This window comes from Podarcis cretensis, assembly GCF_951804945.1.
Source record: "Podarcis cretensis genome assembly, chromosome: 13".
Lineage (NCBI taxonomy): Eukaryota > Metazoa > Chordata > Lepidosauria > Squamata > Lacertidae > Podarcis > Podarcis cretensis.
The window spans coordinates 34,901,617-35,045,795 of record NC_137182.1 but is presented as its reverse complement, the minus strand read 5'-3'; the positions used below and the strand labels follow the sequence as shown (position 1 = coordinate 35,045,795).

Genomic DNA, 144,179 nt, shown 5'->3' with positions numbered 1-144,179 from the left:
ACCCCCAGATTCCTTTACCAGAATACCCTATTTCTGGAGGGGCAGGTATGGCCACACCTCCCCTCCCACACATTTCTATAAACAATGCCTAACCGCCAAACCTTACAAAGTTGTGACAATTGCAAAATTTAGGCCACAACTTTATTTAGTGGTATTGTTCTAGGCATTGGTCAGGGACTATAACTGACTCCTTCCTCTCTGGCTGTCAGTCTGTAAGGGTAAACACCAAACGAGGGAGCAACATTGGTGAAGATCTAAGATCCTAAGCCCTTCACGGCCTAGGACCCTTGTACCTACGGGACTGCCTCACCCGGTATGCCCCACAGAGAGCCTCAAGGTCCATAAATAGCAACACCCTAGTGGTCCATGGGACGCAGGTGGCGCTGTGGGTTAAAGCCTCAGCGCCTAGGACTTGCTGATCGAAAGGTCGGCGGTTCGAATCCCTGCGGCGGGGTGCGCTCCCGCTGCTCGGTCCCAGCGCCTGCCAACCTAGCAGTTCGAAAGCACCTCCGGGTGCAAGTAGATAAATAGGGACCGCTTACCAGCGGGAAGGTAAACGGCGTTTCCGTGTGCGGCTCTGGCTCGCCAGAGCAGCGATGTCACGCTGGCCACGTGACCCGGAAGTGTCTCCGGACAGCGCTGGCCCCCGGCCTCTTAAGTGAGATGGGCGCACAACCCCAGAGTCTGTCAAGACTGGCCCGTACGGGCAGGGGTACCTTTACCTTTACCTTTTAGTGGTCCCAGGCCCTAAGGAAGTTAGATTGGGCCTTTTCAACTCTGGCTCCGGCTTGGTGGAATGCTCTGCCTCATGAGACCAGGGCCCTGCAAGATCTGATTTCTTTCCGCAGGGCCTGTAAGACAGAGTTGTTCCACCTGGCCTTTGGCTTAGAGCCAATTTGATTCCCTCCCTCTCTTTCTTTTCTCTTTTCCTTTCTCCTCCTGCGATGAGGCTACATTTTAATGTTTCAATATTTTAATGTTGTATTTTAACTTTGTTTTTAAGTTGTAATCATTCAACTTGTTTTTATTATTGCTTGTTAGCCGCCCTGGGCCCGGCCTTGGCTGGGGAGGGCAGGGTATAAATAAAAATTATTATTATTATTATTATTATTATTATTATTATTATTATTGGGGTAGGCAAAAACCAAGTGGCTAAAGCCAATCTGCCAAATGGAAAATTTCTTACCCAGCCCCTTCTCCAAAGCAGGCAACACAATCCAAAGCAAGGCCAAAACAGTAGCACCTAAAATAGGGAGGGAAGGTGGGTGTTCGGCAGCGCGAAGCAAGTGCCCCACCCCCATTGTGCTGCCACATTTATAGGTCCCTGGGATCACGCCACTCGCCCCAGTTGGCCCAAACAGCCAAGCGTGATCCTGAGGCCCAACAGACAAGGCTTGGGCCACGCCTAGCAACACACTTGTGATCCACAACACACTTGTGATCCCGTGGGGGTGGCTTAAGGGTCCCAAGCAAAACCAGGATCCTTGATTTAGGAGGATCACATTTGTAATGGCTATTTTTTTCACGTGTAATGATATTTGTATTCTAATGTACAGTGTCATACATTTGATTACAAAAGATTTCTGTCTTGTCTGGTGAAAGCCCTATTAAGTGGTGTTTGGAGTTTTAACTGACATCTGCGAGGAACATTGTATGTTAGAATAATGTGTAAGCAAAATAAGGCTAGGAGTTATGCCTATTTTGTGTGGTATTGAAAGTGTTCTTTAAACCTTGCTGTCCCAGATTGCTGTCTCACATTTTTACCACTAGACTAGATAGATATTATTTTCACTTTATTAAAATGCTAAAAATTATTCACATAGAAAAATGCAAAGCATAGTAATTTTGAAAGTACTCCTCTACTGGAACAAAAAGTTGCAATCCCTTTTAAAGTTAATGGATTAAAAAATAGAGCAAAAACCCTAAGCTTTTCTTTTTATGAATTTTCAATTATTTTTGTCTGTACTGCTCTGTTTAGGTTGGTCATGTATTCTGCTCATTCTTCATTTCTGCCTTCCATCTTTGTAAATTTCCATTGTATCATGGAAATGTATCTGTGTCATTGTGTGTTGTGTCAGATGAATATATTGTGGGATCCAACTATCATAAATAATTGGTCTCCTGCTTTTGAAACAATTGAAGGATCTAAACACTCTTCAAAGACTGGACCAAGTTAAGTTCATTCCTAAAACTTTTTCTTTCAGGCTTATTGCCACTGATTATAAGTCAGAAAACCATTTTTGATCTCTCGATCTCTCTCCCTGTGTGTGTTTGAAGCTTGATCATACATTTGGAAGTTATCTTCTCTGATAAACTGTTACTAGTACTGCCCATTATCTAGCTACTGTACAAAAGCCACTGTACTTAATACCCAACATATTTCCCTGACAGGGACTCTGAGGCAGATAATCACAGACACAAACTAGTTTCTTCTTCAGCAACTACCTACAGGATTAACAAACATTTCAATCACATGCTAAACCTGGTATATAGTCGTTAATTTGTAGGGACATTCCTATGAATTCCAGCTAAAGCCATTCACTTTTAAACTGTACAGTTTGTGCAGAATACTCACCTTCCTGAGCCGAAATCTTCCCTTCTGGACATGGGATGCAATCATAACAGCAAAATGGCTCCCCATCTTTCACTCTTTTCCTAGTTCCGGGATGGCACCGCTCAGTACATAAGGAAAGAGGCTGAGACTAATCCATACATGAGAGCCCAGAATAGTAATTTTGAGAATTTTGAGATTAGAATATTGAAGCCAACTTTTAGGTATTCTTAAGTGACACTTTCTTTCAGTAAAGTATCACCAATTGTGCTAGCAAGTGCAATATTTTTTAATCAACATGAGAATTATAGTACAACAGACTGTTAAAAAACCATCTTCTGGAAAGGATGGAGCTTGATTAAGGGCATAGATTGTGATTCCTTGTATATATAAACCAGTCAAGAGATTTCGTTTTTATACTTTTTCCAAACAACATCTCAGTTAATATAGACAGGAATATCTTATCCATCCATCCATTTTCTAAAAAGTTCCAAACCAGACTCTCAGTATTTTATTGGATTTCCTTATTTATAATTAATCTAATTTTAGACATCAGGGCAGAGTGCAAGTGCTTACTCAGAACCAGGTGTCTTACTCAAATGGGTGACCATTGAGACTTACCTGGTTAAAATGGCTGGGCCAAGTTATGGAATCCCCATTGATGGTCAACTGTTGGTTGGGATCAACATACCCAACCTTCACTCTTTGAAATGATTGGTTTGAGGAAACAATCCAGTTGATCACATCAAATCCAGCCACTAACTCTCCATTCTCATCAAAGGAAATCTTGTCCCCACTGCTGTTGTTAAACAAGACACATCTGAGAAAAATATGTAGCTGGTTTGAGGAGGAGAAGGGAAGAGTTGAGAAAAGGCTGCAGTTGGATCGTTGATAGTAAAGTCATACCCTGTTTATGGTTTTTGGGTGAGAAGGTATTTGCGTGGACAGGCGGAGTCCCCAGATCCCGAGCGGTCCCCCCCCCCCCCCCGTCATGTGGAATAACGACTCAAGACAACGTGCTATGGGATTAAATTGGCCACAACTTTATTAAATTTCAAATGTGGGTAGACCTTGGCTCAGGCATTGGGCGTTCTCCCTCCCCAGTCCCCAGCCGGGGACCTAGGGAGCTTCAGGGTTATCCAGTGTGTGTGGGGGGGGATGGGCCGGCTCTGGAGAATATATGTTCAAGCAGAGATAGCCGCCCCGTTACACCGCTGCAGGGGAGAGCAATGACGACCTTTCAGCGTACGGTCAAAGCCTCCCTTCAGAAGCCCCTTTAACGGGGAACCCTGGTATCGCTGCCACAAAGAGGAAGATGAACTAAAGGATTCTGCCCAAGGCCTGATACCGCCAAAGTTGTGACGTTTTGCTACGGGAAAGGCGAAACCTGCCATGGAAATTCCTTTCCGGCCCTTTAACAGCGACCTTAACATAGCAGCGCCCACATACCTGTGAAGATAAGTTAACCTGCAAAACCTATGAAGAAAAGTTAACCTGCAAAAGAAGACATTAACTGAGGGTGGGTAGGGTGGGAGAAGCTCTGGAGCCAAGCGAGGATTCCCAGGTAAGATCCTCCATCTATTGTGTGGGCAGGTAATCCCTCCCCTCCCTGGCCTGGTCTCCTTGGCAACGCTTCCCCCAGGTGGGATTGGACAACTGACTGAGGTAGGCGGAGACCTCCAGGTATCCCACCTGAGGGAAGGCAAAGCCAAGCCTATGCTGATGGGGCCGCTCCAGATCTAGGGCTGCGCGCATCCACGCAAAGGGCGCCCCCCGTTTTAAGCGGGGAGCAGTCATTATGATAAAGAAGCTCACTCTTTGTAATTCAGAAAAGGAGCAGCAGATTCTAATAAATTGACTTTAAAACATGTTAGGTTCTGAAGCTTCTGTTTCTATATTTTTCAGTGTTGAAACACAGTTAATGTTTCAATAGTCAATTAGGCCAACACCATTTTAGTTTGTGTTGACTCAGTAAGAAAATGACCAACTTCTGACACCAGAAAGTATTTTATTTTATTTTTTTTTAAAAAGTGATTCAAGTGCCTAACTCATTAATGCAGATGCACCCACTCAGAAGGTAGCATTGCAAAATACAACAAAAATATATAAGATGAACATATAGAAACCTAACTCTTGGTAATTCAGAAAAGGAGCAGCAGTTTCTAATAAATTGACTTTAAAGCATGTTAGTTTCTGAAACTTCTGTTTCTATTTATTATTATTTTTAAATAAAATATGTGACTTCAAGGGGCAGACATATTCATGTAGATCTGCTCCTAGAAGGCCTGGTTCAGGCTCAATAATTTAACAGAATGAATTAGATGCACCAAATTCATAACAGAATTTCTACCTATCACAAAATATGGAGCTGGGCTTTCACTAAAACTGCCATTAGCCCCATTCTGTGTACAAAGTGGTCTGGGGTGATGGGAAATGTAGTCAAACAAAATCTGGGGGGTGCAACCGGTTGGGTTAACCTGGCTGATTGAGAAAATAAAATAGTAATTTAGAAATCATCCAGGACTTCCGGGTTGGTGCCTCCGGTAATGGCGGAATTCCTCTGATTGGGAGGAATTTGCCTCGTGGGAATCTGGGTCTGGCCGCCACGGCGAAGGCGGAGACCCGCTAAAAATCACAGGCGGGAGAAGCCTCTGAGCGTGGGATTCGGCAGGCACCCTTTGCGCCTCCCCTACTCGCAGGGAAACCCGGTTTCAGGGGTCCGGAGTGACGTGGGGTGAGCGGCGCGGTGCTTCGAACAGTCTGCTTCTTCTACGAAGCAAAGCCGCATAGCTGTTGCCGGAGAGCGCTGACTTTTTCCTGTGGACAATTTGATTTCAAAGTAATTACCCGTGAGTAGAGCTGAAGTGGGACAATTGGATTTTTAAACGTCTAATTTGGTATCGTAGCAGGGAGGTTCAACACAGGAAGTCCACCTTCCCCTTTTGTAGATAGACTGAAGCAATGAGGCTGCAAGCTGAGGTCTTGGAAAGCCCTTTGTAAAAGATTAAATTTCCATTGGTAAAGAACACTAAACCCCCCCCCCCCTTGGAGGCAGGAGAAGAGGGGGGGAGTTGTGGACTGAGTATGCCTGCAGGAGAGAGCGAAGAGAGCTAAAATACTGCCGCTCTGACCCTGGAAACAGGCTGCTAGCAGGACAACGTTTAGAACGTTCATTGACAGCTGGCTAAATAAGAGAAATACATTGTTTCTACTGTTTCCGGCTGCTTTTAAAAAGGAGTAAAAAGTAACTGAAAACTGAAACTAACTTTGGATTGTGTGAACTGTGTTTAAAAGAGGACATTACTGACTAATAGAAATAGAAACTGTACCCCTCTAGTGGAAGTTTTTGAAACTGGCTGCTTTACAAGAACTGGGCTAGGAGAATTTCCAGCTGCAAGATAAAAACCTTTGAGACTCTGGGACTGAGCTTGAATCTTTTGAGTGTTATGGCAAATGGAAAGGGAAAAACAGACCAGTCAACTGCTGAAAAAACATTAAGGTCTGGGAAGACTTGGCAGCAACCCAGGAGATTTTCAACATCAGGCCTCCCTGCTACTTCTGCTGCTGCTTTTGCAACAGTACACTCAAAACCAAGAGGAATGTTGACAGAAGAGGCCTTAGCGGCTGCATTAAACAAGATAAATGATTCACTGGAACAGCTTAACAAGAAAACAGACGTGATAAATGTGAAAGTGGAAGCTGCAACTACTAAAATTGACTTAATTACAGAAAGTATAAATAATCTGGGACAAAAGGTGAATACCAATACAGAAACCATCCAGAAATTGACACAGGAATCTGATACGGCAGACTGAGGAAGAAGCCAGGGAGAAAGCCGTTGCTGCTGAATGCAAAGTAACACAACTCGAGAGAGAGAGAGTCCCAGCCCTACAGAGGCAACTTGATGAACATAAATTGACGCTTGCTATGATTGAACTTAAAGAAAAACAGATGAATTTGAGGATCAGAGCCCTACCTGAATTGGAGAAGAAAAGCTTGATAGATTTTCTCACACAGGAATTTGCTGACTTTTGGGACTTGGACTTGGGCCAAGAAGAGTTTAGAATTGTGAGGGCCTTCAGACTTGGAAGAGGAGGGAAAAAAGAGAAGAATAGAATAAGAGACTGCTTGATCACTCTTTGAACTAAAGATGAGAGAGAGAGAATCTTGGGTTGGCATTACCAGAAGAACCTAGAAGTACAACAGTCAAGAGTGGAAATTTTTAAAGACGTCCCGAAATATCTTTTGGATTTTAGGCCTAACCATGGAGATATTGTTGCCCTGCTGAGAAGGAATAAAATCATCTTTAGGTGGGAGTTTCCCCAAGGTTTATCCTTCAGTTTCAAAGGAAGGAAAATAAAAATAAGATCAGTAGAAGATAAAGTAAAGTTTTTGAATAAATACCAAGAAGATCTGCAGAAGGGACTTGGAAAAGAGCCAAGAGCATCGGATAGAAGATCACCAGGATGAAGTTGATGGACTATATGGAACTGGCGGAAATGACTATGGAGAAATGAACTGGCGGAAATGACTATGGGAGAAGAGTTGGTGGAAGAAGACTGGAAAAAGTTTAAAGATTTTTTACGGAAATACTGTAAAATTAATGAATGTTAGAAAAATGTTGGAATGAAGTTATATGGCTTTAGTAGAAATGTTATAAGGAATTAAGTATAAATAGATTAATAGAGTATTAAAGGAAAAAATAAGGTTAGAATGTGTTAAGATAATTATAGGATAGAAAACAGAGGAAGATGGAAAGGAATTGCTGAAACAATTAATAGAGGTGGAATACAAAAAGGGAGGTGTGAGGAGGTTGCTGAAATAAGTGAATGAAAGATAAGATACTGAAATTGGTTGATGTGTTTTAAATTGTTTTTGTTTTGTTTTGTTAGTTTAATGTGTTAGTGTTATGTAGTGTTTTTGTATTGTATTGTTCTTTTTTGTAGTGTTTAAATTGTTGGAAAATTAATAAATATTATTTCCCCCCAAAAATAAAATAGAAAGCATCCAGTAATTTAGGAAACGGAAAGGAAGAAGTGTTATTAAAGCGATATAATAATAATAATAATAATAATAATAATAATAATTTATTATTTGTACCCCGCCCATCTGGCTGGGTTTCCCCAGCCACTCTGGGCGGCTTCCAACAGAGATGAAAAATACACTAAAATGTCACATATTAAAAACTTCCCTGAACAGGGCTGCCTTCAGATGTTTTCTGAATGTCAGGTAGTTGTCCATCGACTTGACATCCGATGGGAGGGCATTCCACAGGGCGGGCGCCACCACCGAGAAGGCCCTCTGCCTGGTTCCCTGCAACTTGGCCTCTCGCAGTGAGGGAACCGCCAGAAGGCCCTCGGAGCTGGACCTCAGTGTCCGGGCAGACTGATGGGGGAGGAGACGCTCCTTCAGATATACTGGACCGAGGCCATTTAGGGCTTTAAAGGTCAGCACCAACACTTTGAATTGTGCTCGGAAACGTACTGGGAGCCAATGTAGGTCTTTCAAGACCGGTGTTATATGGTCTCGGCGGCCGCTCCCAGTCACCAGTCTAGCTGCCGCATTCTGGATTAGTTGTAGTTTCCGGGTCACCTTCAAAGGTAGCCCCATGTAGAGCGCATTGCAGTAGTCCAAGCGGGAGATAACCAGAGCATGTACCACTCTGGCGAGACAGTCTGCAGGCAGATAGGGTCTCAGCCTACGTACCAGATGGAGCTGGTAAACAGCTGCCCTGGATACAGATTTGACCTGTGCCTCCATGGACAGCTGTGAGTCCAAAATGACTCCCAGGCTGCGCACCTGGTCCTTCAGGGGCACAGTTACCCCATTCAGGACCAGGGAATCCTCCACACCTGCCCGCCTCCTGTCCCCCAAAAACAGTACTTCTGTCTTGTCAGGATTCAACCTCAATCTGTTAGCCGCCATCCATCCTCCAACCGCTTCCAGACACTCACACAGGACCTTTACCGCCTTCACTGGTTCTGATTTAAAAGAGAGGTAGAGCTGGGTATCATCTGCATACTGATGAACACCCAGCCCAAACCTCCTGATGATCCCTCCCAGCGGCTGCATGTAGATGTTGAAAAGCATGGGGGAGAGGACAGAACCCTGAGGCACCCCACAAGTGAGAGCCCAGGGGTCTGAACACTCATCCCCCACCACCACTTTCTGAACACGGCCCAGGAGGAAGGAGCGGAACCACTGTATGACAGTGCCCCCAGCTCCCAGCCTCTCAAGACGGTCCAGAAGGATGTCATGGTCGATGGTATCAAACGCCGCTGAGAGATCCAGCAGAACTAGGAAACAGCTCTCACCTTTGTCCCTAGCCCGCCGGAGATCATCAACCAGTGCGACCAAGGCAGTTTCAGTCCCATGATGAGGCCTGAATCCCGACTGGAAGGGATCCAAATGGTCCGCTTCTTCCAGGCGTGCCTGGAGTTGTTCAGCAACCACTCGCTCAATCACCTTGCCCAAGAATGGAAGGTTTGAGACTGGGCGATAATTGGCCATCGTGGCCGCATCTAGAGATGGTTTTTTAAGAAGCGGTTTAATAACCGCCTCTTTCAGCGGGTCTGGGAAGGCTCCCTCACGGAGGGAAGCATTCACCACCCCACGAAGCCCATCGCCCAGTCCTTCCCGGCTAGCTTTTATAAGCCAGGATGGGCAAGGATCCAGGAGACAGGTGGTTGGCTTCACTCGTCCAAGCAGCCTGTCCACATCCTCGGAGGTAACAGATTGGAATTGATCCCACACAACTTGACCAGACAGGACTCTAGCACTCTCCCGCCCCGGCCCTGCTCCCACGGTGGAGTCTACTTCTTCCCGAATCTGAGCGATTTTATCTGCAAAAAAATTTGCAAAATCATTGCAGGAGAACATGTGGCCCGTACTGGGCCCCGATGTTACAGGTGGTTCCGCTAAATTGTGAACCACCTGAAAGAGTCTCCTGCTGCTGTTTTCTGCAGATGCAATAGAGGCGGTGAAGAAAGTCTTCTTCGCCGTCGCTATTGCCACTTGGTAGGCTCGACGTTGAGCTCTAACCTGTGTCCGGTCAGATTCAGAATGAGTTATCCGCCACCGGCGCTCTAGCCGTCTCAACGATTGTTTCATTGCCCTCAGATCCGTGGAAAACCACGGGGCTCTCCGGGCTCCATGCAATCGGAGAGGGCGCTTCGGAGCCAAACAGTCAATAGCCCTGGTTAACTCCACATTCCAGCGGGCCACCAGGGAATCGGCTGAAAGGCCATCAACATGGGATAAAGCATCCCCTACCACTCTCTGGAAACCATTTGGATCCATTAAGTGGCGGGGGCGGACCATCCGAATCGGTCCCACCTCCCTGCAGAGGGGATGGGTCGCAGAGAAGTCCAGTTGCACCAGGAAGTGGTCTGACCATGGCACTTCTTTCGTTTCACTTTTACTTAGTGTCAGATCACCAACATCCGTAGAGGTAAACACCAGGTCCAAGGCATGTCCGCGGCTATGGGTTGGGCCAGACTTATTCAGGGACAGCCCCATGGAGGCCATGCTTTCCACGAAGTCCCGAGCGGCCCCTTGTAAGGTCGTGTCGGCATGGATGTTAAAATCCCCTAGGACGACCAAGCTAGGTGTCTCCAGGAGAACATCCGCCACGACCTGAAGCAGCTCGGGCAGGGAATCCTTGGTGCAGCGGGGAGGTCGGTACACCAAAAGGAATCCTGTACTGCCCCTATTGCCCAACTTCCAGAACATGCACTCAGAAAACTGGGTCTTCCCAATAGGACGCCTGGTGCAAACTAATGACTTCCTAAAAATCACTGCAACCCCCCCTCCCCGCCCACATGACCTGGGTTGCTGTGCGTAAGAGAAACCTGGTGGACAAGCAGCGGCAAGGACAGGCCCATCTGCTTCATCCAACCAAGTCTCTGTTACACATGCCAGGTCAAGTCCTCCATCCATGATCAAGTCATGGATGGCAGTGGTCTTATGAATCATTGACCTGGCATTGCACAGCAACACTTTCAGGTCATGTGGGTATCCCTTGCTGATTCTAGTATTCATCCGGTCAGGGCCAGACCCGGAGGCAGGGATAGTCCTCAGACAACGACTAAACCTGCCTCCTCTGTAATGACATGGTCTGGTCTTAGCGTAACTCCTCCTCCTACCCGTGATCACTGAGATCGGTTGTCCCAGTGCATTCCCCCCCGTGAAACATATCCCAGCCATTTTGTGGGCTGGGGCCCATTCCCCGGCAGCCCTGACCCCTCCCCTTAAGAACAAAGTAAATGTTATATACCTTAGGTTGGGAAGGAATTGGGGACACAGTATTTATGCAAATTAAAGACTATTATAGTACATTTATGGTGCTCTGCCTCTTGACAATGTTGAGCATTTTACCTGCCACAACTGTTGATTGTGATACTTCCATCCACCTCTTCTTTCCATTGCTTCATATTTGAATCTAGTTGAAGACATGTAATGCAAAGCATGGGCTACAGCGCAGACAGCATTGTAGATGCTGTAGCTGTGGCCATTCATGGTCTTCTCAAAGAATGGAGCAGGAAGGCTCTCTAGTTTCTCCTCCCCAGTACAAATATTCCCCATCACATCTTCCACATTTGGATCTGCAAATACACAGTCAAAGGCCTGTTGCCAGAAGTCTCTGATGAAACCATCTCCTTTTGTGCTTAAAGGATTTTGGCTCTCAACAAATGCTTTGAATGCTGGTATGTCATTGGAATGGACTGTGAGGGACAGGACACCATGGAATATTTCTGTGTCCCAATTCTTTTGATATAGCTGTGAAGTGAGCTCCATTGCAGCTGTTGTTATCCACACTATACCTTTTGGTAGACTTGGTGGATGTTCTGCAAAATATGGAATCCATCTCAAAATCACCATGGAATAAGATTCACCATAAAACACAACCACACTGGCTGTACGATTCAGAAGTTCATTATGTATTTTTAATCCATCTTCAAGAATTTCATCAAATTCAGAGGCGGACATAACCATAGGGATTCTTTTTATAAAGTCAAAACAGACACCTCTCTGGGAAAATTTCGGCAAAACAGTTTGCAAAAACATTTCACCATTTTCATTATCCATTACTAGTACCCCAATCCATATCCATTTGAAATAAAGAAGCAAAGAGAGAATTCCTTTGTATTGAAGTGCTTGATGAGGAACCATCTGGTAGAAAGAAATTCCTGGGTTTCCATCTGTTTTCAATGGAGCAGAGCCATATATGAGCTAAAGGGGTTTTAGGGGAGAGAAAGAAAAGATGTAATAATAGAATGCATCTTGCATATTGAAGTTTTCAAAACCATTGATGGAAACTGGTAGTCAGTGCTTTCACCTCTGCTGATGGAAGCCAACTATAGACTCTCATAGAATTGTAGAGCTGAAAGGGACCCCAAGAGTCATCTAGTCCAAGCCCTTGCAAAGCAAGAAACTCTGCTAAGGACAGATAGCCATCCACCACAGCATGAATTCTCACAATTCCATCTCCAGGAAGAATGAAATATATCTGTTGCAGAGGATTGGGAACCACGCCCTAGCAGATATTTTCAAGTTTGAGGGCAAAAGGAAGCAATAAAATTGCAAAAAAACCCCAAAAACATTCCCTCTAATTTCCAGTGATAAATGGATTTTGTCAGTGGATTCCACCCAAATATTATATTAGCAGCCCTTAGAAATACAACATCAGGAAACTAAATTTGACTATTCCAATGCTCGAGCATTCATGGCTGAAAGAATATACAATGATCAATAGCCATCAAGTGGATTTATGCACTGAGAGGAAATGCACTGAGGATTTCCTTGCTCAAAGTTTGCACCTATAATTGCTTGATTACAGCAACATTCTCAGAGCAAAATTCTTATTGACACATTATTTGACCAATGAGAGCAGCGAAATAATCAGACTGTACAACGGTTATAGGATAAAATCAGTCCAAATTTTTATTAACATCAGCAGGAAGGGTAATATTTGGCATGCCATTAGCGACAGGATCAGTTCATATTCCACAAGCCCCATGATGATGGAACGGATCCGCTGAATTTGGACCAGCCCAAGCCCATCCCATGGGTGTTGGCCAGGGTTCAACCTTGCTGTGGTGCAAGCCAAGCAATCAAGGGCTCACTAGGTAACCAGGGTGGAGTTTCCACCCAGGCAGATACACAACCCAAGTTTGGGCGTGCTGTGGTCAATCCTGCTCTCAGGCCCCTTATGGGGGTTCCCCTATACTATGTTGATCCTGCCTGAAGCCATTTCCTCCTTCATACAAACAATGTTCTTCTGCCTAACAAAAAAAGGACACAATTTCACTAAGGAAACATGAAACAAACCCCAACCAAATGCGAATTAAGTTGAGAGAATAAAATTCATTTCCAGCCCTGTCAACCAGCACCCCCAAATTGCATTTTAAACTCCTCCTAAAATAAATACAGTAACAGAAAAGAAACAGCAGCACTTACTGTACAGCATCTTAAAAACCATATCAGGAACAGGAGCCTAAAACTCGGTTTGCATGAGGGATTCATAAAAAAGGAAGTCACGTTATTTTCAAAGCACATATTAATGTCTTGAAATAATAGAATAGGAAATGTGGGGCATCACACAGAGGGAGGGAAGGAAAGAGAAAGCAGAGTTGACCTACCTGTGGAACCTTATAGTTATTCAAGACTGTAGCCACATTGATGGAAATTTGGGCATCCACTCCTCCAATGACTGCTATTAGATTTTTCTGTTGCTCACACATGTAGTTAGGGATAAATCTCTCCTCTGTGGATAAAAGTAGCATTGTAGCATGATATGTCCTCCTTGCATTGAAATAGCTGTCATAGATGTGGAAGCCCAAAGTGAGATTGGGTAAGAGGTGAGGGTTTTCATTGATCTCTTTGACTGTGAATGCCAAAGCCAGGATGTGCTGGTAATGCTTAGGGACTATGCTGAAAGAAGTGTGAGATTCTTTTTCAGAAGGATATTCCATACTTAGTTTAGTTATTACCAATGTGTTCTGTGCCTCTTTTATTAACAATCAATTATTACAGTATTTATATATAAGGTGAGAATATTTATAAGGTGGCCTACATAAATATAAAAGATTAACTACCGGTATGTCACAAGTCACATTTACTAGAATCATAGAATCATAGAATCATAGAGTTGGAAGAGACCACAAGGGCCATCGAGTCCAACCCCCTGCCAAGCAGGAAACAACAGCAACAACAGCAACAATAACAATTATTTATTATTTATATCCCACCCATCTGTATGGGTTTCCCCAGCCACTCTGGGCGGCTTCTAACAGAATATTAAAAGCACAATAAAGCATCAAACATTATAAACTTCCCTAAATAGGGCTGCCTTCAGATGTCATCTAAAAGTCAGATAGTTGTTTATTTCTTTGACATCTGGAGGGAAGGCGTTCCACAGGGCAGACGCCACTACCGACAAGGCCCTCTGCCTGGTTCCCCGTAATCTTATTTCTCGTAGGAGGGAACCTCCAGAAGGCCCTCAGAGCTGGACCTCATTGTCCTGGCTGAATGATGGGGGTGGAGAATCTCCTTCAGGTATACTGACTCGAGGCGCTCCAGAAACTCTCCATTCTGATTTAAGTAAGTTTTTAGATTTTTATAATTTATTTCATTATAAAGCTTATTTAAAAATAAAGTTAAAATATAACAAAACAGATGGGATGGTGTTTATTTTTTTAAACTGTCATGGTGAAGATGGAGCAGATTGGGGAGGCAATCCTATGGCAAGATCCCCCAGGATGAGCATTTTAGGATGCACAGGATCTCTGGCTCAATTACGCTCAATTGGCATTAAGTCCCCAATCCCAGTTCAGCTGAGCATATATCAGCATAACTTGGTCATCTCTACCAAGCTGACTGTGATGAAACTGGTTGAGCCAAGCTGGTCTAAGACTGGAAAAGGGAGCATTCCAGGAGCAAGGCAGGGGTGGAATCAGAGAGGGGAGACTTTGCAAGATCCTAAGCATGTCCAGCTTGGTTGTGTGACCTGGCAACCTGGCATAGTACATATTTTAAAGGCTTGTTTTCCCTCAGTCAGGCGTAGAAGCAGGGGCCTTTCTACTGAACAAGTTTAGATGTAGTGCAACTTTATGCTGCATTAATTTATAGCATCTTACTTTACACTAGCTTTTGGTGAATAGGATTTTTCCCCAAGTTTTGTATTCAGTGGCTGCAGCTCTTGCACAAATTATCCCAGTGGAATTTTTTTATTATATAAAACAAATCAATATTTGGAAAGAAAAGCAAATAATCATTCAGGCTTTACACAAATGGTTCTGTCAATGTTGGCAGGGGTTCTTCCCTGAAGGCTGGTTCACTGACGACGACACCAGCATGATAAGCAATTCCACCAATTATGAAGTCTCCTTGTTGATGATATTTGTGAAGTGGAGGCTGTGGGTAATAGATATTGCACTGAACAGCGTGAGTCTGGCATCCCATTGGAGGAAGCAGAGCTAGCAGCAAAATGACTACAACCACCATCATCGGTACAGAAGTCTGAAGGCTGGAGTATCCAAGAGCAGATCTGTGAACCCCTGTCCGTTTCCAGTGCCACTCCATATCTCTGATTTGCACTGGATATATTTATGACAACCTTCACACTCTTTGCTCTCTGTTCTGCCAACAGCCAAAGAAGTTCCACAGGGATTTGGTTGAACATAATAACAAATGACAGTCCTTCTGACTAGCTAATTGTGTAGTTAATTATTACATTAACAACAATTCCTAAATGAAGGATGTGGAGTCCTTTAGGAATTAAGAAAAGTTGTTTGTCACATATTCTGGAGAGAAGATTTCCCTCATGCTTTAGTTAGATAGGAAGGCATGGTGAAGTTTGGAATGACCTGCAGCATGAAGAGAACACTGGATTCAAATCTTTGTGGTAGGGGTTAGCAACAAGGTATTCATGAATGCCTTATGCCTGTGTCTCCTTCCAATTGCATCGTGAGCAGTCTCAATAAATGCTCCCTCATAAATCCACATTAAACAAGAGGATGTTGGTCAGAATATAAGGGGGAAGCATTAACTCCCTCAAAGCACCCCTTTTACCAGAGAGTTATGAGTTTGAATGCCAACTATGAGACACTTTGTACGATGGATCAAGCTATAGACACTGACATATGTATTCTCGTTTGGCTGCCTGCTGTCACCTGCTGTCACCTGTTGTCACTTGCTGAAGGAAGGACAACGGGGAAATTCTCTATGGAGGGAGTTACTAAGTCTGTGTGTAGCTACTGAGAAGGTCCTCTCCTGCTTCCCTACCAAGTGAACCTGTGATGGTGGTAAGAACATGAAAAGGACTTCCCCCTAAGATCTCAGAACCCGGGCTACTGAGGCCATTAACAGTGCACATATGGAGGCAAATCATATGAATAAAAAATGACTCTTTGAAATAAAACTTCTTCTGTGCAAAAATATGGTTCAAAAGATTTATTGCAGAATTTCATTCCAAAACAACTTGAAACAAAGTTACATTCAGATACTTGCATAATATCCTTTTTTTTTTAATTTTTTAGAAAAATTTTCTTTTACAAATTTAAATGACACATTCATATCCACTATAATGCCAAATTCTTTTGGACTTCCCCCCGCTCCCTCCACAATCCTCATAATTTTATATTTATTTCACATTTCCTTTATAATTGTATTGCCAGTTAGTAAATCTTTACAACTCTTATCCCTCTCACAATACCCTTTCTCATCACAAAGCCTCTTTAAATCCAACTAGCGTTGTCTGTTCATCACAAATATTTTCCAGATAAATCGTAAACTTTCTCCAGTCCTGTGTGAACTTGTGATCTTTCTGGTATCTAATTTTTCCTGTCAGTTTATCTAGTTCAGCAAAGTCCATCAATTTCCGTCTCCATTCTTCCAATGTTGGTAATTCTTCTTGTTTCCATTTTTGAGCCATTAAAATTCTTGCCGCAGTCACCGCATATTGAAAAAGTTTATAATCACTTCTATTAATTTCTCTTCCTGTAATTCCTAACAAAAAGGCTTCTGGTTTCTTCACAAACGTGTATTTAAACATCCTTTTCAACTCATTATATATCATTTCCCAGAAGCCTTTTACTTTCTTACACTCCCACCACATATGATAAAATGTCCCTTCCCTCTCCATACACTTCCAACATTTGTTACATGTCTTATACATTTTTGCTAATTTTACGGGAGTGATATACCATCTGTATACCATTTTCATAATATTTTCCTTTATCGTCATACATGCAGTGAATTTCATATTTTCCTTCCACACCTTCTCCCAATCTGCTAACTGTATATTATAACCAAAATCCCTGGCCCAGTGTATCATAACTGATTTAACTTCTTCGTCCTTTGTTTGCCATTCCAGTAGCATTTTATACATTTTTGACAATACCTTGTAATCATTATTAATTATTTCTTTCTGGAATCTAGACTCTCCTTCAATATATTTCCTCTCTTTACAGTCCTTCTTAAACATATCATTTGTTTGGAAGTAGTGCAACCAATCATATACATATTTTTTAACTTGTTCATATGGCTTCAATTTCCATTTCCCCCCTTCTTTAATTACAATATCTCCATAAGTCATCCATTCCTCTCTCATGTTTATCTTTTTAACACTCATGACCTCCAGTGGGGATAACCAATGCGGTACATTTGTTTCCAAAATATTTTGATACCTATCCCATATTTCTATAAGGGCACCTCTGAAAAAGTGGTTGGCAAAACTTTTGTGAGCTTTCTTCTTTCCTAACCATAAGTAGGCGTGCCAACCAAACCTATTGTCAAACCCTTCCAGGTCCAATAGCTTATTATCTTTTAGTGTTATCCAATCCTTTATCCACCAGAGACAAGATGCTTCATAGTAAAGTTTCAGGTCCGGCAGGGCGAAGCCACCTCTTTCTTTCGCATCAGTTAGTAGTTTAAATTGTATTCGTGGCTTTTTGCCCTGCCAGATATATTTTGAAATCATTCTTTGCCAGTCTCTGAAGATCTTTGTCCCCTTGATTATTGGGATCATTTGAAATAAAAACAACATCCTTGGAAGGACACTCATCTTGATTGAAGAGATTCTGCCCCAAAAAGATAACTTCATCCTACTCCACACTTCGAGGTCTCTCTTAATATTGTTCCAAGTTGTCACATAATTGTTTTGGAATAAGTCAATGTTTTTTTGGGTTAACCATATTCCTAGATATTTTACCTTCTTCGCCACTTCCATCTCTGATACTTGCATAATATCCTATACTTGTCCAAGCATAGCTCACTTTACTTGGATTCCAATATATATTTCTTCCAAACCTTAAATTCCAAACTTTGTCTTCCTCCATTCCAGTCTCCATTAGCCTGAGGCTCTTTTCTCAGAGAGAGATAAGCAAATATACTTGTAACACTAGAGCTTTCATGTGGTTTTAAGCTAAACACCTTGTAATTGACCCAGCTGAGATACAGCCCCACTTAATCAAAAACTGCTTGACTCTTCTCTCAGCTTTTCTTTAGCTTCAATAGAAGTTTCCATGTCATGCTTCACAATCTAAATACCAACACATTACAGATTTATTTTCCATTGCAGTGTACAATTAAACATTTTTATTTAACACAGGAGCTCACAATATGATAAAGGAAAGGAGATAAAATAGCAGAACAAGACAATTTTAACCCCTTGTCTTGTGAACTCTGGTCATGCATCCTATGCACTCAAATTCCTCAGGTCTTATTTCTTGTTAGATGTTCCCTTTCATTCAACTCAGGTCGCAATACAATTATGTAGCATTTTGGCGCAAAGATGCAACCCAGCAAACCAGCACCGGATGCTAAGATAGAAAAGATCTCCACAGCAACCATGTATTTTCCCTTGGTACTGAGGTAGGTTGGAACAAAAGATACCCAAACACTGCAAAAGACCAACATGCTGAAAGTGATGAACTTCGCTTCATTGAAACTGTCAGGTAACTTCCTGGCAAAGAAAGCTACAGTGAAGCTGACAAGAGCCAGGAAGCCCATGTAGCTCAAGACAGAGTAAAACATAATCACGGAGCCCTCATTACATTCCAGTACAATTTCTTTAGTGATTGAGTGTAAGTCGACATCTGGAAATGGTGGTGAAAATGCCAGCCACACAGTACAGATGCCTGCTTGAATAAAGGAGCAGGAAACCACAATGGCAATAGCCAGTCTCTTCCCCACCCACTTCCTCATCCTGGATCCTGGCTTGGTGGCCATGAAAGCCAAAACCACTGTCATGGTTTTTGCTAACACACAAGAAACAGCCACTGAGAAGATAATGCCAAAAGCTGTCTGTCGGAGGAGGCATACCACAATTTCAGGTTGTCCAATGAATAGTAATGCAGAAAGGAAGTAGAGCAGGAGAGAAATTAGCAGCATATAAGTGAGGTCTTTGTTGTTTGCTTTGACAATGGGTGTGTGGTGGTGCTTCAAAAATGTTCCCAGGACCAGAGCTGTGATCACAGAAAAAGTAAAAACAAAGCAGGCTAAACTGATGCCCAGAGGTTCCTCATAGGACAAAAAGGTTGTTACCTTGGGAATACACATATCCTGATTATTATTTGGATATTTTTCTTCTGAGCATATATTACAATCGTTCACATCTGAAAAAGAAAATATGTGGTCTTAATCAGGGAAAGTGAACACATATTCTATAGAAATCATGTCTATCTGATTTATGTTTTAATGGCTATTTTTTTCATGTGTAATTATATTTGTATTCTATTGTACAATGTAACACATTTGATTATGAAAATACCCTATTAAATGGTGTTTGGACTTTTAATAACCTCTGTGAGGAACATAATCTGTAAGCAAAATAAGGCTAGGAGTTATGGCTGTTTTGTGTGGTGTTTAAAGCATTTTTTAAACCTTGCTGTCCTAGATAAAAACCTCACATTTTAACCACTAGAGTAGATAGATATTATTTTCATATTATTAAAATGCTAAAAATTATTCAAATAGAAAAATGCAGAGCAAAGTAATTTTGAAAGTCCTCCTCTACTAGAACAAAAAGTTGCATCCCTTTTAAAGTTAATGGATTAAAAAATAGAGCAAAAACCCTAAACTTTTCTTGTTATGAATTCCAATTATTTTCGTCTGTGCTGTTCTATTTAGGTTGGCCATGTATTTTGTAGATTCTTCATTTCTTCCTTCCTTCTTTGTAAATTTGTATTTTATCATGTAAATGTATCTGTATCAGTGTGTGTTGTGTCAGATGTATAGATTGTGGAGTCCACCTATCATAAAGAATCAGTCTCCTGCTTTTGCAACAGTTGAAGGATCTAAACACTCTTGAAACACTGGACCAAGTTAAGTACATTCCTCTTAACCTTTCTAAAACTTTTTTTCCCCAGGCTTATTGTCATTAATAAGTCAGAAAACCATTTTTGAGAGCTCCATTTGTGTGTGTGTGTGTGTGTGTGTGTGTGTGAGAAGCTTGATCATACATTTGGAAGTTATCTTGTCTGATAAACTGTTACTAGTACTGCCCATTATCTAGCTGCTGTACAAAAGCCGCTGTACTTAATACCCCACCTTTTCCCCTGACAGGGACTCTGTAGCAAATAATTACAGACACACACCATTTTCTTCTTTAGCAACTACCTACAAGATCCACCTCCTTCATTGATCACTGCCTTGCTGTGGTAAAGGGGCTTGAATAACTCAGAGAAGCTATGAGCTATGCTGTGCAGGGCCACCCAAGATGGTCATAGTGGAGAGTTTTGACCAAACCTGATCCACCTGGAGCAGGAACCGGCAAGCCACTCTAGTATCCCTGCCAAGAAAACTCCACGGACAAAGACAACAGGAATATAAAAGTTATGACACTGGAAGATGAGCCCCTCAGGTTGGAAGGCATCCAACATGCTACTGAGGAAGAGCGGAGGACAAATACAAGTAGATTCAGAGCTGATGAAGCGGCTGGGCCAAAGCCCAAAGGTCGCTCTGTTGCAGATATGCCTGGAAGCGAAAGGAAAGTCCAATGCTGTAAAGAAAAATATTGCATAGGACCCTGGAATGTAAGAACCATGAACCTTGGTAAGTTGGATGTCATAAAAAATGAGATGGCAAGAATAAATATTGACATCCTGGGCATCAGTGAACTAAAATGGATGGGAATCGGCGAATTCAGTTCGGATGACCATCATATCTACTACTGTGGGCAAGAATCCCATAAAAGAAATGGAGTCGCCCTCATAGTGAACAAAAGAGTGGTGAAAGCTGTACTGGGATGCAATCTCAAAAATGATAGAATGATCTCAATACAAATTCAAGGCAGACCTATTAACATCACAGTAATCCAAGTTTATGCACCAACCACTGGTGCTGAAGAAACTGAAATTGACCAATTCTATGATGACTTACAACACCTTATAGAAATGACACCAAAGAAGGATGTTCTCATTACTGGGAATTGGAATGCTAAAATAGGGAGTCAAGAGATAAAAGGAACAACTGGCAAGTTTGGCCTTGGAGTTCAAAACAAAGCAAGGCAAAGGCTAATAGAGTTCTGACAATCTGGTCATCACAAACACTCTTTTCCAACAACACAAGAGACTACTCTACACATGGACATCACCAGATGGGCAGCATCAAAATCAGATTGATTATATTATCTGTAGCCAAAGATGGAGAAGCTCTATACAGTCAGCAACAACAAGACCTGGAGCTGACTTTGACTCAGATCATCAGCTTCTTATAGCAAAATTCAAGCTTAAACTGAAGAAAGTGGGAAAAACCGCTGGGCCAGTAAGATACAATCTAAATCAAATCCCTTATGAATACACAGTGGAAGTGAGGAACAGGTTTAAGGATTTAGATCTGTTGGACAGAGTGCCTGAAGAACTATGGATGGAGGCTCTTAACATTATACAGGAGGCCGCAACGAAAACCATCCCAATGAAAAGGAAATGCAAGAAAGCAAAGTGGCTGTCCAACGAGGCCTTACAAATAGTGGAGGAGCCAACGAGGCCTTACAAATAGTGGGGGAGAGAAGGCAAGCAAAATGTGAGGGAGATAGTGAAAGATACAGGAAATTGAATGCAGATTTCCAAAAAATAGCAAGGAGAGACAAGAAGGCCTTCTTAAACGAGCAATGAAAAGAAATAGAGGAAAACAATAGAATGGGGAAAACCAGAGACCTGTTCAAGAAAATTGGAGATATGAAAGGAACATTTCGTACAAAGATTAGTATAATAAAGGACAAAAGTGGTAAGGACCTAACAGAAGCAGAAGACATCAAGAAGAGGTGGCAAGAATACACAGAAGAATTATACCAGAAAGATATAGATGGTTTGTACACCTCAGGTAGTGTGGTTGCTGACTTTGAGCCAGACATCCTGGAGAGTGAAGTCAAATGGGCCTTAGAAAGCACTGCTAATAACAAGGCTAGTGGAAGTGATGATATTCCAGCTGAACTATTTAAAATTTTAAAAGATGATGCTGTTAAGGTGCTACACTCAATATGCCTGCAAGTTTGGAAAACTCAGCAGTGGTCAGAGGATTGGAGAAGATCAGTCTACATCCCAATCCCAAAGAAGGGCAGTGCCAAAGAATGCTTCATCTACAGCACAATTGCACTCATTTCACATGCTAGCAAGGTTATGCTTAAAATTCTACAAGGCAGGCTTAAGTAGTATGTGGACCGAGAATTCCCAGAAGTGCAAGCTGGATTTTGAAGGGGCAGAGGAACCAGAGGCCAAATTGCAAACATGTGCTGGATTAGACATCTACTTCTGCTTCATTGACTATGCAAAATCCTTTGACTATGTCGACCGCAGCAAACTATGGCAAGTTCTTAAAGAAATGGGAGTGCCTGATCACCGCATCTGTCTTCTGTGAAATCTCTATGTGGGACAAGAAGCTACAGTTAGAACTGGATATGGAACAACTGATTGGTTCAAAATTATATGTAGAATTAATCATGCGAAAGGCTGGGCAGGATGAATCCCTAGCCGGAATTAATATTGCCGGAAGAAATATCAACAACCTCACATATGCAAATAACACAACCTTGATGGCAGAAAGTGAGGAGGAATGAAAGAAACTTTTAATAAGGGTGAAAGAGGAGAGCACAAAATATGGTCTGAAGCTCAACATCAAAAAAATGAAGATTATGGCCACTGGGCCAATCACCTCCTGGCAAATAGAAGGGGAAGAAATGGAGGCAGTGAGAGATTTTACTTTCTTGGCTCCATGATCACTGCAGATGGTGACAGCAGTCACAAAATTAAAAGACACCTGCTTCTTGGGAGAAAAGCAATGACTAACCTAGACAGCATCTTAAAAAGCAGAGACATCACCTTGCCAACAAAGGTTCATATAGTTAAAGCCATGGTTTTCCCAGTAGTGATGTATGGAAGTGAAAGCTGGACTATACAGAAGACTGATCGCCGAAGTATTGATGCTTTTGAATTATGGTGCTGGAGGAGACTCATGAGAGTCCCATGGACTGCAAGAAGATCCAACCTATCCATTCTTAAGGAACTCAGCCCTGAGTGCTCACTGGAAGGACAGATCATGAAGCTGAGGCTCCAATATTTTGGCCACCTCATGAGAAGAGAAGACTCCCTGGAAAAGACCCTAATGTTGGGAAAGATGGAGGGCACAAGGAGAAGGTGATGACAGAGGACGAGATGGTTGGACAGTGTTCTCGAAGCTATGGACATGAGTTTGACCAAACTGTGGGAGGCAGTGGAAGACAGGAGTGCCTGGCGTGCTTTGGTCCATGGGGTCATGAAGAGTCAGTCATGACTAAACGACTAAACAACAACAACAACAGGCTCCACCTTAACAAACATTTCAATCGCATGCTAAACCTGGTATATAGTCATTAATTTGTAGGGACATTCTTCTGAATTGCAGCTAAAGCCATTTGCTTTTAAACTGTACAGTTTGTGTACAGAATACTCACCCTCCTGAGCTGAAATCTTCCCTTCTGGACATGGGATGCAATCATAACAGCAAAATGGTTCCCCATCTTTCACTCTTTTCCTAGTTCCAGGATGGCACCGCTCAGTACATAAGGAAAGAGGCTGAGACTAATCCAAACATGAGAACCCAGAATAGTAATTTTGAGAATTATGAGATTAGAATATTGAATGCAACTTTTAGGTGTTCTTAAGTGATACCTCCTTTCAGTAATGTATCACCCATGCTGCTAGAATCTTTTTTATATTAACATGATCATCATAGTACTACAGATTGTTAAAAAATCATCTTCTGGAAAGAATGGAGCCTGGTTAACAGTATAGATTGCGATTTCATGTATATATAAACCAGTCAAGAGATTTGCTCTTCATACTTCCTCCAAACAACTTCTCAATTAATATAGACAGGAATATTTTCCCCCATCCATTCTTTTTTTTAAATTAATTTTTATTAAATTTCCATTTGCCAAATCATATCACATCATACAAATTATTCCAAATTATAACAATACAAATCATAAAATCCAAATATTTTGCCTAATTTTAAATTTTTGTGGGGGGTACCCATGCTTCGAGATCAGTAGGAGTCCAATCATCTTATATTCCTGCTGCTTTGATGTTTACAATATAGTCACAATCCCGTCTTCTTCCTTGTCGTTACCCTTTTTCTTCTCAGTCACCTCTGAATTATATCCACAAGTGAGTTGAAAGAAACAGTCTTGTTTATATTTCTGTGTGAACTTTGTAATGCTCTCTCGTAATTCACTCACATAGATCCAATAGTCCAAGAGTCCCGTTCGAGCAGGCATCACCATCTTGTTCTGTTCTGATGAAATACAGTCTAAATGTCCGCTCGTTAATTTTCCCAGACCCGCTGCATCATAAATTAGTCTGTCAAGGAGAGTTATCGCTCTTTTGAATTTATGATCCAAACCTGATAACAGAACGACGGCTCACCCTCCCTAAGACTACCGATCTTGCAGCAAAGGTCTGCCTCTCTGTGTCGGATCACTTTTGTAACTGCGTCACAAAGAGAGGCTTTCTTCTTTCCAAATCTTTCACAGAATAAAACCTTAATTCGTACCCCCCCCAGTTTATTTTTTTTAAAATATATTTTATTAAATTTTGAAAAAGAGAACAAACATAAGAAAAAAACAAGAACAAATGCACAAAAACACCAAATTATAAAATACTTTTAGATAAAAGAAAAAAAAGTTTTAAAAAAACAACACGTTTTAAGAAAGACAAAAAAGACAAAAAAGAAGATGAAAACAATACACAAAAATCCCTTTTTTTAATCCTCAACTATGTTTAACTTATTTTCTTGACTTCCTCACATCTCCCTTTTTTGTATCCCTGTTAAAAATTAATTCAGCAAATTCATGTCCAATTTATTTATCTAATTATCCATCCAATCTTATTTTAAACCTCATCGCTAGAACCCTTTCAGTTCATTTCAAAACCATTAACATTTAAAAAATTTACAATGTTTCTGTAAATAAATTTTAAATTTCTTCCAATCTTCTTCCACCAACTCTTCTCCCTGGTCTCGGATTCTGCCAGTCATTTCCGCCATCTCCATATATTCCATTACTTGCATCTGCCATTCTTCCAGAATGGGTAGGTCTTGTGTCTTCCAATGCTTTGCGATGAGTATTCTTGCTGCTGCTGTTGCATACATAAAAAAATTCCTGTCCTTCTTTAACACCAATTGGCCAACTAAGCCCAGGAGAAAGGCCTCTGGTTTCTTGGGGAAAGTGTACTTGAGTACCTTTTTTAGTTCATTATATATCATCTCCCAGAAAGCCTTAATCCTTGGGCATGTCCACCAAAGGTGAAAGAATGTACCTTCAGTTTCTTTACATTTCCAACATTTATTATCAGGCAAGTGATATATTTTTGCAAGTTTGACTGGGGTCATGTACCACCTGTACATCATTTTCATAATGTTCTCTCTTAGGGCATTACATGCCGTAAATTTAATCCCAGTGGTAATAATAATAATAATAATAATAATAATAATAATAATAATAATAATAATTTATTATTTATATCCCGCCCATCTGGCTGGGCCTTCCCAGCCACTCTGGGCGGCTTCCATAAAAACCAAAAATACAGTAAAATCACACGTTAAGTCCACAACTTCTCCCAGTCAGCAAACATAATGTTATGTCCTATATCTTGTGCCCATTTTATCATAGCTGATTTTACCGTTTCTTCCTCAGTGTTCCATTTCAACAGCAAATTATACATTCTTGATAGTATCTTAGCATTGGGTTCTAACAATTCTGTCTCTAACTTTGATTTTTCCACCTGGAAACCCACTTTTTTATCCTGGTTATAGGCCTCTCTTATTTGAAAGTAGTGTAGCCAGTCTCGCACCTTATCTTTAAGCTTCTCATAACTCTGCAGTTTCAATTTGTCACCTTCCTGTTCCAAAATTTCCCAATATTTTGGCCATTTAGTCTCCATATTAAGTCTTTTCAAAGCTTTCGCTTCCATAGGTGAGAGCCACCTTGGGGTTTTACTTTCCAGAAAATCTTTATATCTCAACCATACATTAAACAATGCTTTCCTGACAATATGGTTTTTAAAAGCCTTGTGTACTTTAACCTTGCCATACCACAAATATGCATGCCACCCGAATACATTGTCATAACCTTCAAGATCTAAGATGTCTGTGTTCTCAAGAAGTAGCCATTCCTTCAACCAGCAAAAAGCTGCTGATTCATAGTAAAGTTTCAAATCTGGCAGGGCAAATCCCCCTCTATCTTTAGCGTCCGTAAGTATCTCCCCCAGTTTATTTTTTATCCCACTTACAATTAGTTGTAGTGACGGTTCTTCTAAGGGGGAGGGTTGTTAGGGAAATCATATTGAAAAAGAAGAAAGTCCCACCCCTTTCTGTTCCGTTCCACATACCAATATGTCTGTGATCTTTGATGCTGTCCTCTGTTCCTTCCGTCCCATTCTTCATCGTTTCAGTGGTGGAATTATTTAGCAGATAAAATACTCCTGACCTCACTCAAAGCATGTGTGTTTACTTCTCCAATTTTTCTCTCTCTTAAGCAACGCAACCAGTTTTGCTCTTGGAAGCAGCGTCGGAAAGTTCTAAAGCCTGCCTGAGGGCTTTCTGCCCAGTGCCTCTCACCCCCTCCTTCTTCTGAACTCGGGGGTGATTTATGGCAACCGCGGGCAAGGCAGCATCTTCCCAAACCCCTGGGAAGACGAGGGAGACTGATTTACTCCCCTTAATCAGCCTCTGATTACCTCGTGCAACCTGGGTGGATGGTATTGTCGGCTATCTTCCAAGGCACCCCTAGCGGGCCCCCTTTCCTAGCGACCCCCTTTCCCCCCATCCATTCATTGTAATTTCTCTATTTTCTAAAAAGTTAAAAACCAGACCATTGAGGCTTACCTGGTAAAAATGGTTAGGCCAAGTTATGGCATCCCCATTGATGGTCAGCCCTTGGTTGCGATCAACATTCCCGACCTTCACTCTATGAAATGATTGGTTTGAGGAAACAATCCAGTTGATCACATCAAATCCAGCCACTAACACTCTATTCCCATCAAAGGAAATCTTGTCCCCACAACTGTTGTTAAAAGAGACACGTCTGAGAAAATTATGTAGCTGGTTTGAAGAGAAGAAGGGAAGAGTTGAGAAAAGGCTGCAGTTGGATCGTTGATAGTAAAGTCATACGTTGTTTATGGTTTTTGAGTGAGAAAGTATTCATGATAAAGAAGCTCACTCTTTATAATTCAGAAAAGGAGGAGCAAATTCTAATGAATTGAATTTAAAGCACGTTAGGTCCTGAAGCTTCTGTTTCTATTTTTAGAGAGTGTTGAAACACTGTTAATGTTTTAATAGTCAATAAGGCCAACACCATTTTAGTATGGGTTGACTCAGAAAATGAGCCGACTTCAGACACCAGAATGTATTTTTTAAAAAATAAATAAAAATGTGATTCAAGTGCCTAACTTCTTCATGTATATGAACCCACTCGGAAGGTAGGATTGCAAAATACAACACAAAATATAAGATGAACATATAGAAACCTATACTGAGGGTAGTAAATTTTAATAAAGCTGATAATGAAGAAGGTAGGGGGAATTCTTAGAAACTGACTTTAAAACATGTCAGTTTCTGAAACTTCTTTTTCTATGTATTATTATTTTTAAATAAAATATGTGACTTCAAACGGCAAACATATTCATATATATCTGCTCCGTGAAGGCCTGGTTCAGGATGAATTATTCAACAGAATGTATTAGATGCACCAAATTCATAACAGAATTTCTACCTATCACAAAATATGGAGCAGGGCTTTCACTAAAACTGCCATTAGCCCCAGTCAATGTAGAAAGAGTTCTGGGGTGATGGGAATTGTAGTCCAACAACATCTGCTCTGCCTCTTGATAATGTTGAGCATGTTACCTGCCACAACTGTTGATTCTGGTACTTCCATCCACCTCTTCTTTCCATTGCTTCATATTTGAATCTAGTTGAAGACATGTAATGTAAAGCATAGGCTACAGCATAGACAGCATTGTAGATGCTGTAGCTGTGGCCATTCATGCTCATCTCAAAGAATGGAGCAGGAAGACTCTCTAGTTTCTCCTCCCCAGTACAAATATTCCCCGTCACATCTTCCATATTTGGATCTGCAAATACACAGTCAAAGGCCTGTTGCCAGAAGTCTCTGATGAAACCATCTCCTTTTGTGCTTAAAGGATTTTGGCTCTCAACAAATGCTTTGAATGCTGGCATGTCATTGGAATGGATTGTGAAGGACAGGACACCATGGAATATTTCTGTTTCCCAATTCTTTTGATAGAGCTGTGAAGTGAGCTCCATTGCAGCTGTTGTTATCCACACTATACCTTTTGGTAGACTTGGTGGATGTTCTGCAAAATATGGAATCCATCTCAAAATCATCATGGAATAAGAGTCACCATAAAACACAACCACACTGGCTGTACTATTCATAAGTTCATTATGTATTTTTAATCCATCTTCAAGAATTTTATCCAATTCAGAAGTGGACCTAAACATAGGGATTCTTTTTATAAAGTCAAAGCAGATACCCCTCTGGGAAAATTTTGGCAAAACAGTTTGCAAAAATATTTCACCATTTTCATTATCCATTACTAGTACTCCAATCCATATCCATTTGAAATAAAGAAGCAAAGAGAGAATTCCTGTGTATTGAAGTGCTTGATGAGGAACCATCTGGTAGAAAGAAATTCCTGGGATTCCATCTGTCTTCAATGGAGCAGAGCCATATATGAGCTAAAGGGATTTTAGGGGAGAGAAAGAAAGGTTGTAAAAATAGAATGCATGTTGCATATTGAAGTTTTCAAAACCATTGATGGAAACTGGTAGTCAGTGCTTTCACCTCTGCTGATGGAAGCCAACTATAGAATCTCATAGAATTGTAGAGCTGGAAGGGACCCCAAGGGTCATCTAGTCCAAGCCCTTGCAAAGCAAGAACCTCTCCTAAGGACAGATAGCCATCCACCAGAGCATGAATTCTCACAATTCCATCTCCAGGAAGAATGAACTATATCTGTTGCAGAGGATTGGGAACCACCCCCTAGCAGATATTTTCAAGTTTGAGGTCAAAAGGAAGCAAGAAAATGCCAAAAAACCCCAAAAAACATTCCCCTCTAATTTCCAGCAATGAATGGATTTTGTCAGTGGATTCGACCCAAATATTATATTATCAGCCCTTAGAAATACAATGTCAGGAAACTAAATTTGACTATTCCAATGCTCAAGTTAGGGATTCATAGCTGAAAGAATATAGACTGATCATGAGCCATCAAGTGGATTTATGACTGAGAGGAAAATGCACTGAGGTTTTCCTGGCTCAAACTTTGCATCTATAATTGCTAGATTACAGCAACATCTCAGAGCAAAATTCTTAATGCCCAGTTAGGCACGTTATTTGACAAATGACAGCAGTGAAATAAGGAAATATGAAACAAACCCCAACCAAAGGCCAATCAGGTTGAGAGAAAAAAATCATTTCCATCCATGTCCACTAGCAACCCAAAATTGCATATTTAAACTCCTGAAATAAATAAAGTAACACAAAGAAACAGCAGCACTCACAGCATCTTAAAAACCTTATCAGAAACAGGATCGTAAAACTCAGTTTGCCTGTGAGATTCATAAAAAAGGAAGTCTCAGTATTTTTAAGACGCATATTAATGTCGTTTTGAAATAATAGAATAGGAAATGTGTGTGGGGGGGTGTCACATAGAGGGAGGGAGGGAAAGAGAAAGCAGAGCTGACCTACCTGTGGAACCTTATAGTTTTCCAAGAGCGTCGCCACATTCATGGAAATTGGGGCATCCACTCCCCCAATGACTGCTATTAGATTTTTCTGTTGCTCACATATGTAGTTAGGGATAAATCTCTTCTCTGTGGATAAAAGTAGCATGGTAGCATGATAAGTCCTCCTTGCATTGAAATAGCTGTCATAGATGTGGAAACCCAAAGTGAGATTGGGTAAGAGGTGAGGGTTTTCATTGATCTCTTTGACTGTGAATGCCAAAGCCAGGATGTGCTGGTAATGCTTAGGGACTATGCTGAAAGAAGTGTGAGATTCTTTTTCAGAAGGATATTCCATACTTAGTTTAGTTATTACCAATGTGTTCTGTGCCTCTTTTATTAACAATCAATTATTACAGTATTTATACATAAGTTGGATATAAATATAAAAAATTAACTATGTAAGCAGTCACATTTACAATATAAAACTCTCCATTCTGATTAAAATAAGTTTTTAGATTTTTATCATTTATTTCATTATAAAGCTTATTCCATATAAGTATGGAAGCTTATTATTCCATACTTAGTTTAGTTATTACCACGGTGTTTATTAACAATCCTTTATTAACAATCAATTATTACAGTATTTATATATAAGGTGGGTATATTGATAAGGTGGCCTACATAAATATAAAATATTAACTATGTCAGAAGTGGCATTTACCACAACAACAACAACATCAACAACAACAACAACAATTTATTATTCATACCCTGCCCATCTGGCCAGGTTTCCCCAGCCACTCTGGGAGGCTCCCAACAAAATATTAAAAGCACAATAAAACATCAAACATTAAAAACCTTTCCTAAACAGGGCTGCCTTCAGATGTCTTCTTAAAGTCAGATAGTTGTTTATTTATTTGACATCTGATGGGAGGGAACTTAATTCATTCCGGAGGTTAGTTCTTAACCTGAAACTGTTCTTAACTGGAGGCATGCTTTCACTAATGGGGCGCTTGCTGCCACTGCACTGCGAGCACATGATTTCCATTCTCATCCTGGAGCAGAGTTCTCAACTCTAGGTAACTCGTTTGTAACCTGAGGTATTTGTAACTCAAGGTACCACTGTATTAAAAGCACAATAAAACATCAAACATTAAAAACTTCCCTAAACAAGGCTGCCTTCAGATGTCTTCTAAAAGTGAGATAGTTGTTTATTTCGTTGACATCAGATGGGAGGGCATTACACCGGATGGGTGCTGCTACAGAGAAGGCTATCTGTAGCTTCACTTTTCACATTGAGGGAACCTCCAGAAGGCCCTCAGAGCTGAACCTCAGTGTCCGGGCTGAAGGATGGAACAGATGGGATGGTATTTATTTTTTAAAGCTGTCATGGTGAAGATGGAGCAGACTGGTGAGGCAATTCTATGGCAAGATCCACGAAGAGGAGCATTTAAGGATGTACTGGATCTCTGGATCAACCATGCTCAGAGATGGAACCAGAGAGCAGAGCCTTTGCTAGATCCTAAGCATGTCCAGCTTGGTCATGTGACCTGGTAACCTGGCATAGTACACTATTTTAAAGGCTTGCTTTCCCTCAGCAGAGTAGCAGGAGGAGCCCTGCTGCTGAACATGGTTTAGATCTGGAGTAACTTTATGCTGCATTAATTCTCTGTATCTTAATTCACACTAGCTTTTGGTGGATAGGATTTCTCCCTACATTTTTTGTTCTTTAGCTGCAGGTCTAGCACAAATTATTTAAGTGGCAATTTTTATTATATAAAACAAATTAATAAATATTTGGAAAGAAAACCAAATTATCTTTTGGGCTTTACGCAAATGGTTCTGTCAGTGTTGGCAGGGGTTCTTCCTTGTAGGCTAGTTCACTGACGATGGCCCCAGCATGATACGCAATTCCACCAATAATGAAGTCTCCTTGTTGATGATATTTGTGAAGTGGAGGCTGTGGGTAACAGATATTGCACTGAACGGCGTGAGTCTGGCATCCCATGGTAGGAAGCAGAGCCAGCAACAAAATGACTACAGCCACCATCCTCAGTACAGAAGTCTGAAGGCTGGAGTATCCAAGAGCAGAGCTGTGAACCCCTTTCCATTTCCAGTGCCACTCCATATCCCTGACTTTCACTGGATATATTTATGACAACCTTCACACTCTTCTGTTCTGCTAACAGCCAAAGAAGTTCCACAGGGGTTTGGATGAATATCATAACAAATGACAGTCCTTCTGACTAGCTAATTGTGTAGTTAATTATTACATTAACAACAATTCCTAAATGAAGGATGTGGAGTCCTTTAGGAATTAAGAAAAGTTGTTTGTCACATATTCTGGAGAGAAGATTTCCCTCATGCTTTAGTTAGGTAGGAAGGCATGGTAAAGTTTGGAATGACCCGCAGCATGAAAAGAACACTAGATTCAAATATTTGTGGTAGGGGTTAGCAACAAGGTATTCATGGATGCCTTATGCCTTCACCTCCTTCCTATTGCATCATGAGCGGTCTCAATAAATGTTCCCTCATAATTCCACATTAAACAAGAAGATGTTGGTCAGGATATGGGGGGGGGGCACTTGAGAAGCATTAACTCCCTCAAAACACCCCCTTTACCAGAGAGTTATGAGTATAAATGCCAACTGTGAGACGCTTAGTAAGATTGACCTGTGATCCATCAAGCTATAGGCACTGACAGACTCCATATGCCTGCTGTCACCTACTGTCACCTGCTGAAGGAAGGAGAATTAGGAGAGAGTCTGTCTAAATTCTCTATGGAGGGAGTTCCCAAGTCTGTGTGTAGCCACTGAGAAGGCCCTCTCCCCTCCTGCTTTACTCTGAAGCAACTTGAAACAAATAAATTTATATTCAGATAGTTGAATAATGTCTTATACTTGTCCAAGCGTAGCACACTTGGATTCCAATATATATGTCTTTGAGTGCTAAAATTCCAAACTTTGTCCTTCCTACATTCCAGTCTCCATTAGCCTGAGGCTCTTTTCTTGGAGAGAGATAAGCAAATGGACTTGCAACACTAGAGGTTTCATGTGATTCTAAGCTAAACACCTTGTGATGGACCCAGATGAGATTTAGCCCCACTTAATCATTAACTGCTAAACTCTTCTCTCAGCTCTTCTTTAGGGTCAATAGAAGCTTCCATGCGATGCTTCACAATCTAAATACAGACACATTACAGATTTATTTTCCATTGCGGTGTACAATTAAACATTTTTATTTAACACAGGTGCTCACAATATGATAAAGGAAAGGAGATAACATAGCAGAACAAGACAGTTTTAACCCCTTGTCTTGTGAACTCTATGCACTCAAATTCTTCAGGTCTTATTTCTTGTTAGATGTTCCCTTTCGTTCAACTCAGGTCGCAACACAATAATGTAGCACTTTGGTGCAAAGATGCAACCCAGCAAACCAGCACCGGATGCTAAGATAGAAAAGATCTCCACAGCAACCATGTATTTTCCCTTGGTACTGAGATAGGTTGGAACAAAAGATACCCAAACACTGCAAAAGACCAACATGCTGAAAGTGATGAACTTCGCTTCATTGAAACTGTCAGGTAACTTCCTGGCAAAGAAAGCTACAGTGAAGCTGACAAGAGCCAGGAAGCCCATGTAGCTCAAGACAGAGTAAAACATAGTCACGGAGCCCTCATTACATTCCAGTACAATTTCTTTAGTGATTGAGTGCATGTCAACATCTGGAAATGGGGGCGAAGATGCCAGCCACACAGTACAGGTGCCTGCTTGAATAAAGGAGCAGGAAACCACAATGGCAATAGCCAGTCTCTTCCCCACCCACTTCCTCATCCTGGATCCTGGCTTGGTGGCCATGAAAGCCAAAACCACTGTCATGGTTTTTGCTAGCACGCAAGAAACAGCCACTGAGAAGATAATGCCAAAAGCCGTCTGTCGGAGGAGGCACGCCACAATTTCAGGTTTTCCAATGAATAGCAATGCAGAAAGGAAGCAGAGCAGGAGAGAAATTAGCAGCATATAAGTGAGGTCTTTGTTGTTTGCTTTGACAATGGGTGTGTGGTGGTGCTTCAAAAATGTTCCCAGGACCAGAATTGTGAGCACAGAAAAAGTAAAAGCAAAGCAGGCTAAACTGATGCCCAGAGGTTCCTCATAGGACAAAAAGGTTGTTTCCTTGGGAATACACATATCCTGATTATTATTTGGATATTTTTCTTCTGAGCATTTATTACACTCATTCATGTCTGAAAATGAAAATACGTGATCTTAATCAGAGAAATGAACACATATTCTGTAGAAATCATGTCTACCTGAATTATGTTGCGCCCAAGGCCCCCATGCCCTTTCCCATTAAATAACTTTAAACGGACACATCATTTTAGTTTTAAGTTTTTGTGCAAAATATGGCCACAACTTTATTAAGTGGTATTGTCCTAAGCATTGGCCAGGGACTATAACTGACTCTTGCCTCTCTGGCTGGCAGTCTGTAAGGGTAAACACCAAATGAGGGAGCAACATTGGTGAAGATCCATTGAAGCTCATCCCGGTGTTCCTGTGTTCGTGGCATGGCCCTAGCCCCTCAAGCGGACTTCAGATGAGATCCAGGACCCCCAGATTCCTTTACCAGAATACCCTATTTCTGGAGGGGCAGGTGATGGCCACACCTTCCTTCCCACACATTTCTATAAACCAATGCCTAACCGCCAAACCTTACAAAGTTGTGACGATTGCTAACGGGGTAGGCGAAAACCAAGTGGCTAAAGCCAATCTGCCAAATGGAAAAATTCCTACCCAGCCCCTGCTCCAAAGCAGGCGACCCAATACAAAGCAAGGCCTAAACAGTAGCACCTAAAATTGGGAGGGAAGGCGGGTGTTCAGCAGCGCGACGCAAGTGCCCCACCCCTATTGTGCTGCCACATTTATAGGTCCCTGGGATCACACCACTCGCCCCAATTGGCCCAGACAGCCAAGCACGATCCTGGGGCCCAACAGACACGGCTTGGGCCATGCCTAGTGTGGCGTTTGCCTCCTAGGATGGGTCAAGTAAAGGGTTAAAATGGGTGTGATGTGATTGGCCAGTGAGAATGCAAGGGGGGAGTAAAAGATAGAGTGGGAGATTCTGAAAGTCAGTTGAGGTTTGGGAGTTGGGAGTTGAGGTTTGTCAGTTGGGAGTTGAAGCTTGGGTGTTGGAGAAGGAAGAGGGTGGAATAGGCAGGGGGTTGGTAGAGTTGTATTGTGAGAGAGTGAGAGGAATTGTTAGGTTGAGTCAGATAGATAGTTGGAATAATCAGTTTGGAGTTGTTAGGAACTAAGATTAGGAAACTAACATGAGAAAAATAAACTGTAACCATACGCTTGTTCCTGCATTTAAAAATAAACTTGATTATTTGTTTATGTTAACAAATGTCTGGACTCCGTGTGTCCCCGTAAGAAACGGGGTGGTGGCTGCGAAGAAAGCAACCGCAGTGGTGGCACAGGGTCAATAGACCATGAAACGTCCGGGGGCCCTGTGTGATCGCCATACCTAGCAACAAAACACCCCGTGGGGGTGGGTTAAGGGTCCCAAACACAACTAGGATCCTCGATTTAAGAGGATCACATTTGTAACGGCTATTTTTTTCATGTGTAATGATATTTGTATTCTAATGTACAATGTCATACATTTGATATACAAAAGTTTTCTGTCTTGTCTGATGAAAGCCCTATTAAGTGCTGTTTGGAGTTTTAACTGACATCTGCGAGGAACATTGTATGATAGAATAATCTGTAAGCAAAATAAGGCTAGGAGTTATGCCTATTTTGTGTGGTATTGAAAGCGTTCTTTAAACCTTGGTGTCATAGATAAAAACCTCACGTTTTAACCACTAGACTAGATAGATATTATTTTCACCTTATTAAAATGCTAAAAATTATTCACATAGAAAAATGCAAAGCATAGTAATTTTGAAAGTCCTCCTCTACTGAAACGAAAAAGTTGTAATCCCTTTTAAATTTAATGGATTAAAAAATCCATTAAAATTTAATGGATTAAAAAAAGCCCTAAATTTTTCTTTTTATGAATTTCCAATTATTTTTGTCTGTACTGCTGTGTTTAGGTTGGTCATGTATTCTGCTCATTCTTCATTTCTGCCTTCCATCTTTGTAAATTTCCATTTTACCATGGAAATGTATCTGTAGCATTGTGTGTTGTGTTAGATGAATAGATTGTGGGATCCAACTACCATAAAGAATTGGTCTCCTGCTTTTGCAACAATTGAAGGATCTAAACACTCTTCAAAGACTGGGCCAAGTTAAGTTCATTCCTAAAACATTTTCCTCTCAGGTTTATTGCCACTGATGATAAGTCAGAAAACCATTTTTGATCTCTCTCTCTCTCTCTCTCTCTCTCTCTCTCTCTCTCTGTGTGTGTGTGTGTGTGTTTGAAGCTTGATAAAATATTTGGAAGTTATCTTCTCTGATATACTGTTACTAGTACTGCCCATTATCTAGCTACTGTACAAAAGCCACTGTACTTAATACCCCACCTTCTTCCCTGACAGGGACTCTGAGGCAAATAATCACAGAGACAAACCAGTTTCTTTTTCAGCAACTACCTACAGGCTTAATAAACATTTCAATCATATGCTAAACCTGGTATAAAGTTGTTAATGAATAGGCACATTCTCCTGAATTCCAGCTAAAGCCATTCACTTTTCAACTGTACAGTTTGTGCAGAATACTCACCCTCCTGAGCGGAAATCTTCCCTTCTGGACATGGGATGCAATCATAACAGCAAAATGGCTCCCCATCTTTCACTCTTTTCCTAGTTCCGGGATGGCACCGCTCAGTACATAAGGAAAGAGGCTGAGACTAATCCATACATGAGAGCCCAGAATAGTAATTTTGAGAATTATGAGATCAGAATATTGAAGCCAACTTTTAGGTGTACTTAAGTGATACTTCCTTTCAGTAATGTGTCACAAATGCTGCTAGCAAGTGCACCTTTTTTAATTAACATGATAATTATAGTACTACAGATTTTTAAGAAACCATCTTCTGGAATGGATGGAGCTTGGTTAATGGCATAGATTGTGATTTCATGTATACATAAACCGGTCAAGATGTGGATCTTTTTTTTTAATACTAGCTCCAAACAACTTCCTCATCCATCCAATGTAATTTTTCCATGTTCTAAAAAGTTCCAAATCAGACCCTCAGTATTTTATTGCATTTCCTTATTGTCTGATTTTACTAAATTTACACATCAGGGCAGAGTGCAAGTGCTTCCTGAGAACCAGGTGTCTTCTCAAATGGGTGACCATTGAGGCTTACCTGGTTAAAATGGTTACCTGGTTAAAATGGTTGGGCCAAGTTATGGCATCCCCACTGATGGTCAACCCTTGGTTGGGATCAACATTCCCAACCTTCACTCTATGAAATGTTTGGTTTGGGGAAACAATCCAGTTGATCACATCAAATCCAGCCACTAACTCCCCATTCTCATCAAAGGAAATCTTGTCCCCACCGCTGTTGTTAAAAGAGACACGTCTGAGAAAATTATGTAGCTGGTTTGAAGAGGAGAAGGGAAGAGTTGAGAAAAGCCTGTAGTTGAATTGTTGATAGTAAAGTCATTCCTTGTTTATGGTTTTTGAGTGAGAAAGTATTCATGATAAAGAAGCTCACTCTTTATAATTCAGAAAAGGAGGAGGAAATTCTAATAAATTGAATTTAAAGCACGTTAGGTTCTGAAGCTTCTGTTTCTATATTTTTGAGAGTGTTGAAGCACAATGTTTTAATAGTCAATAAGGCCAACACCATTTTAGTTTGTGTTGACTCAGTGAGAAAACAAGCTTGCTTTGGACACCATACAGTATTTCTTAAAAAAATTAATATGTGATTCAAGTGCCATACTTATTCATACATATGCAGCCACTTGGAAGGTAGCATTGCAAAATACAACACAAAATACAAGATGAGAATATAAAAACCTATACCAAGGGTAATAAATTTTAATAAAGAAGGCAGAGGAAATTATAATAAATTGACTTTAAAGCACTTTAGGTTCTAAAGCTTCTGTTTCTATGTTTTCAAGAGTGTTGAACTATACGGTTCGTATTTTAATAGTCTCTAATGCCAACACCATTTCAGTTTGGGCTAACTGAGTCAGCAAACAAGCCTACTTCTGACAACATAATACAACGTGAGCCCGCTGATTTTATCTTTTTATCTTTTTATTCTTTCTTACTCCTTTTAAAGACTATTTTAATGAACACTCCTTTTAAAGACTATTTTAATGGACACTGAGCTTAGATAAATCTAAGCATCCCACCGCATTCTGTTTCACTTTCTGTACTCCTGACTCTCTTGGAAGTTTAAAGCTGAATTGACTATCTTATCGCATTGTGAAGAGTTTACAGGAAGATTATTGGGCTGTTTCCACCACAAGTTTGGAGGCACAGACGGAGCATAATTTAGTATTATGCCAGTAACCCTTGGAACATTACTTCCCCTTGAATAGGATACTTTCAAGGAAAATACTCCCTCGACTCTTTGAAATACTTAGGGAAGATAGAAGAGTGAGGCAAAGAGAGAGATGACTCAGCAATTTGACAGCCCCGCTGATGCGAGGAGGGGGGTTGGAAAACGCTGCAGAGAATCTGAGGATTTAGAGGAAATGGCATGTTTGCCCCTCACTAAGCAAACCAAAATCAGTGAATTCTTTTATGGGAAAACAAAGGATATTTTTAATATACCGACCTCGAATAGCTTCTCTCCACTAGCAGAGATAATTGATAAGGAAACTACACCGAAGGAACTATCTGCTAAACAACCCACTAACCTCTTAAGCAACACCATCACGAGACCAAAGCGTCCTAAAAGGGTTCCAACTATGCCCATTCAGGCGGAAGACTGCATCAGAGAACAAGATAACCATCTCTCTGAACTATTACTTGAACACTCTACCACATTAGACCTAGTGGCTAAAACCGTGGAATATATCTTTAAATATATAAGAGACATCAAAGCCTCCTTAGAGAAGATTGTGTCCTTTGTATCCCCAAAAGCTAATGTCAGACCCGTAGATGCTTCACCGGAGGATAGGGCCGAACCAACACCCAGAGCACCTGTCCTACTGCGTTCAACTTCGCAGACTGGCTGCAAATTTGAAAATGAACAAACTATGGAAGAACCACACACCATATCTTCCTATAATCTTTCACTGCAAGCCACTAGACTCTGCTTAATTATCCTTCCCTTCAAAGGTCAGGTTGTTAACTGGTCGTCCATACATGTCGCAAGAAGGCATCTAGCTGAACTTTTGGGCATAAATCCCCTTTCCATCGATCTGAAATCCACTGTCCACATTTACAGCAAGCCACACATGCAGAGGATACTGCTCACCTTCGAATCTAAAAAGTTTCCAACCTATATGATATCCCTACGAAGCTCCCTGACTAACTATGGAATTTTTATTACAAGAGTTTTTATCAACACTAAGATTTGCCCTCTTCTACCCTACTCTTCAGCTAAAAGGAAAGCAATTAAAAATGAGGGCACCCCAGCTACTACGAGCTCTACATCACCACCCTCAGACTTAATTAGTTGGACAGAGACCACTACTCCCCTCCTATCAAAGGCTACTCATCTAGAGAATTCGATGGAGCAGGAGTTACTTGTCCTTCTCCCATCTGCCAAAAGCCGAACAAACAGAGATTACGGACAGACTAGATGAGTTATTACTCTATCTTCACAACTCTGAAGACCTAGCACCCACAAATGAGGCAAATACTCCACCTAACTTGGAGCGAAAAATGGGAGATGAAACTCCTCAGGTCACGTCAGAACACACACCCCTACTCTGCCCAACTGAAATCCATGCTGAAATCTCTGTGGCACCCCTAATCACATTACCGAAGACTTCACCATCCAATGGATGCATCTTCCATGACTCCGGGAAAGCCTTAGATGCTATTGAAGAGACAAAATGACTCCCACCTCTATTACTATCCTGGAACGTTGCTAGATGGCAATCAAAAACAATGGACAAAGATGTCCTAACCTACGTATCACAGTTTAAGATCATCCTGCTCCAAGAAACCTGGTTCGTATTTTAATAGTCTCTAATGCCAACACCATTTCAGTTTGGGCTAACTGAGTCAGCAAACAAGCCTACTTCTGACAACATAATATGTTATTATTTTTAAATAAAATATGTGACTTCAAGGGACATACATATTCATGTAGATCTGCTCCCAGAAGGCTTGGGTCAGGCTCAGTAATTTAACAAAATGAATCAGATGCGCAAAATTCATAACAGAATGGCTACCTATCACAAAATATATAACAGGGCTTTCACTACAAATGCCATTTGCACCAGTCACCATGGAAAATGGCCTGGAAGATGGGAATTGAAGTCCAACAACATATGGAGGGCGCAACCAGTTGGGTGAACTTGGCTGATTGAGGAAATCAAATAGTAATTTGGAAACCTTCTAGGAATTTAAGGGCAGAAAGGGGGAAAGGGTATTAAAGTGATATTTAAATACATTAGGATGTGAAGAAATTGATGCAAATTAATAACTATTGTAGCACACTTATGTTGATCTGCCTCTTGACAATGTTTAGTATATTACCTGCCACAACTGTTGATTGTGATACTTCCATCCACCTCTTCTTTCCATTGCTTCATATTTGAATCTAGTTGAAGACATGTAATGCAAAGCATGGGCTACAGCGCAGACAGCATTGTAGATGCTGTAGCTGTGGCCATTCATGGTCTTCTCAAAGAATGGAGCAGGAAGACTCTCTAGTTTCTCCTCCCCAGTGCAAATATTCCCCTTTACATCTTCCACATTTGGATCTGAGAATACACAGTTAAAGGCTTGTTCCCAGAAGTCCCTGATGAAACCATCTCCTTTTGCGTTTAAAGGATTTCGGTTCTCAACAAATGCTTGGAATGCCAATAGGTCATTGGAATGGATTGAGAAGGACAGGACACCATGGAATATTTCTGTTTCCCAATCCCTTTGATAAACTGAGGAAGTGAGTTCCATTTCAGCTGTTGTTATCCACACTAATCCCTTTGGTAGACTTGGTGGATGTTCTGCAAAATACGGAATCCATCTCAAAATCAACATGGAATAAGATTCACCATAAAACACAACCACACTGGCTGTACTATTCATAAGTTCATTATGTATTTTTAATCCATCTTCAAGAATTCCAGCCAATTCAGAGGTTGACATAAAGATAGGCATTGTTTTTATAAAGTCAAAACAGACACCTCTCTGGGAAAATTTTGGTAAAGCAGTTTGTAAAAAAATTTCACCATTTTCATTATCCATTACTAGTACTCCAATCCACATCCATTTGAAATAAAGAAGCAAAGAGAGAATTCCTGTGTATTGAAGTGCTTGATTAGGTACCATCTGGTAGAAAGAAATTACTGGGGTTCCATCTATCTTCAGTGGAGCAGAGCCATATATGAGCTAAATGAATTTTAGTGGAGAAAAAGAAAGGTGACAATAATAGAATGCATATTGCATATTGAAGCTTTCAAACCATTCATGGAAATTAGAAACCAGTGCTTTCACCTCTGCTGATGGAAGCCAACTATAGAATCTCATAGAATTGTAGAGTTGGAAGGGACCCCAAGAGTCATTTAGACCAAGCCCTTCCAAAGAAAGAATCTCTGCTAAGGCACCCAGGATAGATAGCCATCCATCAGAGAATGAATTCTCACAATTCCATCTCTATGATGAATGAAATATATCTGTTATAGAGGATTGGGGACTGCACCCCAGCAGATATTATCAAGTTTGAGGGCAAAAGGAAGCAATAAAATTGCAAAAAACCCCAAAACCCCAACACCACACCCCCCGCTCCAATTTCCACTGATAAATGGATTTTGCCAGTGAATTCCACCCATATATTATATTAGCAACCCTTAGAAATACAACGTCAGGTACTGAATTTGACTATTCAAATGCTTGAGTTAGGCATTCATGGCTGAAAGAATATACAATGATCAATAGCCATCAAGTGGATTTATGCACTGAGAGGAAATGCACTGTGGATTTCCTTGCTCAAAGTTTGCATCTATAATGGCTTGATTACAGCAACATTCTCAGAGCAAAATTCTTATTGACACATTATTTGACCAATGAGAGCAGCGAAATAATCAGACTGTACAACGGTTATAGGATAAAATCAGTCCAAATTTTGATTAACATCAGCAGGAAGGGTAATATAAATTTTGATTAACATCAGCAGGAAGGGTAATTGCTAGATTACAGCAACATCTCAGAGCAAAATTCTTAATGCCCAGTTAGGCACGTTATTTGACAAATGACAGCAGTGAAATAAGGAAATATGCAACAAACCCCAACCAAATGCCAATCAGGTTGAGAGGAAAAAATCATTTCCAGCCATGTCAACTAGAAACCCAAAATTGCACATTTAAATTCCTGAAATAAATAAAGTAACACAAAGAAACAGCAGCACTCACAACATCTTAAAAACCATATCAGAAACAGGATCCTAAAACTCAGTTTGCATGTGAGATTCATAAAAAAGGAAGTCTCCGTATTTTTAAGACTCACATTAATGTCTGGAAATAATAGAATAGGAAATGTGGGAGGACACATAGAGGGAAGGAGGGAAAGAGAAAGGCAGAGCTCTCCTACCTGTGGAACTTTATAGTTTTTCAAGAGCGTCGCCACATTAATGGAAATTGGGGCATCCACTCCTCCAATGACTGCTATTAGATTTTTCTGTTGCTCACATATGTAGTTAGGGATAAATCTGTTCTCTGTGGATAAAAGTAGCATTGTAGCATGATAGGTCCTCCTTGCATTGCAATAGCTGTCATAGATGTGGAAGCCCAAAGTGAGATTGGGTAAGAGGTGAGGGTTTTCATTGATCTCTTTGACTGTGAATGCCAAAGCCAGGATGTGCTGGTAATGCTTAGGGACTATGCTGAAAGAAATGTGAGATTCTTTTTCAGAAGGATATTCCATACTTAGTTTAGTTATTATCACTGTGTTCTGTGTCTCCTTTATTAACAATCAATTATTACAGTATTTATATATAAGTTGGATATAATTATAAGGTGGCCTACATAAATATAAAAAAATTAACTATGTAAGCAGTCACATTTACAATATAAAACTCTCCATTCTGATTAAAATAAGTTTTTAGATTTTTATCATTTATTTTATTATAAAACTTTTTTGAAAATAAGCAAAAAAAACCCCAACAATCCACCATCCCATCTGTTTTGTTATATTTTAACAAAACAGATGGGATGGTGGGTTTTTTGTTTTTGTTTTTTTTAACTGGTGAAAATGGAGCACATTGGGGAGGCAATCCTATGGCAAGATCTACCAGGATGAGCATTTTAGAATTCAGTGGATCTCTGGCTTAACCTTGCTCAGTTGGTATTAATTCCTCAACCCCAGGTCAGCTTAGCATACATGAGCATAACTTAGTCATCATAGAAAATGGAGGGTTCAGATGGCTGTGATGAAGCTGGTTGAGCCAAGCTGGTCTAAGACTGAAAAAAGGAGCATTCCAGGGGCAAGGCAGAGGTGGAACCAGAGAGCAGAACTTTTGCTAGATCCTAAGCATGTTCAGTTGGTCATGTGACCTTGCAATCTAGCATAGTATGCTTTTCCCTCTCAGCCAGGCATGGACAGAGCAGCAGCAGGAGCCCTGCTGCCGAACAGGGTTTAGATCTGGTGTAACTTTATGCTGCATTAATTTGCAGCATCTCACTTCACACTAGCTTTTGGTGGATAGGATTTATGCCTCCATTTTGTGTTCTTTAGCTGCAGCTCTAGCACAAATTGTCCTAGTGGAATCTTATTATTATATAAAATAAATTAATACAATACTTGGAATGAAAAGAAAACAATCATTCAGGATTTACACTAATGGTTCTGTCAATGTTGGCAGGGGTTCTTCCCTGAAGGCTAGTTCACTGAGCATGACACCAGCATCATAAGCAATTCCACCAATTATGAAATCTCCTTGTTGATGATATTTGTGAAGTGGAGGCTGTGGGTAACAGATATTGCACTGAACTGCGTGAGTCTGGCATCCCATTGGAGGAAGCAGAGCCAGCAGCAAAATGACTACAACCACCATCCTCAGTACAGAAGTCTGAAGGCTGGAGTATCCAAGAGCAGAGCTGTGAACCCCTGTGTGTACCCAGAGCCACTCCACATCCCTGACTTTTACTGGATATATTTATGACAACCTTCACACTCTTTGCTCTCTGTTCTGCTAACAGTCAAAGAAGTTCCTCAGGGGTTTGGCTGAATATCATAACAAATGACAGCCCTTCTGACTAGCTAATTGTGTAGTTAATTATTACATTAACAACAATTCCTAAATGGAGGGTGTGGAGTCCTTTAGGAATTAAGAAAAATTGTTTGTCATGTATTCTGGAGAGAAGATTTCCCTCACACTTTAGTTAGGTAGGAAGGCATGGTAAAGTTTGGAATGACCTGCAGCATGAAGAGGACACTGGATTCAAATATTTGTGGTAGGGGTTAGCAACAAGGTATTCAGGGACGCGGGTGGCGCTGTGGGTAAAACCTCAGCACCTAGGACTTGCCAATCGTATGGTCAGCGGTTCGAATCCCCGCGGCGGGGTGAGCTCCCGTCGTTCGGTCAAAGCTCCTGCCCACCTAGCAGTTCGAAAGCACCCCTAAGTGCAAGTAGATAAATAGGTACCGCTTTATAGTGGGAAGGTAAACGGCGTTTCCGTGTGCTGTGCTGGTGCAGGCTCGCCAGAGCAGCTTCGTCACGCTGGCCACTTAACCGGAAGTGTCTCCAGACAGCGCTGGCACCCGGCCTCTTAAGTGAGATGGGCGCACAACCCTGGCCCGTATGGGCAGGGGTACCTTTACCTTTACCTTTATTCATGGATACCTTATGCCCGTGTCTCCTTCTTATTGCACTATGAGCGGTCTCAATAAATGTTCCCTCATAAATCCACATTAAACAAGAGGATGTTGGCCAGGATATGGGGAGGGGGGCACTTGAGAAGCATTAACTGCCTCAAAGCACCCCTTTTACCAGAGAGTTATGAGTCTGAACGCCAACTGTGAGACGCTTAGTAATAGGCACTGACAGACTTCATATGTATTCTGCCTGCTGTCACCTGCTGACACCTGCTGTCACCTGCTGAAGGAACGACAACCGGGAGAGAGAAATTCTCTATGGACGAAGTTACCAAGTCTGTATGTAGCCACTGAGAAGGCCCTCTCCTGCTTCGCTACCAAGTGAACCTGTGAGGGTGGCAAGAACTAGAAAGGGACTTCCCCCAAAGATCTCAAAACCTGGGCTATTGAGGCCATTGACAGTGCACATATGGAGGCAAATAATGTGAATAAAAGCTGACTCTTTGAAATAAAAATTATTCAGTGCAAAAATATGATTCAAAAGATTTACTGCAGAACTTTACTCTGAAGCAACTTGAAACAAATAAAGTTACATTCAGATAGTTGAATAATGTATTATACTTGTCCAAGTGTAGCACACTTGGATTCCAGTATATATATCTTCGAGTGCTAAAATTCCAAGCTTTGTCTTTCCTCCGTTCCAGTCTCCATTAGCCTGAGGTTCTTTTCTTGGAAAGAGATAAGAAAATGGACTTGTAACACTAGAGGTTTCATGTGATTCTAAGCGAAACACCTTAGAGGTTTCATGTGATTCTAAGATAAACAACTGCTAAACTTTTCTCTCAGCTCTTCTTTAGTTTCAATAGAAGTTTCCATGCTATGCTTCACAACCTAAATACAGACACATTACAGATTTATTTTCCATTGCGGTGTACAATTAAACATTTTTATTTAACACAGGTGCTCACAATATGATAAAGGAAAGGAGATAACATAGCAGAACAAGACAATTTTAACCCCTTGTCTGGTGATCACTCTTCATGCATGCATCCTATGCACTCAAATTCTTCAGGTCTTATTTCTTATTAGATGTTCCCTTTCGTTCAACTCAGGCCGCAACACAATAATATAGCATTTGGGTGCAAAGATGCAACCCAGCAGGCCAGCACCGGATGCTAAGATAGAAAAGATCTCCACAGCAACCGTGTATTTTCCCTTGGTACTGAGGTAGGTTGGAACAAAAGATACCCAAACACTGCAAAAGACCAACATGCTGAAAGTGATGAACTTCGCTTCATTGAAACTGTCAGGTAACTTCCTGGCAAAGAAAGCTACAGTGAAGCTGACAAGAGCCAGGAAGCCCATGTAGCTCAAGACAGAGCAAAACATAGTCACGGAGCCCTCATTACATTCCAGTACAATTTCTTTAGTGATTGAGTGCATGTCAACATCTGGAAATGGGGGCGAAGATGCCAGCCACACAGTACAGATGCCTGCTTGAATAAAGGAGCAGGAAACCACAATGGCAATAGCCAGTCTCTTCCCCACCCACTTCCTCATCCTGGATCCTGGCTTAGTGGCCATGAAAGCCAAAACCACTGTCATGGTTTTTGCTAGCACACAAGAAACAGCCACTGAGAAGATAATGCCAAAAGCCGTCTGTCGGAGGAGGCATGCCACAATTCCAGGTTTTCCAATGAATAGCAATGCAGACAGGAAGCAGAGCAGGAGAGAAATTAGCAGCATATAAGTGAGGTCTTTGTTGTTTGCTTTGACAATGGGTGTGTGGTGGTGCTTCAAAAATGTTCCCAGGACCAGAATTGTGAGCACAGAAAAAGTAAAAGCAAAGCAGGCTAAACTGATGCCCAGAGGTTCCTCATAGGACAAAAAGGTTGTTTCCTTGGGAATACACATATCCTGATTATTATTTGGATATTTTTCTTCTGAACATATATTACACTTGTTCATGTCTGAAAATGAAAATACGTGGTCTTAATCAGAGAAATGAACACATATTCTGTAGAAATCCTGTCTACCTTAATTATGTTGCGGCCAAGGCCCCCAAGCCCTTTCCCAGTAAATAACTTTAAACGGACACATCATTTTAGTTTTAAGGTTTTGTGCAAAATTTTGGCCACAACTTTATTAAGTGGTATTGTCCTAGGCATTGGCCAGGGACTATAACTGACTCCTGCCTCTCTGGCTGGCAGTCTGTAAGGGTAAACACCAAATGAGGGAGCAACATTGGTGAAGATCGATTGAAGCTGATCCCGGTGTTCCTGTGGTCCTGGCATGGCCCTAGACCCTCAAGCGGACTTCAGATGAGATCCAGGACCCCCAGATTCCTTTACCAGAATACCCTGTTTCTGGAGCGGGAGGTGATAGCCACACCTTCCTTCCCACTCTTCTGAGCATATATTACACTAGTTCATGTCTGAAAATGGAAATACATGGTCTTAATCAGAGAAAGTGAACACATATTCTGTAGAAATCATGTCTACCTGAATTATGTTTTAATGGCTATTGTTTAATCTTTAAAGATGTTTGATTACGAAAGTTTTCTGTCTTGTCTGGTGAATCCCTATTAAGTGGTGTTTGGAGTTTTAACTGACAACTGTGAAGAACATTGTGTGTTAGAATAATCTGTAAGCAAAATAATGCTAGCAGTTAAGGCTAAACTGATGCCCAGAGTTTCCTCACAGGACAAAAAGCTTATTTTCTTGGGATTACACATATTGGGATTATTGTTTGGAGAGCCTTCTTCTGAGCATTTTTTACAGTCATACATGTCTGGAGGGGGGGGGGGATTCTGATTTTGAAGAAAAAAAATAGACATATTGTGCAACAATCCTGTATTTTAATGGCTTTAAAAAACATGTTCTGATATTCATAGTATAATATATATTGTATCCCTGTCAGACAACTGCAGTGCCTTGAAACAGGCAGTCAGATTGCTCATCTGTAGCAGTAACGAAAGGAGGAAGGACTGCTGGGAGGAGCACAGGGAGAAGAAATGCAATGGTGCATTTGCAGCAGCACAACTGGATGCCTTCAGCTGCCCCAGCTGCAACAAAACATGTCTCTTCCATATTGGTCTCTACAGTCACAGCAGGTACTATAATCTTCCAAAAGTTTGACTCTGCTCCCAAAGGCACACTCCTCTATTGTCTCCCAAGACAGAGAAATGTTTGTATCACATTTCAAACATGCAAGAAAATTAATTCTGATATCACTCATTCCTCTGACTTTCAGCCTTTGCTCTGTATGGTATATGTATAATTCTTACCCTCCTGGACTGAAATCTCTCCTTCTGAGCATGGGATACAATCATAGCAGCAAAATGGCCTTCCCTCTTTCACTTTCTTCCTAGAGCCAGGATGGCATCTCTCAGTACATAAAGAAACAGGCAGAGACTAATCCACAAACGAGAGAGCATAATGATAAAATTGAGAATAATGAGATAAGAATATTTGGGGAAATTTTTCTTATTTTCCTAAGTAATGCCTCCATCTAGTAAGGTATGATCAATGCTACGAGCAAGTGTTCATTCCCTATATTAGCACAACTTTGGTACCACAGACTTTTAAGAAACCATCTACTTGAATGAATGGAGCTTGGTTAAATGTTAAATGACATTGATTGCGATTTCATGTATACTTAAACTAGTGTCAATATAATTAATTGTACTCCCCCCCCCCTCCAAACAACTTCTAAATTAATACAGTGGTACCTCCGGTTACAGACGCTTCAGGTTACAGACTCTGCTAACCCAGAAATAGTACCTCAGGTTAAGAACTTTGCTTCAGGATGAGAACATAAATTGTGCTCTGGTGGCACTGCGGCAGTGGGAGGCCCTATTAACTAATGTGGTACCTCAGGTTAAGAATGGTTTCAGATTAAGAAAGGGCCTCCAGAATGAATTAAATTCTTAACCTGAGGTACCACTGTGTAGACAAGAATATAGCAACCAAAAGAACCCCATTTTTTCAATCCATTTATTGTGCCTCTTACAATTTTTTATGTTGTTTTTATTGGACATCCTCATTGTCTGATGAAATTAATTTCTGACATCAAGACAGATAGACAGTGTCCACTCTCTTCTCAAATGGCTGACAGTGGGGGCCTACCTGGTTAAAATGGTTAGACCATGTTATGGCATCTCCATTGATGGTGAGTTTTTCCCCATCCAGTGCTTACTCAGAATCAGGTGTCTTCTCAGATGGGTGACCACTGAGGCTTACCTGGTTAAAATGGTTGGGCCATGTTATGGCATCCCCATTGATGGTCAACCATTGGTTGGGATCAACATTCCCAACCTTCACTCTATGAAATGATTGGTTTGGGGAAACAATCCAGTTGATCACATCAAATCCAGCCTTTAACATCCCATTCTGGTCAAAGGAAATATTGTCCCCACCACTGTTGTTAAAGGAGACACTTCTGAGAAAGTGATGGAGCTCAATAAGAAAGGGAAAGACAAAAGTTAAGAAAAGTCTGCAGTTGGATCTTCTGTATTAAGGTCTGATATTGTTTATGGTGTTGTATTCATTACAGATGTGCTGTGTGATTCAGGGACAGGAGAAATTATTAGCTGCAATTCCTAGAGATTTCAAAGTGATTTCCAAAATACAATATACAAACAAAATATTTTCATACCAGTACAAAGGCTGATAAAATAATTTTATGCACTTTCATATAGAAAGTTCTTGGACCATAAAGGAAAAGAAGAGGTGGTAGTTAAAATACCCCTCATTTGTGTTTCATTGTCAGAGGTAGCTTGCCCCATTTGCCAGTGACACACCTACTGGGAACCTAGCATTCTGGCTCCCCACATCTCTCAGGTGCTACCCTCCACTCCACCACCCCCCAAACTGAACGTGCTTGTACTTTGGGTTTGCACAGTGTGAAAAAGCCTACTTCTTACACCATATAATGTGGTTTTTGTTTTGTTCTGTTTTGTTTTGTAGAAAAGTGAACTCAGAGGCATGCATGTTCATGTATATCCACTTTCAGAAAGGCTGTCCTTGGATCATAAATTTGTCAGATGCATTAAAGTCTTAATCAGGTGGCAACCATAATGCTGCCTATTGCACAATATAGAATAGAACTAGCCAATGTGGTACTCAACAGATGTCTGTTTATTAGAATAGCTGTCGGCCCTAAACAGTCTGGGTTGATGGGAACTGTAGTTTAACAATATATGGAGGACACTGTCCATTGGCTGGACCTGGCTGATTAAAAGGATGAAACAGTCAGATGGAGATCACTCAAGAAGATAAGGAAGGATAAGAAGAAGAGTTCCTAAAGTGATAACTGCATACTATTTCAATAACCTAAAGAACACTTAAATATAGCCTACATAGATCAGGAACATAATAAAAATGCATACTATTAATGTGCTCAAAATGAGAGAAGGCTGGTGGTCTGGGATGGGAAATGAAGGGGAGTTGGAAATATGAGGATGGTCAGAGTTTGGGGAGACAGTAATATTACATATATTTGGGTCTATTGTAGCAGAATTGTAGTGCTCTGCCACTTGACAATATTGAGCCTATTACCTGCCACAACTGATACTTCTGTCCTCTTCTGTCCTCTGTTGCTTGTAAGGACATATCATGCAAAGCATAGGCTACAGCATATAGAGCATTATAGATGCTGTAGCTGTGGCCATTCATGCCCATCTCAAAGAATGGTGCTGGAAGGCTCTCCAGTTTCTCCTCCCCGGTGCATATATTCCCCTCCACATCTACCACATTAGTGTTTGGGAATACACAGCCAAAGGCTTGTTGCCAGAAGTCCCTGATGAAACCATCTTCTTTTGTTCTCAAAGGATTTCGACTCTTAATAAATTGTTTGAAATTTGGTACATCATTAGAGTGAATTGTGAAGGAGAGGATACCATGGAATATTTCTGTTTCCCAGTCCCTTTGATAAAATTGTGAAGTGAGTTCCATTTGGGCGGTCGTTATCCACACTATACTTTTGGGTAGCTTTGGTGGATATTCTGCAAAATATGGAATCCATCTTAAAAACACCATGGAATTTGATTCCCCATAAAACACAACTACATTGGTTGTACTGCTCATTACTGCATTATGTATTTCTGACCCATCTTCTAGCATTTTGTTCAGTTTAGAGACAGATCTTATCAAAGGGACTCTTTTTATAAAGTTAAAACAGACACCTCTCTGGGAAAACATTGGCAAAACAGTTTGTAACAATCTTTCACCACTATCATTATCTATTACAAGGATGCCAATCCATATCCATCTGAAATGAAGAAGCAAAGAGAGAATCCCTTTGTACTGAATGGCTTCGTGGGGTACCATCTGGTAGAAAGAAAGTCCTAGGTTTCTATCGTTCATCAATGCGACAGAGCCATATATGAGCTGGAGAGAGATTGGGGGAAAAGAAAAAAAGATAGTAAAAATAGAATGTATGTTGCATCTTAAAAGTTTCAAAACAATCAAGGTAGGTTAGAATCTAGTGTTGTTCCCTTTTTGGAATCTAGTGCTGTTCCCTTTTTCTGTCAGCAAAACAGGGAAATAATTTTGGCCATTTCCTTCCACCCTCCCCAAGCAACCACCACTCCTTAAATCTTTTTTGAGAGCACTGAGTAATGTTCCAGAGAAGGAATCTGTGGTGTGTGGGAGCTACAGGGGGCAAGAGGAATAGCCAAAAATGGACCCTCTGCATGTTCCACTGGTGTATGCTTTTTGTTTATACAGGGTGGTACAATTGGAACTCCTATAATTACATTAGCAAGCTTTACAAGTACAGTGGTACCTCGGGTTAAGTACTTAATTCGTTCCGGAGGTCCGTACTTAACCTGAAACTGTTCTTAACCTGAAGCACCACTTTAGCTAATGGGGCCTCCTGCTGCTGCTGCGCCACCGGAGCACGATTTCTGTTCTCATCCTGAAGCAAAGTTCTTTTTTAATTTTCTTTTTTAATTATTTTTAAAATATTTTTTATTAACCGGCCAATCAAATCAAATTAAATCACATCACATAAATTCCGAATTACAAAGCCGAATTTTAATTTTTTTGTTGAAGCAAAATTCTTAACCTGAAGCACTATTTCTGGGTTAGCAGAGTCAGTAACCTGAAGCGTATGTAACCTGAAGCGTATGTAACCCGAGGTACCACTGTAGAACATAGGAGGACTTTTATTATTCTCATTCTCCAGAGAGGGAGTGGTGACTGAAAGTGAATAGATTGACTTAAGGACATTGATTGTACTAGGTACTTCATGTACAGTGATGCCTTGGTTGTCAAACTTAATCCATTCCAGGAGTCCGTTCGATTCCTGAAGGTGTTCAAAAACCAAGGCGTGGCTTCTGATTGGCTGCAGGAGCTTCCTGCACTCAATTGGAAGCCACATCGGATGTTCAGCTTCCCAAAAAATGTTCGAAAGCCGGAACACTTACTTCTGGGTTTGCAGCATTCAGGAGCCAATTTGTTTCGGAGCCAAGCCATTCGAAAGCCAAGGTATCGCTGTACTGTTATTATTTTTCATTCTTCAATTGCTAAATCACACCTTTCTGAAAGCAAGGTTTTCAAAATAATTTGTGGTAATGGGTTTGTATACGGGAGCTAACCTCTGCCAAAGGTTTTGTACAGTCTACATGAGAAATCATAACTCCAGCTATTTTTGGAACTTAAGTAGCTGCCTCATACCAACTCAGACCATCTGCCCATCTATCTCCAGGACAGCAATGGCTTTGAAGAATTTCAGACAGTCCTACTTGGAAATGCTGGGTATTGAACCTGGAGTCTTATTCATGCAAAGCGGATGCTCTACCGACAGCAATTCTCTTGCCAATATATATATATATATTCATAGAAGAGTTTGTAAATAATCAGGACAGTGAAGGTTCTCGATGTTTTACTATAATTCCTATATTCTGTATTTCTACGTAACATGCTATAGGTGCACAAAAGAATTATCCCAGGTTTCAGGAGAGGCCAATCTTCCTCTTGCCCATATCTGGGTGTACACATGCAATAATAATAATAATAATAATAATTTATTATTTGTACCCCGCCCATCTGGCTGGGTTTCTCCCACCACTCTGGGCGGCTTCCAACAGAGATGAAAAATCCACTAAAATGTCACATATTAAAAACTTCCCTGAACAGGGCTGCCTTCAGATGTTTTCTGAATGTCAGGTAGTTGTCCATCGCCTTGACATCCGATGGGAGGGCATTCCACAGGGTGGGCGCCATGCAATATCCCCTTTATCCCCTTTAAACTTTCCCGGTTGCCTGGATATCAGTTACCAAAGTTCAGAGCACTATAGCTTTGCTTCAAATTTTATACAGCATTCACTTGGCAGTGTGGGATCCCTTTTTATATAGGCTATTTTTATATAGTTCTGAACTGTATTTACACTTTTTCTGAATTATGAATGAATCATAAAGTGTATTTTCTTTTGTTTTTCATCTCATCAGTTCACTCATTTTTAATTAAATATAATCCTACCAATAAAACAAAAGAAACAGCAGTACTCAGAGCTTAAAAAATTGGTACGAACAACAGCAGATTAGTATCCCATTTTTCCAGTTTAGAAGTGTGATTTCTAAAAATATGAAGCTTGACATGTTTGTAATCCAAGTGTATGCAAACCAGACTGATTGCAAACCAAGGTACCACTATAATGTCTTGGCACAATAGAATAGGAAAAATGGTGGGACTAAGAATATGAGTGTTAAATTCCCAACACACACACACACAAGCGGGCAGAACTGTCCTACCTGTGGAATTTTATAGTTATTCAAGAGAGTTCCCACATTAATGGAAATTTGGACATCCAGTCCTCCAACAACTGCTATTAGATTTTTCTGGCTGTCACATAGGTAGTTAGGGACGACTCTTTCCAATGATGATAGAAGTCGCATTGTGGCATCATAAGTCTTCCTTGCATTGTTATAGCTGTCATAGATGTGGAAGCCCAATGTGAGATTGGGTAAAATCTGAGGGTTTTCATTGATCTCTTTTACTGCAAATGCCAAAGCCAGGATATGCTGGTAATGCTTACTGACTGTGCTGGAATAAGAGTGTGATTCTGTATCAGAAGGATATTCCAAACTTAATTTAGTTATTGCTGCTGTGTTCTGGATCTCCTTTATCAATAATTAACCATTACAGTATTTATATATAATGTTTCTATGTTGGCCTACATAAATATAAAGGCTGAAGTATAGGAGTGGTCACATTTAGAAGATCACATGCCCTATAATATTTCATCATTAGCTTTTTCTTTTTTTGAAAATACAAAATAAAACTAAAAGCGTAGCCAAACAAAAGCAAGGGGTGAATTTTCACCATAGGCTTAAGAAATCTCTGATAAACATGCTGGTGAACATAATGCTTTCTTTTCCCTTGAAATTTTATTTACTGGCTTTTCTTTGCAGGGTTGTTCTTTATAGGGTTTCACTACACCCATATTGAGCCATCTGAGCTTGAGCTGCCTGAACAGTTTAAATCTGAAACGTGGACATTCTGGGGCATGGTGGCGTGGGACCACAGAGGGAGGGTGTTAAACTGGATCATAAGCATGTTCTGCTTAGTCGCATTACCTGGCAACCTGGCATAGAATACCATTTTAAAATTCTTTGTTTTCCCTCTCCCAGGCTTAGGCAGGGCATCAGTAGCTGCTTTTCTGCTGCATTAGGTTTGGATCTGGTGTAACTTTATGCTGCTTTAATTTATACCAGTTTGCTTTACACCAGCTTCTTGCACATAGGATTGCTCCATTAGTTTTGTATTAGCATGCAAGTCTCCTTAAAATAAGTTTTAAATAAATAACCAATAGAGTAAAAAGGACTAAACAAGCCTCAAGCAAACTTTTTGAGAAGTCCAGTTTTGTTAAGGAAGAAAATTTATTAAAAGAAGGAAAGCCAGCCAACTGAGGTAAGAGTGGAGATGAACAGGAAGACACAAGTAGAGAGGAGAGTAACTATGGAGGGAAATGTGCCTTAGCTATCAATGGTGAATACAGATGTACAGTGGACCCTCCCTCTGGGGGTCCATTTGCACCCCAAAAATTATGTAAATAGAGGTGCACTCTGTGCACATGCGCAGCATGATTGAGCGCTTCTGCACATATGGTGGAACCCAGAAGCATACACTTCCAGGTTTGCTGCGGCTGTAACCTAAAGATTACATATCCAAAGGGATATGTAAACAGAGGTATGACTGTATATACACACACCAACACACATACTCATATATTGTAATACATCTGTAGGTATATATAATATACCCACCCACTAACTCAGGGGTAGCCAATGTGCTGCCCTCCTCCAAATGCTTTTTGTACCACAACTCCCTAATACCTGCCCATTGGACATCCTGGCTGGGACTGATAAGAACTTCTAGTTCAGTTCAACAACATCTCATGAGCACAATATTGCCTACTGCTGCAGGAAGTGCAGTGATGTTTTCCCTACAGCCCAAGCAAAGCAGCCAGATTTCTAAGGCTGCAGCAATAGCACCCATTCACCCTGTGACAATAGTTTGTTAAATAAAATAAGTGAATAAAATACATAGGAGGAAGAGTAAACAGTCAGTAAGGCCATACACAAATTTTTCTCCCAGTTTTTGCCGGGGTTCTTCCATGAAGTGTATTTCACTGATGATGAATCCAGCATGATAAGCAACCCCACCAATGATGACATCTCCTGGATGGTGGAATGTGTGAAGAGGAGGCTGTGGATAATAGATATTACATTGAACAATATGTGCCTTGCATGTCATGCAAGGAAACAGGACCAGCAGGAAAATGATTAAAATCGCCATCCTCGGTACAAGGGCAAATCTTGCCTCTATATATAAAAACCTATATTTTCTTCTATAGTAGAAGCATTAAACTTTTGCCATTAAAACTGCCCACGTTGAACATTTTGCATTTTCCTGAGAGGTCTGAAGCCTGGAATAACAAAGATCACCACTGTAGGCTTTGGCCTGTTCCCAATCCCTCTCTTTATCTCTGAATTGTTCTGGGATATTTAGGATGACCTTCACAGCCTTTGTTCTTTGTTTTCCTAGTGGCAACTGAAACTCCACAGGGGTTTGGTTGAACATAGTAACTAATTACTGTCCTCCTGACTAGGTAATTGTGTAGTTAATTATTACATTAAAGGCAATTCTTAAGCGAAGGATTTGGAGTCCTTTTGGAATTAAGAAACATTTGCAGCACTTTTCTTCTTAGAAAAACATGTGCTGGTAGCTCATAACCCTTGAGTACCCCCAGAAAAAAGGAATGGTTGTTTGTTATATTCTAAAGAAAGGTTTTCTCTCACACTTTAGCTACATATTAACATTCTATGGAAAGTATAAAGGTAAAGGTACCCCTGCCCGTACGGGTCAGTCGTGTCCGACTCTGGGGTTGCGTGCCCATCTCACTTAAGAGGCCGGGGGCCAGCGCTGTCCGAAGACACTTCCGGGTCACGTGGCCAGTGTGACAAGCTGCATCTGGTGAGCCAGCGCAGCACACGGAAACGCTGTTTACCTTCCCACTAGTAAGTGGTCCCTATTTATCTACTTGCACCCGGGGGTGCTTTAGAACTGCTAGGTTGGCAGGTGCTGGGACCGAGCAACGGGAGCGCACCCCGCTGCGGGGATTTGAACCGCCAACCTGACGATCGGCAAGTCCTAGGTGCTGAGGATTTACCCACATCACCACCCGCGTCCCTTCTGGAAATTATAGAGGATTGTTTTTAACAACGTGACAAGCATTACACACCACGATCAAAAGTTTGGAGACAACATGATTCAGGACACTTTGAGAGTGAGATTGTTTTCAGCTGACTTCTTAACATTCAAAAAGAACCTTGCCAGGGGTGGGCAGGCAGCAGCAGCAAAAATTGCTGAAAAGCAAAAAAAGACAGTACAATGGAGGGATGGGATACAGACACAATCCTTTCCCCTTACAAATCTTAATTCAGTTTCCCAAATTAAAATTTCATATTAGAAGAATGTGGAAGCCTGTTGGAAAATCTACATAGAGCAACTATAGAATTAAAAACTAAAAAGTATGATGAAGGGATGCAAATTCTTCAGGCCCTATTTCTTATTAGATGTTCCTTGTTGTTCAACTCAGGTCGCAACAAAATAATGTAGCATTTGGGAACAAAGATGCAAGCCAGAAGACCAGCACCAGAGGCTAAGATAGAGAAGATCTCCACAGCTACCATGTGTTTTCCCTTTGTGCTGAGGTAGGTTGGAACAAAAGATACCCAGACACTGCAAAAGACCAGCATACTGAAAGTGATGAACTTCGCTTCATTGAAACTGTCAGGTAACTTCCTGGCAAAGAAAGCTACAGTGAAGCTGACAAGAGCCAGGAAGCCCATGTAGCACAGAACACAGTAAAACATAGTCACAGATCCCTCATTACACTCTAGAACAACTTCCTTAGCCATTGAGTGCATATCAACATCTGGGAAGGGGGGTGAGGATCCCAGCCACACAATACAGATGCCTGCTTGAATAAGAAAACAGGAAATAACAACGGAATTGGTCAGTCTCTTTCCCACCCACATCCTCATCCTGGATCCTGGTTTAGTAGCCATGAAAGCCAGAACCACTGTGATGGTTTTTGCCAACACACAAGAAACAGCTACTGAGAAGATGATGCCAAAAGCAGTTTGTCGAAGGAGACAGGTCGCCTTGTCACGTCGGCCAATAAATAGCAATGCACAAAGAAAGCAGAGTAGGAGTGAGATGAGGAGAGTATAGGTGAGGTCTCGGTTGTTGGCTTTGACAAGGGCTGTGTTGTGGTGTTTCATAAATGTTCCCAGCACCAGAGCGGTGATCAAAGAAAAGGAAAGAGCAAAGCAAGCTAAGCTGATGCCCAAAGGTTCTTCATAAGACAAGAAACTTATATCCTTGGGAATACACATGTCCTGGTTCTTGTTTGGATATTCTTCATCTGAACATTTATTACAGTCATTCATGTCTATAAAAGAAAACATGTAGCCTTAGTCTTAGCAACATGCTGAAATTGTTCTTTCCTGACAGATAAGATTCTATGTTCATATGACAGAGCAATGTCAGTGTTTTTGTAGCTCTAAAGCTATGCTGAGCATCTCTTGACACTTTATACCACATTGTGACATTTATTTCAGTTAATACCTGGTCACAATATGATCTAATCTTAGGTCATGACCATAAAATATGTAAGAACCATATATTTGGTAATTGATACATTTTTATTGGTTCTTGTATTCTGTTTATTTCCCCCTTCTTCCTTCATTAATTAATTTTTGAGCATTTATGGTTTCCGGCCATGCCAACAAGTCAATGGTGGTTGTTCTTCGTAGCCTTCTAGGGGTTATGAAAAAATTTAGGCAGGGGAAAGAGAGGAGATGAGGTGGGGGAGGGAGAAGTAAATTAAATATATATAAATACACAGACAAAAGACATGTAGAAAATAAAATGATGAAAACGGTGTGGTCCTGGATGATCACAGAGTGATCTCCTTATTTCACATCCATTGAAGGAAGTGAAATTCTTCGAAGGCTGGGCCCCTTAAGCTACATTACAAAAGTTAAGTGTCCATTTCACAAATGCATGAACCAGAACAGCTAAGTTGGGGGTGAGGGGAATCACAAGCTTCAATTTAAAAAAAGCAAAACAAAAAACAAAAAAACAAAAAAAAAACAGGTAATGTGCTTGAAACCTCAATGTGTAGGTGATACTAAACACTACCTTTGAAAGTTTTCTTCTCTGCTAAGATATCACCAGAACTACCCATTATATAGATACACAGAAGGCACCATCATTTTTATTGACCATATCTGTTTTTAATACCCTGATTCAAGTGATCTCATATATCTGATACTTACCCTCCTGATCTGAGATCTTCCCTTCTGGACATGGGATGCAATCATAGCAGCAAAATGGCTTTCCCTCTTTCACTTTCTTCCTAAAACCTGGGTGGCACCTCTCAGTACATAATGAAAGAGGCTGGGACTAATCCATAAAAGAGAAAGCAGAAAAATAATGTTCAGAATATTGAGATTAGAATCCTTTCCTTTGTGTGAACATTTCATTTGTTACTAAAGTCATACCTCTTTTCAAGAGACTTCATCTCTGAATGGAGTCAGAGGCAGCTCATCCTATTTTACCACCTGAGGCAAAATGGGAATTGCTGCCTCATGGCCCCTCCACCATGTCCTGGCTCTCACATAAATTGATGGGAGCCAGGGTGCTCCTCAAAGTGTTGCTGCTCATTTTCCCTCTGGGAGAGGTCAATTGACAAAATTGTGTGCAGGAATAACCCGAGTCTCCCAGAATTCAGTGGGAGCTGGGGTGCACTTCAAAGTGTTGCTGTTCACTTAGCTTCCCTGTACAGGGGCTTGGAAGATGAGTGACAAGCTTGGAAGATGAGTGGCAATGCTACTCAAATGGCTAACAATTGGGACCTACCTGGTTAAACCAGTCATACCATGTAATAGCATTCACATTGATACTGAACACTTGGTTGGCATCTACACTCCCAACTTTCACTCTGTGAAATGATTGGTTTGAAGAAACAATCCAGTTGATTATATCAAATCCAGCCACTAACTCCCCATTTTGGTCAAAAGAAATCTTGTCTCCTCCACTGTTGTTAAAGGACACACTTCTGAGAAAGTGATGGATCTAGTTTGAATAAGGAAAAGGCCAGAATTTAGAAGCGGACACAGCTGGGCCTTTCATAATAAAATTGAATGTTGGGTACAACATTCTGAGTGAGAAAATATTCATGATAAATGTGCTCACTCTTTAGGATTCAGAGATAGATTATACAGTTGCAATGCTCTGTCACTTGAGCCTATTACCTGCCCAGACTGTTGATTCTGATACTTCTGGCCTCCTCTGCCTTCCTTTACTCTGAATCTAAATGAAGACTTGTCATGTAAAGCATGGGCTACAGCATAGACAGCATTGTAGATGCTGTAGCTGTGGCCATTCATTCCCATCTCAAAGAATGGTGCTGGAAGGCTCTCCAGTTTCTCCTCCCCAGTGCAAATATCTCCTTCCACATCTTCCACATCTGGATCTGAGAATACACAACTAAATGTCTGTTGCCAGAAGTCCTTGATAAAACCATCTTCTTTTGTAATGGAAGGATTTCGGCTCTCAATAAATGGTTTGAAATTGGGGATGTAACTGGAATGAATTGTGAAGGACAGGACACCATGGAATATTTCTGTTTCCCAATTCTTTTGGTAACCCAAGGAAGTGAGCTCCATTTCAGCTGTTGATATCCACACTAAGCCCTTTGGTAGGCTTGGTGGATTTCTCGAATAATAGGGAAGCCATCTCAAAAACACCATGGAATTAGATTCACCATAAAACACAACTACATTGGTTGTACTTTTCATTATTACATTGTGTATCCTTGTCCCATCTTCTAGCATTTCATCCAGTTCAGAGCCAGAAGTTAACATAGGGACTCTTATTTTAAAGTCAAAGCAGACACCTCTCTGGTTAAATACTGGCAAAACAGCTTGCAAAAATCTTTCACCATTTTCATTATCCATTACAAGGACCCCAATCCATGTCCACCTGAAATGCAGAAGCAAAGAAAGAATCCCTTTGTACTGAAGGGCTTCATGGGGAACCATCTGGTAGAAAGAAAGTCCTAGGTTTCTATCATTCAACAATGGGACAGAGCCATATGTGAGCTGAAGAGATGAAGAAGGCAATAATAATCAGATATATATTGTATATTGAAGGTTTTAAAACATATCCATGTAGGTTAGAAGCCGGTGTTGTTCCCTTTTCAGATGAAAGCCATATGTCAACAAGATAGGGAATTACATTTTGTTGATTCCCACTCACCTCAAGCGAAAGCACTGCTCCCTAAACCTGGAACAGTTATTTGTGGAGTATGGGGGCTAAAGGGGCAAGACGGTTTTTTTAAAAAACCAAAACCAAAACTCAGCTCGTCTGTAAGCTCCTTATGCAGCTACACTGGTTTCTTTAGGCATCTCCCCCATTTCTTTCTTGTTGGAATTATCTGCATTTGTGACTTCTGTATTTCACCTTTAAGAAACTCCCATCCATCTTGGGCTCCCTTCTCTCTGAGTATTTCTGACCATGAGATCTCACCTAGTAGTTCTTTAAGCTTTTTTGAAATCAGCATTCTTACAATCCAGAGTGCAGGTCCAACTACACATAGCTTTCCCTTGCCTCTAACTGTGTTTTCCCTTAATTGGGTCAACTGGATGTCCACATAAATAGTGAATGCTTATCTCCCTTGAACTCTCCTTGTTGCCTTGATATTAGTTACTCAAGTTCTGAGCACTTGTTTTTCTTTAAATTACATGCAGAGTTCACCTGGCAAGGTGTGGTTCTTCCATATATTGATGGTTTTTATGTAGTCCTATTTGCACTTAATTTTTTCCGCAGTGGTGAATGTACTATGAAGAATATTTTCTTCTGCAGTTTAAGCCCTCTTTTAACCTCCTGAATTTAATGCAATCGAAACAATAAAACAAAAGAAACAGCAGAACTGACAGCATCATAAAAACTCTATCAGCAACATCAGACTAAACTTCTTGTTTTTCAAGTTTGGCTCTGAGATGCATGGAAAAAATAAGTCTGTCTCTTTTTTTGCAAGGCACAAATTAACGACTTTGAATCATAGAATATGAAATGCAGTATGTCTAAGAATATATGTGTTAACTCCCCATGTTACACCCACTCACCCACAGACAGAGAGATTCCTACCTGTGGAACCTTATAGTTACTCAAGAGAGTTGCCATGTGAATGGAAATTTGGGCATCCAGTCCTCCAACAACTGCTATTAGATTTTTTTGCTTGTCACATAGGTAGTTAGGGATAAATCTCTCCAGTGCTGATAGAAGCAGCATTGTGGCATGATAAGTCCTCCTTGCGTTGTTATAACTGTCATAGATGTGGAAGCCCAGAGTGAGATTGGGTAAGATCAGAGAGTATTCATTTATCTCCTTTACTGCAAAAGCCAAAGCCAGGATGTGTTGGTAATGCTTAGAGACTACACTGAATGAAAGTGAGATTCTGTTTCAGAAAGTTATTCCACACTTAAAAAAATAGCAATGTCACGGTCTTCTGTATCTACTTTTTTCAAAAAGCAAGTATTACAGCATTTATAAGGTATATATATTTATAAAAAGATAAACAACACCAGTGTTCACATTGAAATTTCAACAACGGACAATTAGCATATTTTGACCAATAGATGTATCATGGTGTACAGTATGCAAAGAGACTGGATAAAAGTACAAAAAACTTTTCAACGTATCAGTGAGCACCATTACTATTGGAGTACTCAGAAATTATACATTTTAAATTAGGAGGGTGGTGAGGAGAATGACAACTTATCAAGAGTTATCATGGCTTGAAAATCTTTTGTTTAACAACCCAAAGAAAGCAGTATCCAAAATATACCGCCAGGCATTGCATTAGCAAAATTAGCCTATCATATTTGGAAAAATAAGCAGCAAGTTTACTAAAAGAAAATTCTAGGAATGATTGTTTATGGGGGAAGCTCAGTATCTTTATTGTAGCTTCTCTACTGCAGGGAAATTGTGAAAGATATGGTATCAAGTGAAAGATATGGTATCAAGCCCTGGTGATAATTTTAAATATGATGAGTGAGATTTTATCTATTGTACATGAATCTGTAAATCTGTTAATGGCTTTTGGAAGCTAAGATAGCAAGTTATTAATGTTATCTTAGAAGAAAGACTGAGGCTAGAACCTATAATATTCTTATTCAGAATTGTAAAAGGAATACTGTTTAAAGATCAGGAGGATCTTTATCTTTATCTAAATGGAATTGGGGTGGGGTTTTTGTTGTTGTTGTTAGTCTATGCTTTCTTTATTTTTATGCTTTTATATTCTGTGTGTGCAATGACTGTAACTTATTTTATAAAGCTACCTTTTCTCACCAGACCCTCAACCCTTGCCTTAAACACTTTAGCTTTTTCCTACAACTCAACTCAAGACGCCAATGTTTCAAGGCTGTAGTTATCACAGTGTCTGAAAAAGACAAGAAAAGCAAACAGTTATTAAGACCTTACGCAATTGGTTCCATCAGCACAGGCAGAGGTTCTTCTGTGAAAGGTAGTAAACTGGTGACGATGCCAGCATGATAAGCCACACCACCGATGAGGAGGTCTCCTGGCTGATGATATGTGTGAAGTGGAGAGTGTGGATAAACCATACTGCACTGAACAGTGTGAGCCTTGCATACCATGTCAGGAAACAGTGCCAGCAGCAAGAGCACTAAAACTACCATCCTCAATACAATACAAATCTTTCCTCTGCACATAAAGTCCCCCTGCTTTTATAGCACAATAACTACAGCTTCTGTGGTTAAAACTTCATGATTTGAACGTTTTACATTTTTCTGATAAGCCTGAAGTGTGGAATATTCAATATCAGAGCTGTGAACTTCTCCCTGTTCCCAGTCCTTCTACCCAGCTCTGAATTGTATTGGGTATATTTATGACATCCTTCACAGTCTTTGCTCTTTGTTTTGGTAATGGCCATGCAAATTCCACAGAGGTTTGGATGACTATCAGAACTAATTACTGTCCTTTAATTGAGAAGTCAATTGTTAAATTAAATGTAATTGTTGAGTTAAAATTGGAAAGTCCCTGTGCAAATGAACAAAGTTGTTTGTCTCATACTCTGGAAAGTTCTTTTGTGACAAAGATTTTCTCTTTCAGTTAGGAAAGGAAGGGGCAAAAAAGTTTGAAATGAGAAAGACGACGACACTATTTTCAAAATAACCACCACAACCACAACAATGTTTCCTGTTGGCATTAGCTCAGCCTCTCCTACATTGAAGTCATTATTCTCCCCCTCCCCACAATGGCTATTTTGTATTATACGATGTCCCCAATATGGCTATTTTGTGATATACCATGTCAGCCATTTAGTGAATGGTGCCCACAGAACTTTAAAAAAAATTCCAGTGTGTCAACTGGCTTCAAAAAGGTGGTGACGGCTGGAAAGGGAAAAGAAAAAATGTGGGGTCAGTAGCCAGGCCCTGTAGCAACTATTAAGAGTCATGGTCAAGGAGGGCTCCCATATTTCAAAAAGTAAAAACCAGGACACCCCAAAATTGTTGTGCTTGCTGAAGATCCAGGACAAACCTCTGCTTCCTGGAAATCCTCCTGAATGTCATTTCCACCTTTGAAATTCCAGTAATGTCCAGGAAAATCTGGACGTATGGCAGCCTTATGGTCAGATTGCCCTCCAACCTCCCACCAGCACATCCTGGGAAACTTCCAGTGCATCCCACATGATTGCTCCCAGCATTGTCAGTAAAACACTGAGACCTTGGGGTGGGAGGGAGGCTGCGCTCACTACAAAGTAACAGGACTGATACTTCTCCTTTGAGTGTCTGGATCTTTACAGTGATTAAAACAAAAACTGAGGAGCCTGCTCTGACAAATTGGCAAGGCATATTGTGGGTAAAGCTGCTCTTGTTCATACTGAACCACTCTTGATTCAAGTCCTGTGTAGATATCCGTTGCAACATCTAATCATTTTGTGGGGGATCATTTTTCAGATAATGAAGCTTCTGGATGTGGACACAGTGCTTTGGTAGAGGATTGGCCTGTTACCTACATGTTTAAACATTTCCCTTCTTAGTTATTAGAAAGTGTAACCCTGTTGATTCTCCCAATTCACTCAAGAACTTTTGATACCACAGACCATGGCATCCAACTGAATTGACTCTGAGATGCAGGAGTCGGGGATATTGTGTTTCCACTCCTAGCCACAGGGTCTGCTCATGTTTGAACAGTTGGTTCCATCTTGTATCCATTCTTTATAATATATGCATGAAGTAAGGGTATAACACAGGATTCACAGGGATCACAAATGCCAGGCTGAATCAATGTGATTTGGAAAGATTAAACAGGATCCCCCCCCCCTCTTGAAATTCAACATGAGAGAAGTAGGAAATACCTCCATCAAGGAGGGTATTCCACAGATGGGGTGCCCCCATTGAAAAGACTATCATGGGTCAATGCCAACCATTGCTGTACCTTCTGATTGTAGAGTGCAAAATGGTTGATACTGGGGAAGGCACATTTTTAAGTACTTAGATCCCAGGCCATTTAGGACTTCATATGCTAGTACTAACGCCATGAATTAAGCCCAATAGCTCATTGGCTGCCAATGCACTGCTTTCAGGACCAGTGACACATTATCCCATCAGGCTTCCCATTTACCAGCCTAGCAGATGCATTCTGTAATAGTTGAGGTCTCTGGACCACCCTCAAGGTAGGTCCCACATAAACACATTGCAGTAGGTGAGACAGGAGGCCACCACGGCACGAACAACTGAAGTCAAGCTTTCCAGATGCAGGGATGGCTGTAGCTGGTGAATCCTTATTTTATTTTTTTCATACACTTCATCCCATTGCAGGGAAACCACTGAAACTATGCTTCTACAATTGATACACAAAAGGGATTTATTTCCATATATCTTGTACTGACTTAGTGTATTAAGAATTGCATGCCAAGGCCCCGTGACCCTGTCGCTCCCAAGACAGCAACTTATAATTTGGTTCAAATAGGCCGCAACTTTACTGATTACAGATGCAAATGGCTATAATCCTCCCCACCTGTCCTCAGATTGTGAACATGGAACATGTGAACACTGCCTGACTGTTAAAGGTCTAATAATTTAACATTTGGATAGCTTTCATTCTCCTGTACACACTTATTTCACAAATTATTTTGCAAAATGGTTGAATTTGAAAACAGAAAATGAGTGAATCTTACTTTTATATATTTATTAAATTTATATACCTTCATCAGACTATCACAGAGTGGTTTACAGTATAAAAATACACTTCTAACATCTGGTATTTTGGTAAGATCAAATAAATATTATATTATAATTTGGTGTTCATCGCAGCCTTTTTCTTCCCAAACACTTAATCCCCTTAACAGGGTAGTTTTTTGTTTATACTAGTGATGTGGCTGCAGGTGATGTGGTGGTTATTTGCCTCGTATGATTAGCTTTTCCTTTTTGGCATTTCCAACCTTCCACAAGGTTTGGTGGGCATAGTATGTAAGTGAATATAAGTTGATGTAATGTACTTTACTCGGTACATGGTATCCATTTAGGAGGTTTCTACTTTTCCATTGGAATTTTTTTAATTAGAGGAAATTGATGGGATTTGAGTGAATATTTGTCTAGGTCACATTTTAGGAAAAACCCTCTTAGAAATATTCTACAGTGTAGACACAATGTATAAGAGGCACACAAACATAGCAGCTTCTGTGTTATATTTTAATCTATATTCAAATCATTCTGCCATTCCTCTTCATTAGATGTTCCTTGTTGTTCAGCTCAGGCCTCAACAGAATAATGTAACATTTTGGAAAAAAGAAGCACCCTAGCAATCCAGCACTAGAGGCTAAGATAGCGAAGATCTCCACAGCAACCATATATTTGCCCTTAGAGCTCATATAAGCTGGAACAAAGGATAACCAAACACTGCAAAACACCAACATGCTGAAAGTGATAAACTTGGCTTCATTGAAACTATCAGGTAGTTTCCTGGCAAAAAAGGCCACAGTGAAGCTGGCAATTGCCAGGAAGCCCATGTAGCTCAGGACACTGTAAAACATAGCCACAGACCCTTCATTACATTCCAATACAACTTCTTTACTCACTGAGTGCATGTCCACATCTGGGAAGGGGGGAGAGGTTGCCAACCACAAAGCACAGATACCAGTTTGAATAACAGAGCACAAAAGCACAATGGAGTTGGCTAGCCTCTTCCCTACCCATTTCCTCATCCTAGATCCAGGTTTGGGGGCTAAGAAAGCCAGGACCACTGTGCTGGTTTTGGCCAACACACAAGAAACAGCCACAGAGAAGATGATGTAATGTAATTTTTATTTACGGCCATAGGCCCATACAGGTAAAAACGACACATAAATAACAACTTGTGCACGTGGAGAAAACAGCCGCCAAAGCACCACTATAACAATAAAATACTATAAGATAGAATGGCCTACTCCGCCTTAGTTAGCTTGTAGTGCTCCTTGGCGTCGCTTTTGGGTAAGGACAGTGACCAGGAACCTTGCCACTTTCAGGGTCGTATGAGTGTCCTTTCTTAGAAAATGTGGCACTGGCTAATTGCTTTATGGCCCCAATTAGCCCCAGTTTATAGCGGTCCGGCACACTTCCCTCAGCTCAGACCCTTCTTTCCGCCACGAAAGTGCAGAGTAACACAGCAGAGAAAACTGTTGCTTCAGATCCAAACACACCAAGCTCTTGTGTGCATATTTATCAGTTCTTTATTGCAGCAAAATATTTACAGCTCAGCATTTCTCAGATTCTCCTGGACTGCTAGCAGCCATGACCACCGTCTCCCTCGGAAGCAGAGACGGAACAGTGAGGAACGACTCCTCCCTTTTTCTGAATCACGCGACAGGAATTGAGGGACGTCACACAGAACTCTTTAACCCTATGAGTTCTGAAAACACTAACATCCTTATCCTGCAAGATTTGGGCAAGGTGGAATTTTGGTGGGGTACCCTCTAGTTTCTGTATGAGTGATCCCAACAAATTTGCCCGTGGCACATTGAACAGGGGGCAAGTGAACATAATGTGCTGGAGCGACTCCGGTGTCTCCTTATCACATTCGCACAAGGCGGGGGCTTGGCCCTTTGAGAATCTATGTCTCAGGACGTTGGAGGGAAAAACGTTGAACCTCGCTTTGGTGAAGGCCAGTCTATGGGCAACAGTCGAAAGGGAGGAGAGGTATGATGGAATGCAGTAAGTTAATGTGATACCAATGTTCTGAGTCGAACAAACACCTCCCCCCAGCATATAATTTCGCTGTAGATCGATGTCATCCAGTCTTTGGCGGATCAGTCTTTGAGCAGTAATTTGGTCTAGTTTTAGGGAATCTGAAGGGGAGATTCCATAACTCAGGAGTTTGGCATGAATTCTACTAGTCCAAAGGCTAGAGAATTCATCTCACCATAAGCATTGGACAAGGTAGTGGTTTGGTAGTCTATGCCACAATGATAACCAATAATAATTGAAGACTTGCTTCCACAGGCAAGTTTCTAAGGATGCGATCTTCAATTCTAGTCGCATGGCTGCGTTGCTTATGCACAAGGGGAGCATTAGGAGCCGACGTAGGAATTGATTTTGCAGTGTCTCGAGAGGAGCAAGATCTGTCATCACAGCCCAAAGCGGGGCGGCATAAGCAAGCACGGCAACCACTTTTGCCTTGAACACCTTTAGGGCCGAGGGAACATGCAAAGATGATGCGAAAAGCAGTTTGTCGGAGGAGACACATAATCTTCTGCAGTTTCCCAATGAATAGCAGTGCACAAAGGAAGCAGAGCAGGAGAGAGATTAGGAGAGTATAGGTGAGGTTCTGGTTGTTGGCTTTGACGATGGGAGTGTCATGGTGTTTTATAAATATTGCTAGCACCAGAGCAGTGGTGAAAGAAAAGGCTAGAGCAAAACAGGTTAAGCCAAGTCCTAAGAGTCCCCCATATGACAAATAGGTTACAGATTTAGGAATACATAAATCATGATTTTTGCTTGGATACTTTTCATCAGCACATTTAATGCAGTCATTCATGTCTGAAATAGAAAAGCCAAGATCTTTATTTTACAAATACGCCATAACATTTCAAGACGATGCATAAAAATGTTTCTTTCATGAAGTCAAAACTGTTTGTACAAATTCATATATGTTCTGTGCTAGTACTCTCAAATGTGGCTTAGAGCCTTAGTGATATTAAGCAGCATTGTTAGTACTAAAAACAATGATGTATTAAGCAGCCTGAGATTACAGTGCCAACCTAAATCTGGCAGAAAACCCATTATCATTAAAGGGGGAACTTGTGTTCATTCCCTGCAACATCTAAGCACAGTTTAAAGAAAGACCAAAGTAAAAGCCTGTTGCAGTGCCAAACATGAATGATAGCTGCTAAAGCAAAATATAGCCGCAAATTTCTCTATTTATGGGATTTTCTATTCTAAAACATAACAAAAAACAGGCAATTTGTAGTTTATAGCCAAGGAGCAACACTAATTTAAGAATCCTGATTCTGAGGTGTACCTCAATAACATCTTTGAATGGTGCTTTCTTTGGTGAGATATCAGCAGAGCAGCACGACTAATAATGCACTGCAATTTTAAATGAATTAATTTCTTTACAATCACCAGGTCCAAATGATACCACATGGACCATATTCTCCCTAGGCAGCAGCTGCTTCTTAGATCCAGCTCACCAAACCATTTAACAAAACCTATCACTCAAAGAACAAAAAACTAACCTTGAAGCAGTCACAGTTATAAGCATACTCCTCTGAATGACACCCATTCTTTTGATAAACCTAAATAATATATTTCATACCTTCCTGGTTGGAAATCTCTCCTTCTGGGCAAGGGATGCAATCATAGCAGCAAGATGCCTCTGACTCCCTCCCTTTCTTCCTAAAACCAGGATGGCAACTCTCTGTACAGACAGAAAGAGGCTGTGCCTAATGAGGATAAATAGTTTGAAATTATTAACCATATTTAGTTTCCCCCCACAAGACTCTCTATAGCAGGAAGGCATTTAATTCATGTATGAATCGGTCCGATCTTACAAATTGCAATTCAAACCTTGTATATACTGTAGTATTATGCCTATATTTATAACACATTATTTGTTTATTTTGGTGCTGTTCATTTTTCCATGCCAAACTGTATAACAAAAGTAATTACCCCTGTCTGCCCATGAACAGTATTTCAGAATTCAAATTATATTTATTTAAAACACAATGTATTTTACAAATAGGATTAAGAACCTTCCATTTAACATAATATTCAATATACTCCAATGCATCATATTATTTTTTCCTTTACAAGTTCATTGTTTTCTATAACATTTAATCATCATCATCATCATCATCATCATCATCATCATCATCATCATAATTACTCTGTTATTTTTATCCACATTCACTTCTCGGATATTTGACAGATTTTGGAAAACTGATTGGGTGATACCCAATTTGCTTAAATTTATTGTGCAGTACAGAAGGCTAGTTTCTAACATAATTGGTAAAAGAGAGATCACAATTGTTCACAGAAATTTGCTTTGCACTTCCACACAGAGAGGCAGCACTATTCAAAAATGGGAGATTTCCAAAGCTGCCAACAGTCAGATCCTACCTGATAAAACCACTTGTGCCATGTGATGGCATCTTCATTTATGGTCAGCATTCGGTCTGAAGGTCTGTCAGGATCCACAGTCCCAATTTTCACTCTGTGAAAGGTTTGATTTGAGGAAACTATCCAATTGATAACATCAAATTCTGCTAATAATTCCAAATTATGATCAAAAGATATCCTGTTTCCAGCACTGTTGTTAAATGAGACACTTCTCAAAAATTGATGGAGCTGGATTGCAAAGGAAAAGGCAATAATTTTAGAAAGTCTAGAGATGGATTTTGCAAATTCAGGTCTAATTGAGGAATCGCTATGTGAATCCACAAAATTACATGAATGTAGGCTGAGCATGCTGTAAGTTTAGAGACCACAAAGAGGAAAGACAGTCTGAAGATGGTTCAGAAATTTCAGCTAGTGCAGAAATCAGTGGCCAGGTTGCTCAGTGGAGCAAGACAGTTTGTGCATATTACCCCAATCCTGGCCTGACTGTACTGGCTGCCAATTAGTTTCCAGGTCCAATTCAAAGTCTGTTTAATTTCTCAGGATTGCAATACCTCAACAACCCCTTCTCTCCATAGGTAAAAAGGTAAAGGTAAAGGACCTCTGGATGGTTAAGTCCAATCAAAGGCAACTATGGGGCTGTGGCACTCATCTCGCTTTTAGGCCAAGGGAGCCAGCGTTTGTAAACAGGCAGCTTTCCGGGTCATGTGGCCAGCATGACTATGCTGCTTCTGGCGAACCAGAGCAGAGCACGGAAATGCCGTTTACCTTCCCGCTGGAGCGGTACCTATTTATCTACTTGCACTTTTTGGGGAGCTTGCAAACTGCTAGGATGGCAGAAGCTGGGACAGAGCAACAGGAGCTCACTCCATTGTGGGAATTCGAACCACCAACCTTTTGACTGGCAAGCCCAAGATTCTCAGTGGCTTAGACCACAGTGCCACCTGCGACCCATATGAACCCTGAGAATATCATCTGAGGCCCTTCTTTGTGTTCCTCCTCCACGAGAGGTCCAGAAGATGGCAACATGAGAATGGGCCTTTGCTGCAGTGGTTCCCTGTTTTTGAAATGCTCTTGCCAGGGAGGTTTGGCTTATATACCTTTAGATGCCAGGCAAAAACATTCCTCTTCAACCAGAACTTTGGCTGATTGACATCCGATGCCTTTTAAAATCTTTTATGTGCGGATGTATTTTACGTTTTTTTAATATATTGTAATTTTATGTTGTGAACTGCCCTGAGATCTATAGGTACAGGAAAGTATACAAATTTAATAAATAATAAATTATAATAATTTGATAGCAGCCAACACCAACTATCTGAGAAAGTCATGTTGTTGTTGTTGTTGTTGTTATTATTATTATTATTATTATTATTATTATTATTACCGGTAAAGGTAAAGGTAAAGGTACCCCTGCCCGTACGGGCCAGTCTTGACAGACTCTGGGGTTGTGCGCCCATCTCACTTAAGAGGCCAGGGGCCAGCGCTGTCCGGAGACACTTCCGGGTCACGTGGCCAGTGTGACATCGCTGCTCTGGCCAGAGCCAGAGCCAGAGCCAGAGCCGCACACGGAAACACCATTTACCTTCCCGCTGGTAAGCGGTCCCTATTTATCTACTTGCACCCGGAGGTGCTTTCGAACTGCTAGGTTGGCAGGCGCTGGGACCGAGCAGCGGGAGCGCACCCCGCCGCAGGGATTCGAACCGCCGACCTTTCGATCGGCAAGCCCTAGGCGCTGAGGCTTTAACCCACAGCGCCACCTATTACCGGTACTAACCCTCAAATCAACAGACTAAATGCAGTGAGGATTGCACATAAGAGCTTTTCAGCTGACAGATAAAAGTTGCAGACACCCATGGAAAACACAGCAAACCCTAAATCCCTTTTCTCCTGTGGGATTGCTATCACCATCTCTACCAGTCAGGAATTTTCATAAGTTAGTTCCACTCTGTTAGAACCATTTTTTCGGGGTTGGGCAGAATAAATAACACAACCATGGGGAGGAGAAATAAAGTCCACCGTATCTACTTCTCTTGCTGGTGCACATTCACCTTTCCAAGCTAGGATTGCACAACTAATGCACTATTTTTCTTAAGATGTTATTTTAAGTCAATCCTTGTCCTCAATAACACATACACAATTCTACAAAAGTATACACATATGTCATCATTTTTTTGGGTCGGTGGGGGTATCTTGTGAATGGAATAACAGAGTGCTATGAGGATGTTGTACTTCCACTAATGGGAGATTAGCAACAGACCGCAGACTGAGATTTAGATAAAAAGAAGGCCACTATATTTTATTAAAAAATATGAGGATGTTAATTAATATGTACAACAGGTACAAATGGATATGAGAAATTGATCTCTGTATATATATAAACCGTTGGATCAACAGTTCAATTATAGCTACGGGAAAGAGATAGAAAGATTCCTGATTCCAAATAAGGGTGGTACTAGAGATCTGTCAGTTTCCAGAATCAGGAGTCCTGACTACAATGGAACAAACTCAAAACAAGTCAGTGTTTCAATAACACAAGGGGTAGAACATAGAGCCAAGAGAAGACAAAATACACAGAGATTAAAACAAATAAAGAATAAGTGTTTACAAGAAATCTTCAAGCAATGCTCGTGGAGGGTCTTCAGTGAAAGCTATTGAACTGTCGAAAAAGCTACCATGAGTTGCAATGCCGCCAATGATGAGGTCTCCTGACTGATGGTACATGTGTTGTGGGTAACGTGGACCACAAACCCTGCATTTCACAGCATGAGATGTCCATAACTTGTGAGGAAGCAGTGCCAGCAGGAAGACCACTAAAAACACCATCCTCACTGCAAGGCTAATTTTATTTTTTTTACACAGAATTTCTGCTATGTTCTTTTACAACACTATATATAGTGTCTTGATGACTAACAGCCTCCTTCTTTACTTCTTATTCACTTCTTGGAGTGAATAATAGAAACTATTAGTGATCACACTGGAGGACTGTTTCTGCTCCCAGTCCCTTTCCCCTGCCTAACCCTAACCCTGCCCCACATGGTGCTGGGTATATTTATAACAGTCTTTGTTGCCTTTGCTTAACAGTGTTTGCTGTAAATCTTGTTTGTGGCTCATGAATCCCACAGGGAGCTGGACAAGAAGAATGAATTACTAGGCATTTGATAGTAATTAAAGAGGGAGGTAGTCACCGGTTCCAGTCTTGGGGTTCCTAACGGAATTGTTAAATAAATTATGTTTGCCACATCTGAAAATGTGTTTGAAATGGTATACAGCAGAAAAAAACCACACCAGAAGTAATGCTGTGCTCTGGAGATAGAGACAAAATAAATTTCTTTCATGATAGAAGTAGCCTTCTTGCTGCTTCAGTTGAGCAGCTCTTTTATTGATATTTAACTTTACTAAGCTACTCCTTATACTGTATAGAATACTATGGCATTTAGGTATTATAAAAATAGCAAGATATCAGACAAATGCCTCCCAACCACCAACAGCCAAGCTTTTACTTAAGGTTTTAGTAATGCCTCCTGTTAAGCAATTTTTGAAGACATGAAAAAGAAGAATTAAAAACATCTGTAATACAGTGGACGCTTGGGTTGCGAATGTGATCCGTGCGGGAGGCACATTTGCAACCCACAGCATTCGCAACCCACAGCGCCGCCTCTGCACATGCAAGGGTCACGATTTGGCACTTCTGCACATGCACAAAGTGCAATTTAGCACTTCTGTGCATGCATGAGCTCCGAAACCTGGAAGTAACCCGTTCCAGTACTTCCAGGTTTGGCACGGTGCGCAACCCAAAATGACGCAACCTGAAGCATTTGTAACCCGAGGTATGACTGCACAGGAAATCAAAAAGGGTCTCAAGAAATCAACCTTCAGAGGAAGAAGCCTGCAGGAAGGAACCCTTCAGAAAACCCTTTGTTGTAGAGAATGAACTGAACGCTGCTTAAAAATACATATGTTAGCGAAAATATCAAAAAAAAATAGGGGATTCTCCCCCATGGGTATATTAGTAAAAACTGCATACAAAATGATGTTTATTAGTATAAATATTCAAAGTAAGTTTTTTATGAGAAGACTACCAAGTGCAGTCACCACAACAGCTACTCACTTTGGGTTTTAGTAAAGCAAACAGTCTTATTTGTCTGTGACTAAAGGATATCGAGTGCCAGAACAACTTGGCCACAATAAGGAAGTTTTGCCCATAGTATGACTATTTTCCACCTTCCCATTAAACTCTCTGGCACCCTATCTGCATAACCTAGCAATTGTAAAACATAGATGCGCTTTTACTCTCACAAGATTGAATATATTGCCCTCGGCTGTACTTGAGGGACGATTCCAACAGTTTCCACACGAAAAATACTTATGTCCCTGTGGAGATGGCAGTACTGAATCAGTGACACATGTCCTTCTGGCTTGCACTCTTTATAAAGACTTGAGGAATGAGGTTATCACCCCTCTTGATTGTCCATTCTGGGTTGCCCAGCCACTGCCACACTATCCTTTCTCTTGGCAGATCAAGATGAGCAGGTGACAGAAAAGGTTGCAAGGTTTTTAGCTGGGGCAATTAGAATAAGATCCGCTACTTGATTATTGATTCAAAACCCTAAAATGTATTTTATGTAATCAACTTTTTATTTGTATTTCTATTCTCTGTATATTGTATTGTTGTTTTATTGCTACGGCTGATGGCTGATGCAAATAAAGATTCATTCATTCATTCATTCATTCATTCAAGTTAAAATATATGGTGGCGGGGGTGGGGTGGAAATGGGTTTGTATAGATTTGGTAGAACAGTGGTGGGGTGGAAAGGAACTTATATCCCACATTTACACATTGCAGTCTACTGATTCATTTTCTTCAGAGCTGTTTACTGAATTTACTGATATCTGACCCAACAGGGGAAACATGCAGCAGAGCACCTTTAAATTCCTCCATGTTGCATGGAGGAATTTTATTGGGACTGGAACAATAAAAACTAGGGATATAGCGCTTTGAAACTAATTTACTCCAGCTTTGTTGTAGTGCAAATCAGAACCCTCACCAGCGATGAAGCTTTTATTTAAAAAATATAACTAATGAGTGAACAGAATCACAGAGAGTGAGAAGAAATATTGCATTTGGAAAGAATCACATGGAACATATACATATGAATGGCTGTCCTTCAAAAAACGGGAAGGTTAAACAACTGGAAATGAAAGATTTGTCCATCTATGGTGAGCACAGAATTCCAAACTTTATATAAGGGCTTCTGAATTTCAAGAAAAGCTGCTGAAAGCTCAATGGACACCACTTTCCCCTTCATCAGAATCTTCACAATTTTCTCCTTATTAGATGTTCCCTGTTGTTCAGCTCAGGCCTCAACACAATAAGATAACATTTTGGAAGATAGATGCAACACAGAATACCACCACTGGAGGCTAAGATAGCGAAGATCTCCACAGCAACCATGTATTTGCCCTTAGAGCTCATATAAGATGGAATAAAGGATAGCCACACACTGCAGAAGACCAACATGCTGAAAGTGATGAACTTGGCTTCATTGAAACTGTCGGGTAACTTCCTGGCAAAAAAGGCCACAGTGAAGCTGGCAATTGCCAGGAAGCCCATGTAGCCTAGTACACTGTAAAACATGGCCACAGACCCTTCATTACATTCCAAGACAACTTCTTTAGTCACTGAGTACATGTCCACTTCTGGGAAGGGGGGAGAGGTTGCCAACCACACAGCACAGATACCAGTTTGAATAATAGAGCAGAAAAGCACAATGGAGTTGGCTAGCCTCCTCCCTACCCATTTCCTCATCCTAGATCCAGGTTTGGTGGCTATGAAAGCCAGGACCACTGTGGTGGTTTTGGCCAACACACAAGAAACAGCCACGGAGAAGATGATGCTAAAAGCAGTTTGTCGGAGGAGACACATAATCTTCTGCGGTTTCCCAATGAATAGCAGTGCACAAAGGAAGCAGAGCAGGAGAGAGATTAGGAGAGTGTAGGTGAGGTTCTGGTTGTTGGCTTTGACGATGGGAGTGTCATGGTGTTTTATAAATATTGCTAGCACCAGAGCAGTGGTGAAAGAAAAGGCTAGAGCAAAACAGGTTAAGCCAAGTCCTAAGAGTCCCCCATATGACAAATAGGTTACAGATTTAGGAATACATAAATCATGATTTTTGCTTGGATACTTTTCATCAGCACATTTAATGCAGTCATTCATGTCTGAAATAGAAAAGCCAAGATCTTTATTTTACAAATACGCCATAACATTTCAACACGATGCATAAAAATGTTTCTTTCATGCAGTCAAATTCATATATGTTCAGTGCTGGTACTCTCAAATGTGGCTTAGAGCCTTAGTGATATTATGCAGCATTGTTAGTACTAAAAACAATGATGTATTAAGCAGCCTGAGATTACAGTGCCAACCTAAATCTGGCAGAAAACCCATTATCATTAAAGGGGGAACTTTTGTTCATTCCCTGCAACATCTAAGCACAGTTTAAAGAAAGACCAAAGTAAAAGCCTGCTGCAGTGCCAAACATGAATGATAGCTGCTAAAGCAAAATATAGCTGCAAATTTCTCTGTTTATGGGCTTTTCTTTTTAAAAACAAAACATAACATAACAAAAACAGGCAATTTGTAGTTTATAGCCAAGGAGCAACACTAATTTGAGAATCCCGATTTTGAGGTGTACCTCAATAACATCTTTGAATGGTGCTTTCTTTGGCAAGATATCAGCAGAACAGCACTGCTAATAATGCATTGCAATTTTAAGTGAATTAATTTATTTACAATCACCAGGTCCAAATGATACCACATGGACCAGATTCTCTCTAAGCAGCAGCTTCTTCTTAGATCCAGCTCACCAAACCATTTAACAAAACGGACCATAAAGAAGGCTGATCGCCGAAGAATTGATGCTTTTGAATTATGGTGCTGGAGGAGACTCTTGAGAGTCCCATGGACTGCAAGAAGATCAAACCTCTCCATTCTGAAGGAAATCAGCCCTGAGTGCTCACTGGAAGGACAGATTGTGAAGCTGAGGCTCCAGTACTTTGGCCACCTCATGAGAAGAGAAGACTCCCTGGAGAAGACCCTGATGTTGGGAAAGATGGAGGGCACAAGGAGAAGGGGGCGACAGAGGACGAGATGGTTGGATAGTGTTTTTGAGGTTACCAGCATGAGTCTGACCAAGCTGCGGGGGGCGGTGGAGGACAGGAGTGCCTGGCGTTCTCTGGTCCATGGGGTCACGAAGAGTCGGACACGACTAAACGACTAAACAACAACAACAACAATCAATCAAAGAACAAAAAAGTAACCTTGAAGCAGTCACAGTTAAGCATACTCCTCTGAATGACACCCATTCTTTTGATAAACCTAAATAATATATTTCATACCTTCCTGGTTGGAAATCTCTCCTTCTGGGCAAGGGATGCAATCATAGCAGCAAGATGCCTCTGACTCCCTCCCTTTCTTCCTAAAACCAGGATGGCAACTCTCTGTACAGACAGAAAGAGGCTGTGCCTAATGAGAATACATAGTTTGAAATTATTAACCATATTTAGTCCCTTTCCCCCAACCGCAAGACTCTCTATAGCAAGAAGGCATTTCATTCATGTATGAATCGGTCTGATCTTACAAGTTGCAATTCAAAGCTTGTATATTTTGTAGTATTATGCCTATATTTATAACACATTATTTGTTTATTTTGTTGTTGTCTATTTTTCTTGCCAAACTGTATAACAAAAGTAATATTGATTAAGGTATACATGTAAACATAAGCATAAATTACCCCTGTCTGCTCCTTGAACAGTATTTCAGAATTCAAATTATATTTATTTAAAACACAATGTATTTTACAAATAGGATTAAGAACCTTCTGTTTAACATAATATTCAATATACTCCAATGCATCATATTATTTTTTCCTTTACAAGTTCATTGTTCTCTATAACATATAATAATAATAATAATCATCATCATCATCATCATCATCATCATCATCATCACTCTGTTATTTTTATCCACATTCACTTCTCGGATATTTGACAGATTTTGGAAAACTGATTGGGTGATACCCAATTTGCTTAAATTTATTGTGCAGTACAAACATAAGTGTTAAAAGAGAGATCACAATTGTTCACAGAAATTTGCTTTGCACTTCCACACAGAGAGGCAGTAGTATTCAAAAATGGGAGATCTCCAAAGCTGCCAACAGTCAGATCCTACCTGGTTAAACCACTTGTGCCATGTGATGGCATCTTCATTTATGGTCAGCACTCGGTCTGAAGGTCTGTCAGGATCCACAGTCCCAATTTTCACTCTGTGAAAGGTTTGATTTGCGGAAACTATCCAATTGATAACATCAAATTCTGCTAATAATTCCAAATTATGGTCAAAAGAAATCCTGTTCCCAGCACTGTTGTTAAATGAGACACTTCTCAAAAATTGATGGAGCTAGATTGGAAAAGAAAAGACAACAATTTAATAATGTCTAGATGGATTTTGCAAATTAAGGTCTAATAGGCTCTTCATGCTGTAAGTTTAGAGACCACAAAGAAGAAAGACAGCCTGAAGATGGTTCAGAAATTTCAGCTAGTGCAGAAATCAGTGGCCAGGTTGCTCAGTGGAGCAAGATGGTTTGAGCATATGGCCTGATTGCACAGGCTGCCAATTAGTTTCCAGTTCCAATTCAAAGTCTGTTTAATTGTTCAGGATCACAATACCTCAACAACCACTTCTCTCTATAGGTAAAAAAGTAAAGGTAAAGGACCCCTGGATGGTTAAGTCCAGTCAAAGGTGACTATGATGTTGTGGCACTAATCTTGCTTTCAGGCCAAGGGAGCCGGTGTTTCTCCATAGACAGCTTTCTGGGTCAAGTGGCCAGCACGACTAAGCCGCTTTTTGTGCAACGGAACACTAAAAGCAGAGCAGTGTACGGAAACACCATTTACCTTCCCGCCAGAGCTGTAACTATTTATGTACTTGCACTTTTTAGCGTGCTTTCAAACTGCTAGGTTGGCAGGAGCTAGGACCGAACAACAGGAGCTCACTCCATTGCGGGGATTCGAACCACCGACCTTTTGACTGGCAAGCCCAAGAGGCTCAGTGGCTTAGACCACAGAACCACCTGCATCCCATATGAACCCTTCTTTGTGTTCCTCCTCCACGAGAGGTCCAGAAGATGGCAACACGAGAATGGGCCTTTGCTGCAGTGGTTCCCTGTTTGTGGAATGCGCTTGCCAGGGAGGTTTGGTTGGTGCCTTCATTATATATCTTTAGGTGCCAGGCAAAAACATTCCTCTTCAACCAGAACTTTGGCTGATTGACATCCGATGCCTTTTTAAATCTTTTATGTGGGGATGTATTTTACTTTTTTTTATATATTGTAATTTTATGTTGTGAACTGCCCTGAGATCTACAGGTACAGGAAAGTATACAAATATAATAAATAATAAATTATAATAATTTGATAGCAGCCAATACCAACTATCTGAGAAAGTCATGTTATGCCATAAATTTTTACAGCTTTTTCTCACGGCTACAGAAAGGTTACCCCGAGGCTAGTTACAGAATGTCATTTGGATTGCCATGCTCTGCAGCAAAGTTGTTATTCCATTTGCAGCTCCAAAAACCTCCCTATACTATAGTATAAACACCCTATACTTTTACTTTTCTATAGCTTTAATATGATTTGGAGAGAAAGAGTGATGATAATGTGAGCACAGGAAGAATATGAGGAATAGGTTTCTACACTGTTTGGGGGCCTTTTGTAAGATCTAAGATACCATGCAAAGTTATATGATGATCTTCATGCCCCTACCTGCCACATCTGGAGATTCTGAAACTTCAAAACCCTTCCATCCACTATTGCACTGTGTTTCACTCTAGACAAGGCCATGGCATGCAAAGCATGGGCCACAGCATAGACAGCATTGTAGATGTTGTAACTGTGACCAGTCATGCTCACTTCAAAAAACGTTCCAGGAAGGTTTTGCAGTTTCTCATCGCCAGTACAAATGTATCCATCTCCCCTCTTTAAAACAGAATTTGGGAATACACAGCCAAAAGCCTGCTGCCAGAAGTCTCTGATAAAACTGTCTCCTTTTGTCCTGGAAGGACTGATGCTCTCAACAAATGGCTTGAACGCTGGTAGGTCAGTGGTGTGAATTGTGAAAGAGAGAGCACCAAAGATTATACCTGTATCCCAATTCTTTTGAAAGGCCAATGAAGTGAGCTCCATCTGGGCTGTCAGTATCCACACTTTCCCTCTTGATATATTTGTCTCATGTTCCTCTTTTGACAGATATGGAAACCATCTCAGATAGATCATAGCATTAGATTCTCCATAAAACACTATTACATTGGCTTTGCTGTTCATGGCTTTAGCGTGTATTTTTGACCCGTGTTCCAAATTATCATCAAATTCAGTTAAAGAAGTTACAAAGGGGAGCTCTTCCATGAAGGCAAAACAAATACCTTTCTGGGAGAACAGTGGAACTGCAATTTGCAGAAATCTCTCTCCATTGTCTGTGTCTATAACAATGACCCCAATCCATATCCAACTGAAATGCAGTAATAAAGAGAGTATCCCTGAATACTGAAGGGTTTCCTTAGGGGTCATTTGGAAGAAAGAAAGTCCTGGGGCTTTATCATTCATCACTGGAGCAGAACCATACACGAGCTGAACAGAGACAAACATTTAAGAAGGAGAGATAAGTATAGTAATTTCTAAGCTGTAGTTTCATGTGTAGTGGTCAATTAAATCTGTGGTCTGGAACCTCAGGCCTAGAGACCAAATGCAGCTTTAGGCCTCTTTATCTGTTCCTCAGAACTCTCCCCAGGCCGTACCAGTACAGGGCTGTCTTTACCCAAAGGTGCAAGGGGTACTCGGGCACTGAATTCTGGGGGGCACCAAATATATATCTATTATGTACCTGTCCCTCTCGATCGCTTGGCAGTTAAAAGCAATGGAACAAAAATCCCCGCCCCCTGCCTCTGTCGCTCTGTTAGTCCATAGTGTCAAATATTCTTGACAAGTCAGGAAAGAAAAGCAGTTTCCCCCCGCTGCATCGTTGTTACAGGTGAGCGAGTTCCTCCTTTACAAAAGTCAACAACTTTGGCTCCCCCCTCCCACCAAAAACTCCATAAAAGTTAGTATGGGGGCGCTGGGTGGATCTTTGCACTTCAGTGGCGCATATGCACCTGTCACTGGTCCTGCTTCTTACAATGAGTGTTTTTGCCAAGCTAGAGTGAGTCCTTAATCCATGATTATGTCTCTTATCTTCCTGAATGGAGAATAGAGAAGGGTATGTGAGTTTGTCTCGAACCTAGCCTACAACACAAAGTTAAATTTTATATTCATTGCCCCACCGACTTCTTATTCTTTCCCAGCCCACCACCACCATGTGGCCCTCAGAATGTTGCCTACAAGAAGATAAGGCCCTTTGGCTGAAAAAGGTTCTCCAGCCCTGACATTAAGACACAAAGTGTATGTCAACCTCATAAAGTCAGTGGTTATTATCCCATGCTAAAGATACAGGGCTGACCATGAGACAATATAGTCTAACCAAATTCCTTTTATGGTTGGGGAAAGAACTTCTTTCCTCAGAACTCATGCTCTTTCACAAACAGTCAGAAACAAATATTTTAAAAAAGAAATAAATATATATGTGTACATGGGTGGTTCAACCCAGAGTTTACTGCAATGTATTATGGTGTACAATGCCTACAAACAGGAGACCTTGCACAATTGTATCTACATATGTCTCATTGCCTTAACAAATGTCCCATTTTATGAAAAATTGGTGTCTGGATTCTGTTGACTGTTCCAGGCAGCCAAAGGCATTGGCTTTGAACCCCAATATTTCCCCAACACTTGGGTAGTGGACCTCCCTTCTTGCTCTGTCCCTGATGTGCTTCCTTTGCACATTGAAATCTTTTCTAGTCCACAAAACATTCAAAAGCATGAAAAAGCAATGCTTTTGGTTCTATGATGAGTTCTAATTCTAATTATTTATGTATATCAATTAAATATCCAAACATTAAGCATTATATACATATCTGATATAGACAGATGATAGTGTTACAATTCCTGCTCCATGATTGCAGTCATGGGATTGCTGTCTTTCACATGACGGTGTATGTTTTGACTCCACAGAGTGGGATGTGACGGAGGCAGGATGTTTGTGTTACTGTGTTCCATGAAGTGGGACTATTGTCCTTTTTCCTTTTTGCTGTCTGATGCTAGAGAGGGAGCCATGTTGCAGTGCTCTCTGTGTGTTTATATATAAATAAAGTAGATTAGCCAAAATACTGAGTTGCTCTCCGGAAATGGCGGAGCTCCTCCGATCGGGAGGAACTTACTCCATGAAAAACAGGGTCTGACCGCCACGGCGAAGGCGGAGACCCATTGAAATCACAAGCGGGAGAAGCTTGTGAACCTGGGATTCGGCTGGCACCTTTTGCGCCTCCCCTACTCGCAGGAAAACCCTGTTTTGGGGATCCGGAGCGACGTGGGGTGAGTGGCGCGGTGCTTTGAATCGACTGCTTCTTTCACGGAGTGAAGCCGCATTGCTGTTGCTGGAGAGCGCTGACTTTTTCCTGTGGACAATTGGATTTTAAACAACTATCCGTGAGTAGAACGGAAAATTGCATCTTTAAATACCTTAATTTGGCGGCAAAGCAGTAAGGTCATAAACAGGAAGTCCGCCTTCCGCTTTTGTAAATAGATTGAAGCAAAGACGTTACAAGCTAAAGTCTTTGAAAGCTTTTGACAAAGGATTAAATCTCCATCGGTTGAAAATACAAAACCCCCCTTGGAAGCAGGTGAAGAGGGGGGAAATTTTGAACTTAGTAAGCCTGCAGGAGTGAGGGGAAGATCAAATTACCACAGCTCTGAACCTGGGAACGGGCTGCCAGATGACGTTTGGGGAAAGTTCATTGACAGAACGGATTTGACAGCTAGCTAAAATAAGAGTAAGATACTGTTTTCATTGTCCTCTTCCACATTTAAAATGGAGGAAAGGTAACTGAAAATCGAAACTATGTTTATTGCTTGAGTTGTGCTTGAAAGAACTGATACAAGTGGAGACTGTTTCCCTCTAGAGGGAGCTTTTGAAACTGTTATAGGAGTGTAACTGGGAGATCTCCAGCTGCAAGATAAGGATTCTGAGAACCAGAGATTGACTTTGGACCATTCAAAATGTTGATAGGAGAAGTTATTGTGACTGCATTATGTAAGATAAGCTATTCGCTGGAAGAGCTTCATAAAAAGACGGATGACATGATTTTTAAAATTGATAATTTGGAACAGAAAGTGACTAATTTGAGACAAAAAGCGAGCACCAACACAGAAATAATTCAGGACCTGGCACGGGAACCTACTTTGGCAGAACAAATGGTGGAGGAAAAGGAGAAAGTTGTTGTTTTTGAACCTAAAATAACACAAGCAGGATCCTTAGTTTTACAGAAGCAAATTGAGGACTATAAATTGAGGCCTTTTATGATTGAATCTAGAAAAAGTCAGATTTTGAGGATTGGATCCCGGCTTGGACTGAAGAAGGAAAGTTGGAAAGATCCCTCTATCCAGGGATTAAATGACTTTTGGGACATGGACTTGGATTTGGAGGAGATTGAAGTTTTGGGGGCCTTTGGATTTGGAGGAATCTTGAAATACGTCCTACAACACTTTATAGACCCTAGCTTCAACTATGGAAATTTGGCTGAACTGTCCAGAAGGAATAAAAGTATTGTTAGGATGGAGTTTTCTTGAGATTTGCTCTCTAGCATTAAAGAATATGAAGAAGATCTGCAGAAGGGACCTGGAAAAGAGTTAAGAGCCTCGGACATAAGATCTCCAGGTTGATGGACTATATGGAATTGACGGAAAGGACTGGCAGAATCCAAAACCAGGGAGAGGAGTTGATGGAAGAAGATTGGAAAATTTAAAGTTTATATATAGAAATATCGCAAAATTAATGAGTGATAGAAAAATGGTGGATTGATATTTTATGGATTTAGCAGAAATGTTGTAAGGAGTTAAGCATATATAAGTATTTTAGTTTTAATGTTAAAATAAGGTTAAAAAAATATGTTATTTATAATATGATAGAGAATAGAGAAAGATGGAAAGGATTTGCTGAAATAACTAGTAGAAGTGGAATACAAAAAGGGAGGTGAGAGGAGGTCGAGGAAACAAGGGAATGAAAGAAAGAATATCGAAAAGGGGGGATGTATTTTTTAAAATTGTTTTTGTTTTGTTTTGTTTAGGGTTAGGGTTAGGGAGTGGGTTTTGTTTAGTTTAGTTTAATGTGTTTAGTTTAATGGGTTTAGGTTGTGTTTTGTATTGTTTATATATTGTATTGTCTTTTTTTGTTTTTTCTCTTCTGTCTTTTTAAAAGTAATAAATATTATTTTAAAAAAAATACTGAGTTGCTGAGGTCTGTCACACAAGTTGCGCAAACTCTGCGGATCCCTAAGTGTGCCGGTGTTGGTTGGCATCGGTCGCTGTGGTGTTTGGGCTGAAGAAAGCTTTTGAAGTTCCCGAAAGAAATACCAGGAGGGAGGGAACATGCCAGTCGAGCATGTGTCTCTGCCAGAGTCCTACTCGAGTGTAGGCTGAACTCCTGACAGAGAGATGATAGATATAGATAGATAGATAGATAGATAGATAGATAGATATTAATTCTGCACTATTCCCACATGCAAATGAGCATGTGTGCCTTACCTACTTGTGGAATCTTATAGATATCGAGGATATTTGCCATTGCAATAGAGATTTTGGAGTCTAGTCCTCCAATCACTGCAGTCAGCTTATTCTGGATGTCACATTTGTAGTTCGGAACAAATCTCTCCAATGTAGATAAAAGTAGCATTGTAGAATAGTAGGTCTGCTTTGCCTTGAAATAGCTGTCATAGATGTTGAAGCCTAAGGTGATATTGGGTAGGATCAGAGGGTCTTCATTTATCTCATTCACTGCAAATTCCAGGGCCAGAATGTGTTGGTAATTCTTTGGCACTGCACTAGAATGAAAGTTGCATTCTGTATCAAACTATTCCACATCTAAACAATAATAATAATAAACCCGCTATATTCTGCATCTTCCTCAGCATTATTATTATTTTGCTACCGTTTTGTGGTGGTTGGCAGATGGATGGCAGCTAACAGATTGAGGTTGAATCCTAACAAGACAGAAGTCCTGTTTTTGGAGGACAGGGGGAGGGTGGGTGTGGGGTGTCCTGAATGGGGTAACCAAGTGCATAGCCTTGGAGTCATTTTGGACTCACAGCTGTCCATGGAAGTGCAGGTCAATTCTATGTCCAGGTCAACTGTCTACCAGCTCCATCTGGTACATAGGCTGAGCCTCTAGCTGCCTGCAGACTCTCTCACCAGAGTGTTGCATGCCCTGGTTATCTCCTGCTTGAACTACTGCAATGTGCTCTACATGGGGCCACTTTTAAAGTTGACTCAGAAACTACAACTAATCCAGAATGTGACAGCTAGACTGGTGACTGGGAGTGGCCGCCGGGACCATATAGCCAGTGGCAGAGCTTCATGCTCCAGCACCGGGGGCAGAGAGCAGGTGGGGGCAGGGCTGGCGCGCGCCCCGGGGGTGTGGTGTGCTGCCCAAAGGGGTGGGGCATGCGTTCTGGCAGCAGGGCGCCCAACGTGGGTGAGGGAGCAGACATGGTGGAACCCCATTAGGATTGCGCTGCAGGAGGCGGTGCGCTCCCCCTGCCCCCCTCTTCCTCTGCTAGTGCATATAACACCAGTGCTAAAGGATCTTCACTGGCTCCTACTACGTTTCTGCACACAATTCAAAGTGTTGTTGCTGCCCTTTAAAGCCCCAAATGGCATCTTTTCCCCCATCGTTCAGCGTGGACACTGAAGTCCTCCTCTGAGGGTCTTCTGCTGCTTCCCTCACTGCAAGAAGTGAGGTTACAGGGAACCAGGCAGAGGGCTTTCTTGGTATTGGCACCCGCCCTGTGGAACACCCTCCCTTCAGATGTCAAGAAAATAAACAACTATTGGACTGTTAGAAAACATCTGAAGGCAGCCCTGTATTGGAAGGTTTTTAATGCTTGATGTTTTTAGAAATGCTGTAAGCCATTGAATCAACAATTCAATTACAGCTATGGGAAAGAGAGAGAAAGAAAATGGGGTGGTACTAGGGATCTGTCAGGAGTCCTGAATACAATGGAACAAACTCAAAATGAGTCAGTGTTTCAACAGCACAAGGGGTAGGACAGACAGCCAAGAGAAGAGATAAAGGAAACAAAAGACAGAGAAAGAATTCAAGTTATTTCCCTATTTCAGAGAAGATGGAAGGTATGAAGGTACAGGGTGCTTATGGTGATCCAAGAGTGCATCTTGTGGCTATAGAGAAATGACAAATTGTGATTTTGTGCCCAGCCTGCATATACAAAAGCAAGCTGTGGTTTCTTTCTGTTCCCCAGGAGCAGTGGTAGCTGCTGCCCATTGGGACTGCTAGGACAGAAAGCAGAGAGCCTAACAATAGATGAAGCCCTTTTTAAGTAAAATTGGTTTAATTAACACTGAAAATGGGAATGCTTGTGTAATGGTGAAAGGGTTTAACTGGAAGATTCCACGGAAACTTTAGAGAAGCAGGAAGAACCATCTCTGAACTTTAACTAGTTGATAAGTAACTGATTATTGTTCTCCTAGCTAACATGTGAGTCACTTCCCCTTACCTTGGGGGTAAGTAACTTTGTCAGTTCCCCTTGCCTGAGGAGGAAATAGGTAATCAAGCCTTTGTTCCTCCCCCAAGTCTACCTGAGAATTCAACATGCAAGGCCATCTGAGCTGCTTGCTCCAGCTCAGCCACACAGCTCTCACCAGCCATTTTCATGTTCTTATACCAATAATTTATGAACCTTGATCATTTGGTAATAAAGCCACATTTTACTCCCTGTGCAGCATTTCTGACTCATATATGCAACAGCACATTAATTTGACCTGTGGAGAGTTTGTTAAGTAAGCTTTTTTTAAAAAAAAACAAACACAAAACAAAACTTTCCACTTGTGGTCTTTTCCTATGCTGGGGAAGAGGGAATCTTTGGAAGGAACTTTTATAAAGGGCAATTTTGGAACTCCCTTGGAAAGGTGTATCTTAAACAATTTAAAGCCTATATTTCCACTCTTTACTTTGCTGCCTATTTTGTGAATTAAAATCTCTTATGAGGTTCTCTCACCAAATAGTACTTGTCTCAAACTTGGCTCTTGGCATCAAAGGAAATTCTCCCTCTTTGTACTTTTTTCCTTGAACCAACATTAAGTAGGCTCTGCTACCCTTCCCATTTTTTCACACTTACACCTTCTGTTCATGAGACTATCTAGTGTTATTGTTCATTTCTTCTGCCATGCTTCCATAAACCCTTGCACTGCACAATCATGTGCAGAATGATGTTTCTGAGCATCAAACACTAAGGGATACACTTTAAAGTAGGGTTTCTTGATAACATGAGTCTAATATGCCGTATGCTAAGATAGCAGAACAAAAGTGTGAGTATAGAAAGAAGTAAGAGATATGATGGAACAAAGAAATCACAGCAGAATTTTGGTAACACAGCCAATGAAAGATATAGTGAAGAGAAATAAAATAGCTTCTGAAGGCTTAAATGTATCCTCCCCGGGGGGGGGGGGGATTTTCACTTCAGCATTCTATTAATGTATTACCTTTCTATACATCTAAGACAAGAAGCCACTGTTTATAGACTGTAGTTCTACCACTGCTCATTTCAGTGACAAAATACAAAGAGATTAAAACAAATAAAGAATAAGTGCTTACAAGAAATCTTCAAGCAATGCTGGTGGAGGTTCTTCAGTGAAAGCTATTGAACTGTCGAAAAAGCTACCATGAGTTGCAATGCCACCAATGATGAGGTCTCCTGACTGATGGTACATGTGTTGTGGGTGACGTGGACCACAAACCCTACATTTCACAGCATGAGATTTCCATAACTTGTGAGGAAGCAGTGCCAGCAGGAAGACCACTAGAACCACCATCCTCGCTGCAAGGCTTATTTTATTTTTTACACAGAAATTCTGCTATTTTCTTTTACCACACTATATATAGTGTCTTGATGACTAACAGCCTTCTTTACTTGAGCCTTGGAGTGACTAATAGAAACTATTAGCGATCTCACTGGAGGACTAAACAAAATAAAAAAATTCCTTCCAGTAGCACCTTAAAGACCAACTAAGTTAGTTCTTGGTATGAGCTTTCGTGTGCATGCACACGTCTTCAGATACATTATTATTTCTTTTTTTTATTTTGTTATCACTGGAGGACTGTTTCTGCTCCCAGTCCCTTTCCCCTGCCCCACATGGTACTGGGTATATTTATAACAGTCTTGGTTGCCTTTGCTTAACAGTGTTTGCTGTTAATCTTGTTTGTGGCCCATGAATTCCACAGAGAGTTGGACATTTGATCGTAATTAAAGAGGGAGGTAATAATGGGTTCCACTCTTGGGGTTCCTAATGGAATTGTTAAATAAATTATGTTTGTATCATATCTGAAAATGTGTTTGGAATACTAAACAAGAAAAAAAATGGCACCAGAAATAATGTTGTGCTCTGGAGCTAGAGACAAAATTAACTTCTTTCATGATAGGAGTAGCCTTCTTTTCAGAATTACATGGATTGATGAGCCACATGGGTTGTTCCTAGCACTACCCAGTCATTGCTCTTCCATTGTAAGCTGCAAGCATAATTAAAATGGACTTTCCACAACACCAGGAGTTGGGGTAGTTTGGGATGCCGCCTGTACTCTCAGAGGGAATGGAGGCAACAGAACCCTGCCTTCCAAATTTCACTGCCACCAGCTGGATGTTAGCTTGTTTTTACCCTTGCTTCCTCAGTTGAACAGCTCTTTTATTGATATTTAACTATACTAAGCTACTCCTTATACTGTGTAGAATACTATGGCATTTAGGTATTAGGAAAATAGCAAAGTATCAGACAAATGCCTCCCAACCACCAACAGCCCATGCTTTTACTTAAGGTTTTAGTAAGGCCTTCAGTTAAACAATTTTTGAAAACATGAAAAAAGAAGAGTTAAGAACATCTAGAATACAGGGAATCAAAAAGGGTTTCAAGAAATCAGCCTCCAGAAGATGAAGCCTGCAGGAAGAAACCCTTCAGAAAACACTTTGTTGTACAGAATGAACCGAAAGCTGTTTAAAAATACATATGTTAACAAAAATAACAAAAAAGGGGGATTCCCCCCATGAGTATATGAGTAAAAACTGGATACAAAATGATGTTTATTAGAATAAATATTTAAATTAAGTTTTTTTATGAGAAGACTTGCAAGTGCAGTTATCAGGACCTAGTGAACACGGTGTTAAATGGAGTTGAGTCAGTATAACTGGCTATTGATCTGAATGGTGGGGAATGAGACTGTCAAAGCTATCCCCCTTTTTGTTAAAGAAACAGCAACCTATTAAACATTCTGATTTAAATTGAACAAAAAAACCAAAATAATGACTAAAAATATGAAAGAAGACATCATAAATGAGCTTGAAAGACAAACTGGAATTAAAATAACCAAAAAAGTAAAATACCTTGGAATTTGGATAACTATGAAAAATATAAATTTGATGGAAAATAATTATAAGAAAACATGGAAAGAGATAATGAAGGACTTGGATATATGGAACAGATTACATCTCTCGTGGATGGGCAGAATGGCGGCAATTAAAATGAGTTTATTACCCAAATTACTCTTCTTATTCCAGAACAATCCAATAATTAGGGGAATTGCAATATTTAAAGAATGGCAGAGACTACTTTCCAAATTTATTTGGCAGGGAAAAAGACCCAGAATTAAATTTAAATTGCTTACAGACCAAAGAGATAGGGGGGGTCTTGCGGTCCCAAATCTGAGGTTATATTATGAGGCCGCATTTCTTTGTTGGGTAAAAGACTGGATCATCATTAAAAATAGAGAGATGTTAGATCTAGAGGGGTTTAACTTAAGATTCGGTTGGCACGCTTATCTATGGCGAGATAAGGGAAGGGTTCATAAAGGTTTTTCTTTTTTCTTTTTTTAATAATATTTATTAAAGATTTTCAAATATAACAAAAAAAAGAAAAACATCCAAATTTAAGGCCTTATTTTCAATATCATCTTTCCAGGACTTCCCCCTCCCCACCCCCTCTTGTATTCCAATTCTTTCAAATAGATTCAACAAATCCTTACCCCAAATTTTAAAATTAAAAGTATAATTTAACACTCTTTGGATTCCAAATTTCCCTCCCCCCTTTCCTGGTTGCGTTCCCAATGTCCATCAAATCCACTGTCTCCTGGAGCTCCCACATCTGAACCATAATCTAAGCCATAATCCTTCACCAGTCCGCTTTGCCGTCTTTTTAGTAATCTTTACCGTCTTTTAATCATCTTTAATTTCAAATGTCCAATCTTAGAAAGGGTCTATCTTCCAACTTTGTCCAGTTCTTGTTTTTCTTGTTGTTCTTGATGTTCTCTCTTCTCCTCTTTTTTTTCCTTTTTCCCCCCTGCTCTCCTGCACAAATGTTCTAATTCCAAAAAGCTTGTAATTCCTCTACAGAGGCTTTGTTATTCAGGAACAAAACATTACGTCAAGTCCCTTCCATTCTTCAGTAGATAAATCTATTGTCTCCTTTAGTGTGTAGACCTCTGTAGACAAAATAGTGTTCCATTTCTGCAGTTTCCCAGGAGATAAAATGTCCGATTCAAATTCCATGCCAGCGATACTTGTAATAACCCACAGCTCCTCTAGAGGGATTATAGTAACTCAGTTTCATTCCCGATCTCACCCACCAGTCAAAGTAACTTATTATTCCTTGTTTTAAACAGTTTATATCCAATTTATAACAAATGTAACCAGCAAAGTCCTCGTAACAAAGTTCTCTTTCTGTTCTTCAGTTTTGGCAGCTCCTTTGACAGCTGTCAAAACCTCTATTTCTCCTCTCCAGGCGCTCTCACGGATCGCTCCCGGGGCTTCCGGGGGGGGGGGTTGTATTTTAATTCACATTCCACTCTTCTCCTCCAGCCCAGCTTATAATTTTCCATCGCGGAATTAATATCTTTATCAAAAGAAAAGGTTGCGCTCGATCTTAGTTGTCAGGTCCTTTGCTTTAGCTCCTCTACAACAGGGGGGAGGTTGACTTCCTTTTTATACCTCCCCCGCTCGCTCCGAATTTTAAAAAAAATAATTATTCCCCTTTTTAATCCAAGTTCCAATTACTCACGGGTTGTTCTTTTAAGTCCAGATTTTCAATGGAAGAAGTCAGCTCTCTCCGCCAAATGGCATGCGGCTTCGCTCGGCAGGGGAAGCGGAGGACTCACAGCACCACCCCCCCCGTCACCCGCTCCACAGCCTTTAAAAAGGCTCCTTCGCGTGGTCGGGGGGGCGCAAACGGTGCCAGCCGAGTCACCATGCCCATGGGTTTCAGCGCCCATGGTTTTTGAGGGTCCCCGCATCGCCGGCGCGGTAGAACCCAGCCCCTGCCGAGCAGACTCCCTCCGGAGCTCGGAGGGAGTCAGCCATTCGGCGATGGCGCCAACCCGGAAGTCGGTTCATAAAGGTTTTTCTAACCATATTTTCAGAGGGCCACTATTGGAAGTCTGGGAAAGGAATAAAAAATTGCTGGAGCAGAAGACACCCTGGTGGCTATCACCAATTGATATTTTAACAATTAAAAAATTAAACATTGATGGGGAACGATGGACGTATGAGGACTTACTAACCAAAACAGAATCCGGGTGGAGGATTAGACCATACGAAGAAATAAAAAATAAGTTGACTGGTTGGATTCAATATCATCAAATAAATTCAATGTGGACGGAAGACAAAAAGATTGGAATAAATGAGAAAAAATCTAGATTCCAGATTGAAATAATAGAAAGTAAAACAAAATTACTATCAAAAATGTATAACCAGTTGCTTGAGTGGGACACCAAGGATGAGGAAGTAAAGGAGGTGATGGTGAGGTGGGCGGTAGATCTAGGGTATAATATAGAGTTTGATAAATGGAAGGCTTTATGGTGTAAAGATATGAACTTTTCAGCATGCACGACACTTAAGGAAAATATGTACAAGATGATGTATAGATGGTACATAACGCCGATAAAATTGCATAAAATTTATAGAACAGGCGACAAACTGTGTTGGAAATGTAAGAGTAAAGAGGGCGAATTTATTCACATGTGGTGGACGTGCGAGATTCTCAAAAAATTCTGGGAATCTATCTATAATGAATTAAAAAAAATTCTCAAATATACGTTTGTTAAAAAACCTGAAACCTTCCTACTGGGGATAATTGGCAAAGATATTAAAGAAGAAGATAAAACCCTTCTTCAATATGCAACAGCGGCCGCTAGAATCCTCATAGCACAGTACTGGAAAACAGCAAAAACCCCAACATTAAAGGAGTGGCAATTTAAATTAATGGATTACTTAGAATTGGCAAAATTGACTCAGAAAATAAGAAATCAAAAACGTACAAAATTTAGTAATGAATGGGATAAATTTAGAATATATATGGAAATAGAGACAAGGGGAAAATCAAAATGTTAATCAGAAATATAGATGTATCTAAAAAAAAAATAAATCACAGTAGGCATGAGATAACGCTTAGTATGTTATAAAATTTATTTTGGAATAGATACAGCAGAAAGATAATTAAGATAACATTATCCGAAATCGAGATAAAGGGAAGTCGATCAATGTTGTTGTAAAATTAATGTAAGTTGTGTTGTTTATGTTGTACGTATTTTATGTTCTTTTTCTTTTCTTTTTTTCCCTTTCTTTTTATGTTTATTTCATTTACTTTTGTCTGTTGTATGTCTGTGAAATATAGTTATGCAAAAATATTAATAAAAATATTAATAAAAAAAAACATTCTGAATTATAATAACTGAATTGAGAGTTGTTGTTTTTACATTGTATCCTTTTCATTAAACATAACCATCCATTTTTAAATAATTGTTTTGTAAAATTGAAATAAATATTTGATTAATTCACTTTCAAAAAGAGGTGTCTATGCTCTTTTGGAACCACACTTAAATTACCACAGGTACTGGTGGATTAAAAGATTTATTTTTTTTAGTATCAAGTACCACCCTATGTCCCAAATGCATCATTGCACCCAGAGGCTAATCTTCCCTCGATAGAATTACGGATCTGGCACAGGACACTTAACTATTGGTTTCGCCTAAACTCAAATCCCTCCGGTCTAATATCCCTAGTGCTGCAAGATTGTCACAAGAGTGCCTGGTCTAAATTTGTCTATCAAAAATTCCACTCTTGTGGCTTATCACCACAACAGCTACTCACTTTGGGTTTTAGTAAAGCAAACAGTCTAATTTGTCTGTGCCTAAATGATATCGAGCACCAGAACAACTTGGCAACAATAAGGAAGTTTTGCCCATGGTATGACTATTTTCCACCTTCCCATTTGACTCTCTGGCACCCTATCTGCATAATCTAGCAACTGTAAAACATAGATGCACTTTTACTCTCACAAGATTGAATGTATTGCCCTCGCCTGTACTTGAGGGACAATTGCAACAGTTTCCACACGAAAAATGAAGATGGCAGTTGCTGAATCAGTGACACATATCCTTCTGGCTTGCACTCTTTAAAAAGACTTGAGGAATGAGGTTATCACCCCTCTTGATTGTCCATTACGGGTTGCCCAGCCACTGCCACACTATCCTTTCTCTTGGCAGAATAAGATGAGCAGGTGACAGAAAAGGTTGAAAGGTTTTTAGCTGGGGCAATTAGAATAAGATCCGCTACTTGACTATTGATTCAGAACCCTAAAATGTATTTTATATAATCAACTTTTTATTTGTATTTCTATTTTTTGTATATCGTATTGTTGTTTTATTGCTATGGCTGATGGCTGACACAAATAAAAATTCATTCATTCAAGTTAAAATATATGGTGGCAGGGGGCGGGGCGGGTGGAAATCGGTTTCTATAAATTTGGTAGAACAGTGGTGGGGTGAAAAGGAACTTATATCCCACATTTACACATTGCAGTCTACTGCTTCGTTTTCTAAATATTGCATTTAGAAAGAATGACATGGGTTATATATATATGAATGGCTGTTCTTCAAAAAATGGGAAGGTTCAACAACTGGAAATGACAGATTTGTCCATCTATGGTGATCACAGAATTCCAAACTCTATATAAGGGCTTCTGAATTTCAAGAAGAGCTGCTGAAAGCTCAATGGACACCACTTTCCCCTTCATCATAATCTTCACAATTTTCTCCTTATTAGATGTTCCCTGTTGTTCAGCTCAGGCCTCAACACAATAAGATAGCATTTTGGAAGATAGATGCAACCCAGAAGACCACCACTGGAGGCTAAGATAGCGAAGATCTCCACAGCAACCATGTATTTGCCCTTAGAGCTTATATAAGCTGGAATAAAGGATAGCCACACACTGCAGAAGACCAATATGCTGAAAGTGATGAACTTGGCTTCATTGAAACTATCAGGTAGTTTCCTGGCAAAGAAAGCCACAGTGAAGCTAGCAATTGCCAGGAAGCCCATGTAGCCCAGTACACTGTAAAACATGGTTACAGACCCTGCATTACATTCCAGGACAACTTCTTCAGTCACAGATTGCATGTCCACATCTGGGAAGGGGGGAGAAATTGCCAACCATGTGGTAGAGATTCCTGCCTGCATAAGGGAACAAAAAAGAACAATAGAGTTGCTCAGACTTTTCCTCACCCACTTTCTCATTCTGGAACCTGGTTTGGTGGCCATGAAAGCCAATACCACTGTGACAGTTTTGGCCAGCACACAAGAAACAGCCACCGAGAAGATGATGCCAAAAACAGCTTGTTGGAGGAGACACGTCAGCTTCTGAGGCTGACCAATGAATAGCAATGCAGAAAGGAAGCAGAGCAGGAGGGAGACAAGGAGAGTATAGGTGAGGTCCCTGTTGTTGGCAACAACGATGGGAGTGCTATGGTGCTTCATAAATGTCCCCAGCACCAGAGCTGTGATCAAAGAAAGGGAAAGAGCAATGCAACCTAAACTGAGCCCCAAAGGTTCTTCATAAGACAAGAAGGTTACAATCTTGGGAATGCATGTATCCTGATTCTTACTTGGGTACTTCTCATCTGTGCATTTAATGCAGTCATTCATATCTGAAACAGAAAGAAACAAGACCTCTTCACACATTACTCTGCTCACATATAGAGGGCAAAATTGCTGAAAAGGGGTTTTGTTGTGGTCAGTTTAGTCCTGCATGACCCAACCATCACCACTACTGTACTGATCATACTATCTGCAGCAGGGAGCTTTCTATAAGTGTGGAGGCTCTCTGCATAATTTTGAAGGCATGTCCAGCCTTCCCACATGACTAGTGGGTGAAGAACTCATGAACTCATAAACATACCATGGACTATAAATCATACAAACAGATGATTTCTTTCGAACTAGTAAAATTTGTTTATGTAAATTATAGAATAAATTCTTTGATAAAATTTTGAAATATTATTTAGAACGTGTTAGATGTAAAGCAGCAAGGTGAGGTCACAATTCCCTGCATCAGCAGTAGCATCAAAGCAGTGTTCAAAGGAAGAGCCAAGTGACGTCACAGTGTATTCTCTTTTTTCCATTTTAAAACTGTGAAACCATCTCTTTCCCTCTCCAATACGATCATATTGTCTGCAGCAGGGACCTTTGTGTAGATGTTGGGGCTCCCTGCATGAGCTTAAACCCACAACTGGTCTTTACATATGAGTAATATGAGGAGAGGTCTATGGCCATGAACTTGTGAGCTCATCACTGAAAACATCAATAACATTAATAATTTCTTTCTTTTCTTTTCTTTTTACTTTTGTCGCATCTAAGGACTGCTTTCACATCCACAGCATAATTTTAAAGCATACAGTCCCCCAAAGAACCTTGGGTCATGGCATATGAAGCCTAATCTATCATCTATGTATCTATCATCTATCTATCATCTAATCTATCTATCATCTATCAACCCATCATCTATATATCTCTATCTATCATCTCTATCTAACTATCACCTATCTACATATATCTTACCTTCTTGGTCTGAAATCTTCCCTTCTGGACAAGGTATGCAATCATAGCAGCAAAATTGCTCTCCCTCCTTCACTTTCTTGCTTGAACCAGGGTGGCAACTCTCACAACATACAGAAAGTGGCTGTGCCTTATCCATAAATGAGGAGGGGGAAGAAGGAGAAGAAGAAGAAGAAGAAGAAGAAGAAGAAGAAGAAGAAGAAGAAGAAGAAGAAGAAGAAGAAGAAACAGCTTCAAATGCTTGCACTTCTGGGGGCTTTCCACCTGTCTATACACTGTGAACTACAGAAGAGACTGTGTAGCCATGTATGAATGAAGTCAACGTTTCTGGCATTTGTTAAAAGAATGAAGACAGTACTCTATTATCTATCTATATATTAAAATTTTGTTGCCCAAAGTTGACTTGCTGATTATAAGGCATTCTTCATTTTAAGTCCTAGAAGGTCTTCTGCACCAGAGGTATCCAAAGTGCCACTCTCCAAAAGTTGTTGGGGAACAGCTCCTATCTTCCCTAACCTCTGGCCAAGTTGAATGGAGCTGATGCAACACACAACTTGTAAAATTATTATTTTTAATCCTTAGAAAAATCTACCTCCCAAAACTCTGCCAAACTCTGCTCCAAACCCACAAATGTCTGTCAAACCTCCTTTCTTAAAATCTAACTCTCCTCAAAAGTTGGTGCAAAGGCTCCTGGGATTTCAATACATTCTGCGTGTCATTTTTGCCCTTTTGCACCATTTCCAGGTTTGAATCAAATTATTTATTTATTTTTCGTGGCAGCACACATCAACATAGTTGTGTGTGACTCAAACATGCATAATGGGGAATTGCCTGTACTTATTTTCCCCTAAAGAGTCAACTTTATGTGGATAATATAGAGCACCCTGGTCCTATTCTTTTGAGCACATGGCAGGAAAGAAGGTTTCACATTTTTCTCAGTGATGCAACTTACACACTTGCTTATGACTAGTGCATTTCGGTTTATCTACAGGGTGAGTCCTTTAAAAGAGGCCCCGTGGATACAGAGTACACATGTTCCACGGGGCCTCTTTTAAAAGACTCATCCCTGTTGCAAGCTCCTTTCAGTGCAGTGTTATTTGTCTGAAATGAGATACAAGCATGGTAATACTGAATGTGATGATATCCATTCCCATCTTAAATTCAACTAGACATTGTCAAGAAATAAATGGAGAAAAACATATGAGTGATGATCAAAGTGTCATGTGGTTCTGGCCCATAGGAAGGGTTTCAAATGTGTTTCTTTTCCTCTAATCCAAGCAATAAATATATAAATATTTATATACATATAAATAATGTGTGTGTGTGTGTGTGTGTGTATATATATATATATATATATATATATATATATACATTAGTTTCCCTCCATCAATATCTCAGTTATTGAAAGAAACAGGACAGAATGTTTTGTAACTCCAAGAATTCATCAATTCATACAATGTTGCACTTTGATTCAAGAACATTCTTACTTGCGTTCACCATGACATTTACTTTACACACCCATGCAGAGAGCCAGGGCTCATTCAACAACAGGGCATTCCCAAAACTGCCTCCCCAATGGATCATACTTGGTTAAACCAGTTGTTCCAGGTTATGGCATCTTCATTGATGGTGAAGGCTGTGTCTGGAACAGCCTCTGGATCCACACTCCCCACTTGCACCCTGTGAAAGGTTTGGTTTGAGGAAACAATCCAGTTGATAAAATCAAATCCAGCTAGTAACTGCCCATTATGATCAAAGGCAATTTTGTCACCAGCACTGTTGTTAAATGAAACACGTCTCAAGAAATGATGGAGCTAGATGGAAAAGGAAAGAGTTTAGGATTTTCAGACGAAGGTCTAATGGCAGCAGACTAAAGGTTTCCTGAACAGTTTTGAATAGGGGATGACATAAGGATTTGATTTCTCAGCATGTTAACTAAAGAGAATGCACTGGGAAGAAGAACCCAGAAAGATTTTAAAGTGGTTGGCTGAAACGGTAGGTCCAAAGGCAGGAAGAAGAATGGGAACTAAAGAAAGGGCGGCTGCCATCCCAGCTACAGATTGCTATTTACAATCCACGGGTCTCAAGGAAGGGTTCTGATTTGACTTATAACTCACAGCTGACATCAACAGTCGGCTGCTAATAACTCAGATATGTCGACATGCAATCAGAGAAGCTAATTAAAAAGCCCCCCCACCATACTATACAGCAGGAATAGCTAACCATTTTCAGTCTCATGGGCAACTTTACTAGGGCTGCAAGCCAGTGGTGAGTGAGACTAAGGACAAAGCGTGCAGGGTGAGAGTCAAAAGTGGGCAGGGTAACTTTGTACATTAGGCAACATGCCAGCCATGCAAAAGTCTTTTTACATTCAACTAATACATGGGTAGGCAAACTAAGGCCCGGGGGCCGGATCCGGCCCAATCGCCTTCTCAATCCAGCCCATGGACGGTCTGGGATTCAGCATGTTTTTACATGTCAAATGTGTGCTTTTATTTAAAACGCATCGCTGGGTCATAGGAATCTGTTCATTTCCCCCCCAAAAGTATAGTCCAGCCCCCTACAAGGTCTGAGGGACAGTGGACTGGCCCGCTGCTGAAAAAGTTTGCTGACCCCTGAACTAATACATTAAAAGACTGAAGGAAAGTATGGGGTAGGGGCAGTATGGGGAGTGGCTGGAGGACAGAGTTTCAACAAGGGAATCACGTGAGGGGTGAAAAGAGAGGAGTTTCTTGAGTGTTTGGAGATGAGGGAGAAAGTAAATGTGTGCACAAGAAGAGTTTGGGAGATAAATTACTATACTGGGTAGGCCCTATTTCAATATCTAAAATATTATACATTGCCATAGGAGCATATTCAGGAGGACAGTACCTGCCACATCTGTTGTTTCTGAGGCTTCAGTCGTCCCTCCTGTGCTATTTTGCTGTATTTGACTCTGTATGAGGTCATGGCATGTAAAGCATGGGCCACAGCATGGACAGCATTGTAGATGTTGTAGCTGTGGCCAGTTATGCTTGTTTCAAAAAATGGTGCCGGAAGACTGTCAATATTCTCTTCCCCTGTGCAAATATTCCCATCTGCCTCAGTGTTTGGGAATACACAGGCAAAGGCCTGCTGCCAGAAGTCCCTGATAAAACCATCACCTTCTGTGCTAGAAGGATTTTTGCTCTCAATATATGGTTTGAATTCTAGTAGTTCACTGCTGTGAATTGTGAAGGCGAGAGAACCATGGATTATTTCTGTGTTCCAGTCTCTTTGATAGAGAAATGATGTGAGTTCCATCTGGGCTGTCATAATCCACACTTTACCACTTAGTAAATTTGTTGCATTTTTCTGTTCCGATAAATATGGGAGCCATCTTAAATATACCATGGAGTTACACTCTCCATAGAACACTACTACATTGGTTTTGCTATCCATGAGTTTGTCATGTATTTTTGCTCCCCATGTTAGCAGGTCATTAAGTTCAGTGTACGTAATTTTCATAGGAACTCTTTCAATGGAGGCAAAACATATACCATTCTGGGAAAACAGTGGAACTGCAATTTGCAGAAACCTTTCTCCATTATCATTATCCATTGCAGCGATTCCAATCCATGTCCACCTGAAATGCAGTAATAAAGAAAGAATCCCTGTGTACTGAAGGGTTTCCTCAGGGGTCATTTTGTAGAAGGAAGCTCCTGTGGTTTTATCTTCCATCTCTGGAGCAGAGCCATAGAGAAGCTAAGGGGAAATTTGAGAAGGGTGACACTAGTAGTCACGTTTAAACAGTATATTGAAGAACTCAGATTACAAAATGCATTAAGATACACTGTTTGCAACAGACATGGGAATGTTATTACAATATGTTAAAGATGGGATGCTTCATTTTTATGCTAAGGTTGTCAAGTTGGTTTATATTGGGGGTAGAAACATCAGTGGGGACTGTTTCTCCCCAGACTTCCTCTCTGTCACAAATATTTGACCTTAGCAGTCAGAGGCAAAAGATTTTCAAGAAAGATTAGATGTGTATGGGTGTAACGATGTACACTTTAAAATCAACCAAATTTCAGTTTGGGTCATATCTAGAGCTTCCTTCATTGTTTGATGATGTGTGGTGTAAACTCAGAAGAAAGGATATTCAAATGGCTTCTCACATTACGTTTTGAATTAGAAGATCAGTAAAGAAATACTTCTTCCAGGTATACTAGATCTCCTTTGTTTTATTTTATTTATCTTACACGCGGGTTACATAATGGGTCATGCTTATAAAACCAAACATGTGCATAGTTAAAACACATTGGGGTCTGTGGCAAGTGGCAATGCAAAAGTCATTTTCCCCAGAACCCCAGCCCCTTTCTACTCCCTTTTTAATTGTGTGTTTGTGTGTGTGTGTGTGTGTGTGTGTGTGTGTGTGTGTGTGTGTCTATGGTCCAAGTGTAACAAATAAGCCACAAATAAAATAAACATATATGTGCATCCATGTGTATGCATGCAGACACACACAATAAACACACACACAACTACATATGTTTGATTGTACTGATATTTTAATCTGAACTTTTAAAATATGTTTTATATGAGACCCCTGGGTATAGGGCAGTATATAAATTCAATAAAGAAGAAGAAGAAGAATGGTTTGGGTCTTTACCATTATTTTAATTGTGTTAGGATACCATTGGCCTTATGGAATAAGCTCCCATTCATAAAAGGGATATAAATGGATAAAAATTATTTGAACATCAATAAACACATAAATGTTACTTTTTTGTAGACATGCTATAATGCTTATGTATCTCACCCATCGTATTATTTGAAATTCAAGGATCTGAGGGGCATTTAAAAGGATTAAATCCCATCGTCTGCACATCCATATAGGCACATAATCCCTACCTGTGGAACCTTATATATATGCAGGATATCTGCCACAAGACCAGAAATTCGGTAGTCCAGTCCCCCGATCACTGCTGTTAGATTACTTTGGATGCCACATATGTAGTTGGGAACAAACCTCTCTGGTGTGGACATAAGTAGCATTGTGGCATGGTAGGTCTTCTTAGAATTGAAATAGCTGTCATGGATGTGGAAGCCCAAAGTGACATTGGGTAGTATCTGAGGGTTTTCATTTATCTCCTTTACTGCATACGCCAAGGCCAAGATGTGCTGGTAATTCTTTGTCACTACACTATAAAAATAGTTGCATTCTGCATCAAAAAATAAAGCTAATTCCGCTGTGTCCTGAACCTTCTTCATTATATTATTCATCATAGAACTTCTATTCCAGGCAGCTAGTAGTTAAAGATTAGCAATGGAGACCTTTTATACCTATCCACCTGAACAAGGATCCATGAGAGGGAACTTATAGGTTCTGCCTCCAGAGGGGATGGTTTTATCTAGGACAAAGTTATATATGAGGCTGTGCCACAGATTGACATAGTGTTTGAAGTTCCATTTGCATCCCCCCCTTCATTACCAAGAGCAATCTCAGAGTGGTAATGATATAATAACGATATTAAAATAAAATAAATCAAATAAAAACAATTTAACAATCAACAGGACATTGTTTTATGTTCTGGTGATTTATTCTTACTGCAGCTGCTAACAGTCCAAATTGATGGGTGTGCTTGTGGTGCCTATGCAAAATGAACCAGGCACAGACTAAGGCATATGCTGTATCTATCTGGAGAAATTAAGCTCATCTGTTTTCCAGTGTCACTTGAAGAATGAAGGTTCTTCAACTCAGAGAGCTGTCGAGTATCCCTCAAATGGCTGCAAGGCTGAACTCAGCAGAGACACAGCCAAACATTTTCAGAGCTCAGCTTAAGAACACAACTGATTGGTACATAGGGAATGTACGCTAATATGAGTGAGAATATAAATTTGAGTTTACTAATAGGAGCCAGGAACATTCAAATATTAATACACACATACATGTATTCCAAATTCTCATTTTACATTATATGTCTCTATCACCTACTTTCTTACAAAGACATTTTTGGGGAAACAGAATTATACCAGAAAAGGAAATGTAATATAGCCAGCAAAAGAGGATATATTTTAAGACCAGGAATCAGGAATATATGAAGGTGGTTGTGAAACTTGTGGTTGGAATGATTCCCATAATGTTAAAATGCACGTCCTATGTACAAAGAAACAAATGTTGCAAGAATTCAGAGCCTTAAGAGAAACCACAGATGACCTCTGAGCAACACAGAATCAGTAGAAGAAATAACTGAAATGAGGAGAAAGAAAATGCAGAAGTGAAATAAAATATAAAGGCTTAAATACATTTCACCCTGACTTTCTCCTGTGCAGAAAATAAGTGTTTATTTCCTTCTACTTTCACTCATGATCATGATCTGTTTTAGTTGTTTTTAAGAATGTGTTTTTGGATTATTGTGACCTGCCCTGGGACCTTATGGGGAAGGGTGGATAATAAATCATCATCATCATCATCGCCCATTGTTTTCAGAATAAACTGTTAGGCTTTGTCTTGCCAGGTACAAAACACAAGGATAAAAATATAAGCAAATTTTCCCGTCCTTACAAAAAGCTATCAAGCAATCCTGGTGGGGGATCTTCAGTGAAAGATAATAAATCATTCACGAAACCACCATAAGTTGCAATGCCACCAATGATAACGTCTCCTGGCTGATGGTACATGTGTTGTGGATAATGTGGACCACGAACCTTACATTTCACAGTATGAGCTTTACATAGCATCTGAGAAAAGAATACTATGAACAAGACCACTAAAACAACCATCTTCTTCAGTAGAAGGGCAACTTCCCCTTCTACATGCAGATTTTCTAAACTCAGAGTGTCTATGCTTAGAGATTCCTCTAATGGTAGTTTGTTCACAGATCTAAATCTTGAGTCATGTAATGCAAAAGTATCAGAGAATAAACCTTTAGATCCTGGCCTTATTCCAGTTCCTACTCTTATCTCTAAATAGTACCAGGCATATTTATAACATTCTTCTTAATCATTGAAGTTTATTTTACTCGTGGCCACTGAAACTCCACCAGAGATTAATATTGCAATGCTTCCGATAACTGAAGAAGAAGGAAATCAAACATTCAGATATGAGGATTCCCTATGGAATGCTGAAGAAAACATGTTTTTCACAGCAGAACAAAAGTTTTCACTCATGATTAGCTTGGAAGAAATTGATGATTATGTTTGGAATGAATAACAAAGAAGGGGGACACCAGAAATATTAGGCTGCAATCTGGAACAATAAAACAAATTATAGAAGCTTGATGACAATGCGGGCCTCCTTGAAAAAACAACATTGAGTGTTGTAGTCTGTGCAAAGAGACATGAACTCATTCCCCACCCACTGCTTGTACATCACAACATATCACAGCAATTACTTGCTTATGTCTCCCTGTCCCCTCCTGTCCCTACAAAGAAGGGAAGGGCACAAACCACCTCTTTTTAAATTATTGGAAAAGGAGGGTAAAATCCCCTCTCCCAGTTAAGCACACTTTGACATATATCACAGTGCTGATGTTGGGGGGAAGTGTGAGAGAGGCAAACAGGGACTGACTGCACATATCTTCCTCTAGGTATTGCATTATTTGCTAGCACTAAAGCAGCCCAATATGTCCACATGGATTCCCAGCCCCATTCAGTTCTCTGAAATAGGTTTTATTGCCTAATATTCTTGCTGTGCTTCTGCAATAATAATAATAATAATAATAATTTTTTATTTATACCCCGCCCTCCCCAGCCAAGGCCGGGCTCAGAGCGGCTTACAAGCAATAATAAAAACAAGATGAATGATTACGAACTTAAAAACAAAAATAAAATACAACATTAAAATAATGGAACATTAAAATATTAAAATGTAGCCTCATCGCAGGAGGAGAAGGAAAAGAAAGAAAAGAGAGAGAGAGAGAGAGAGAGAGAGAGAGGGAGGGAGGGAATCAAATTGGCTGCAAGCCAAAGGCCAGGTGGAACAACTCTGTCTTACAGGCCCTGCGGAAAGAAATCAGATCCTGCAGGGCCCTGGTCTCATGAGGCAGAGCGTACCACCAGGCCGGAGCCAGAGTTGAAAAGGCCCTGGCTCTGGTCGAAGCCAATCTAACTTCCTTAGGGCCCGGGACCACTAGGGTGTTGTTATTTATGGACCTTGAGGCTCTCCGTGGGGCATACCAGGAGAGGCAGTCCCGTAGGTACGAGGGTCCTAGGCCGTGAAGGGCTTTAAAGGTCAAAAGCAGCACCTTAAATCTGACCCTGTACTCCACCGGGAGCCAGTGCAGCTGGCTAATGTGCTCATAGGTTTTTTGTCTTGCAGGTTTCCCAATAAACCCTACTACCTGTAACTATATTTATATGAAAATGCTCAATAGCATGCACATGTTGCACCATAAACTAATGTGAAACAATTAAAAGCACAGGATTATCTATCAAAAACAGTTCTGTGCCTTATGCTTCTACTTGGTGTGAATTGTATTACGTGGCATTTCTCTCTCCCACCACTGGCTCCCACTTGCACTCCTGAATGGTCTGCAATGCTATTCCCTTCTAGTTGCCAAGAGTATACTTACACGGGAGCTGAGGTTGGTTCCTGTTCAAAAGCAGAATTGCAGTATTTCCAGTGACTAAACAGCTGCACAGGTGACCAACGAAAAGGGTGCTGATGTCACGAAGCCACTGAGACCTGCAGGCAGATCCAGAACTTGCTAGTGACAAGTGCTGAGCCTGCCTGTAGGGAAATATTGATTCAATTTTCCAATTCAAGTTTTCAGCAAGGGGGAGTTGTATAAAAAACTTTATGTGGGAAAAACATTTACAAATATATTGCAGATCAAACACACATGTCCAGCTTTCAAATCATCATAAAAGACAGGGGTATTCAAATTCTCCCATCTTTTTACTTAATGAACTGCTTCTGACTGTTCAACTCAGGCTTCAACACACTAACATTACATTTGGGGGAGGGAAGACATTTACTTCTGGCAATTCCTGCAGCCAAACTGGTGCCAAATGTACTGTTTTGCTTTCCTTTGTAATACCTCAGCAAGGCCAAGAGGGGCTCTTGTCATCTGGACAGCCCAGGACTTCCACATGAACTGCTCAAGATTGATTTTTCTATTATTATAACCATTTAAGCATGCAACATACAATACCATAAACTACCAAGGCTGTGTACAACATAATAATAACCACCATGTCATCACTACAATATCTGAGTAACAACAAAAACAAAAACAAATACTTGAACAAAGATAAGTCCAGATTGCAAATTACAGTTAAGGAAAGAGATTTATTAAATTCTTCAGTGTTTATTCCTTATGAGTTGTTCTCTGTTGTTCAACTCAGGTTTAAACACAATAATGTAACATTTGTGGGAAAAGATGCAGCCCAGAAGCCCAGCACAGGAAGCTAAGATAGAGAAGATCTCCACAATAACCATGTATTTCCCCTTTGTGCTGAGATAAGTTGGCACAAAGGATAGCCACACACTGCAGAAGACCAACATGCTGAAAGTGATGAACTTGGCTTCATTAAAACTATCAGGTAGTTTCCTGGCAAAGAAAGCCACTGTGAAGCTGGCAATTGCCAGGAAGACCATATAGCCCAGGACAATGTAAAACATGGTCACAGACCCTTCATTACATTTCAGTACAATTTCATCAACCATTGAGTGCATGTCTACATCTTGGAATGGGGGAGAGGTCACCAGCCACACAGTACAAATGCCAGTTTGAATAAGGGAAAAGGAAAGAACAATGCAGGTGGCCAGCTTTTTCCCCACCCACCTCCTCATTCTTGATCCTGGCTTGGTTGCCATGAAAGCTAGAACTACGGTGATGGTTTTTGCCAATACACAAGAAACAGCCACTGAGAAGATGATGCCAAAAACAGCTTGTTGGAGGAGACACGTCAACTTCTGAGGTTGGCCAATGAACAACAATGCGGAAAGGAAGCAGAACAGGAGGAAGATGAGGAGAGTGTAGGTGAGGTCCCTGTTGTTGGCAACAACGATGGGAGTGCCATGGTGCTTCATAAATGTCCCCAGCACCAGAGCTGTGATCAAAGAAAAGGAAAGAGCAATGCAACCTAAACTGAGCCCCAAAGGTTCTTCATAAGACAAGAAGGTTACAGTCTTGGGAATGCATGTATCCTGATTCTTACTTGGGTACTTCTCATCTGTGCATTTAATGCAGTCATTCATATCTGAAACAGGAAAAGACATAAGCCTTCTTTCTGCATTACCTGAGTGTTGAGGTCTAATGTAAAAATATATATTTGCAGGGCTGTACATATAATCACAGCTGCAAAGTAACACTGTCTTTTGCTCCCACTATGTTGATCATAGCATGATTTAGAATTCATGTGTGAAATAGAACCTCACACACCAGTAATATGTGAAAAGGGCTATGGTATTGATCTTACATAAAACCTTAATAATATGCCTAAATGGTTCCTTTCAATGTTGTATAAGTTGACCCCTACATCTGTGATTTTCCTATTCATACCAGTAGGTGTTCCTCTTATGTTTATCCCAACTTTCCAATCCGTTAAGTTATTTATGGTAAATCAGTACCAACAGGGCATGTGCACAAATAGTTTTATTGGTTTTTTGTTTTTGTTTTTTAAAAAATCCCTCAGAATTGAACAAAACCAGAAAGCTGCACAAGTATACCACATTAAAACAGATATTTAACTGTAGTTTGTTTCTGGAGATTTCTGGTTTTTCACAAATATGGGAGCTCATAGGAAATATATTCAGGAACAGTGGAAATAGGAGCACAGCCAAAATAGAAAAAAATCAGTTTTAAATTATCAGTTTACATTTTTAATTTTAACATGCTATGTAATAGACTGTAGAGGATTTTTTGTGTGTGGTTTGCCTGTGCAGTTTTCTGGTTCTGTGTAAATCTGAGGGAGCAACAAAAAAAATACACCACTAGTTCCATTCAGAAGCACACCAGAAATAGTTTTGAGCATGACTAGAAACCAAATGAAAGTACTAACGAATAATGGGTGTGGAAAGAGGAGTAACAGAAAGTGACAACATATCCACTCATCACCAAACCATGAAAACAAATAGTCTGTGACCCAAGTGAAGCAGTTTGGAGCCTGATTTTCCTCACCGTATTGAATCAATCCCATATAAATTAAACCGGAATTTGCAAGGGGAAAACATCAAGCTTGGAGTAGCCTGATTGTAAAAATGTGTCCCTACACAAATCAAATTGGAATACTGAGAACAGAAAACACCCAGTAGCATCAGATCAATGCAATTCTGGGCTGCATCAATAGGAGTATTGCATCTAGATCAAAGGAAGTAATAGTGCCACTGTATTCTGCTCTGGTCAGACCTCACCTGGAGTACTGTGTCCAGTTCTGGGCACCACAGTTCAAGAAGGACACGGACAAACTGGAACATGTCCAGAGGAGGGCAACCAAAATGGTCAAAGGCCTGGAAACGATGCCTTATGAAGAACGGCTAAGGGAGCTGGGCATGTTTAGCCTGGAGAAGAGGAGGTTAAGGGGTGATATGAATGCCATGTTCAAATATATAAAAGGATGTCACATAGAGGAGGGAGAAATGTTGTTTTCTGCTGCTCCAGAGAAGCGGACACGGAGCAATGTTTCCAAACTACAAGAAAAAAGATTCCACCTAAACATTAGGAAGAACTTCCTGACACTAAGAGCTGTTCGACAATGGAATTTGCTGCCAAGGAGTGTGGTGGAGTCTCCTTCTTTGGAGGTCTTTAAGCAGAGGCTTGACAACCATATGTCAGGAGTGCTCTGATGGTGTTTCCTGCTTGGCAGGGGGTTGGACTCAATGGTTCTTGTGGTCTCTTCCAACTCTATGATTCTATGATTCTATCATTCTAGGTATACTTACTTACCCTCCTTGTCTGATATTTTCCCTTCTGGACATGGGATGCAATTGTAGCAGCAAAATGGTTTCCCTTCTTTCACTTTCTTGCTAGAACCAGGATGGCAGCTCTCACTGCATGTAGAAAGTGGCTGGGCCTAATCCATAAATGAGAAAGCAAAATAATGAGCTTGGAATCTTTAAATTTCATGGGCCTTTCCACTTCTTTTTGCAATGTTCAGCAATTTCAATCACATATGCACCGCACCTTACATGCAAATTAAAGTACAAATTCCATTCCATCATAGACACACAGAAGGAAGTGTTTAAAGACCTCCTGGTAGCTTTGTATGATAAGCTTAGGAATGAGGCTAACAGCAACACTGGAAACAGATGCAGAATTAACATGATTGTTTGTTAAAGAACTAGGTTGTACTTTGAGAGAATACTAACATTAATCTTTAGTCTGGGCTCTTATATGTTTGGTGACAGTTTTGAAAAGATACAGTTACTGACACTATTCTCTAAATCACTTCCACCCTAAATCTCTGATTGGATCCTACCTGGTTAAACCAGTAATGCCATGTTATGGCCTCTTCATTGATAGTGAATGCTTCATCTGGAGGAACTTGCAGATCCATCCTCCCAATTTTTATTCTGTGAAAAGATTGGTTGGATGAAACCACCCAGTTGATGACATCGAATCCAGCTAGTAACTGCCCATTATTATCAAAGGAGATCTCGTCCCCAGCACTGTTGTTGAATGAAACATGTCTCAAGTAGTGATGGAGCTGGATGGAATAAAAAGGAGTAGGGTTTTCAGACTGATGTCTAATGGTAGCAAGAATGCTTTCCTGAAGGGTTTTGAGCAGGAGGCAACTGGTGAAATATCTGCTAACCATTTATCACTGAGAGACAATAGTAAGGATCACTATGTTATTAAGTAAACTGATAAGAATACACGCTGCTCATATAATAAGGGAAAAAAACATCTCAAACAGATCATTTTATGGTATTTTTTAGCAAAACATCCTCCTCCCATATTTCAAATCAGTTTTTCTTCTCAAAAATTTAGAAAATATAGCTTTCAAAATGTATGCCCAAAGAGCTCCACAATCTGTTCAAGCATAAATAACTCACCACACAACATTTCTGTTGCTTTTTTAGCTGCATCTCACCTGTATGGTTAGCCATATTCTGCCCCGTGAATAGGCCCTATACCTTCTAGGAATCAACATTAACCCTTCTTTCCCTATGAGCATTACCTTATATCTATTTGACTGTAATCCACCCCATTATATCCACAAAGTGCGGGGAATCAGTGGCAAGGGAGAAGGTAACAGCATACCGTAAAGACATAAGAAGAGCCTGCTGGATCAGGCCAGTGGCCATTCTAGCCTAGCATCCTCTTCTCACAGTGGTCAACTAGATGCCTGTGCAAAACCTGCCTTCCATGCCTACATGAATTTTTCAGATAAAATGCCGAACAAAATCTGGAGCTAGCAGGCTGGTGCAAGTCAGGTCAAACAGTGTGTGACACCTATCATAACAACACCCACCAATTCCCAAGGCCCCAAGTTTGGTCAAATGAATTTGGTACCTGAGGCAGAATATTCCAGGAGTACCTTTCTGTGGGAGTAAAAATATAACAGTAAGAAATTATGCATTGTCACGTCAAGATGTTCAAGCCACTACCTGCCATTTCTCTTGATTCTGTAGTTTCATTCTCGCTCCATCCAGATTTGCACTGTGCTTGACTCTAGATGAGGACATTGCATGTAAAGCATGGGCCACAGCATAGACAGCATTGTAGATGTTGTAGCTGTGGCCTGTCATGCTCATTTCAAAGAAGGGTTTTGGAAGGTTCTCTAGCTTCTCCTCCCTACTGCAAATGTATCCATCCACGTTACCTACATCTGTTTTTGACAATGTGCAACCAAAGGCCTGCTGCCAGAAGTCCCTGATGAACCCATCTCCTTTAGGGATGGAAGGATTTCTGCTCTCAATAAAAGACTGGAATCCTGGTACATCGTTGGAGTGAATCTTGAAGGCTAGCGTACCATGGATTATTTCTGTAACAAAATTCCTTTGATGGACTGTTGATGTAAGCTCCATCTGGGCTGTAAGAATCCAAACTTTCCCTCTTGGTATGCCTGTCTCACATTCCTGTTTTGACAGATATGGAAACCATCTCAAATACATCATGGCATTTGATTCTCCATAAAAAACCACTATGTTGGCTTTACTATTCATGATTTCATTATGTAATTTACCTCCTCTTTCCAGGTTTTCATCAATTTCATTGAAAGAAATTAACATGGGGATTCTTTCTATGAAAGCAAAACAGACACCACTCTGAGAGAACAGTGGAATGATAATTCGCAAACATCTTTCTCCATTGTCAGTATCTGCGACTACAACCCCAATCCACACCCATCTAAAATGAAGAAGCAAAGAGAGTATCCCTGTATACTGAAGGGTTTCCTGAGGGGTCATCTGGTAAAAATCAAGCCCTGGAGTTTTATCATTCATCACTGGATTCGAACCATATACCAGCTAAAAGAAAAAGTAGAAAGGGAAAAAGAGACAGTTATAGTCATTTTCAAGATGTAGTTTCATATGCTCTGATCACTCAGTACAGTGGCTAAGACACAAGGTTTACAGCAAGTGGTAAGGTAAGTGGATATCATTGCCTCTTATCATGATAGGGGACTAGTCCTTTCACAGGTACATTACATCAGCAGGTAGTACTATTTTTTTTTCAAAATTAAGTAAATGGTTTCCATTGTTAATTCTTTGTTGGAGTGTAGTTGGACTGTTGTTGCTGCACTATCTCTGGATGGTGCTGAGGTGGGTCAAGGTGCAAGCAAACTCAAGGCAGAATGGACACATCAGTGTAAAGGGCTTCTTATGCATCTGCACAGTCTTGACATTACCACCACCCAGGCCTGTCCAAATAAGGCACAGTGATACTGGTCCTGGGAGGATGGTTCCACCCTACTGCACTAGTTGCTATCTGCAAAATTACTTATACTATACTATGGCATATGAATATTGTGAGATGTGTTTTTCTGGGACACGGATGTCTATTTGATGGAATTCCTCTCCTAGAAAGGCTTGCCTTACAACAGCTCTCATGTACCTCATTCTCAGTATGAAGTTTTTTCAATGCAAGGAAGGATTCAATGCTAATAATAATAATAATAATAATAATAATAATAATAATGTAAAAAGATGTTTCTTCTTAACTACAAGGGCAGGAGCAAAGAGTAAAATGAAACACACATACAAATTTATACAAAAAACAACAACAAAAAACCACAAGACCTAACTTTCTTTGTCCTGCAATTCTATGCTTTATCATTGCTTGGGTATTTTGCTGTCTATAATACTTCTTTCATTGGTTTACCATGTCATAAGTCATAAATATGGGTTTAATAGAATATCAACCTCCCTCTCTCCGACTTGCAAAATAAATCTGGAAAGACAAAAGCCGCATGAAAAAGTATTGCATTCCCATACTTTCAATATACACAATGGCAGATTATCCCTACCTGTGGAATCTTATAGATATCCAGAATATTTGCCACAAGAATAGAGATTTCAGAATCCAGTCCCCCAATGACCGCTGTCAGATTATGCTGGATGTCACAGACGTAGTTGGGGGAAAACCTCTCTAACGAAGATAAAAGTAGCATTGTGGCATGGTAGGTCAACTTTTCATTAAAATAGCTGTCATATATGTGGAAGCCCAAGGTGATATTGGGTAAGATCTGAGGGTTGTCATTGACCTCCTTTACTGCAAATGCCAAGGCCAAAATATGCTGATAATTCTTTGACACTACACTAGAATTAAAATTGCATACTGTATCAGAATGATATTTCACACTTTTTGAAAAACCAACACCACTATCTGCATTTTCATGTTGATAATGTTTGATCGCAGTCTTCTAGAGAAATCCTAAAGTCAAGATTCTCTGGCTGGAGAAGGTTAGGGTTACGAGGACGTGGTCCTCCAATAGCAGAGAAGAACTCATCTGTGACAAACACCTATGCTATGCTCATGAACATGGACATGGATGCATACAAGAGCTGTTCCACAAGCAGTTGCCAATTTTAGGCTTCAGAGCAAATCCATGCCTCCAGTAGTTCCCAGGCACCTTTATCTTCAAAGAGCCAATTCAGGATTGGGCCCCTCCTTGAGAGCAGTCAGGAGCTGGAATAACTACATTCATGCTGATTGGAATGGGGAGGCTTAAAAAAGGAAACTACATGTGGGAAAGATGTTAATCAACACGTACAAAGCTACAGCCTTGGTTGGTGGAAGCCCACCTCATCACACTTAATCATTAATGTTCTTAATGAGTTGTATTTCTTGAGACTCTCATTAGGGTTAGGTTAAATTTTCAATCATGCATCCATGTTGCAGAGACGTGTTATCAACATGAGTATTTTATGATAGCTTGTGCCTGACATCACAACATACCATGTGGATGTTGCCCTGTGTGGATTACAGAATCTAGAACAACAGTGCCATCTATCTGAATTATTGCTGAAGGTTTGTGTGGATTTTGCTTTCTGACAGTCTCACACAGTATATTATTTATGGCAGAGCTGTTTATTGTCCAAGCAGAAGAGTAAGCTTGTGGCGACTATGTGTAAATGGAATCAACTATGTGTAAATTGAATCTATAGTAAGGCATATGCATACACCTAGAGTCCTCCTATCACTTCCTATAGATGAGGAAAATGGAGAGCAAATGTACAATATTGCACACTTCCCTTCTTGTGCTTGTATAAGCCATTGCTAAACACCCTCCAGTAGAGTGAAATTCCTCAGTCAACGCAGCTATACTTAATAAACAGCAAGGATGAGCTTCTTGGTAACATGAGTTAAACTGCTTTGGGCTAAGAAAACAGAATCCAACAATTTCAGAACATAGAACACTAAACATTTTGTGAGTCACCTGTGAGTTATATCATAAACTTTATTCAAATGTTATTCCAAGGTACAAATATACATTTTTCAAAATAGGCCTTTATTTACCTACTTTTTTATGAAGTTATTTTCTATGAAAAAGAATTATATGAGAAAATGGAATTTAACAAAGCAAGCAGGAATATATCTGTTTTCATATCAATTCAGAGGAATGAATTTAGTTGATGGCAGCTCCCACAAGTCAAAATATTCTTGTATTTTACATCACATGGAATAAGCAAATTAAGATAAAATGCAGATATACAAGAAGCAATTACCACTGAGTGATGTTTCCAGACAACATCCAAAAATCAGTATTGTTTAACAATCTTTACATTAACATATATACCATTAGAATGTGCTGAAGAAAAAATGGGTGCTGTAAGAATGTAAGCAGAAGTGAAATGTGAGTCTAAGAAACAGAAGGGAATTTTTTTGTAACTGACAGGAGAAAGAATTATAAAAAGCTAAAAGAAAACGGAGTTGAAAGAAAGACTATTACTTTAGGAAGCTTAAATGTATTCCACATGTCTTCTTCCTTTGAAGAAATTGAAACCCTCCCTTCAGCTTTACTTTAATTCCATCATTTTTTTCCTACAGGCCAAGCTGATATACCTCTGCATATATGTTGTAGCACTAACACTGGTCTTTTCAGAGGGAAAGACATGGAAATGAAAAAAACAACAAAAAAAGTCTTACATAAACTCTTCAAGCAATGCCAGTGGTGGTTCTTCGGTAAAGGCTGTTAAGGTTTTCATGAAGCCACCATGAGTTGCAATGCCACCAATGATGAGGTTTCCTTGCTGATGGTATATGTGTTGTGGGCGATGTGGATGGGAAACCCTACATTTCACATTTTGAGCCTGGCATACCTTGTGCGGAATCATTGCCAGCATTAAGACCACTAAAACTATCATATTCAGAATGAAGGAAATCTTGCCTGTACATAGATGATCCTTTGCTTTTCTACAGCCCTATTGTTAGAGTTGTCCTGATGAAAACCATTGACTTAAATGGTACATTCTCGCAGATATAAGCCTTGAAGTATGAAATGTAGAATATTGGAAATCATAGTATCAGACCCAGACACCCATCCTAGCTCTAAATGCTGCTGGATTTATTTATAATATACCGTCTTTGCTGTTAATTTTTCTCATGGTTGCTGAAAGTTCAAGGAGGACTGGGTGAGCAGCAGACTCAGTTACATGTTTTTAATAATTTAGAGGAAGGTAATCACCAGCTCAAATCCAGGGATTCCCTGTGGAATTGCTGAAGAAAACATGTTTGCTGCATCTGAACAGACTTGTTGACTGCGGTATGGGTTGTGTGGCTCCACTGACAGAAATTCCACATTGGGTCCTGCCCACGTGCTCAGGGGGCCCAAAAGTCAATGCTGAGGTGGAAATTGCTTGGGAGAGAAAAGAATATGTATGAATATGATGAATTGTGGTGTGTAGTAAATAAAATCACAGAGTCAGAGGTCCATCAGTAAAAGGAAATCTTTTACTAAAGGTAAAGGTTTTATTACAAAAAACTTCAGGGGAATAAAAACTTCAGACGTGTGAGGTACAAATAAAAGTAAGAGAGAGAGAGAGAGAGAATCACCAGCTCACTGAGCACACAAATTTATCTCTCCTGTCTCACTGTGACCAAAACAATATCTGCAACAGAAATGAACCTTCTAGAATTGTGATGAACTATGGGGCTACTTGTGTGTAACCACTTGCACTCTTAGAGATTATTAATCAGTTTCAAAACTGTCCCTCTCCACGCAGCCCTTGGTGCATGGCTGCCTTAATCGCTGGCAGAATCCGTCAGTGGGCGTTTCCGGAATTTCTTCCAACATAAGAGTTCTTTGACAGAAACTCTACGCCTAGATTCTCTACGTGACAGCTTCCTGCGCAAAGTGGGCGTCCCAAGAGGAGGTCCAGAGCTCTCCCCGCTGTTCTCACTGGAAGCGTCTCGGAGCTGTTCCTCCGACTCTGTTTCTGCTGAAACTTCCCCTCTCCCCCTGCTGGTTCCCTCCTCAGCATCCGAGGGTCTCCCAGCATCCTGGAGCCCCTCCACCACTTGGAGCTCCGATGGCAGTTCCCTGACAAGAATCTTCCAGCATTTTCCAGTTCCTGCCCTCAAAGACTTTAGCAATGACAGAATACTGTGGAAATTCCTAAAAAGTATGGAAGCTGGCTGTGTGGCAATGGGTGGCCTTTGGGGTAGGTTTTGATGGCATTTCTAGAGCTGTAGTTGCGGAGCCACAAGGAGAGAACGGGGTAGAATGTGATAATGGGGGGAGCAGGCCGGAAGTTCTGCTGGTTCAAGAAGAAGAATAGGACCAAAAATCATGCATATATATCACTCGAGAGCTGCTTGTTTCAGGAAGGAACCCCTGGCATTACACACATAATAATAGAATATATTAAGAATGACATAGGCATAGTATTATTATTGCATTGATGATAAATATATCTGTGGGGTCTACTAATTGCAAAGTTTATTGACAATTTCCTTATCAGCTGCTACAAATTCAGAAGAAGCCTATACTCTTCAAAAATTTAAAAAGCAGCTTCTGGATTTATTATTCTATTACTAGAATAATTTATATTTCCAGTTAAAAAACAGAAATTACCAAGGTAGTGTGCAACATAACTTAATTAATTATTGAATAAATACAAGGTCATCTCAACAGTATAAAACAAACAAATACAAACACTCAGATGCATAAACACAAACATATACAGATGAATAACTAATGCAAATTATATAGATTTTTAGGTTCTTCAGTCTTTTCACCTTCTGAGCTGTTTCCTGTTGTTCAGCTCAAGCCTCAACAAAAGGATGTAACATTTGCATGCAAAGATGGAACCCAGCAACCCAGCACTGGAAGCTAAAATAGAAAGGACCTTCACAGCTACCATGTATTTGCCCTTAGAGCTCATATAAGTTGGCACAAAGGATAGCCACACACTGCAGAAGACCAACATGCTAAAAATGATGAACTTGGCTTCATTGAAACTATCAGGTAGCTTCCTGACAAAGAAAGCCACTGTGAAGCTGGCAATTGTCAGGAAGCCTATATAGCCCAGGACAATGTAAAACATGGTCACAGAGCCTTCATTACATTGCATTACAAGTTCTTCAGTCACTGAGTGCATGTCTACATCTTGGAATGGGGGAGAGGTCACCAGCCAAACAGTAAAGTGCCAGTTTAAACTACCGTAATAGCTTTTGCCAATATACAAGAGACAGCCACTGAAAAAATATTGCCAAAAGCTGTTAGTAGGAGGAGACACGCCAACCTCTGAGGTTCGCCAATGAACAGCAAAGCAGAAAGTAAGCAGAGCAGGAGGGAGACACGGAGAGTGTAGGTGACATCCCAGTTATTGGCAACAATGATTTGAATGTCATGATTCCTCATAAACATCTGTAGCACCAAAGCTGTGATCAAAGAAAAGGTAAAGGCAAGGCTGGCTAAACTGAACACCACAGGTTCTTCATAACGCAAGAAGGATTCTTTGGACTAAGGTGTCATGAAAATAACAGAATGATGACATGAACAGTGTTCAAGGAGGTGAAGAATGATGAAATGTCTGTTCACCCTTTGCAAGGGTTTTCAGCAAGGAAGAGTTTGACAGGTTTGTTTTAAAATTTTATGTCAGAAAACATTTCATAAAGGACAGGGGTATACAAATTCTCCCATCTTTTTACTTAATGAACTGTTTCTGACTGTTCAACTCAGGCTTCAACACACTAACATTATATTTGGGGGAGGAAAGACATATACTTCTGGCAATTCCTGCAGCCAAACTGGTGCCAAATATATTGCTTTCCTTTCCTTCGTATTAACTCAGCAAGGCCAAGAGGGGGTCTTATCATCTGGACAGCACAGGATTTCCACATTAACTGCTCAGGATTGATTTTTCTATTATTATAACCATTTAAGCATGCCACATACAATACCATAAGCTACAAAGCCTGTGTACAACATAATAATAAACACCATATCATCACTACAATATCTGTGTAAAAACAAAAACAAAAACAAATACTTGGACAAACAAAGGTAAGTCCAGATTGCAAATTACAGTTTAGGAAAGAGATTTATTAAATTCTTCAATGTTTAACCCTTATGAGTTGTTCCCTGTTGTTCAACTCAGGTTTAAACACAATAATGTAACATTTGTGGGGAAAGATGCAGCCCAGAAGGCCAGCACAGGAAGCTAAGATAGAGAAGATCTCCACAATAACCATGTATTTCCCCTTTGTGCTGAGGTAAGTTGGCACAAAGGATAGCCACACGCTGCAGAAGACCAACATGCTGAAAGTGATGAACTTGGCTTCATTGAAACTATCAGGTAGTTTCCTGGCAAAGAAAGCCACTGTGAAGCTGGCAATTGCCAGGAAGACCATATAGCCCAGGACAATGTAAAACATGGTCACAGACCCTTCATTACATTTCAGTACAATTTCATCAACCATTGAGTGCATGTCTACATCTTGGAATGGGGGAGAGGTCACCAGCCACACAGTACAAATGCCAGTTTGAATAAGGGAAAAGGAAAGAACAATGCAGGTGGCCGGCTTTTTCCCCACCCACCTCCTCATTCTTGATCCTGGCTTGGTTGCCATGAAAGCTAGAACTACGGTGATGGTTTTTGCCAACACACAAGAAACAGCCACTGAGAAGATGATGCCAAAAACAGCTTGTTGGAGGAGACATGTCAACTTCTGAGGCTGGCCAATGAACAACAATGCGGAAAGGAAGCAGAGTAGAAGGGAGACGAGGAGGGTGTAGGTGAGGTCCCTGTTGTTGGCAACAACGATGGGAGTGCCATGGTGCTTCATAAATGTCCCCAGCACCAGAGCTGTGATCAAAGAAAAGGAAAGAGCAACGCAGCCTAAACTGAGCCCCAAAGGTTCTTCATAAGACAAGAAGGTTACAGTCTTGGGAATGCATGTATCCTGATTCTTACTTGGGTACTTCTCATCTGTGCATTTAATGCAGTCATTCATATCTGAAACAGGAAAAGACATAAGCCTTCTTTCTGCATTACCTGAGTGTTGAGGTCTAATGTAAAAATATATATTTGCAGGGCTGTACATATAATCACAGCTGTCTTTTGCTCCCACTATGTTGATCATAGCATGATTTAGAATTCATGTGTGAAATAGAACCTCACACACCAGTAATATGTGAAAAGGACTATGGTATTGATCTTACATAAAACCTTAATAATATGCCTAAATGTTTCCTTTCACAGTGGTATAAGTTGACCCCTACATCTGTGAATTTTCTATGTGAAAAATATAGGTTTTTTCCTATTCATACCAGTAGGTATTCCTCTTAAGTTTTTCCCAACTTTCCAATTCTTTGAGTTACTTATGGTAAATCAGTACCAACAGGGCATGTGCACAAATAGTTGTATTGGTTTTTTAAATAATAATCCCTCAGAATTGAACAAAACCAGAAACCTGCTCAAGCATACCACATTAAATAAGATATTTAACTGTACTTTTTTTCTGGAGATTTCTGGTTTTTCATAATTATGAGAGCTCATAAGAAATATATTCAGGAACACTGGAAATAGGAGCACAGGCAGAATAGAATAGAAATCAACTTTGAATTCTTAGCTTACACTTTTAATTCTAACATGCTGTGTAATAGACTGTAGAGAATTTTTTGTGGTTCGCCTGTGCAGTTTTCTGCTTCTGTGTAAATCTGAGGGATCAACAAAAAATATACACTTCTACCTCCATTCAGAAGCATACCAGAAATAGTTATGAGCATGACTAGAAACAAAATGAAAGCATGAAGGAATAATGGGTGTGGAAAGAGGGATAACAGAAAGTGACAACTTATTCACTCATCACCAAACCATGAAAATGAATAGTCTGTGACCCAAGTGAAGCAGTTTGGAGCCTGATTTTCCCTCGTGTATTGGATTAATCCCACATCAGGTAAACCTGAATCTACGGGGGGGGGGGACATCAAGCTTGGTGTAGCCTGATTGTAAAAATGTGTCCCTAACACAAATCAAATTGGAATACCAAGAACACAAAACACCCAGTAGCATCAATTATACTTACTTACCCTCCTTGTCTGATAATTTCCCTTCTGGACATGGGATGCAATTGTAGCAGCAAAATGGCTTCCCTTCTTTCACTTTCTTGCTAGAACCAGGATGGCAGCTCTCACTGCATGTAGAAAGTGGCTGGGCCTAATCCATAAGTCAGAAAGCAAAATAATGAGCTTGGAATCTTTAAATTTCATGGGCCTTTCCACTTCTTTTTGCAATTTTAAGCAATTTCAATCACATATGCACCTTACATGCAAATTAGAGTACAAATTCCATTCCATCATAGACACACAGAAGGAGGGCTTTAAAGACCCCCTGTTAGCTTTGTATGATAGGCTTAGGTGTGAGGCTAACAACAAAACTGGAAACAGATGCATCATTAACATGATTGTTCGTTAAAGAACTTGGTTGTACTTTGAGAGAATACTGACATTAATCTTTAGTCTGGGCTCTTATATGTTTGATGACAGTTTTGAAGAGATACCATTACTGACATTATTCTCTAAAACACTTTCACCCTAAATCTCTGATTGGATCCTACCTGGTTAAACCAGTAATGCCATGTTATGGCCTCTTCATTGATAGTGAATGCTTCATCTGGAGAAACATGCGGATCCATCCTCCCAATTTTTATTCTGTGAAAAGATTGGTTGGATGAAACCACCCAGTTGATGACATCGAATCCAGCTACTAACTGCCCATTATTATCAAAGAAGATCTTGTCCCCAGAACTGTTGTTAAATGAAACATGTCTCAAGTAGTGATGGAGCTGGATGGAATAAAAAAGAGTAGGGTTTTCAGACTAATGTCTAATGGTAGCAAGAATGATTTACTGAAGAGTTTTGAGCAGGAGGCAAATAATGAAATATCTGCTAAACCTTTATAACTGAGAGACAATAGGAAGGATCACTATGTTATTAAGTAAACTGATAAGAATACACACAGCTAACCCTAACCCTACCCCGCCATTTAATGGGAAATAATGTTATAATACTGTAGATATTATGCATTGTCATGTCAAGATGTTCAGGCCACTACCTGCCATTTCTCTTGATTCTGTAGTTTCATTCTTGCTCCATCCAGATTTGCACTGTGCTTGACTCTAGATGAGGACATTGCATGTAAAGCATGGGCCACAGCATAGACAGCATTGTAGATGTTGTAGCTGTGGCCTGTCATGTTCATTTCAAAGAAGGGTTTTGGAAGGTTCTCTAGCTTCTCCTCCCTACTGCAAATGTATCCATCCACGTTACCTACATCCGTTTTTGACAATGTGCAACCAAAGGCCTGCTGCCAGAAGTCCCTGATGAACCCATCTCCTTTAGGGATGGAAGGATTTCTGCTCTCAATAAAAGACTGGAATCCTGGTACATCATTGGAGTGAATCTTGAAGGCTAGCGTACCATGGATTATTTCTGTAACAAAATTCCTTTGATGGACTGTTGATGTAAGCTCCATCTGGGCTGTAAGAATCCAAACTTTCCCTCTTGGTATGCTTGTCTCACATTCTTGTTTTGACAGATATGGAAACCATCTCAAATACATCATGGCATTTGATTCTCCATAAAAAACCACTATGTTGGCTTTACTATTCATGATTTCATTATGTAATTTACCTCCTCTTTCTAGGTTTTCATCAATTTCATCAAAAGAAATAAACATGGGGATTCTTTCTATGAAGGCAAAACAGACACCACTCTGAGAAAATAGTGGAATGATGATTTGCACACATCTCTCCCCACTGTCAGTATCTGCGACTACAACCCCAATCCACACCCATCTAAAATGAAGAAGCAAAGAGAGTATCCCTGTATACTGAAGGGTTTCCTGAGGGGTCATCTGGTAAAAATCAAGCCCTGGAGTTTTATCATTCATCACTGGATTTGAACCATATACCAGCTAAAAGAAAAAGTAGAAAGGGAAAAAGAGACAGTTATAGTCATTTTCAAGATGTAGTTTCATATGCTCTGATCACTCAATACAGTGGCTAAGACACAAGGTTTACAGCAAGTGGTAAGGTAAGTGGATATTATTGCCTCTTATCATGATAGGGGACTAGTCCTTTCACAGGTACATTACATCAGCAGGTAGTACTATTTTTTTTTCAAAATTAAGTAAATGGTTTCCATTGTTAATTCTTTGTTGGAGTGTAGTTGGACTGTTGTTGCTGCACTATCTCTGGATGGTGCTGAGGTGGGTCAAGGTGCAAGCAAACTCAAGGCAGAATGGACACATCAGTGTAAAGGGCTTCTTATGCATCTGCACAGTCTTGACATTACCACCACCCAGGCCTGTCCAAATAAGGCACAGTGATGCTGGTCCTGGGAGGATGGTTCTGCCCTACTGCATTGGTTGCTACCTTATGTGGCTATCTGCAAAATTGTTTACACTATACTATACTATAATATGACATATGCATATTGTGAGATGTGTTTTTCTGGGACATTGATGTCTACTTGATGAAACTCCTTTCCTAGGAAGGCTCTCCTTACCACAACTCTCATGTACCTCCTTCTCAGTATGAAGTCTTTTCCATGCAAAGAAGGATTCAATGCTCTTTATTCAAACAACAACAACAACAACAACAACAATAATAATTTAAAAAGATGTTTCTTCTTAACTACAGGGGCAGGAGGAAAGAGTAAAATGAAACATACATACGAATTTATACAAAAACTGAAAAAAACACAAGCCCTAACTTTCTTTGTCCTGCTGTTCTATGCTTACTTTGCTTTATCATTGCTTGGGTATTTTACTGTCTATAATGCTATTATTGTTGGTTTACCATGTCATAAGTCCTAAATACAGGTTTGCGTGGCGAGATCCCGCCTCCCCCCAGTAGGAATAAAGATGCATGACACCATTATTTTAGGTTAATGAGCTAAAATTGGCCACAACTTTATTGGTTACAGGTGATGAGCAGTATTAGCTTAGGCATTGGTCCTAACCAACTATCCGGCTTCAGCCTGTGTGCTTGCAGACTGGGAAGGGTTAACACCAGCAGGGGGAGCCCTGCTGATGCACATCAACTAGGAACTCCGCCGGGGGTCACTGATCGGGGGCGTGCCTTAGGCCCTCACCTCCATAGGTTTTGGACAGGGCCACACCCTCTGGAATCCTTCATCGGACTACCCTTCAATATTCGGGGGAGGTGGAGACTTCCGGGTTGGCGCCTCCGGCAATGGCGGAGTTCCTCCGATCGGGAAGAATTTGCTCCGTGGAAATCAGGGTCTGACCGCTGCGGCAAAGGCGAAGACCCACTAAAATCACAGGTGGGAGAAGCTTGTGAACGTGGGATTTGGCTGGCACCCTTTGCACCTCCCCTGCTCGCGGGGAAACCCAGTTTTGGGGATCTGGAGCGATGTGGGGTGAGTGGCGCGGTGTTTCGAATTGATTGCTTTTTTCACGGAGTGAAGCCGCATTGCTGTTGCCAGAGAGTGCTGACTTTTTCCTGTGGACAATTTGACTTCAAACAACTACCCGTGAGTAGAACGGAAAATTGGATTTACAAATGTCTTAATTTGGTACCGAAACGGGAAGGTTTCAAACAGGAAGTCCGCCTTCCCCTTTTGTAAATAGATTGAAGCAAAGAAGCTGCAAGCTAAGGTCTTGGAAAGCCTTATGTAAAGGATTAAACTTCCATCGATTGAAATCTTTAAACCCCCCTTGGAAGCAGGAGAAGAGGGGGGAAATTTTGGATTGTGTAGCCTGCAGGAGAGAGTGATAAAAATTAAATTACCACTGCTCTGAACCTGGAAACGGGCTGCCAGTAGATTGACGTTTTGAGAGAGTTCATTGACAGTGAAGAGAACGTATGTTGACAGTTAGTTAAATAAGAGAAATATATTGTTTCCATTGTCCTCTTCTGCATTTAAAAAGGAGGAAAAGTAACTGAAAATTGAAACTAACTTTACTTTTTGAACTGTGCTTGAAAGGATTGATACAAGTTGAGACTGTTTCCCTCTAGAGGGAGCTTTTGAAACTGTTACAAGAGTGGAGCTGGGGAATCTCCAGCTGCGTGATAAGAACTGTGAGAATCAGGGATTGACCTTGGACCATTTAAGAATGTCCACAGGAGAAGCCTTAGTGACTGCATTATGTAAGATAAGCTACTCGTTGGAACAACTTCACAAGAAGACGGATGTTTTGACTACTAAAATTGATAACTTGGGACAAAAAGTGATTAATTTGGGACAAAAAGTGAGCACCAATACAGAAATTATTCAGGATTTGGTACAGGAACTTACTTTAGCAGGACAAATTGTGGAAAAGGAGAAGGAGAAAGTTGTTGTTGTCGAACCTAAAGTAATACAAGTGGGAGCCCCAGCCTTACAGAGGCAAATTGTGGACAATAAGTTGAGGCCTTTTATGATTGAAACTAGAAAAAGTCAGATTTTGAGGATTGGAGCCTAGCCTGGACTGGAAAAGGAAAGTTGGAAAGATCCCTCCATGCAGGGATTAACTGACTTTTGGGACATGGACTTGGGTCAGGAGGAGATTGGAGTTCTGGGGACCTTTGGATTTGGAGGAATCTTGAAACATGTCCTGAAATACTTTATGGATCTTAGCTTTAACTATGTAAATTTGGCTGACCTGTCGAGAAGGAATAAAAGCATTGTTAGGTCGGAGTTTCCCTGAAATCTGCTCTTTAGCATCAAAGAATATGAAGAAGACCTGCAGAAGGGACGTGGAAAAGAGTTAAGAGCCTCGGACATAAGATCTCCAGGTTGATGGACTGTATAGAGTTGACAGAAGTGACTGTCAGAGTCCGAGACCGGGGAGAGGAGATAGTGGAAGAAGATTGGAAAATTTAAAGTTTATATATAGAAATATTGTAAAATTAATGAGTGATAGAAAAATGTTGGAATGAAATTTTATGGCCTTAGTGGAAATGTTTTAAGGAGTTAAGCTTAAATAAGTATACTAGTTTTCATTGGAAAATAAGATTAAAAATATGTTAAGACATTTATATGACAGAAAATAGAGAAAGAGGGAAAGGAATTGCTGAGACAACTAATAGAAGTGGAATACAAAAAGGGAGGTGAGAGGAGTTCGATGAAACAAGGGAATGAAATATAGAATATGGAAAAGGTATGATGTATGTTTTTAAATTGTTTTTGTATTGTTTTGTTTAGTTTATGGTGTTTAGTTTGATGTGTTAAAGTTGTGTTTTGTATAGTTTATATATTGTGTTGTATTGTTTTTTTCTCTTTTTTTGTCTTCTTTCTTCTTTTTCTTTTTTGTAAGTTTTAAAAGTAATAAATATTATTTTTTAAAAAATATATCCGGGGGAGGTGATGGCACTTCCTCCCCCCCCCCCCGGTCAATCTACATAACCAGCTCCTGCGCGAGGTCGGAAGTGGCTTTAACAAAATTAAACCTCCCTTTCTCTGAATTGCAAAATAAAATCAAGAAGAACGAAGAACGAAAGCCACATGAAAAAGTATTGCATTCCCATACTTTCAATATACACAAAGGCAGATTATCCCTACCTGTGGAATCTTATAGATATCCAGGATATTTGCCACAACAACAGAGATTTCAGAATCCAGTCCCCCGATGACTGCTGTCAGATTATGCTGGATGTCACAGACGTAGTTGGGGGAAAACCTCTCTAATGAAGATAAAAGTAGCATTGTGGCATGGTAGGTCAACTTTTCATTAAAATAGCTGTCATATATGTGGAAGCCCAAGGTGATATTGGGTAAGATCTGAGGGTTGTCATTGACCTCCTTTACTGCAAATGCCAAGGCCAAAATATGCTGATAATTCTTTGACACTGCACTAGAATTAAAATTGCATTCTGTATCAGAATTATATTTCACACTTTTTGAAAAACCAACGCCACTATCTGCATTTTCATGTTGATGATGGTTGATTGCAGTATTCCAGAGAAATCCTAAAGTCAAGATTCTCTGGCTGGAGAAGGTTAGGGTTACGAGAACGTGGTCCTCCAATAGCAGAGAAGAACTCATTTGTGACAAACACCTATGATATGGTGGGCATGGATGCATTTAAGAGTTTTTCCACAAGCAGTTGCCAATTTTAGGCTTCAGAGCAAATCCATGCCTCCCGTGGTTCCCAGGCACCTTTATCTTTAAAGAGCCAATTCAGAACTGGGCCCCTCCTTGAGAGCAGTCAGGAGCTGGAATAACTGCATTTATGCTGATTGGAATGGGGAGGCTTAAAAAAGGAAACTACATGTGGGAAGGGTGTTAGTCAACACACTCAAAACTACAGCCTTGACTGGTGGAAACCCACCTCATCACGCTTAGAATAATGTTCTTAATGAGTTGTATTTCTTGAGACTCTCATTAGGGTTAGGTTAAATTTTCAATCATGCATGCATGTCGCAGAGACGTGTAATCAACATGAGTATTTTTACCATGTGGATGTTGCCCTGTGTGGATTACAGAATCTAGAACAACAGTGCCATCTATCTGAATTATTGCTGAAGGTTTGTGTGGATTTTGCTTTCTGACTATCTCACACGGTATATTATTTATGGCAGAGCTGTTTATTGTCCAAGCAGAAGAGTAAGCTTGTGGCGATAGTGTTTAAATGGAATCGGATCTAGAGCAAGGCATTTGCATACACCCAGAGTCCTTCTATCACTTCCTATGGGTGAGGATAATGGAGAGCGAATGTACAATATAGCACACTTCCCTTCTTGTGCTTGTATAAGCCATTGCTAAACAGCCCCCAGTAGAGTGAAATTCCTCAATCAAAGCAGCTATATTTAATAAACAGCATGGTAACGTGAGTTAAACTGCTTTGGGCTAACAATTTCAGAACTTAGAACACTAAACATTTTCTGAGTCACCTGTGAGTTATATCATAAACTTCACCCAAATGTAATTCCAAGGTACAAATATACGTTTTTCAATATAGGCCTTTATTACCGATTCTCTTATGAAGTTACTTTCTATGAAAAAGAATTATATGAGAAAATGGAATTTAACTAAGCAAGTAGGAATATATCTGTTTTCATATCAAGTCAGAGGATGGAACTGAGTTGATGGCAGCTCTCATGAGTCAAAAGATTCTAGTATTTTACATCACATGAAATATACAAATTAAAATAAAATGCAGATATACCAGAAGCAATTGCCTCTGAGTGATGTTTCCAGACAACATCCAAAAATCAGTTTTGTTTAACAATCTTTACATTAACATATAACATTAGAATGTGTCGAAGAAAGACATGAGTGGTGCAAGAATAAAAGCAGAATTGAAATGTGAGCCAAAGAAACTGGAGGGGAACTTTTTTGTAACAGTCAGGAGGAAAAAGATATAAGAAGGTAAAAGAAAATAGAGTTGAAAGAAAGACTTTTATTTTAGGAAGCTTAAATGTATTCCACAGAAGTCTTCGTCCTCTAGAAAAATTGAAACCTTTACCTTCAGCTTCACCTTAATTCAATCATTCTTTTTTCTATAGGCTAAGTTGATATACCTCTGCATATACGTTGTAGCATTAGCACTGATCTTTTCAGAGGGAAGGACATGGAAATGAAATAAACTTCTTACATGAAATCTTCAAGCAATGCTAGTGGCGGTTCTTCAGTAAAAGCTGTTAAAGGTTTCATGAAGCCGCCATGACTTGCAATGCCACCAATGATGAGGTTTCCTTGCTGATGGTATATGTGTTGTGGGCGATGTGGATGGGAAACCCTACATTTCACGGTTTGAGCCTGGCATACATTGTGAGGAATCACTGCCAGCATCAAGACCACTAAAACTATCATATTCAGAATGTAGGAAATGGTCTTGAAGTATGTAATGTAGACTATTGGAGATCATAGTATCAGACCCAATCCCTCTCCCTGACTCTAAATGCTGCTGGGTTTATTTATAATGTGCTGTTAATTTTTCTCATGGTTGCTGAAACTTCAAGCAGTACTGGGTGAGCAGCAGACTCAATTACATGTTTTTAATAATTTAGAGGAAGGTAATCACCAGCTCAAATCCAGGGATTCCCTGTGGAATTGCTGAAGAAAACATGTTTGTCACATCTGAACAGACATGTTGACTGTTGCTTTCTTTGGTAGAAATGGAGACTTGTGGAATAACCCTCAGCAAGAAAAGGGTGCTAGAAGTGACTGCTGGGTTGTCCCACCCACCAGTCAAAGTTGGCCCATCAGGTGGGGTCAGATAGAGATCTGGCGCCAGAGCCAAAAGGTTCCACATTCCTAATTAGGACTTGGGAGATGAGAGTTCAAATATGCACTCTCTAGTAGAGTTCACTGGGTAAGCTGAGGCAAGCCACAGTCTCTCAGCCTAACCTACATAACAGGGTTGTGATGAGGGTAAAATTGGGAGACGGAGAGCCATGTACACCACCTTGAGCTCTATGTAGGAAATGTGGGATATAAATGTAATAAGAAAAGGACATTAGGAATATAAAGACTATGAACTGGCATTTTGTGCTAGTTATAACTTAGGCTCAATGGAGCAACACGTTCTCTTGGTCTTTCAGCCCCAATCCTTTCCCCCCATAGGTTGGAGGCACCACTGTGAGTGATCATAGCAGCATGATCAGATCATCCAGGACACTTTTGACAATCAGGAGACTTGTTTACAGGCTCCAACATCAGGAAATACAATTTAAAGTTTACTGCCCTTTAGCTGACCTTAATGTGATGAGAGGTGAGGCCCTGAGGTCTAAATTGGAGGATTCTAGGTGTGTCAGGATGTTATTGCCTGCTCTGTAGGTAATGCAAAGGCAGCATAGCGGTTAAACTTGATAACCTTAGAGCTCTCTCCCAACCATACAGAAGATTCCCCCCCCCCATTTCTTTGTTTAATCATAATATCATTTTTTTCTTTTTAATTGTTGTTGATGATTATAATGTTGTTAATGATATCCACTGAGTTTTCAAGGTACATTACAAAAAGGAGTGATTTTAGCTTTTCCAAAGTAACCTTGGGTGCCTGTTAAAGTGTTTGACGAATGTAATTTGAACAAATCTTGATGCAAACTAACCTGATCTGCATCTCCCGCACAATTTTCTCCTGATTTCACAATACATTTAATGCATTTTGATATATTTTTCTAGTTGAGGAAAAAAATAGTTTAGGATAAAACACATTTAGAAATGTGAATGGTAAGATAAAATGCACATTTGTACATTTAAATATGTATTTAATTACATATCTAATTTCATAATTTATGCTCTTAAGATACTGTACATGGAAACCTTGAAATAAGTAACTGAGGTATTTGATTGTTTGAAATGTTTCTAGATGTTTTTAAATGTTTCACAATTGTTTTAAAATGTTTTTGGTTCATTTTCAAATGGGTTTTTATTTTATTTTATTTTAAATTGTATTGTTTTAACTTTTTGAAGTTTGCCACTGAGGAAGAGTGGGATATAAGTCAATTAATAAACAAACAAAAATAAAAAATTTCTATCATACACCTCTAGCATGATCTGTTCATGCTTACAGGGAAAGGCTGCTTATAAAGAACAGGACATTATATAACCTGGTTCTGTAGAAGAAGAAGAAAAGTTTGGATTTGATATCCCACTTTATCACTACCCTAGGGAGTCTCAAAGCGGCTAACATTCTCCTTTCCCTTCCTCCCCCACAACGAACACTCTGTGAGGTGAGTGGGGCTGAGAGACTTCAAAGAAGTGTGACTGGCCCAAGGTCACCCAGCAGCTGCATGTGGAGGAGCGGGGAATTGAACCCGGTTCACCAGATTACGAGACTACCGCTCTTAACCACTACACCACACTGGCTCTCTGTAGCATGTAGAGGGTTTGTTTGTTTGCTTGCTTGCTTGCTTGCTTGCTTGCTTGCTTGCTTGCTTTGCAAAATCTCCAACCCCCCCCCCACAAAAAACCCAAAAAAACTAAAAACCACTGACTACATGTTGTATTCATATAGGGCTGCAATATGCTCTGGCTTTCCCAGACATTTTCCCGCTTTTCAGAAATTACACCCGGATGCTGTTTTCGATGGGCAAACCCAGGATATATGGCAGCCCTATGGTAGATGAATGCAACATGTTGTCAGTGGTGCACTTAGGTAATTTTTGGCTCTGGATGTAATACTCATTCAGGAATCCTGTCAATCAATCCCCTTAGATTATAATAGCTAATGCTTCCAAATATGGTAAGATAGTCCTGCTGTTTTGGGGGGCCCTCTTGCCTATTCCGTTGAATGGTGTCCTGGACTTCTGCCCCAAATCCTGCTCTGACAGCATCACTGCATGGTGCCTTAGTTTTTCAAAGCAGACCTAAAGCCCTTTTGCAGCACCTTGTTGGCGAATTGCTACCCTGGACCAGCGAGAAATCACTTCATCAACTTTTCTAAACAATGATTTGAAGGCTGTATCCGGTCCCAGCCCATTACTGATGTGGTGGTGGGGAACAAAATGTTCTGGAATTGATAGGACATCCTACAAGAGCATATAGGAAGAGAAGTTGCTATTTGATTGCACCCTTTTAAAACAAACAAACTGGTATTTTACATCCGCCCCACCCTGAGAAATCCCATTACTGACTCACAATGCTTATGCTACCAGTAAATCAGCCCACATCAAATTCAATCACACAGAAGCTAATTTTTTATTCTCTTGCCTACACACACCAAAAGGGTTAAATAATGCCACCTACACAAAGGAACAAGTTAGGGCGGAAAGTTTTCAATGGGTCTATTGTCTCTATTCAGAAAGGAGATATTTGACATCAAGGTGACATGATCAGAACAACACACAGCTCTTCTATTTGACATCAGCCAAAGAGACAATGATAGACTGAAGGCATGTCCACACAAGAAGCTCCTGAGTGAATGTTTGGAGCTTTAGAAATTCAGGAAGCAGAGCATGGAAAAGGTGGGATTATATGACATGGGATTTGAAGAATTTGACACACTAATGTCCATCCTTTCTCCATACATCACCCATGATCGATCAGTTCCTCACATGGCCCATTTTCTAAGGTAAGGTGAACAGGTGTTGGTACCTTGGAGCTTGTGAATTTCCAAGCATCTAAGACTAGAGTGGAAACAAGATTGGAAGGTTTTTTTGATAGATGAATCTAAAATTTCTACATGGCAAATTTTAAAATTGCAATTTTCAATACTGATTGCTAGCAAATGACGTTTTTCTAAAAAGGTACACATAAGAGAACAACCTCAAGTGTCAGGGTTCATGTCAGTGTCCAAATTCCCAGAAATAAGCCTTTCCTTGGTTTATCCCTGCTGAAGGTAGAAGACACATTTATTTTTAGATAGCAAGACAGGGGCAGGGAGAAATGGATTCTGAAAGAGATAGATAATCACATCCAGGGACGGTTTTTGGTAATATAGCACCCTGAACAAGGAAAACATTTAGCAAAACAACAACAAGAAGCCACCAAATATTTCTTGTTTTCCCCATAATTCCTTTTGGCCTCTAGAGGTCTCTGTAAGATCTTGTGGGACTCTCAAATGTGAGTGAGGACATGCATTGTTGACACTAACCATGTCTGCCGATGTTTAACATCTTCTCCTCAGTGAAAAGCATATGCATCGAGCATCCCTGCACTCGGCCTGCTCTTGGAAACCACGAAATAACCTAAAGGCCCCATCAACTTCTTCACATCTACCCTAGTCCATTGTCATGTGTCTGAAGAAGGCATTCCTGATTGCATCTTCCCAGGCATCATTTCTGGATCATGTGGTCCACCAACTTCAGTTGAGTGCTCTAGTGATAGCTTGCTGATACCAGCAGTCCTTAAAGCTCTAGGCTTCCAGGGCCTGTGGTACCGGTTGGATGGGAGCTGTGTTATCAGATGCGGCTCCGATAACCTTTTGCTGCTGTTGTGGGTGAACTGAGGTGTGTCTCTTTTATCAGCTTCATGGAGAGCAGCTTAATCAGCTGTTAATGGAGCATGGAAAAATTATTATTTATTGAATTTATATACCGCCCTTTACCTGGAGGTCTCTGGGTGGTTCAGAATAAAACCCAGAATAAAACCAAAATATAAAACCACAAAATACACAATCAAAATAAAAACAACAACCCAATAACCCCCCCCCCCAAAAAAAACCCCACATTTTAAAAGGGAATAGGATGTCAATCAAATCAACCAAAGGCTTGGATAAAAAGGAACATTTTTGCTAAAGGTATATAATGAAGGTGCCAGGCACTTGGGAGAGAATCCCCAGATGGGGAGCCACTGCAGAGAAGGCCCGTTCTTGTGTTGCCACCCTCCGGACCTCTCAAGGAGAAGGCACAAGGAGAAGGGCCTCAGAAGATGATCTCAGGGTCCCGGTGGGTTCATATGGAAAGAGGCAGTCCTTGAGGTATTGCAGTCCTGAGCCGGTTAAGGCTTTAAAGGTCAAAACCAGAACTTTGAAATGGGCCTGGAAACTAATTGGTAGCCAGGGCATTTGAACCAGGATCGGTGTAATATGCTCAAACCATCTTGCTCTGGTGAGCAACCTGGCTGCTGAATTCTGCACTAGCTGAAGTTTCCGAACCATCTTCAGAGGCAGCCCTATGTATAACACATTGCAGTAATCTAACCTTGAAGTTATCAGAGCATAGACAACAATAGTTAGGCTATCCCTGTCCAGATAAGGGTATAGCTGGGTCACCAGCTGAAGCTGATGGAAGGCACTCCAGGCCACTGAGCCCACCTGAGCTTCGACCAACAGCAAAGGATCCAGGAGTGCCCCCAAGTTATGAGCCTGCTCCTTCAGAGGAAGTGTAACCCCATCAAGAGCAGGTGATCTCCCACCCATCCAGTCTAGGAGCCACCCACTAACAGTGCCTCAGTCTTATCTGGATTCAGTTTCAGTTTGTTGGCTCTCATTCATTTCACCCTGTTCACCCACCCAGGTTTCAGTGATACATGCCAGATCAGCCTCTTCATCCACAATCAGATCATGGATGAGGGAGATTATATTCTGGGCCAACCTGGAATTCAACAGCAGCTGTCACAAACCCAAGGGCTGGCTGATATGACAATCACAATTCCCCAGGTTGGAGGAGGGGCTGGCACATGGCACAGTCACTAACTGCCTGTGCTATGTGCCTCTCTTCCCACACCACACTTACCCCTACCCTTTAAAGCTGCCTTTGAAGATGTCAACGCCTTGCTGATATCTGGGGCTGGCGGAGTTGGCAACTCAGATGAATGGTTAGTGGAGGGAATGATAACACCTACAAGGCTCGTTTCATCACAAGTTATAACAGAGTTCTTCATGATTTGGCTTGTGAAAATCCCATGGGGGTTACTTTTCATGGGAAGAGATCCATGGATTCTGATGTAGCAAGAATAATTTTCACAGCCATGGGAATTTGAATCCACTGTTCTGAGCTTCTTGGAAATACCATGTTGCATCTAAGTTAAGCTCAGAGTAGACCTACGGATATGAATGGATCTAAATCAGGCATTTCCATTAACATCAATGGATTTACTCTGAATATTCTGGCTACGACCAATGTTCCCATTGACACAGTTTAAGCTAGCAAACTAGTCTGCGTCCATTGTTCTCTCTCACACAAAAACTTCGAGAGGAATGGAATATATAAGTTTGCAGTTTCATGGGTCAGAAATATAAAGATTTAGCACTGGTTCCAAAACTAATTATTGCATGAGAAGCAGAGAGATGTGGGAACAGGAATCTGTGGATTAGATGGGGAAGCCCCATGGACCAGATCCACTTCACAGTTTGGAGGTTCCCCCACCTTGCTTTAGGCTGACTGTGTAACTCAGATTCTTTCTGTGTTTCTTAAATCTTCCCTTTATGAGATGAAACTAGTGTCAATCATGAGCATCATGTTCCATTGTAATGTTCCTGCATTATTAATCTACAGCGAGGAAGGGATAGTTGCATCATCAGAACTCAGGCTTATTAATCACCATAAGACAGTAAATAGTAGATTGAAGGAGTTTACAGAGTTTATGCCCACCAACACTGCTGTCTCCAAGATTGTTAGGGGTCCCTGGAAAGGTGACTTTAGTGTGCTCCTCTTTCCCCCTTTGGCAATTCTTAACTGCCTTCCCTATTCCTTGCTACTATTGCTGCTGTCCATTTGATCACTCCTGCTAAGAAAGGACAGCTCTGGATGACTGGTTTATTGAGCATTCATCCTGATTTGTTTGCACAAATCTTAGATACAGGTTAGACTGATTTGTTTGTGGAATTGTTCTATGACAATGATCATTGTCCTCCTTCATTCTTTCTAATTTGCTTGTGGCATGGTTGCACATCTTCCTGTTAATCATTCATTCTTCCTACACTTTTCAATGTATTTCCGCATTACATTTTGCTAACCGCAGAAAATATGTTTCTTGTGCTTTTGCAACAGAGTGCTTTAATCCACATTGTGCAAACCTAAATTTCTGCTATGCACACTGTACTCCCTCCCACAAAACAGTGATGGTCTGGAGGCACCCTAAAATCCACACCACAGCCCAGGGAGTGAGGGCAAAATGACCAGAAGTCCTTCTCCTTGCTTCCCTGGCTGTTTGCTAATTCAGAGAATATAAGCAAGGAACAGGTGCATTGGTGGCAGGTCTCAGCATAGCTGTCAACTTTTCCCTTTTCTTGCAAGGAATCCTATTCAGAATAAGGAAATTTCCCTTAAAAAAAGGAAAACATTGACAGCTATGGGTCTCAGGTGTGTGCAATTCTTAACTGCCTTCCCTATTCCTTGCCACTATTTCTGCTGCAATAAGTTACACACATACCTTAAATTTGGTTTCCTTGGAAAGAAGGCAGAGGAGACCCAAACCCCATCTGATTCAACCAAAATCTCATTACAGCTTGCACAATGAAAAGTTTTAGGTCAATGGAGAACACATGTTTTGCATGCAAACAGTCTATCTCTCTCTCTCTCTCTCTCTCTCTCTCTCTTTGAATACAATTTTTATTAAATTTTCACTTTAAACAATAAACAGTAATTCCAAATATTTGTCTACAACTCTCATTCCCTACCGCTCTGCCAAGCTTATGGCTTCCCTCCATCCTGCCAACAAGCTTATCCTTTTCAAATCTATATCTCACAGTTTGCATGCAAACAGTCTCAGGTTCAATCCTCCAAAACTCCCAGTAGGACTGGAGGTAAAATTCCAAACTAAAATTGTGTGTGTGTGTGTTAGCACAGAGCAGCAGAAAAACAGCCTCAAATTAAAAATAAATAAATACAAAAATAATAAACCAACAAATCAACACAAAGGCCTGGTGAAATAAAGTGATCTTTACAGAGCATTGGAATGTCTGAGGTGCATTTCTTTTTAGGACAGGTTAGAGAATATATATCCTTCCAGATGTTGTTGGACTATAACTCCCATCAGCCCCAATCAGCATGGCCGATGGTCAAGGCTAATGGGACTTGAGTCCAATAATGTATGGAGAGCCAAAATTTCCCCACTCCGGTGTAGGACATAGGAGTCTCAGGCAAGGGGGCATTCTACTCCGTATGCCCCACTCCCAGAAGGTCCTTTATCTCTGGGCAGTTCATGCAGCAGTAGAAGGTGGTTCTTAATTTGCTAGGAGGTATATTTAAAAACTGTTTACTAGTGCTGCAAACATGCTCTAATGAAGCCCTATCAACAAGATAATCTAAGGTGAACAATAAAATTTCCTCCTTTTTGCACATTTGCATCTGGTCAATAAACAATGAAACTTTGGGTGAGAGAAACTAAATAGCACCAGAGCATGAAAAAGATTGCCTCAAACAGTACAACTTGCAGCGTTCTCCACTGAGGTTTCCGGTGCCCTTCCTGTGTCAATTGCAACACCCTCCCAACTTCAATTTGCTTTAAATTTGAAATGGCTCATTAGCCTTCCAGTTTTACCTCTTTCTCCTCCTTGCCCTGTGGCTGGATAGAGAGAGGCCTCATCACCCACATACCTGGCGGGCCCCATATTAAGCAGAAATTAATTTCCTTGCAGGCGTCTCATGGACGCCCTTCACTCCTGTGTCACTCATAACTTGGCAGGTGCTGATGAAAATTATCTTTATAACATCCGTGTAACGCTAGAGTGTCAGGGAGGGTTATTATCTCTGAGACACACTAACAAGAGGCCAATCACACAAACACATTACTGAGGGCAGGGAAGGTTCCTGCAAGGTCACTCGGTCCATCTTTCACAGCTGTGTCAGGATTAGTGCAGGGTGTGGGATGTGCTTAGACACTTTGTGATTACATCTTTGGGGGCAGTTTTATTGGGTGAGGGCTAACTGTAATAAGTGGGGTGCAAATGACCCTCAGTGTATCAAGTGAAAACAGGGGAATGTATTATTATAACTGAAGGTGCTGTTGAGCTTCTCCTGTATAAGACTTGAAAGGAATGGAAACTAAGATCTACAAGACCCAGAATGTTTTTCTTCTCCATGTCTTCAAGGAGTTTTCTGGCCTTAGGCAAAGGGCAAGATGACTCCCCTCCCTCTTCCACACACAGAAGCTGGCACATACAACTTGCTCAGGACAGGACACCATATTCCACCACTGCACCTGAGACAGCAGGCCAGTTTAGGTAGAGGCCAGGATAGAACAAGCTATGTGACATCCGTAGATCTGTCATCCAACTGAAGGAATGGCCAGGGGGCTTAGAAGAAAAAGGCAAAGGGTTGTCACTGCTGCCTCCCAGAATCTACTGCCTTAGGTGGTTGCATCACTATGCTGAATGGTATGGCTCGACCTGCTGACAGGTAAAAATTAAGATGCTGCAAAGACACACACAGAAGGGATCTGTGTAAGAGGTGAGGGAAGTCAGTCCTCCTCAGGTCGTCCATGGGGTATTAGCTGTACCAACCATACCCTCAGTTTTTGCCCCTACAACATTTATCCCAACCAGCCAAAAATTTCCAAGGGTATTGTTATTATTATTTATGAATCATCTCTCTCTGTGTGTGATGAGGTAGAGCTGATGAGCGCGCCTGGAGGGAGGGGTGCAACTGCAGAGGGGTTGTGGCTGGGGGAGAGCTCCAAGATGGATGGTAAGGCTCATACCAGTGAAAGGTGATGGTGGTGGAGTGCGAAGTCAGTCAGCAAACCTAATGCTCATGGGTGGTGGGAGCTGGAGCACATTATTACAGGTGATGCCTGCCCAGTAAAATTCAGAGTGGGAAAGGCAATGGCTATTTCCTTGAATTAATTGTTTCTAATAGCACAGTTCATTCTGTGCATTAGTTTAGCGTTACCAGATGTCCCTGGTAACCTGGGCAACGGCGCACCACCCGCCCATGACTCCCAAGCCTCCCCCGATCTCCTGCCCCCTTCCCCCTTTGTTTTGACTGATCGGGGAAGGCTCGGGAGTCATGGCTGGCCAGCCGTTGCCCAGTTTTTAAAAAACTCTGCACATTTATGTTTCACAGGGTGTGAAAGAAGGGCTTTGCACCTTTATACAATATGCATGTGTGCTTGGGCCCAGGGTCTTTTGCCTCACCATCCCCACTACTGACTCCCTGTTGCTATGCAGCTTCAAAAAAAAAAAAAAAGGGGGGGGTCCCTGGATTCATTGAAAAAAATCTGGTAGCCATACCTTAGTTCCTTGGGGTTCTATCTCCTGGAACTTTAGCTAAGCTTTGATTGCAATGTCCCATTGCAAAATCCCTTCCCTGTGGCATTTGCTGCCTCCTCTTTCTCTCCCTTTTGTGATGTATCTCTCCACCTTTCCCGCACAGCCCTCTAGAATCAGTTTTAATTAATGATAATTAAACATGACACGACAGTGGGTGCCATTTAAGGATCTGGAGGTGCTCTGGCGACAGTAAGCTTAGCTGTGTCGGTACATTTCAACACAGTGACATTCGGGAAGGGGTCACTGCTGCTGCACTAAGACAGGGGAATTCTTCCTCATACTCTTTTCTGTTGTAACCCAGAGATTGCAGGATGGTAAAAAGTTTCATCAGAAGGGCTAATTTGAGAAGAAAATGGAGGAGCATAGAGGCTCAATTATGGCTCCTCCAAATACTCTGATGTCAAATCCTATGGCCATAGATGGTAATCAGTCACAATTCTCTTTGCCTCTAAGCATTCAGCTTGGGAGCCAGACAGTGGCTCAGTTTGTCCCATGACCTCCAGTTCAGTTACTGATTCCTGTTTTAAATTCTCCTTGTAGAAAACTGGCAAAGAGATGTAGCTCTGAAGCAGAGCACATCATTTCCATGCAAAAGGTCCCGGGTTCAACCTCAAGCATCTCCGGGAAGTGTTGGGAACAACCCAGATAGTCAGTCAGCCAGTGTAGATAGTACTGATCTAAATGGACCTATGGTGTGACAAGGTATGTGGCAACTTCCCATTCCACTTGGAGTTCTGCCTCTTCTCATTAATTTACTAAGTCTACATGAAACTTCTTTTCTTATCTAAACATATGAAGTAGTGTCATACTAAATCAGACCATTGAGCAATCTAGCCTGGTTTCGACAATTCTGACTAGCAGCCACTCTCTGGTGTGCTACATAGAAGTTTTCAACATTCCCTACTCCCTGATCATTTAAACTGCAGATATTGGGATTGAAACTAAGGCTATTGGCTTACAAGGCTGGTGTTCCTCCACCTCCCAAGATGGGTATAAATGAAAGAAGGCCATTAATGGGTTAATATATGTAGATATGAAGCTTTGATACTGTATGTCATCACTTTAATTATTTATCTGCATCCTGAATTATTATTGAGCTTCTTCTTCTTTGCATATATGCACCCTCCTAGATTTCACAGATGAAAAAGACAGACACCTTTGTTTAATTGTAACACCCTTATCTCAAACCAAGGATCAAACCAAAGATTGGCCAATTGGGGCGGAGAGATCTTCCTAAGAATGTCCCATGGGAACAATATGGCAGAGCATCATTCCCATGGGGTTTCCCATCTCAGATTTCAAAGAGACCGTTGTCAGACCTGCTAAGTGTAGCAAAGTCACTTCTTGAAGCAGTGCCAAATCTCTCTCTCTCTCTCTCTCTCTCTCTCTCTCTCTCTCTCTCTCTCTCATACATACACACACGGTATACCCAATTATTAGTCATCTGATTTTTCAAATAAGCCCACAATTCACAGGTGCTTTGAATTTGTCTATCCACCAGTGAAAGTCACCAATATCCACCTCCTTCTTCTTTCACAGGGGCGGGGAGTATTTGGCCACAGCTTCAAAGTTCATAATGTATTTATTTATTTAATGAACGTCTCTCCTGCCCTTCAAAAGCATTGCCTGTGAACTAGAGTGTAGTCATGGTTACAAAGAAGCTGTCTTACATCAAGACAGACTATTGGTCCATCTCACTTCACTTAGCATTGTCTTCACTGATTGGCAGCAGCAGCCTAAGATTCCAGGGTCTTTCTCAGCCACAACTGTAGATGACAGGGATCAATTCCAACACTGTGATCCAGTGATTCTGTAGATGCTTGGGACTTTTTGCATGAAAAGCATGTTCTCTGCTAATGACATACACTGTTTCCCTTCTTTATGATATCTGTACCACACTTTTTTGCAGGATTAAAATTGGACACTAAGGCTGCATTCACATGGTACTTTATTCCATTTGGCCGACATTCTCATACTAATTTCTACATTATACTTGACTTTGTTTTTCCTGGAAGCAAATAGCACAGAAATGAGCAGCAACTTTGCATTGCATTCCGCTGTATTTCTGGAAGTGGGTTTGACTTTGTGTCATTGCGTGAAGAGCATTGCACTCTAGAGGAGAGCCCACAAATATCAGAAGCCCCATCTCACAATAACTCCGATCAAGCTTTTCAGTGTGACTGTACCTGTTACATGGAAAAGTAGCCCAGCTGAGATACAACAGGTGCCCAATATTTGTACTTTCCTAAAAGAATTGAAGACATTTTTGTTTAGACAAGTTTCTTCAACAGGGTGAAAATGTCTCCGACTTAGGTTCAAAAACAATACAAAATAAACACCTATTTTAAATTGTTGTGACTGTAATGTTGTTTAAATGTATTAGTAGCTTTATTTTGCCTGGGACAACCCAAAGCAACTTTTATGCAAATCTCCTTGAGACTCATGTGGAAGCTGATTCATACATTAATATAATCATAAATTAATAAACACAAACACACATTTTCTTGATCATATGGGAAGGCAACCTCATTGAGACTGGAACCCAGCCCAGTTATTTTTACCTCCCAAGGTTCACCTCCAAGTTTTTCTGAGTGCTTTCTGGGAAATGATTATGCTTCTAGGATTCTTGCATGCCTGCACAAGAGAATATCATGTCACCATGTGTATGTCCTTATTCCCTCCCCAGGATGATCTCATTGACACTGGCACTCATTAATATATTGATATATTGGCAGACAGAATGGAGGATAATGTTTCGTGAGGCCTCCTTTCTCAGAATACAACAATGGCATACCCTCCCACATTTCTCCAATGAATATAGGGGTGTGCTATTATTATTATTATTACAATGGTACCTCGGGTTAAGTAATTAATTTGTTCCAGAGGTCCGTTCTTAACCTGAAACTGTTCTTAACCTGAAGCACCACTTTAGCTAATGGGGCCTCCTGCTGCTGCCGCGCCGCCGGAGCACAATTTCTGTTCTCATCCTGAAGCAAAGTTCTTAACCCGAGGTATTATTTCTGGGTTAGCAGAGTCTGTAACCTGAAGCGTATGTAACCTGAAGCGTGTGCAACCCGAAGTACCACGGTATTATTATTATTATTATTATTATTATTATTATTATTATTATTATTATTAATTACCCCACCCATCTGACTGGGTCTCCCCAGTCACTCTGGACAGATTCCAACATATATAAAAGATATAATAAAGCATTAAATGTTAAAAAGTCTCCCTATACAGGGCGGCCTTCAGATTTCTTCTAAAGGTTATATAGTTACTTAACTCCTTGGTTCAGGGGTCAAATAACTCCATACCCTATAACATTTCACTGATGAAAATAGGGACATCCTAAGGAAAAGCAGGATTTTCCAGGATCAAATCAGAAACCAGGATGGCTTCTGTAAATCCGGGACTCTCCTTGAAAAATACGGACTCTTGGAGGGTCTGCAATAGCTTAATTCAACATAGTAGCTTATTTTTCAAAGAGTCCACCTTAGTAGTGGGTCCTAAGACACAGCTGAGAATCAATGGATCACGACGTTGGGCTCAGGTGTGAGCCTTGCAAGACCTCAGATCCAAGCTGCCTCGCAGCTCAAGTTTTGAATTAATTCCTAATTAGTGCCTTCAACAACTGCTTTGTCAGCAGACAAAGTAGGGAGATGCCTAGATTAGAATTTACAAAGTGCTACGTATGACTTCAGACTGCTGCTCAGCCTTAAATTGCTTCACAATGCAGTGTTTTTAATCTTATTTGATTTTAATTATTAGTATTTTGTTTTGCTTCTCGCATAGATTAGATTTAGAAATGCCATCCAAATGAGTCCAAATATTTTAGCATTTTAATGACTGCAGTGGTTTTCTTGGCCTACAAGTGTGCTACGTGAATTGGCAGGCACTGCTCAGTTTGTTTCCATGCCACGGCAAATGGAAACAAATGGCGCAGCGTTAGCCAATCCAACTGACGAGGTGCAACAAATAAAGAACTCACCAGCAGGTGTTTCACTGAAGGGGAGCTTTGTAAGCAAGGGGGCACAACATTCAGAAGGCTCACCTTTCAACTGGCTGTATTCAAGGTTAACTGAGAACACATAGGGTATTTGAATGAGGGGTGGGAGAGAAAATTGATTCAGTTTCCATTTAAAGGCAGACCTATGCATTTAAAGGCAGAAACAATGCTCAGCTGGTTAGAGCATGGTGCTGATAACAACAAGGTTGGGGGTCCAGTCCCTGTATGGGACAGCTGCATATTCCTGCATTACAGGAGGTTGGACTAGATGATCCTCGAGGTCTCTACCAACTCTAGATTTTAAGATTCCATGATTATTTACCCAAGTCACACTTCCCTGAATTTTGCATCAACGTTCTCTAGTATAGTAATAAAGTTTTGTACAGTATGTTATTTCCCCCAATGAGTGCATTTTTATGCCCACTTCACTTTAGTATATGAAGTACGAACGCAGGACAAAAGGATAAAAGAGTGCCAAGAGGAAGGCACATTTGGCAAATCCTCATCATGATCAACTCCTGCCCGGAAACCTATGTCCCCACTGTGGAAGGAAGTGTAGATCCAGAATTGGCCTCCCCTTATGGACACACCATTAAGACCATATTCATGGAAAACAATTTTACTTTACAGGTGATCAAGGAAGAAGAAGGAAGAAGAAGGAAGAAGAAGAAGAAGAAGAAGAAGAAGAAGAAGAAGAAGAAGAAGAAGAGGAGGAGGAGGAGGAGGAGGAAGAAGAAGAAGAAGAAGAAGAAGAAGAAGAAGAAGAAGAGGAGGAGGAGGAGGAGGAGGAGGAGGAGGAGGAGGAGGAGTTTCCATGCATTTTTGCAATATGCATTTTTGTACATATTACTGGCCTGGTGAACTGCATTGCAAAATTCAGAGAAGTGCAAATTTTGAAGGATGGCTGAGTTCTAGTTCTAGTCAAGAAATGAGAAAAAGGCAGAATCACCTTTAAATGCAAACTGAATTGAATTTCTCCCCCATGCCTAGTTAAAGCCCCATTTCCTAATCCAATTCTTCTTGGATTTTCTATTCTTTTATTTTATACCAGGCAGAGGGACTTCTCGGTAGTGGCGCCTGCCCTGTGGCATGCCCTCCCATCAAATGTCAAGGAAATAAACAACTATCTGACTTTTAGAAGACATCTGAAGGCAGCCCTGTTTAGGGAAGCTTTTAATTATTGATATTTTATCACTTTTTTATTCTGTTGGGAGCTGCCTAGAGTGGCTGGGCTAATCCAGCCAGATGGGCGGGGTATAAATAATAAATTGTTGTTGTTGTTGTTGTTGTTGTTGTTGTTGTTGTTGTTGTTGTTAACCATCATTCACATGCTAATGATGTGGGGGTGAATTGGGTCCTTGAATAATTCATTTTGTGCCCTTACATGGCAATTGGAGGTGGGTGTTGTCACAGGTTTACCTATTAGTTGCATGATTGTTTTGTGGTGATTAAAGAGTTGCACCTATGGATTTAAAATAAAGGGCTCCATTGTTCAGAACTGTGCACAAACAAGCCACTGGGCTTACACGAATAACAAAAAAGGAGGTAAGGAATGGCACCAGGTATCGTGGAGGCTGGCAGTGGCAAGGAAGGATGGAAGAGAAAAAATTCTGAGTGCAGATTCTTGTGGCCTTTACCTTGCACACTGGGAACTCAAGAGGAGATCAAACCCTTGGTGAATCATGGAGGTGGCAAGCAGGCCCAAATCGTGTCTTAGTGTAATTGAAATGAAGTCACTGGTGTTGCTCAAGCAGTTTATTTAACCCTGAATGTCTCATTGTCCCAAGCAAAGCAAGGACACCAAGCATTGTTTGTTCTCACATAAACAGGAAGTGGTTGCAAATGTATATATGACACAGATGGGAAAACCTATAGCCTTCTAGATGTTGTGGATTCCAGCTTTCCTCATCCCTAACAGGGGATGGTAAGTGATGGAGTTCAACAACATCTGGAGGGCTACTGGAACATAGGAAGCTGTCTTGGACCAAGTTATACCATTCATCCATCCGGCTCAGTATTGTCTACACTGACTGGCAGTGGTATTCCCAGGGTTTCAATTGCTTTCAATCCCTGTATTTGCACCATGGCAAGTGCAAATCTGGCAATATGTTTTGCAGAGATAATGAATAGTTTCTCTTCAACACAGCCACACAACTAGAATTGTGTTTTTCATGTTATGTAATCCGGATTTATTTAGGCTGATAATTCTCTTTTAGACATCTCTAACCCTCCCTTAGGGACGCAGGTGGCGCTGTGGGTTAAACCACAGAGCCTAGGACTTGCTGATCAGAAGGTCAGCGGTTCGAATCCCCACGACGGAGTGAGCTCCCGTTGCTCGGTACTTGCTCCTGCCAACCTAGAAGTTCGAAAGCACATCAAAGTGCAAGTAGATAAATAGGTACCGCTCCGGCAGGAAGGTAAACAGTGTTTCCGTGAGCTGCTCTGGTTCGCCAGAAGCGGCTTAGTTATGCTGGCCACATGACCCGGAAGCTGTATGCCGGCTCCCTCGGCCAATAAAGCGAGATGAGCTCCGCAACCCCAGAGTAGGCCACGACTGGACCTAATAGTCAGGGGTTCCTTTACCTTAACCCTCCCTTATAATTGTTTAGACATTTAGTCGTGTCCAACTCTTCGTGACCCCATGGACCAGAGCATGCCAGGCACTCCTGTCTTCCACTGCCTCCCGCAATTTGGTCAGACTCATGTTTGTAGCTTCGAGAACACTGTCCAACCATCTCGTCCTCTGTCGTCCCTTTCTCCTTGTGCCCTCAATCTTTCCCAACATCAGGGTCTTTTCCAGGGAGTCTTCTCTCCTCATGAGGTGGCCAAAGTATTGGAGCCTCAGCTTCACGATCTGTCCTTCCAGTGAGCACTCAGGGCTGATTTCCTTAAGAATGGATACGTTTTATCTTCTTGCAGTCCATGAGACTCTCAAGAGTCTCCTCCAGCACCATAATTCAAAAGCATCAATTCTTCGGCGATCAGCCTTCTTTATGGTCCAGCTCTCACTTCCATACATCACTACTGGGAAAACCATGGCTTTAACTATATGGACCTTTGTTGGCAAGGTGATATTCCCTTCATGGATCACTGCCTTGCCGTGGCGAAGGGACTTGAATAACTCAGAGAAGCTATGAGCTATGCCATGCAGGGCCACCCAAGATGGACAGGTCATAGTGGAGAGTTTTGACCAAATGTGATCCACCTGGAGCAGGAACTAGCAAGCCACTCCAGTATCCCTGCCAAGAAAACTCCATGGACAAAGACAACCCTCCCTTACAGAACCACAATTCACAGTGTTGCCAAGGAAGAAGGAATGGCTTTAAAGCAGTTTGAGTAGTGTGGATCTAGCTTAGTGGTGGCAGCTTCTTTGGTACAAATCAAGTCCAAACTATGGGCTAGTGACCTTCTAGTGCATATTACTGAACATTTGCTGTCCACCACTCCTATTCTTGCCTTGATGTGGCTTTCCCTCTATTCTCCTGAGTAGGCAGCAGGGGAGCAGTACAAAAGCAGGTCAGAATGCACCCAATAAATTATACCATAACTAGTTCTGTGTTCCATTCTTCTGTCCAGAAGTACCACAAAATCCTATTGCATATACCATAGTTAACATCTTATGAAATAAGGTAGTTGTAGACTATGTAGTACCCTACAGATGTTTTGGACTGCAACTCCCATCATCCCCAGCCATTGGTCTTGCTGGCCAGGGATGATGGGTGTTGTAGACCATCTGTAAGGCACCATGCTGGCTATCCTTAGTATATGGTAGCAAATGGGACATACAGCTGAGTTAGATAACCCCTGCAGTTTCTTCAA

At 40.7% G+C, this 144,179-nt stretch overlaps 5 protein-coding genes across 5 annotated transcripts; all 5 read right to left on the bottom strand.

The window, feature by feature from the left end:
- Positions 1-56,709: 56,709 nt before the first annotated feature.
- Positions 56,710-63,005, bottom strand: LOC307201822 (vomeronasal type-2 receptor 26-like). Its single transcript, XM_079951279.1, has 5 exons — positions 62,728-63,005; positions 61,393-61,684; positions 59,101-59,316; positions 58,518-58,644; positions 56,710-57,628 (listed from the first exon to the last, which is right to left on the bottom strand). Exons 1-5 carry the CDS (start codon positions 62,976-62,978, stop codon positions 56,727-56,729), a joined length of 1,788 nt encoding a protein of 595 aa, XP_079807405.1. The 5' UTR covers positions 62,979-63,005; the 3' UTR covers positions 56,710-56,726.
- Positions 59,433-60,200, bottom strand: LOC307200448 (vomeronasal type-2 receptor 26-like; the record flags this gene model as incomplete). Its single annotated transcript, XM_079948993.1, has 1 exon — positions 59,433-60,200. The coding sequence occupies one exon, from the start codon at positions 60,198-60,200 to the stop codon at positions 59,433-59,435; it is 768 nt and encodes a 255-aa protein (XP_079805119.1).
- An 11,590-nt stretch (positions 63,006-74,595) lies between the features above and the next one.
- On the bottom strand, positions 74,596-107,863 carry LOC307201818 (vomeronasal type-2 receptor 26-like). The gene is made up of 8 exons (XM_079951272.1): positions 107,798-107,863; positions 98,821-99,672; positions 94,472-94,569; positions 84,597-84,888; positions 79,688-80,548; positions 78,094-78,321; positions 77,262-77,388; positions 74,596-76,082 (listed from the first exon to the last, which is right to left on the bottom strand). Exons 2-8 carry the CDS (start codon positions 99,646-99,648, stop codon positions 75,181-75,183), a joined length of 3,336 nt encoding a protein of 1,111 aa, XP_079807398.1. The 5' UTR covers positions 99,649-99,672; positions 107,798-107,863; the 3' UTR covers positions 74,596-75,180.
- LOC307201611 (vomeronasal type-2 receptor 26-like) lies at positions 104,412-113,696 on the bottom strand (the record flags this gene model as incomplete). Its single annotated transcript, XM_079950890.1, has 7 exons — positions 104,412-106,116; positions 107,802-107,928; positions 108,334-108,561; positions 109,466-110,326; positions 111,325-111,616; positions 112,822-112,840; positions 113,621-113,696. 7 exons carry the CDS (start codon positions 113,694-113,696, stop codon positions 105,215-105,217), a joined length of 2,505 nt encoding a protein of 834 aa, XP_079807016.1. The 3' UTR covers positions 104,412-105,214.
- Positions 113,697-116,858: 3,162 nt separating this feature from the next.
- LOC307201610 (vomeronasal type-2 receptor 26-like) lies at positions 116,859-132,021 on the bottom strand (the record flags this gene model as incomplete). Its single annotated transcript, XM_079950889.1, has 7 exons — positions 116,859-117,760; positions 118,837-118,963; positions 119,364-119,591; positions 119,861-120,721; positions 124,315-124,606; positions 126,350-126,536; positions 131,874-132,021. The coding sequence occupies 7 exons, from the start codon at positions 132,019-132,021 to the stop codon at positions 116,859-116,861; spliced, it is 2,745 nt and encodes a 914-aa protein (XP_079807015.1).
- Positions 132,022-144,179: the final 12,158 nt, after the last annotated feature.

Excerpts from the sequence above, each read along its gene's own strand:
- LOC307201822 (XM_079951279.1), bottom strand. The coding sequence starts at position 62,978 with ATGTGCAGAGGAAAGATTTGTATTGTATTGAGGATGGTAGTTTTAGTG. Across the intron at positions 61,685-62,727 it reads GTGCTGATGGAACCAATTGC|TGTAGTCTCTAAGCATTACC; the intron begins GTAAGGTCTTAA and ends ACTTTCATTCAG. Across the intron at positions 57,629-58,517 it reads GAAGATCTCAGATCAGGAGG|ACATGAATGACTGTAATAAA; the intron begins GTAAGTATCAGA and ends TTTCTTTTATAG.
- LOC307201818 (XM_079951272.1), bottom strand. The coding sequence starts at position 99,648 with ATGGAAGATAAAACCACAGGAGCTTCCTTCTACAAAATGACCCCTGAG. Across the intron at positions 80,549-84,596 it reads ATATCTATAAGATTCCACAA|CTCGTGTATGGTTCTGCTCC; the intron begins GTAGGTAAGGCA and ends GTCTCTGTTCAG. Across the intron at positions 76,083-77,261 it reads AGAGATTTCCAACCAGGAAG|ACATGAATGACTGCATTAAA; the intron begins GTATGAAATATA and ends TTTCTATTTCAG.